Source organism: Sturnus vulgaris, chromosome Z (genome assembly GCF_052056855.1).
Source record: "Sturnus vulgaris isolate bStuVul1 chromosome Z, bStuVul1.hap1, whole genome shotgun sequence".
NCBI classification, from domain to species: Eukaryota; Metazoa; Chordata; class Aves; order Passeriformes; family Sturnidae; genus Sturnus; species Sturnus vulgaris.
Genome location: NC_142283.1, coordinates 21,812,323 through 21,934,218, shown reverse-complemented (window position 1 = coordinate 21,934,218; position 121,896 = coordinate 21,812,323). Strand labels below are relative to the sequence as shown.

The 121,896-nt window shown below is 36.8% G+C and overlaps 1 protein-coding gene across 1 annotated transcript; it reads right to left on the bottom strand.

Annotated features, from left to right (window-relative positions):
* Positions 1 to 4,692: 4,692 nt before the first annotated feature.
* On the bottom strand, positions 4,693 to 71,294 carry SRFBP1 (serum response factor binding protein 1). The gene is made up of 8 exons (XM_014874378.2): positions 71,167 to 71,294; positions 49,767 to 49,855; positions 48,761 to 48,833; positions 27,174 to 27,245; positions 8,194 to 8,275; positions 6,592 to 7,327; positions 6,133 to 6,170; positions 4,693 to 5,413 (listed from the first exon to the last, which is right to left on the bottom strand). The coding sequence occupies exons 1-8, from the start codon at positions 71,194 to 71,196 to the stop codon at positions 5,223 to 5,225; spliced, it is 1,311 nt and encodes a 436-aa protein (XP_014729864.1). The 5' UTR covers positions 71,197 to 71,294; the 3' UTR covers positions 4,693 to 5,222.
* Positions 71,295 to 121,896: the final 50,602 nt, after the last annotated feature.

Sequence of the window (121,896 nt, the reverse complement as noted above, 5' to 3'; positions counted from 1 at the left end):
TAGACAAAAGTGTAACAAAAATGACAGACTGGTCACCAAGGGAACCAAAATACTGTGTAGATGACGTTTTTGTGTTAGGAAGTCTACTCGTTTTTTTTTTCTCTGCTCCAGAATGAATGCACATATCAAATGTACCTTCCTATTGTCATTCATGCATTGTTTGCAGTGTGCTCATTCAAAACCAGCAGGGTGGTTTTCATAAATGAGACATTGAAAGGTGGTTTATCCTGTGTCTCACATTTATGCCAAAAAGGCATTTTCATTTCCTCCAAATCCTAAAAGGTGCTGAAAGATCTTAACTTGAATTTAAACCAAAGAGTATGTAATTGGGAGGTTTTTATTATGCAACTAAATGCTACAGATACAGTGAAATGCCACTTGTTTTTGCATCTTTCTTGAAGACTTTTCATAATTTCCTTCACTTTTTTTCAAGGAGTCTTAATTTCAGTAACTTCGCATCTTTATCTGAAGAGCTCTAATTTATAATATTCAGGCACTAGCTTTGTATTCTTCATTGCACTTTCATATTCTTGTGTTACATGCCCGTATTATGGTTGCAAGTTTATGTGAAAATGACTTGAATAAAATGTTTCAAGCGTTCTACTTGTTGAAGTATTACACTTACTGCACAGGCCAGGTTCATCTCTCAGTGGGAAGGCTTCAGTTAAGGTTGTTATGTCTATGTGAAAATTAAGAAAGTTCTATGTTGCTGACGTGGTGTCAGAAAAAATGTCAAGGTAGAAACAAGAAATAAAAAATTTCAAGGCATGGCAAATTACCCCTCATACTACACAAAGAATTAACGTGTCAAGGCTTAACAGGAGGCATATGGTTCACCTGGACACACAATTTCCTTACCATACCTCTCTCAGTACAAACAGGAACTTACAAAGCACTTTCAGAATTTCTGCTCCATAAACTATGCTTTCACAGAGACAACATTTGAGCAGTACATGGTAGGAAGTCTATGTCCTCTAGAAATTGACTAACATATTAAACATGCAGTTACTCCAAGCACATTTTATCCTGTTATTTACATTCTCTATGTACAAGCCAGTGTCCTGTTGCCTCTTCAATCTGCATGCTAAACTGATGAAACAGTCTGAGTGGAGAAGCATCTCTTGTCCCTTCACTGAAGGACGATTACAGAAGAGCATGATTAAAAAGCTTGGAGACTTGTTCTAGTAAGTCGTCAAACATTTAAGTTTCAACTAATTGGCACTTTTAGCTTCACGTAAATGGAGATAAAACCAATGTAATATCTTTTAAAATTCATAAAATAAATGTAGAATTATTTCAGATATAACCCACTTTGTGTAATGTCTCTCTATTTAAAAAGTATTTCCTACCCTACTACTTATTAGAGCAAAGAGCTTCAAACTGAGAATTTCTCCAAGTGCTATTCCTAGAGCACAGAACCTGGAGTGGATCAGAATCTGTGAAAATACAAAAATGCAGTAAAAATTGCATATTATAATTGCAGAAAGTATATTAAAATCTATTCAAAATAAAGCATCTTCCAGTTCCCAAGTACCTTCTACCCCATTCTTCTATCTCATTTTTATATTAGATCACCTGCCTAGTATCACAAAACCATCTACCACCAGTCTACATTCACAAAGGAGCTCAACACTTTCACCCAATAATGTATTGCTGTAACTGAATTTTCATTCAAGCCCATTTTTCCTGATCTAATAATTCCATAAAAACTGATTAAAGAAAAATTTATGCCTGTTTGGAAGTCTACAAAATGGTCCCATCAATAATACGCCTGTTTGCTATTTAAAAAAAAGCCAATCACATTTAAACTAGTGATGACTGTCTTAAAAGATACTGAAAAATCTGAGATTGTTTGCTTTGCTGTTCACAACCTGAAGTGAAAAAAGTTATGCACCTGGAGCAGCCTAGTAGTATTTGACAGTATGTACCTGTCTAAAGATAATTTTTCTATGGTGTGGTGCTGAACTGAAAAGCATGGCTCTCAACATTTTAAAATTTAATCATCACAGAAAGAAATAACTTCCCATGTCACTATAAAAATAAATTGGTAGTACTTTGTGAGAGGTTTCTGTCTAAACAGTGCTACAGATGTGAATTAAGTTAAAATCACATATATGCTGAACATGGTATGTTGTTACAATGAAAAGAAAACATTCTAAACTTTATCAACGACCTCCAGGCAAGTTCACTTGGTTTTTCAGTTCACAAGTAAATTGCCCAGTTACACGTAAGAGATATTATCAAGCTTCCACCATCACTACTCATTTGTAAAATGTATTAAGGCTGTGATCCAGGCGAGTCACTCAAGCACCAGTAGAAAGTAGCAGTAACCCATTAAAATATGAAGTAATGCCAGTATCCTAATCTCTCTTCTTTCATTCATATTCAGTGTATGTTATCTTTTTTCTTTTCTTTAAAGTAAGAGCTCACAAGTATTTTTGAAGGAAAAAAAGGGATGTTTTGATAAGTCAGGCTTCCTTCAGGGAGAATTCTGTGGCCACAAATTACAGCTGTAATTATGCAGTAAGAAACTTGCTCAAATGCCAAGATAAACCAATGCTCCGAGATCTTTCAAGCACATGTAAAAAAGCACTTTACAACATTAGCTCCTTAGAATCTTGAGGGTTTTTTTCCAAACTATTTGCAATCTTTAGGGTTTTGATCCTTAAATAGGTACTCATCTGCTAAAAGAAAGGTAATATATCCATGAAAACTGTTTACAACTGATGACATCTACCAAAAGACATTTTTCTTGCCTTACACTGGAAGCAGTGAAGTCACATACCAAACCTTTGTTTGGTGCGGCATTCATCTAGGATTTATTTATTTATTTTATTTAAAGCTTTAAGGATTAACATATGCACCTGAAAATCCTGAAGTTTGTAGAAAGCAGGTAAATGCATAGCTTTTTCTGTGAAATATAACCCTACAAAACCACAGTAAACACATTTCTGTGCTTTATTTTGAAACTTCTGGCCTTAAATATTGTTCCATACGTTACAATGAAAATAACAGCAACAAACCCACTTCAAAATGGAAGGTTGTTTTAATTTCTCATTCCTCTGGGAGGCAATGCCATTAAATACAGTATTACATATACTGACATTTGTTCACTATATAGAAAAGAAAGTGTAAGTGCGGCAAACCATGCCTAAATATTAATACAGAATATATCAACTTGAAGGTTTAGTCTTCAAGAACTTCACACAAGATGGGACATGCATAATGTGGCATTATCTGTGCTTAGTCCAGGGCAAAGATCCTCATACTGCTGGCAGCCCAGGAGCCTGCTGGCTTTGGCTGGGATACAGAAAAACGCTGGGTTTTTTCAGTCTGCAATATGTATGAAGGCTATCTACACCTTAAGGGATGACATATTCTACAAATTTGCAGGGATTAAGAGCAGGCAAATCTGAGGAAATTGATAAAGGATTATTAAACACCCTAAGCTACAGTATCACAAGATGTCATTAAGCTGTTGTCTTGGTTTGAAAGACAGGTATTTGCTAAGAAAAGGCAAGAGCCCCCTCCCTTCCCATTATTATAGTTTTGGAATCAGGGTCTCTCAGGCAAAAGATAGGGGGATAGGAATGACAGTTCTTTACTAATATATCTAACAAGGCAAAGAGCAGAAACAACAACAGCTATAAAAACTGACAACAGAACAGAACAGAACAGTATAGCTCAGTTCCAGTCCCTTTTGGCCAAGGCCCTCTCTCCCTGCGCTCAGTTCCCGGTGCTGGGGGCAGGGCAGGGCCCGCGCAGCTGAAGGCGCTGGGTGATGGCGGCAGCGCCCAGGGGTGAGAGGGATGGGGGAGCGACTCCCCCCTCACGGTGTCGGTCGTGGAGCTTGGTAGTAGGATGTAGTAGGTAGTAGGATGGAGTGGGAAGGCAGCAGAGCGATGTCTGACGGCAGGGAATGTGGCTCCCGGCTTTGGGATGGCGGGGAGGATGCCAGGTAGGAGCCCTGCCCGTCTTCCCCCGACTCCACGAGCGAGAGCGGGCGCTGCCCCCACCTCTCTTCCCGATGTTCCCCCTCTCCCCACCCTCCGCGAGAGAAACTGTTACCCTAGCTAACTGAGCTAAGGTGTAGCCACAAATACTTAGCATAACAACGGGAAAAATTCCACAGAAGGAAAAGGGAAAGAATCAACCCCAACAGCTGTGAAACTGGAAGTTTGAAGAGATGGATGATGCAGGATGTATCACCGTGTGCTACCTCTATCCTTAAAGCATCCCTTTGACTACTTTCAAAGATACTAGGTTAGATGGGCATTTGGGGTGATGCAGGGCTATCCACAGGCATCTCAAAATGCCACGTGAGTAGTACAATCCAGTCATATACCAAGTTTATGAATTAATCTGATAATGAAAGGTAACTATATTTAAATAAACAACATTATTAAAGATTAATTACATGTTCAGAATTTCTTTCAATGAGGTAGTACGAAAAGCACCTGAAGAAGTATTCAATTAAAGTTTTTTGTCATATCCCAATCAGATTAACGCCCAATGTTAGACTGGCACTTAATAGTCAGATGTTTCTTCGTGTAAAAAATTATTTCAGGTTTTCACATTCTTTCAGAAAGTGCAAGACACACATCTTGAAGAATCCAGACAAATCTACCAGAACAAAGTATTAAAGACACCTTTTCATTTCTTCAAATTGGCAGTATAATCAGAGGACAGGGATCACAATGTAAAAGCATATTTTATTCTCTCCAGAAATTTTCATATTATGCTTACAACTGATAGACTTTTCCAGTTACCTAATACACTGATGAATTTATGAAGTCTCTTCAAGTTTAAGAATGTTTTACTTTGTCTCAGTTGAGATTATATATAGAACCTTTTTATTAACAACCAAATTCTCATACAAAGTACATTTTTTTACATACAAAAAAACCTTTCCAAATCCCCCTTCAAAGAATCTGTACTATTCCTACAGGGCACAAATTATGTTCCTAAAAACCCTTTATTCACTTGAGGGTATATTTCATGAATGGTGGCAGTATATAATGGGACTTATGAACCAGCACCAAATGCCCATTACATTAATCAACAGACAGCACACAGAATGAATTAAACAATCTTGATATTCTAAGATGGTAAATAATACCAGCTGCAATTCTGTAGGTTGCAAAGGATATAGACAGTACAACAAAGATGTTCAAACAGCAGTTGCAAAAAATTTTTTCTTTGAACGTCCATTTACGTATAGCCTAGTCATCAAATTTAATCTTTTTCCCCTGGAATGCTGTAATTTGAGACATTTGCTCTCTGCGTCTCCTGCTCGCTTCCCATGAAGGATGAAGAGGCTGCTCCGAAACTGCTTTCTTATTGTTACATTTAATATCCCCTGAAGCTTTTGCAAATGGTTTCTTCTTGAGCTTTGTTTCATTTTTAAGAAAACCTGTGCAAGTACAAAACAAGACATTAACTATACCATGTACCTTCATAAAAGTATGCAATCTATCTTGGAACTGCAGGTATTTTCAAAAATTTCATAATGAGCCATGGGGAATACAGTCCTCCAAATATTATTCACAACAAGATTTCTTCATCTAGCAGCCTGGTAAATTGCCATTCAGTAGACTGCAGATAGTTAGGATTTATTAATACTGACTACACTCAAAATTTATGTAGACAAACATTCAGCTCATTCTAAACTTTTTTTTCACAATAAACCAATGACTGTTACACAATGCAACTCAATATGACTGGAATTATATCCTCAATCCAATGAACTCCAAAATGGTATCACAGAACACAAATGGAATAAAATATTTCATAGTCAGTAGCTATTGAAGGAATTACTTATGAAATAAGGTACTAGTTACATAGAACATTACCTGTGCACAAGTAATGTTAACTGCTTGACAGACAGAAAAGCACTTTCCAGTATAAAACCTTATGTTAAGTATTTCTAATATGAGAAACAGAAAATAACAGAAAATGTCTACAGATTAAAATGAAAGCTGAAGCGTTTAACCACTTTAACAACAAATGTTAAAATATGTGCTACAAACTTGAAAAGAAACAAATACATCCTATCACGAATAGACTGCAGAGGCAACAAAATTTCAAAATGTTTTTCTCTCTCCTAATTTTACCAAGTTAAGTAATACATACCTGTTCTTTCATTTTTGAGAGGCGGGGCTTCAGTTTTTCTAAAACAAAAAGAGAAATTAAGATTTTTTCAGTAAAATTTTAAGATTGCAAACATCTGTGAATAAAGAATCATCAACACCAAAACACTCATGCAATAACTTTTAAACATAACATGCAAGCTTCTTTAATACTGCTCTACCCATGTTAATAAAGAAGTAGAAAAAAAATATTCAGAAGTGATTGAATTTGGGTTATCTAGTTAGGAATCTTATACATAAATCAGTGCCACTGTGAATATAAAAAATATGTATTGTCAAGGAAGCTTAAGAATACTGTAGAGTAGTTTCTGTGAAAATGTTCTAAGGTTTAACGGGCTGAAGTTCTCTTTGTTTAGTAAGGACAACTGCTACAAATCACAAACATTTCCATTACCACGAAGCAGGAAGAGAATGGAGAATATAATACAGGGAAAAAGTTTACCTTCTGTTCTGAGATTTCTGATTGGTGGTAGACAAAGAACTGCAGAATACTGACTCCAGCTTGCTTGCTTTTGCAAATGGCTTTCTCTCTTCCATGATCAAATCCTGCGCTGTCCCAGACACTGTGCTTTTTTCTGTCTTCATTACATTTTTCTGAACACTACCTTTTCCTTTTGCTGAAGAAAAATTAACTGCCGCTACTTTTTTCTTCTTTTTTACTTTGCCAATGAAGAAATCATCACTGCTGTCACTGTCAGAATCTGATGACTCATTAAAAAACCTCTCTTCAGTACTATCATCAAAGTATTCCTTTTCATTGGGATGCTCGTGGTCACTATCATCAATTATTTCTTTCATTGCATTTAATTTGTTCATACTCGTATTTTCTTTCCTTTTTTGACAGTCAAGTTTCTTTCCTGTTTTGTTTTGAGTAACTGTTTGCATTTCTACTGCCTGAGATGAAGGCTCTTCTGGAGCATATGACCTCTCCATTTCCACAGTTTTCTGTCCAGATTCACTCTCACAGATCTCTTCAACCGCCTTGTCAGTTTCTTTTTTCATGTCTGGTTTTGTTTTGTGTTCACATCCTTGCTGTTTTTGGGGCTGCTTAGAAGCTTGGTCATCCAAGTTGCTATTCGAATCTTGGGCTGATTTAGGCTGTTCTTCTGACTGACCTTTTTTCATAGGAGTGGCTTTGTCTGGGTTCTGTCTTGCATCCTTAAAAGCTTTAACAGCAGCTGTACAAGAGGCAGAAAAATATTTTGTTGCAGCTATACATGAATTTATGTAAGTTATTTTTATATAATAAAACATTTTTGCAACTTATGTGTTGCATTGAGCATATTTTGAATGTCCTTATGAATTATTACCAAACACATGGGATCAGAGATATCTTAGAATACAACAAAAGTGAAGGAAAATCCTTATCTATTAAATACACTATGAAATATAGTTAAACTGTAAATTTCTGCTTCAAAAAATAATCTGCAGCTGATAATCATGACCACTCAGGGCACAACTTGGTAAAATTGCAAACTAATATTAATTTGTTCATACATAATTAAATGGGTATTTGATATGCTCTGTTATTAATGAAGTAACTTGGTGACATTACTACTAGGACTTAACCCTTTTAAACATTAATTTTAGGTGGAAAATTCCAGTTTCAAGAGAACAAGAGAAAGCCCAAATAACCAGGAAAGATTCCCTAAGGATTCTGAGGACGGTTTTCAGGGAAGATTTAGAAAGTAATTTGTAAAACCTTTTAGATGCCTTTGAAAAGCCAGTTGTAATGATCCATTTATGTTCTTATTTAATTTAGAAACACTTCATTACATCTATTTGATTTTTAGAATTCCCATTATAAGCTCTGTTTGTTCAACACCCTATATTAAATACATGCAGTATTATATACTGTCACATATAAAACTATATAAATGGTTTCAAGTTTGTGGCTTGGTTCACTGCAGCTAGCTAGGCTAATTACAGAAGCTTTCAGTTTTTGTGGGTTTTTTACTTTTGTTCACATCAGAAATATACATGAACAAGGTAACACGCCAGTAAGCTACAGATATAGTAAAAAATTCAATAAAATGTTTCATACCTTTAAGTTCAACAAATCTGGGCTTCAAGGTGGGGTGCGTTGCAAGTCTTGCCATGGCTCGCTCAGCTGCAGTACAGTCTGGCTGCACAAGAAAAATTCAAAGGTGTGAAGTCAACAGAACAGCCAACTTGCCATCCATGCTACAACGCAAACTAATATGATTCTCAGCAGGAACGAGTATTTTATATTTCAGTATTACCATCATTCTAAATGCATTAAAATCTGGCTGCCTAAACACTGACAGAAAAGTAGCAGACACATAACATGGGATATTTCTCAGGTACTGAATAGAGATAACATGGTTTATGTTTTCTTTAAAACATATCAGACACATCGTTCACTGATTTTACGTTTACTATTTCATACAAGTGCAAAGAAAATTCATGAACTCGCTGAATAAAGAACATCGTTCTGGTAGAAGGCATTCTGCTTGAATGCAACAGCTTGCAAGAATTACAGTATTGATCCCATAAAGGCTAGCAATATGACATAGCAGATACTGAAGGAAATATATCTAAGACTTTTCCAAAGACAGTTCTGTCTTCTGTTTTGGTTTTTTCTCTGTGTGTTTGTTTGTTTGTTTGTTTCCTTCTTTCTATTTTGCTTTTTTGAAAGGAGGAAAAGCAGGTCTAACAGATTTGTAAAACACACCTTTATCAGGAAGATTTCTTAAAGCCTGCAGTGGAATTCTCTGGAAGAGAGTGGAAAAGTCATACAAAAGATATATATTTCTCTCCTCCTCCTAGTGGTCCTGCAATGGACACACGTTCAAACTGTTTCTGTGATTTCAGCCTTGTGCTACGGAAGTATAACCACAGAATCCACCAGAACCAAGAGATGATGATATTCATGAACAACCAGATAAGTGCCCTGTGACCCAGCCTGAGCTGATTTTGGTGCCATCAACTCAACAGAGTATGCTGCCTCTCCTGTCCTAAGCAATCACTGCAGCAGACAGAGCCCAAGTCACAGGCATTACCCGGTAGATAAAAAGGAGAAGTGGTACTGGCTCTGGAGTTAACATGCTTCACAGCAGACAAGATGGTGCTGTGTTCTGAATTTGTGATTAAAACATTTAGAGTTGGTAACATATCAATATTTTAATTACTGCTGAGCAGTGCTTGCGCAGCATCAAGGCCTTCTCTTGCTCTGCCCCTAACAAGGCAAGGAACACCCCTGGTACAGCTGATCCACATGGACCAAAAGGACATCAAGTCCTTTTCAAATCATGCTTAGCAATAGAAGCTTGAAGCAGCAAAAAGATATGGGGAGATGTTTGTGTTTATGACATTTATCTTCCCAAGTAACCATTATGTGAAGCTCTGCTCTCTGGGATGTGTTTAAACATCTGCCTGCCGATAAATTCCTTCTTCTACTGTCCTTGCACATACAGCATTGATTCCCTCCTTGAACTGTCTTCATCTCAAGAAAGAAGTTTTTCTGACTTCTGGTCTTGGGATGCTCTCCCCATCCCGCAGGGGTGGGGTGAGTGAGCAGCTGCTGGCTGGGTCAAACCACCATGACACACATGATAACCAAACATCAGCAATTCACATTTAAAGCAGCTGACGTGTGATCTACCTAAGACTGCTCAGTGGTGAATGTTACTTGTTTGCATGTCCATTTTCTTCCAGCAGAACCATGTAACTATAAACAATTATATGTTCACTGCATAAAGAAAGATGGAACACTTCCCACCAACTGCTAGTGCAGGACACTCACTCTCAGTGCTTTGGTCTGAAGGAAACAGAGCAAAAGCACACCAGTCAGTACTTCTAAATGCAGAAACATTTAATTGGTTTGCCAACCATAAATCTTCTTCCTCAAACAGTGCAAAGCAAATCCCATTTCATAATTATTTTGCCATAGTTTTAAAGCTTATAAAATATACTCTATAGTCAGCCATATTTCATGTTTGAAGCGTAGAGCTTCTGGGAATTCTAGTACTTTCCTTTCCCCTCAAGTCTACAACATTATTTCTTCAGGTCAAAAAATATTCTGGACAAATGTCCTTTCTGAAGACTGTCTATAGAACTATGAACACTGGCCAGAGGGGACAGGTCAAAAGATGGGTCCATTTCCAAGGGCCACAGACTGGCTTATTTCCAGGCTAGCTTAGCTCTAAGAACTTGAAATCTGAGTTTTGAGCCCCATATGAAAATGCTGCCTGCTGCCACCAGATTCTTGGGACAGAAAGCTCACATTTCTGAAGATCATATGCTATTTTCTTTGGAGATTTTCCTATAGCTGGAAAATCTATTTCTGAACTTAATTAATACACTTTTTCCCTCAGCTACTTCCTGTGGGTTTTGAAAGAATATACCATGAAGTTCAGAAAGCAGCTTCTGTGCAACATCTGGTGTCTTTTAATTCAAATATTTATAGAAAGGCTTTAAGCATATATAGGCCAACCCATATGGAATAACCACATTTTTTTCCTTAGAGCAAAATACTTCACAAACACTACTCACACTGATAGCCACTAGCTAACAAATGCACAATATGGTATTCAAATTCTCTCAAATTTCTCATTTTTCTGTGTATGGGTTTTTTGGTTTTGCTTTGGTTTGAGGTTTTTTTCTGGCACAGCCCATGCTCAATTTATTTTCCCTCAAGTATTTTCCAGTATATAAAATGTTATAGAAATATAGACAATACAGAAAACAACTTAACAAAGAAATGTCAGCTGTCTTTACAAGCAAGAACACTTCTTCCTCTCGTTCGCATCCCTTGGATGTTTAATTAGATACTAGAATTGTACACCTTTATTCTGACATACTCCTGCTACTTGTATTATTTTGCATTACTTATTTTTTATGCAAGAATGTGCTAGTACGTTCTACAGGAACATTCTCCCTTCTTCAGTGTGCAACTGAGGCACTGGAAAGTGACCAAAGCAACAGAGCAGTGTATAGTCACACTTTGAAGTGAGAAATTTTAAGTTACTGTGCTGGTTGAGGCTGGGGTAGAGCTAATTTCCTTCACAGTGGCTGGTATGAGGCTGTGTTTTGGATTTGTGCTGGACACAGTGTTGATAATACAGAGATGTTTTTGTTATTGCTGAGCAGGGCTTACACAGAACCAAGGCCTTTTCTACCTTTGTATTTCCATGCTGGTGAGGAAGCTGGGGGTGCCTGGGAGGAGACAGCTGGGACAGGTGACCCCAACTGACCCAAGGGATATTCCAGACTATGTGACATCCTGGCCACAACATAAAGTGGGGCTAAAAGGAGGAATGAGGGGGACACTGGAGTGATGGCATTTGTCTTCCCAAGTCACTCATTGTCATGTCTGATGGAGTCCTCCTCTCCTGGAGATAGTTGAACACCTGCCTGGCATAGGAAACACTGAATTCATTCCTTGTTTTGCTTTGCCGTTGTGCACAGCTTTTGCTTTCTCTATTAACCTGTCTTTATCCAGTCCGTGAGTTTTCTAGCTTTCATCCTTCCAAGTCTCTCCCTCATCCTGCTGGTGGGTGCAGGAATAAGTGAGCAGATGCCTGGCACTTGGTGTTGGCTGGGGTTAAACCATCTGAAGGCAGTCTCCTCTAATACTCTATCTTGGTAAATAATGCATTATTTCTGTATATATTATTAAAAGCATATATTATCAAACACATATGTAAACCCTACATAAGAGAGAAAAACTTGGCAAATAGTGGCAATGACTGTGAAGAGAAAGTACATTACAAACTTGCAAAGATAAAAGGAGATTCACAATGAAAATTTTAAAATGCATGGAACAGGGGTCAGAAGTTTGTAATGGCTCTGACAGCTGGCACCACAGGGTAAAAAGAAGGAGCAGTGTGATGTAAACAATCAGTCAGAAGCTGTGGGTAGAACCTGCTTCATAAAATGCAGGTAATAAAGTGAGAATGAGAAACTGAGTGTCTAATGGTCTCGAGACGGGATTGCAGAAGCTGAATGGTATGCCTTGGTAGTATGCCTGAGACACTAGAGCTTCAGGATGAATTAAAGGGCAGAAACTTGTGATTAATCTGAGAACATGAAATGTAGACTTTTGACTATTGCTTTACTCTGAATAATCTTTCTGTTCCAAGACTACTTTTGTCTGTACCCTCTCTGCTATAGTTTTAATCAATGACATAAAAGAGCTCATACTTCTGTTCTTCAACTGACTTGTGCACAAAAGGGAATTGCCTCATTACAGATCTCATCAGAAACAAGGCTGTTATTAGAAGTTATTAGAATGTTATTACTATAAGGACAACAACTAGAGTTTCACCTGGGTGAGAGTGCTACCAAACTCGTAACATTCTGTGGCTCTGCATCTGTCATTAGTCAGTTATTTAAAACAATGACATTCAAATAGAGACAGTAAGAAACCCCACTGGGTAGTAAGCAGCACATGGCAAAAACTATGACACAGAAACCAACCTTGGAAAATGTCACACTAGTTTCTAAACTGCACTGCTAGATAGTTTAATTTCAAATGTTATAAACGCCCTAATTTTAAGGGGAAAAACAAAAGGAGTCAATACTAACTAGAGTAAGCATAAAAAAGGTAACACCCAATTGTGGGCCAAAACAAGATGTCATTACAATACCCTTTACAGCAGCCTGAGAGAAGAACTCTCTATTAAAAACCAGCAAAACCCAAACAAACAACTAGAAAACCTATTAAACCATACATTCTTTATAAAACTCTAACTAGTTACAGCTGTCCTTCATAACAGCAGATGTGATTAATGTGCAGTCACAGGGTGGTTGAAGGTGCCAAATCATGGCTGCCACCCAAGTCCATACCATGACCTCATACTACTTTGGAACAAGATTTGAGAGAAGTAACTTTCTGACTGTGAAATGCAGCTAGTTCTCTCTCTTGCTTTACGTCTATAAGACATACAGCGTGTTATTTGTGGCCATTAGATTTGATATGGGAAGCAACTGGCAGCATTGCTGTCTCTCAGCTCCTGACAGCAAGGGGTTACTTGTTCACTGTGTCTCACATTAATGACAAATGATGACAAATTATTTACTTATCATCAGCCAAAACCTCTCATTTTTATTATTATCTACTACTTTGTTTTCACTCAAGCTTTAACTATTTTCAGCATAACACCAAAATGATTGTACAGGTGTTACAAAGCAGCAGTTATAAAAGCTTATAAATGTTATAAAAGCTATTGCATGAAAGTCGAGAAGTACTTACAGAAATTAATTCTTTACAGATTTCAGGAAATCATCCAAGTTTCAGCAGAATTATTTTTTAATTGTATGATATACAATTTTTAAAATAGGCTGATGAAAAATTACCATTTAAAGCTAAAAAATGTCTTAACAGATCTAAAACCTTTGCAAAAACTCATCAAGACAATGTTCTGTGATAGAACGACAGAATTAAAATGGAACCATTTCTTAAAAACATCAATACACAAGTAAACTTGTTTACTATTCTTTTCAATGCTTGCCACAGTTTATATTCATTTACATTGTCTTCTTTTATCATGGTAATTCAACCACGAAAGTATTTGGGTATTTACTTTATTTATCTTGAAAGCCATGGTCGGTTGATCTGGGTTGGATGCCAGGTGAAGCTGCTTTATCACTTCCCTCCCTCAGCAGAACAAGAGAGAGAAAATACAATGAAAGATTCATGGGTCCAGATACGGATGGGGAGAGAACACTAACCAAGTACCACAGTGGGCAAAACAGACTCAGCTTGGGGAAGCATTAATATAATTTACTGCCAATCAAATAAGAATCGGGTAATGAGAACTAAAACCTTAATCTTAAAACACCTTCCCTCCACTCCTCCCTTCTTTCCAGGTTCAACTTCACCTGCCATCTTCTCTACCTCCTCCACCCCAATGGCACAGGGAGATAGGGAATGGGGGACTGTGGGTCAGTTCACAAATTATCTCTGCTGCTCCCTCCTCAGCTCCAATGCCTGAAGCACCCCCTCCTCTCCTTCTTCATGGCTCTTTCTCCCACATATTCTCACTCCTCTCTTCCCTAGTTGCAATTGCTCCTGTACATTCTTCCCAATCCTTTTTAACTCTGTTATCCTAGAGGTGCTGCCACCATTGCTGAAGGGCTCAGGCTTGGCCAGTGGTGGGTCCATCCTGGAGCTGGATGGCATTGGCTCCATCAGACATAAGGCAAGCTTCTGGTCCCTTCTTACAGAAGCCACCCCTATAGCTGACCCATCTACCAAAATATTGCCATACAAATCCAACACAAAACATTACAAAGAACATTATGAAACTAGAGATCCACGGCAACATGGGGTACATGGCAACATGGACAATCTTTCTGCTCACATGTAAAATTATAGACACTAGAAGGCAGAAGTCTGGAAAATCTATCTGAGCTTGTGTTGCCAGCAGCAGCACTGACTCAACTCATCACTGCCTACTCTTGAATCCAGCATCAGGGAACAGCATGAGATATTTCTAAATACCACCAAGGTACTTATACTGCTCTCATTTTATTTGAATGTCTGAACCAAAGCCATCCTTTTCCCAAGAGATTTTTTCATTTAGATTCATTTCCACATTAAGTTTGTCTTGTCTTGTTTTTTTGGCGTGTTTTTTATCAAAAAGAAGCCTGATGTATAAACATATTTCTATCCTCTCTCCTCCTCTTCTTTTAGAGTAAGAGCTCCAAATAGGTCATAGATTCAACCAAAAATAGATTATTTTCTTTTCTTTACCACATGCACAATACAAAACACTATTAAGCATTTTAAGAAATGCACAGGCTCTTTAAAAAGCCTAGCACACTGCAAATGTTAGATGACCATATTCCTATGATTGTTTCACTAAAGAAAAGTCAGAAGAAAAAAGTCAAGATTAAAGTAGGCATGGATTCTTAATTATTTCCTTATGGAGAACAGGGCCAATTCTAGGTGTACGCAGAAACATCAAGATTGTGAGAAAATTCAAATGCTTCTAACTCATCCTCACTTTTTCCAAGGCTAGTAAGGCTATGTGTCTGTAATAATCTCAATTTGGCATCCCACACAAACAATGTGCACATTAAAAAAATCCAAACAAACAACCTTTTAAGGTTATGAAAGAGGACAAAGTGAGCACTACGACAACTCCTTCCCAGGATGTGATGGTCTAATTCATACCAACACTGAAACCACTGCTGGCCTTTAAGAAAACCCAGGAAAATGCTGAACGTTACTTTATGCTATAGAAAACTGTGGACAAATTCCAAGTGGAAAACAGTTGTGAAGGGAGTGCTCCCCTAGTTAGAGTCTAAAAAGTTATTAACAAATATCAGTAATCTAAAAAATATTACATAAATTATATTGTACATCCAGGACAATTGGCCAGGATAAAATACATGCAGTTATGACTTACACAAATGTAAAATCAAACACAAAGTATAGCAGAATAAAGCCTACATGTTTTTGTGCTTTTTTATATATAGCTTTCTATAAAATACATGCCTTTAATATATTCTGATATTTGAAGAGCTGAGGCACAGTATTGTTATAAAATATATGTACCTTGCCAAACTGCATAAACAATTTTGGGGGAGAGCATAGCTGGCACTAAAAACCCACTTAAACTTCACATAAGAAAACCAAGCAAACATTCCAACCCAAAAAGGCAAGAGATAATCATACTGAGAGATTAAACTGGAAAGCAAAACAAGATGAAATAGAAACCCTGAAACAAAAGATATACTTCTGGGGAACAGAAACAAAATACTTCTTGGATAACAGGCAGTAGCTGTGTGAAGAAGAAAGTTCTTTGCCACAAAATTCAGGTAGTCTTAAGAGAAGAAAATGAAATTTGGAGAAAACATCATAAACAAATTAGTTGGACACCAACCATATACCAGATCTGAAACCAGAATTGACTTATACAAAAATGTGAAGTTGAGATCATTTCTTGTAACTGGCAATCCTGAATGAGGGTCTGAAAAATTAAAACAAGGAGTTGTTTATTAACTCTGAATAGAGAGTTTAGCTAGGTAATACAAAATTAATTCTGAAAGAATAATTTTTTATAAAAAAAATTTAAAAATTACTCTTTATATTTATTTGTTATAGAAAAGAGAGCAGAAACACAAAGGAGATCAACAACACTCAGGCAGTGCTGTAAATCAAGCAGTAAACAGTATTCTCTGACTTCAGTTTAACCTGAATGCATCTGTACTCCCATGAGTCAGCTGTGCACCATGGGATTGTCCAAAGATTGAATGGAGCTCATGGTAGCAACTAAACTGGTAATACAGGGATGAGCTCTGTACTAGTAAAACTATTATAATGTGCCAAAATGTTCAAAACATTCTGTCTTGGGTGAACCAAAGAAGCTTCAGAACTGAGATACTCACAACTCTCCCTATGACATCAATATGCTGACAAAACTCTGTATCCAACTATCAGGGATGTAATCTTGAGATATCCTTACAATATTTCACTTTAAAACAGATGCTCAAACCTCAAATTATAACTTGTCAGATGCAGCCTGATACTGCACTGTAAGTATAAGCACATACGAACTTCAGTTTATAGCAGAGAAAGCAGACGTAGTTGAGTTCTTAAAATTTAAAACAGATGTAATGTTTCAAAACCAGCTAATGTTTCAAAAACAAGCACCACTTAAATTAGGTATATTTCAGATAATTTAGAACATAAAGGGAAAAAAAAATTATCCCTGTGGACAAATCATGTCTTGCTCAGACCTTTCCATCTGCAAGCATCACCACCAGAGAACACACCCATATATAACTAAAGTACTGTCAGGTTAATGTTTTCAGATAAAACTCCCAGGAGAGACATACTTCTGTTCAAAGCACTGTTGAAGGAATTAAGAGAGCCAGGGATTTGGAGGCACAGATGACTTACAAGACTTCACAAGCAATGCACACACTAACCAGGGTAAGTCCGGGTTCTAAAATGCTACTCAAGACAGCATTTCTTGGCATACCATATTGCAATTTGCGTGCAAGATTGAAAACAGATTTTTAAAAAAAATATATATGTCTTTCAGATTTTTCTCAAAAAGACAATGGAAATACAAGTTCAGTTCACTGAAAAACTATTAAAACATCAGAGATAAACATGCCAGTTCTCTAGCACCAAAACAAGATTTTCCAACCTTAAGTCAACACACTTAATGCATTCGAAACCTACTCTAATGATAAACACATGTCATATACATATGTAATCCCAGGTATTACTTGAGCACATCAGCAGAGAATGGATTTAAAATGGATGGTAATCCTGGGTGTTCAGATTTTATAGCAGGTATTTCACTACATGGCACACTGAACTTTTATGCTTAGGGACTCTCAGGCATCCTCTAGGCTATTACACTGTTATTACTTTGGCATGCTGTTTTCCTAATGTGCAACCACCGAACCACTCCAATCATTTGGCAGTTATTTGAATTCCAAACCTAAGAAAAACTAGATCATCATCACTTGAAATTTAATGTTGTCATACTTCCACTAAGTCACTAGTTACCTCCAGTTTCCCATACTTTGTTTTACCTACCAATATTGCCAGAGAAGTACAACGTGCTGTAAACTTATGCTGTCATTTTAACAAGCTATAACCTTTTCACATGGATGACCTTAGCAGCTGTGTTCACTGGCATCCCAATAAATCAGAATTTTTTTAAACAGGAACATCTTCTACAGTTTCAGGGAACAGTGGCTCTAGCACCCTTCTTCTAGTTTTCCAGTGTTAATAACAGATAGATGGGCTTCCTAATGAGCCAAAGGAGCTTGCTTAATTCCACAACTTTTGTTTTAATTTTTTGATTTTTAGAAGTATCTATTTCTTAGTACTGAGTTGGGCACTTAAGAAACTTGCCTGGATATGAGAAATGGGAAGAAATCAGAATAATGTACTTTATCTTTACATTATATATATAATGAAAAACTGATAGAGTTTCATTTGTAAAAATAAAAGGAGCATAAGATAACAGCAGCTGGTTTTCATTTTCAGAAATATCAGGAATGTCAGATTTTTTTTCTGATTTTGCAATGCAGTTCTGAGTCACACTACAAAGCAAATATACAGAAAGAGCTTTTCCAGTTAATAATGCACAAGGAACTGTTAGTCTTTAACATAAGTAATCACGCTTGTTTTTATAACATTAAAGACATCTTAACACTTGAAATTCTTTTAAGCAAGCAACCACAGTAATTTAAACTCATGTAAATTCTACCTTATGTTGTATCCCTGCACTTTTCTTCTAGATAGGAGTGCATTCACACTATCATAGAGTGCCAACTCTATCGTGCTTCTCAAAACAAGATCAAAACGTAATAAACTATGGCCATTTTTCCCTCTAGGGTTCAGGTCTTTATTTCTCACATACACACACACATGAAAAAAAGCCTTCCTGCTGAAAAGTTAATGCTCTTAAAACCAGCTACGGGAACCTTGGTTGAAATTGCTCAATGAGTATCAAATCTCAGAGGATTTACAGATAGATGACAAGACAGAGGAAACATTTTGCTTTGTCATTTGGTTGCACAAGTCCATCTCTCTGCCCCTTCATGTGGATCAACTTTACAAACTGATTACTTCCCCTATGGATACATAAAAGATACAACTCAAAGATCTTTAGTCTTTGGGCACTAAATGTCTTTAGTACCCAAAATAATTCAGAATAACTGAAAGCACTGACTCTTATTTTCTGTCCTGAATTTGTAGCTTCTCTTGTCTCATTGAACACTGTTCACCACTTACCATTCTCACTGGGGCTTGCAGTATCAAACTTCTGGAACTTTCCTTTAAAACACTTCTAAGTGATTTTTTTTTCCTGGTAATATCTTAGAGCTGTTAACCTACAGTGCTTCACAAAAAGGTACCACTTTCATGTGTGTACATCATACTCCAATATCACTGTAAAGATGGCAAATTGCATTAAGTATCTCAAAGACCTGGTAGAAGGAGGGTATCTGTATTATCTATGTTGATGACAGATGTCAGGAATTCTAGTTCCCTGCCATTATTTTTTTCAGTGCAAGGGTTAATACGGAAATATTAATAATTTACACTCTTTCCCTGTACCTTAGTATTGGAGGTGTCAACCAACTGTCACTATAGTCAGTCTGATTTACTTACTTTCATTACTTGTTGGATCAAGCTGTTCTGTCCTTGGCCTGCAGAAGACATCCTGAAAAGCAGCCACATGCTCCCTATGTATCACATCAATGTTAATTTGATGTTCCTCCATGCATGTAACCTTCCCTGTGCTTTCAAATATTCTTTTATGTCCTATAAAATTTTCAATGCCGAGAGCCCAGTGCAATTTTGATTATGCCACAGGTCCAGCTTTTCCTGGCCTCAAACACACTACAAACACCTAAGTGTCTCATTTTTATACCATACACTTATCCAGGCACTGATTTTAAGCCTCATAGGCATTGTATACAAGTCTGGACAATATTCTGGAGGAGACTGTGGCCATCAGTAACTCGGCCTTCCTTTATTTAAAAAACAACCAAAACACCAAAACAACAAAAACCAAACCAAACCGAAAGATTGTCAAATCAACCACACCTCGAGAACCTCTTGTTATGCCACTTTCCCTGTATTTTCTTCAAAGAAAGCATAGAAACAAGACTACTTCTAATATTCTCTTCTATTATTCCCACGACAGCTCATATCCAGTAAGATACTGATCATACATCACACAAATACTCATTAAAAAATACGAATGAAAGTTGTGAGTTGCTTGTTTTTTGTGAGTGCTGTAACATATAGCTTTCTGGGACTGAAGAACAGCAATGTATATGTGCAGCACCATGCATCATGATACCACTACCACAGGTGTATCTGACTCTTAACACCACTGCTCTTTCCACTCAGGTTTTCATCCATTATACCCTCACAAGCATATTTATTGCGTTTGAATGATCTGGGGATCCAAACCAAGTATCACTCACAAAAATGTGAATCAGCTTCCTCTGAGCTTTACTAACTAATATACTTGCCCATATTCTGGTCTGGAACATCAAGTAAGTGAAAGGAGCACATTCAAATCAAAGGCAATCACACCACTTCTGAGTCTTGAGCCTTGTTTAGGGAAAAAACTGTACTTTAGCAAACTTGAACTGTTCAGCCAGGCAACAAAATTAAGAAATACAGCCTCATAGGAATGCAAATGAGTGGTAGAAAGATTCTTGGACTAGCAATTTAAAATCTGAATATAGAGACAGCTCTTTTGTGTCAGAGATAAACAATATCTCTGTGAAACACTGCCAAAGTTACTAGCAGTTTATTTCAATACTCAGCTTAAAAGAAGACTCCTTCCAGAATGAACAAAATCAAAGCTGTGGTTAAACTGAGCTCACTGCAATTGCTACTGTGTTGTTGAAGATGATGCTAGCTTTGGTCAAGTGTACCTCCTTGCTCGCTAACAGTGGCTCTACAGTGGAGTATGTATGGCAGCCCAGTTTGAATGCAGAGGGGCAACTGGAGAAGACATCTACAAATTGTTCCAGAGACAGTAAGGGAAGAGTGTGGTGCAGGGAAGGAATGGAAGGTGGGAGTGACATGGACAGAACCCAGTACAACCCTGTACTCTCCCACTGAAAGCCTAGGGAGGGATTGATACTGGCCGGGCTAGCAGACAGATGGACAATTGCAAAGCAAAGTAGGTGGGGAGAAGACTGGAGAGAGATTGGTCAAAAATTAACAAACTTCATTTATACTGACATACAATTTCAGTTGCAGCCACTATAATGGATTCTAGGCTCTAAAATACAACCTGGTATATATAAAGGCCATGCTAAACAGCCTGAAGTTCAAGTGGTCAAATTTGGAAGATGAGGAACTTTCAGGAAAAGAAAACTAAGAACAATCACTCACACACAGAAAGTATTTACACCTGAATGTGATATTCATTAATGAATGTAAAATTCTTCACTTCATCACTAGTCTTAGGAAGACCACAGACATTCCTGTTTAACACTAACATCTGGTGTTTGACATGGAAAATTCTCAGGAAACTGTGGCTTCATACATTTAGTGTAACTTCTATTCAAACTTAGGACAAAAAGAACTCAACTCTGCAACACTGATGCCCAACATAAAGACAGTTATTTTAGTCTGTGATGCAGGAAACTGTACTATTAAATTAATGCAACACATTTCCAAAAAATCTAACATGTTGACAGATGCATCTATTACAGAGAGAAAAATCCATTTGGCATCTAATATGCAAATGAATATCTATTGTTTCGTACTGAAATAAGATAGGAAGGTAGAAAACATGTAAGAAAATAAACTGTATATTATTATTTTACTATTTTACTATTTCAGCGTAAGCACCTTGTTGGAGAATAGAAACATCCCTGTACATAGTAAGGAATACATTCCTTCTGGGCCAAAAGAAAATAACAGTGTTTCCAATAATGAATACTTAGAGAGAAGGGGATGAGGATCGAAATAGAGATTATCTATGAAATCTAGGTAGGCTATTATATCATCAGAGTGTAAAAAACAAAATTTAGATAAAAAGGAGAATGAAGTTTTTCATGAGTTCCTGAAAAACACCAGACATTTGCTCCCACAAAATCAAACCACAAAATTACAACATATTAATGATAAGTGTATTATACAACACTTACGGACTACTACATCAGTATTACAAAGAAAATTGATTCATACAATAGTCTTGTCCCTATGGTTTATGTGCTGCAAACAAAATATTTCCAAAAAGCAATGTTAAAAATCCATGTACATAAAGGCACTAACAACAGAAATAAAAGTTTTATGTCAATAATAACAGCTATCCTAATTAGTATGTTTGTGTCGTGAGTAGAAGTCTTCAGGAGGGCTGGCGGGAGAAGGGAGGAGGATGTGGAAAAATCCTCCAAACCCCAAACTAAGGACAGCAACTATTCTGTATCTGATCCAAAGCCTTTGAAGCTAGCAGCAACTCCCCAATTAAAAGGCAAAAGACGCTTTTTGGGAGCCCTTTTTATGATTTAGTACATTTCCTCAGATTAAATCTACAGTGCATGCAGAGGGGTTTGTTCAGATATTTTCTACTAGGAAGTACATTTTTTAAAGAAACTGAAGGCAAAGATCACTAACATACATTTAGGATTATCAGATAAAAGAGAAATCTTTCTATTTCTGCTCCTCTATACATGTAGATGTGTTTAATCAAAAATTCTACTTGATTCAGAAATTACATCTTTCTTTTCCTGCCACAAAGTCTATTAGGACTACTAAGTTTAAAATTTCCTGAATAAATAAGTGTATTTAGTAGAAAAATGTCTTGTATATTCCTTCAGAAAGAACAATGTCTTGTATCCATCTAGTCAGTTATTCAGGAACATCTGCTGCTCCAATTAATTATTCACTGTTAATTAAAGCCCTAAAGCTTGCAGCTTTTCATAAACTGCCTTTCAAATACTGAAAAACTTGGAGTGAAAAACTTTTTCAATATTAATCTAAAAAGAAGAACATCGTGACTACTCCACTCTTGCTCTTTTTTTGTTTACTTATGACAGAGAGGCTGTGAATTGACAGACTAATCTCAGGCCACCCCCTGCATAATTTAAAAAGGACATGAATCTGACAAATGCTATTTTGATAATGTGTTTGAAACACACTTGTGAAAGAAATAAAGTTAATACATATTTAGCCCTGTAACTTCATCCTCCTTTTTCCTGTTTCTTCTAGGCCGAAACACCTTTCTACCTCTTTCTCATGTCCTTTTTGTCTAAAGACCTACTTAGCTCCACACCAGAGATTGAGTGAATTCAAGAAGAAGCATAGGAGATGAAACAGAAACGCTCTTCTCACATGTGAGAAAGTCAAAGTCCTGTTTGATAAATCACAGAAAACACTTTCATATTACTGTTAGTAGCTTGGTTGGTTCCCCCATCCCAAGTTCATTTAAGCCATATAGGTAAAGTGCCATAGATATTAAATTCATTCACCCCAGAACTTCTAAGTGTAATATATCAGTCTGGGCATCTGTTAAAAATATCTGCAACAGAAGCCACAGAGCACTAATGTCAACCCTCCAAAATCATGTTAAGCCCAGTTGTCCTCATCAGGCAACTTAGATTTTAAATGATCAAACTCATACTGTGTACCCAGTTACTCAGTTAAATCCTGGCATGTTTCCCTATGGCTGTTCATGAGCTGCCTGAGATCCTGTTTCTAAAATCTTTGAATTCCTTTTAAATTCCAAACTAGACAAAGTAGGTCCCTGTACATGAAGCAATCCAAAATGAGCTTGCCAGACCATAAATTAGAAAAAAAGAAAAAAAAAAAAAGGAAAAAAAAGCTTCTCAAACCCACGAATGACTTATACTTCTGTCCTACAAAAAATTTCTCAACACACCTATAAACTGTGGCAAGCTTTTCTGTAATCTTGATATTCAGCGGCGTGTGCCCCCCAAAAAAACTTTGAGGATCATAATATACTCAAAATTTGCTGTGCAGAACCCTCTTTGCAGACAACCATCTTCATGATTCAAACACAACAGGATTTGAGCAATGGGTGGAAATACAAGACTTAATAGGAAAAGGTGGCATTCTTCTCAAGGACCACAGATTAAAGATCAGTGTAAAGAAGGGAATACCATGCTCCTAAGGCCATGTGAAGATTGCATCTGGAAGCAAAAAATATGGGTGGTATTTATAAGCTGTGAATGCTTGTTCTGCAAGTCAGAAGCACATGCTCATTTCAATAATGTATATTGGTACTCTATTCTTCACTCAAAGTAAAACATAATAGTTAATTTCTGTTTCAACCCTGCTCCCCAAATCGACAGTTGCTGAATTTTGAAACACATAGAGTTTATCCTTTAGAAAAAAACCAGATGCATGTTGACTTAAGGCAAGATGATACATCACTGCTTGTAGAAGAGTTCCATTACACTGGAATTCTGTCGTTTTCAAGTACTTAAAACACAGGGACTTTATCCTCACGTGCTATATATCAAAGACTTACTGGAAGAACAGCTGAATGAGATGCTACAGTAAGTTAGTCAATGTCTGCTAGCATAGGGCAACAAAACTAACTGTGGTTATGATGAAGGTAGGTGGACCAACGTCCTCTTCTCCTGAGGAAACAGCCCAGATTTTCTAATACTGGAAAACATTAATACGTATTAACTTATTTACCCTGCCTATCCTCATCTATCTGAATTACAAGTTGAAGATAACAGCTAAGACTTGGCCAGTGCTCAGTTCAGTTTTCTGTTTGTAATGAATAGCATTATTAGGATTAGCTTCCAAATTGTAACTTCAGTGTCCTGGAGCACAACACTGATGAACCAAGCTTCCTACACACTGCAGGAATATATATGCCATGTGCAACATTTCAAAACGCCATCACAGCTGCAAATGTGGGTTTAAAATATGAGCTCTGTGACATATTTTTCTAATTTTACTAATGTCTGTCAAATACATTTGTGGCAGACAATGCTCAACTTAGTACAAAAAGTGCACAAGGACTTTGAGAAAACCTACAAAATACGGGTTCTGTTTTTCAACAGCTGTAAATAAAACCAACAATATAAAGCCTAGCCGAAGTCGCATGGTAACATTTATTACAATTTTTACAATGGAATTTATCATCTGTTGGTAACAATGGTGCCAGCTGCAGCGATATTCAAATAGATCAAAAATATTTCAGCAGACATGCACAAAGAATTGTTCACCTGCCGCTTCTTGTAATGCTTTTATAAAAAGTCTTGTGTCATCCCCTGCAACTAGATAAATCTGATCTGCTTATTATCAATACAGCCATATTGAAATCTAAAACATTAAGAATTCCCAGTAAATTGCCACTTGCTAAACATTTAGCACAATTTTATTGTCTTGATTGAAATAGAAAAGTATGTTTAGCTTATTCTGAAAAATGTTGGGAAACAGTAATGGAACATAAGAGTTCAGTGAGCAGAAGCAATCAAAAAAGTATCTTTACTACATGACCACTATGCAAAACTAATATTCAGCATTCCACAGTGAATTAAAAGCAGATTGCCTTTTGTCAATGAAAACAAACCTATTCTGAAAATGAAAACAGCCACAGGATGTTTTCCTTCAAGTATTTTGAAACTCAAGTTAATGAAAAGGTAAACAGTGTGGTCGGTATTTCATGAGACTACAGAATATTGCGAAGGACAGAAAATAAATTTTTTTAATTGTATGTTTAATGACTAACTGTGAGAAAATAAGAAATAAAATATTGGTGAATTAATGTCTGTTTAAGCACAGAAGGGATGCCTTCTTCAGCTGAGGATATGCTATGGCCAACTAAAAGCAACCAATGAAGTTATGATGGCACAGCCACCACTTGTCACACAATTGTACATATTCTTCTACTGCAGTGAGGTTAAAACCCTCCATGGGTTAAAAAAGCATCAGCATCCATCCATCAGCTTGATTTCAAATGTAAGTTCCATCCACTAAAAACTATGAGATTAACAGATTTTCATTCCCCTGAAAAACAGGACCAGCAACAGAAGGTAAAAGAAACAACAGATCAAAACCCCAAAACAGTTCCAAGAAGATACCTGCATTATACATTTTCAAGAATTAAAGCTAAATTAAAGTCTATTTTAAGACTTCAAGTAAATATGAGAAACACACTATCAGTCATGTCTATGAATATATAAAAAATAATGAGGTGAAAGTAAGTTTAATTCTATTCCTTCAAGCATTCTTGTCAATAAAATTGCCACCTTAGAAAATAAAATTCCAACTATAAACCTACAAACTCCTTTAAAATAGCATCAATAATTGCATTTTGGTGCTCCTTAACTTTATGAAATCAGCACAAGCCTGATGAATTTGAAATCTTGGCAGAAGAATCTCCTATGGTTAAGTGACACGATGTCACTGTTTGAATTTAGCATCCCTCTTCAAGAATGAAATCCCTCTCCATGTGTTCTCACACATCCAAAATCTTCATGTCGGCCCCATTTCTAACATTACAGTAACCAGTTTCTCACTACCTCATTTTCACACTGGAAATTTCTGTTCAAATAAATTTAAAAGAAGAATGCTTTTGAGATTCACATCACTGTATCTGCAACCTTTTCCTTACTCTCTTCTATTATTAAAAGAAGGAAAATCAGTTAAAATGCTTCCACCCAAACACTCCTCCAGAATTACCAAATTCATATTATATTTTCCTATTAACTTGATTTTGCTGACATAAAACATTAAAAAACTTGCTGCACACTATGCTAATAACTGAACTACATCACACTGATATGACTGCAATATGCAACACCAGAGTTATATTACAAACTAATGATGCCATTACAGGAGTAAATGACCCAATTCTACATTAAAACTTAGCCTATGTACTATAAATATTTCAGGTTTCAGCCTTCCTCAGTGGACCACCCATAGCAATTAAGGATAGAGTGAAAAAACCCATAAAACGTCATGTATTGATGTTTTTAAACTCAGAATTGCTTTCCATCGTCAATAATGTAGCATGTTCTTTAAAATGGTACTGCTCTCAGCCTCAGCTGCTTCTTTCAACGAGCATCCTCCTACTTCTATGTCTTCATTTAACCTCTTACAGACATCACCAATTAGGCAGTTAATATTTGATACTGTATATGAGGAGGCTTCAAGAGAAACATTACAATGAAACCAATGAGCCACAGGGGTGTTAGAATTCCATCTTTATTTCTAGCTAATGTTTGTCGTGTTTTGTCCATGTGAAAACTTGTTTCTGCGTTTAAAAGTATTGAGAACCTTTTTCTAACTGTTGCTGAAAGCTTACTTAGATTATCTACACTAATTGAATCATATATATACACTACATAAACACAACAAATCTATTTGTAAAGACTAAGAAATCACTACTATGCTTCCTGGTATTTTGTTCCAATTACTAGGGACTAATCCACAATATAATAGACAGCTATTCATTTTTGTGTAGGTATGTCCCAGTGGATAAACCTCCTGAGAAAAGGAAGATTTGCAAAGAAGATACAACACAACAAACAGAACACACTGTGCCAAATCCATGTATTCGCACGTCTTACCTTTTTGCAGACACTTTCAAAATTAACTTCTGTCCTAAGAGCAAGTCTGGTAACTTCATCTGGTTTTATTTCCTGTAGATGAAAGATAAGTTTATTATTCTTCTTATGATCAGACTTAATGAAGTCTTTCTAAGGTTGACCTTCCTTATAAACATTCTAATCATGGCACCTCCCGAATCTCTTAAAGGAAGAAAACCAGTTTGTTATGTGGCGAATTTTTTGGTGTGTAGGTAAACACTACATTCGTCCTGACTGACCTTTCCAAAACACTACCTTATACTTAATCTGACTGTATATACTAGTGCTGAAGGCAAGGGGGATTTTTCAACAGCAAAGTATGCAGAATAGGTGGTTTTATTCACAGAAGTATTTCAATTGCCCATATTGTTGTACTACAAATAAACTTCGGAAGGCCTTAAATTTCCAGCTTATCTTCTGATGCATTTACATCAGAACTTATGTACATGAATATGTAAGTTAAAGACAATGAAAATTAAGCTGAGACGAAAATTATTATCTTTCTTCTAAAGAGACTGATTGAACATGCAGTTTGCATTAGCAGCTGAAATATAGGAATGAAAATCCTGGACAAGTGGATTTTGTTAAAAGCTGAATATTTTACAAAACATGCCCCATAACAGACTTCTTGCTATTTTAAGACACATGCTTTATGTAGGCTGTATTACAAAACGCTCTATTAACCTCATCAACTGAATTAACTGAAAATTATTTTCCTCCTCGGGCAGTGCAACTAAAAATCATGTTACATACCAGTTGCTTCCCAGCTGGCCGTTTTAAAAGCACTTTAACTATTCTTATGCCAGACCCAAATAATGTCCACACATTTTGAAAGTTAAAATTCTGTAAAAGTAACTTAGTTATTCTGATACCTTTCACGTTCAACAACTCTGTTGTATTTGTTAATTTCTTTCTTTCCCTGCTTAAGCATTCTTGAAACCTATTCCAATACCTTCACTTTTACTCCACTGTTAAGTTCCATATTCTATCCCTTTTCTGTCGTAAATCTGAAGCAGTCTGTGCACTTCCTTGGACATAATTTGAGGAAGAACCAAGTAGCTCACCTTCTTATAAAAGGTACTATCTTGCATCTCAAAACCTTATGTTTTGCTTCTTCATATAGATAAGATACTTTTATAGAGACATGTAATTTATCTAGACCTTTAAGGTGTAGCATGAATTGCGTATGTCTTACAACTATAAACAATTATCTATTAACCGCAAACAATTAACTATTATGTTAACAATCGTAATGGGAAAAAAGTAACAGAACTTAATTAAATTAACAACAACAACAAAAAACCTCTTTTTGTGAATGTCAGAAGAGCTTCCTGACAATGAAATCTAGAACTTTGCAAAATCATCTCCCAAAGGTACTACTGGAAGCCCAATCACTTAGAGGACACGATCCACATCGGAAAAACACTCGTGGATGTAGGAAACAATCTTCTACTGGCAGATGAACAGTTGGATGACCTAATAAGACATGGAAAAGACCTATGATTCAGTTTTCCATGACTTTCCAAAGTGTCTCACAGATGGTGAAAGTAGGACACATGGTTTAAGTGACATGTTTACTGTCATACAGGAGGTTGGGGGTTACAAATGAAGCTCTGGAACCTAGTATTTTTCATTAAATCAAGCTGTTGGTTTATTAAAAGAAAACCAACCAAAATACAATTCCTATGATTTTTCATCCCAAATAAAACTGTCTATTTCCTGTCTCCTTAGGATTTAAATGCAGCAACAGGGTTCAGTATAGAGGCAGACAAACTTCAGCGATCCCTTCATGAGAATGGTCAGAAGTTTAATTTTCACATGACAATATTGCAGAATTCCCAAGACATTGCAGAATCATGAATAATACTGGAGAATTAATTACACTTTGGAATGTGAAATCATGAAAGCCACACTGAAATGCCTAGCATACAGAATGAGGCCAAGAACCTCCTCTTCAGGCTTAAATCCCCAAATTTGTAAATTATCTCCTTCACTTCTCCTAAATTTAAGGCAAACTAAGATTTTTTGACTTAAATATTCTTCCACAGAACTTTGCTTATGTAAATGTTGTCACATGAGTCAAGTTACTGTAATAAATAAATGTTTATTCTATCAATAGTCAGCAACAGAAAATAAAATAGAAAAAGGAGATAGTGGTATTTTTCCCAGCACAGTTTACTCAACTTTGAGATGCACCTGACTCACAAGGAAAACCTTAGTATTGAATATCTATTATGGAACCCTCTTTCCAATTGTGCTAAGGGACGCTATAAATGGATATCCCCTCCAGCATCTCTGAGACCAGTCCAGGGATTCCTCCTGCCCTGATTCTGCAGGCCAGCCAAGTGTGTCCAGAGTTGTCTCTCCTTGGGCCACAGATGTAGCAGTTGCTTTCTAATTGACAGGTTCAACGAGTAGCAAAGCTCAGCTATATAGCATGTACGACTCCCAGGACTCACAGGAACTTCAGCAAAGCCAGTCAACACCTCTTCCTTCTTTTCTGATCAGGACTGAAGTTCACTACTGAGAGCATGCCACCTCCCACCCCCTCAAAACGCAGAAACACACGAGCACTCATGGATCCCTCGGTACCAGCACAGTATACCCTTCTGTCCATATAATACCCATCGGCCTGGGTCCACAGCTCTTGTGTCTCTCTCATGGGCCTCCTGCTTGCTGGCTGGCAGCAAGTCACTAGCAGGCAGATGCACACACTCACCTTACAGGCACCAGCAAGGACCCTCTGGTCCCTTCCAAGGGCCTCTACCCCTTCCCAGACCACAGAACTGTAGAAACACAGAATGGTTAGAAGGGGCCGTGAAGATCCTCTAGTTCCAACCTCTGCCATGGGCAGGACACCTTCAATTAGAGTAGGTTGCTCAGGGCCCCGCCCAACCTGGCCTTGAACATTCCCAGGGATGGGGTATCCACAGCTGCTCCAGGCAACACGTACCAGCACCTCACCACCCTCACAATAATGAATTTCTTCCTAATGTCCAATCCTAACCTACTCTCAGTTTAAAACTATTACCCCATGTCCTATCACTACGCATCCTTGTAAAAAGTCCCTCTCCCACACCCTGCACTTCAATTTGAGGTTTGCTAGTGAACTGCACATGCCAAAGAGACATACACACGGGGTGAAAGCACACAGATATTAGACAGCCTGCCTGCCCTGCCAGCAGTAGCACAGCCACACAGGCTGCAACCAGCAGCCCAATCCAGATATGCTCGGCATGACTCACCTCAGTCTTACCGCGGATGCATGTAGGACACACCCTGCCTGTCCCCCCTGATAGTGCATTTGATGTTACTGCCCCTGTGCTTGGAGCTGAGACCCCCACCCACTGCTGCTGACACCACAGGCTTGGGGCACCTAGTCCTTACAGCACTTGCAGGCAAGGGACAAAGAAGAGAGATTACAAACAGGTAAGGAAAAAAAAAAAAAGATGACAGACTGTGTTGATCTGTCACAATGCTTGGTCAGGTATATTTACTGACCAAAATTGGCTGAGGCTGGCCCCTCAAATGCCCACTCTCAATTATGCCCCCAAAGTGTTGTTACTAAGTTTTGTGTAGTTCAGAGGTCCTCCCAATATCCCCAAATCCTCATGTTGCTATTGTTCTCCCTTATCAGTTACAAAGTCAAGGCTGGCCTTCTGCAAAGCACTTATCAGCAGTTTTTTAATGGCTCATTATTAGTGAGTGGAGATGATTTGTCTTTGTCCCTTGTCTCTGTTTATCCCTTGTCCCACCAGCTCTTTTACTCTCTGTTTTTCTTCATCCCTTCCCATTTTCTTTTCTATCCCTTTAGCACTTAGAAGATCCACTTCTGGAGGCCCCTAATGAAGAACACTCACTGCCTTCCAAATACTCCCATAGATTATAGCTGCTTTCTGAAATCATATTAATGCTTGGTGTCATAACCTGCGCCAGTTGGTTTCCAATAGAGATACTATGTTCCAGTGAACAAGGAATACAAAAGTTAAGAGGGAAAAAGATAAATATGCTACATTACGAAGTATACAAACCACAATAACCCAAGATTAGGGAAACATAGCAAAGGCCTCCTACCAACCAATACACACACTTTTCTTCTTGAAAATCATCCCTTTTTTCTTTAGACATTTTCCCAAATGTCTAAAAATATCCCAAACCAAAACCTTAAAAGTAAGGTGTTGACATACCGACTGCCTGTGAAGGGATGATAAACTGCTGAGATCAAGAGACCCTTTTTCCCTGCAGACTGACCATGTTTTCTCTCGTGGGACAGAGACAACTACTGGAGATAACACACTGCCAGCATTACTGGCATTAGTGCTCTAGCTGGCAAATGCTGGCACACAGATGGATAGTGGGCAGTAAGCAACAATGGAAGAGATAATTTTCTTTTATTTACAACCTGCACCCCATCTCCACTTCTGTTACAAAATCCTTTGGAGACAGGGACACAAGCAAGGAAAGACTCTCTGCAGGTCGATGTACATGACACAAAGCACAATGGTGCAGCTGTCTGTCCTGATGCCATGGTGGAGCAAATGGCCACTGGAATGCCAAGATGACACTGGAAAGAGCTGGAAAAGGAGTGGCAGCAGTAGGATCACCCTGACTCAGTTTTTCCAACAGAGTGGGACTGATGCTCCTCCAGTCATTCACTGCCCAGGCAGCTGCTCCAGTGGGCAGTGGAGTGATGTCAGGAGAACTGACCTGTCAGCCAGTTGGATCCTGACCAGGCCTTGGCTTGAGATTAAGATGAATAAACAGGATGTGAAAAGCTACTGGACATAAAAACACAGTTGGCTGTGATAGATAATGAAAGAAGCTGCAGAGTGGCTGTATAGATCATCAGGGCAGAGTTACACAAAAACCAGACAAGCTCCATGGAAAGGTGGAATACAGGGCAGACTTCAGGGGTGGACATTTTGCAAGGTACCAAGGCAACCAAACTAGTAATAGCACACGAAGTCAACACTGCATACAAAGCCATAGTGAAACACCAAATCTGTGGAAAAAGTAACTATGAGTGGGCAAAGACTGGTCCGGGAAAAGTGAGCACTGAGAAGAGGTAGCTGTGGAGCAGGCACTCATCTCTGAACAGCATACTGAAGGCAGCAAGCTCTCCCCAGTACTTCAGAAACTTAAAACGGCAATGTTGGGAGTTGTTTTGTTTTTTTTTTAATAAACCATAACTGTCTTACACCGAAAGACAAGACTATATAGAAGAGAAGTATGTGAAGCGTAAATGGCATGTGAAAATAGGATTTCATGCTTATCTTGATTGTGGCTGCTCAGATGACACTTTATCCAAATGATACTGAGTAAGATAGAGGTTCTAACATAAAGGCATGGAAATGTAATTTATTGAATAACCTCTGGAAGACAGCAAAACCAAAAAAACTCACTGTCAAATGAGGCTTCAACACATCTCAGAAATGCAAGATTTTTCATACAATTTGTATTTCCAGCTATGCTGTCTCAGGCAGTTTTCGATGACTCAGAAAAAAATGCCAGTCTGCCAGTGGCCTGTGGAAGCAATTCAGGAGTCCTCAAACTACTAAAAACAACACGATTTCAATTTTGTTTTGACTAGTATTTTTTGTTTACCTTTATCATAAAATTCATTACTTTTCATCATTATTTTTTCCACATCTTATGAGCTGTGCAGGTTTTAAGCCCTTCCATATGAAAGCATGACTTTCACCTTAAAATGGTGAAATTTCTACAAAAAATAAGTAATAGAATCAGGGTATATAGAAACAGAACGCTCTTACCAAAAGTCGTATTTCTGGTGAAATGTCAGCTAAAGTTTGCTACCATTAATACATTTTCAGCTTCTAAAACATAACTGTAATTATTACTTTGAAGTCTATGTTTGAGTATACTTTCTCACAAAGTTTCTTACATTTTTCCAGAGCATTCAGTCTGATTTTGCTACTTTCTGTCATTTTTCTAAGTTCCTTAGTAAGGAAAAAGGTATAAGAGAAAAAAATTCCAGAACACTTTTCCAGCTTTTTTTCCCCCTGCAGTTTAATCCCTGTATGTCTTCTTGTCAAAATCAATTTTCTTCCCTAAGTCTTCAGTTCAGTTTTTCACTCATTCAGAACAAAAGCAATCTCAGACTCATGGGTAAGTGTTACCATTGTGAAAATACACAAAAATGGGGTATCTTCAAAGTAGTGAAATAAAATCAGACATGGCTCACCTGAAAGCTTATCCAGCTCCCAAAAAAGAAACTAAATCCAAATTTGTTTCACTTATGAAGGCATGTTTTCCAGAAATGCAGTGCTTATTATCAAGTTGATTATGAAGAAAAAGAATACTTTTTTCCCCTAGCAGTTTATAAATCCAAATCACTTGTCAGTAGCTGTGACCTAAATACACACAGAAGAATTTCCAGTGTAAGTCACATTAGTGGATCACCACACCAAAGTAAATGGCACTCTGCCTACATTAAAAAAAAAAAAAAAATCCCAAACCTCTACCTCTCAACTCCCCGTTTTACTAGATGTGCAATCAAGATGAATGGTAGTATGAGAAGAAGAATTCGGATAAAATTAAAAAACAGAACAACAAAAATTTGATCTGGTAAGTAAAATATGACACAGTCTAAGCGTGGCTTAAACTTATTAGCAAGCTTATTAAACAAATCAGTGCTACATTGACATACCTGCTTTTTTATAAAATCCCTATGTGATTTTACCACAGACAAAGCTAAACTACTTTCAAGTAGCTGCCTGTCTTACTGCCAGTCTCCATAAACTATTTGTAAAACACCTCTCAAGATCCCGTCTGAGTAATTAGATGTCCTGAACTTCATCTAGCACAGAATAAAAGTTTAAAGATATATAAGGTCTCTAAGCATTTTCTGTGTTTGCTCTCATTTTTTAACTAGAACTTTTAAAACAGGAGTAAAATGGGAGGCAGTATCTCTCTTGGTAGTATTGCACAGAAGAAGAGAAGTCTAATCCTAGACAAAGTCTGTAGCCTTAGCCCTGGAAATTTCATCTTCCATTTGGCTTTAGTTTTTTCCTTCATGGAATCCAAGCAATCCAGGTCACTCTCATCTTTATCCATCACCTGTAAATGACATAAAATCCTTCCAGAGAGGCCTACTGATTTGTCCCAAACTTCCCTAACTGTACTGTGATGATAGGTAAACTCAGAATTCACTTTTGTATTAATGATTTCCTGCTTTGCTGACTGTGACAATTCCCAGTAACAAGTTATCTCCCCAGGGTGAATGACAACATGAGAATACTCAAACGATGCAACTGATCAATTTACTTTACTTGGTCCTAAGAAATGAAATAGATCGGGTAATCATTAAGACGTTGCATTCACTGCATTTCTAAAACAATTCTAAAAAGATCTGCCCTTGCCTCCTTTTGCAGCAGACACATCTGTGGATGTGAAAGCATTACACATTTACCAAGAATTTCCTGCTGAGAAGGACTGAGGTTTCCAACCCACAGGTGAGAATCCAGTGGGGACCAGTAACAGTCTCATGGGAGGTAGACTGATTTGACAGGAAGTCCAGGATGATGCTGGGGCCAACCCTGTCACAGGTCTGAAGCTGACTTATGTCCAGAAAATTATGAAGACTGTCAAGTCACTTGTTAAGAATATTATAATCCTTCATGAATCTAGTAAATACCTATGCATCTCCATGCTAAAAAATTTCCTGTTAGTTTTTTTAAACTGTCATTAGGAAAAAACTGCACTCACCTATTCTGAAAGCACGAGCTCACTCAGTGCCCCGTGCAGCTGAAACGGGGACTTGTTCTTGGAGCTCTTGGGTGAACCACACTTGGGGCTCAGGGCAGAGGATGTGCCCTGAGAGAGACTTCAGCACCTCAGCTCCCCCCCCGTTACCACAATAACACACACGGAAGGGCCTTGCTGTGCCTACTACGACATAGTTAATGCTGGATTTAAACAAAATGTCATTAAACCCATTTACTTTTAATACTAAAAAAAGACATAAACAGCTACAAAGTTCTTAGGAAATGAAACAAAAGACAAGGTATACCTAATTTACTCACACTAAGGTTAAAGGTGTCTCTCTGCCTCATTCAGTTTTACTTGCCATTCTTCCTGGCAAGACAACATTTAGGATTTTCAGTGTTTGTACATATTTTTGCCAGACTCTACACCTTTCAGATAGAAAAAAATAAAGGAATCTATTTTTGGGAGCTATTTTCATTATTTCTTTGGTGACTCACTCAAATCCTTGGTTTCGAAATTACAGAAGGACACAAAATCTAAGTGGTGCTAACATCTAAGTCTTTTTAAAAAACACAGGACGCTACTGTGTGGTAAGACACCATAAAAGACAGTAACTAACCACTGTGGGGTGCATGTGTTTGGGAAGACCTTTTTATCTAATATAATGTAATATAGTGACAAAGTAAAGACTGTCTGTTGAGGTATGTGTGCACTCAAAATTAATATAAACAAAACAAATCAGCATATAACTAATGTATTCCTTATTCTAAGAAAATTAGATGCCACATTACAATGGGAATAGAAATGTTTTTCCAACTAGCAATACTCTGCATATTGTGGAAGCTTCTCACTATCAAAGAGATATATGTACTAAGAGATTCCAAATAGAAATCTAACAGTGCTTGAATAAATACTACTTCAGAAGTTTGCACATATTCAGAAACAACACATTCTTTCAACAAAAAACTTCAAGAAATTAGCCTTTGCTAAGCTTACAGTCAATGCAGCAAGTCTGATAAATATCAAAAAAATGTATGTATGTAGAGATGTAGCTTCCATGGAAGTCAAGTTTTACTCTATGTACCTGTGTCATAAAGGATAGACAACGACAGGAAAGCAAAAGCACAATTAAAAAAAAAATATCCCATAGATATTTTTTTGTTTGTTTGTTTCACTGGTGTATCCAACAAAGCTTTTGCCGGCAATCTGACTGGATGACTTGGTTCTGTATTAACCACATACTGAAAACAGAGGTTTTATCCAGCAGAAATGAAGACATTTTTTCTCTAATTGAAGACAGGCTAAGTGAATTATAATTTAAATACATTCCCCTACATCACTTGGGTTTAAGATTATCATGATGTTCAAAAGAAATTATCGAGTTTTAAATTTATAGATTATCTAGGGTCTGTATTACAAAGACGAAGAAAAGTGTAAGAAACGGTTCTACAGTTTCTAATTTTCTTGATGTACTAAAGGCATTTAATGTGTATTTTTAATGACTTTGCACATTTTACCAACTGCCTTATATTTTCAAAAGCTTTATTGAATTTTATGTTGTTTTAACTGGTCTTTGATTTTAATATAAGACCTCTCAAAATAAAAAAGTAATGTTTCTTGGAATCATTAATTTTCAACCTTATTAAATTAATAACAACTTGGAGAGAAATACTACAGACAGATTAAGAAAAAAACAGTAGAATTTAATTCATATTTTAAAATAAAAAAACCAAAGACATTACTAGAGGAGATTATCAGATTACAACTTTCAAAAAAAATCAGAAGCTGGAGAAGAACCTCACTTTAAATGAACATAGGACAACTGATTTTGATGGGAATTAACTATTCATAACCTGTCAAAAAAAAAAAAAAAAAAAGAAGAAGAATACTCCAAAATAACAGTTAATCATTGGGAATGTAAGTATGTACTTCAAGGGGAACTTGTCTAGCAATTGTTCTTTTTGTAAACTACACTGGTGTCAGGTTTTTGCTGGCACCAATTTTAAACATTACTAAATGTCTACAGTATTGCTGTCTCAGTTTAGATCCAAGTGAAATTTAGTGTCAACCTGTGAATTTTCATCTAGTAAGTTTCACAATACAAAATTTTATAGTTTTCTGGGTTTATTGTTTTCTGGAAAATTAAAGTTACAAAAATATCCATCTAATAACAAAACTACATCATATTCCTATAAACACAGTTTGCATAAATGGTTACCTTCCTCTAGCTAAATACCCTCATTCCTCTATGCAGCATAACCTCTTCTAAAAGCAGAACAAGCAGCTGAGGGAAAGATACTTATTCATTCTTTAGCAACAAAACGAAATGAAAAAAACAACTCCCCAAAAGAACACTTAACATGGCTAATTATTTGAGCTCTTGTAAAATACCCAAACTTTATTTGGCAAGTATAGGCTGCTCTTTTCTGCCACGTTTATAAACTAATTTAATATTTCAAGAGGTATGCAAGTCTAACGCCAGCAATTACATCAGTCTACTGAGATGAACACTGTGAACTTGGCATTTTATTCTGTCAATTAGATTAAATGAATTGTTTCATTTTGGAGGTTCACATCTGATTCAGTAGTCACATTCAGAGAGTAGTTTTCACTATAGTATACAGAAAGCAATTAGTAAGTCTGCAATCTTGTGACAATTTCAGAAAGTATTATGAATGTAAACTACAATTACAAGCATATAAAAACGACAGAAAAGCGAAGCAAAACAAACTTAGAAGCACAGCAAGCATGATGCCAAAAATGATCATTATTTGAGCATTCTTTCCGATTAAAACATCCCTTAGCGCTGAATGTCAGCGTTCACTCGCACTGCAGCGCACTCTGTAACTTCATTGCCCCGGCACCACTCGTTCCGCGGCGCTTTGCTAGCGCTGGAGCAGCGGCCGCACACAAGCCGGGGCTCCGCACGCTCCCAGCACCCTGCGCCGGCTGGCAGCGCGGCACCGCCCGCCACCAGAGGGCGCGCCGCCGCCCTGGCGCCGCTCCCGCCCGGCAGCGCCGAGAGCCAGCGAGGCGCCACCGAGGCAGCCAGCGAAAGGACGGGCTGCGCGCTCTCGGCATTCCCAAAAAGCACCAGACACCGACCCGCTAATGGGTGCAACCCGCCTAAGAACCCCCGCCCTCGTCCTGCTGTTTGAAATAAGAGACTGAAACAAACAGCGAGGACAGAAGGACCCGGAGAGATGCAGCGTGAAGCAGAAGCACGTGAATAGACAGACCCCATACGCATAACCCCTTTGTCTGCTTCCAGAGGGCATAAGAGTTCAAAGATTAGACACCATGCAGAAAAAAAGAACTTCTTGTTTCCATTCCTCTTCCCAGTATGCAGCGTCTCCAGGAAAATTACTGCTCCTCCAGTCCTTTCTTCAAGCTCCATAGAGAAAACAAAGTTTCTGTCCTTTCCTAGAGATCTTGAAACTTCAGCAAGACAAACCTGACACTGATTTGCCCAAGATAAGGAGTAAAGGTGCAAAGAAGAGAACATAACAAAACACAAAAAAGTTTTGCTTTTAGTATATTTAGGTTTTTAAATTGGCTGTTAAAAGCTCCTCAGCAAAATACACAATATCATCCAGAACAAACACCCGAATTGTGTAAAACTGCAGCATCAAGAGTTCACCTTATATCCTGGCAAATCCTCATCCAATTTTGTTACACCTTATATAGATGCTGGGCCATATCTGATCATTCTTGACACTCTTCTTTGTACTTTTACTAGTTTATTGTTTTTTACATACACAAAGATGATTTATGCAATATACAGTAAAATAATTATTTTTAATAGGAAGAGACCGTCTTCTGTCTGAAGACAAGGTAGAGCAATTTAGCATTTTCAGGTATCTATGGTGACTCTAATATCGACCTCCTAGAGGTATTGGCAAAAGCCAATTTCTTTCAATCCAGTGAAAATGACTACTGGAAATGTAATTCTCACCACCACCACCACAAATACTACTTAGCATTTATCACCACTGAATTTCTTCAGTCACTTGTTGCCCAGTTGATCAGTGCTGCACTGTTTTAGTATCTTCACTACCCTGAAATTCTGGAATCATCAAGCTGTCATTCATTCACTTTTTCTGAATCTTTTCCAGCACTGATCTCCACAAAACTCCACTGTTAGCTTTCCAACACTACGAAAGCCAAGCATCTATTCTTCTCTTTCGCTTACTAAGTTTAACTCTATGACTAAAAGAAGAAAATTGACATTCATCAACAGCTCTAAAAAAAGTAAAACCAAACGAATCACATAAAACCACTAGGGGCTTTGGTGAAAGCTGGACAATGGCTTTTTTTTTTTAATATTAAACAATATACAGACTCAATCAACAATATCTACTATGTATTTACTCCTTCAAAGAATTCCCACTGATTTGCAAGGCATGACTTTCATCTCCTAAAGGTACCATTATTGTACCTCTTACTATTCATCCATGTGTTCACTAAATCCTCACTTAAATAAAAGTGCCAATACATCTGTCCAGCACTGAAGTAATATTTACATTAGCATTACATTTCCAAACAGACTTCATCTTTTTTTTTTTTTTCTTTAAGCAGGAGGTAGCCATGCGGGAAATAAGATTTTACACACAAAGGGATCAGCCGGAATAAGGAGTCATAGCAGCTGCAGTCGTCATTCTGAATTAATTAATTTCCAAGTGACTATAAAGATACTTGCTCCTATTTCTTCCCCCTCGCACCACAAACCCTTCAATTACAAGAAATAGGAATAAAACTTTTACCACAATATTAAAGAAGAATTTCTATTTGTGAAGAACAAAAGATCTAATTTCTATGGAAAATTTCTTCAGAAGAAAGAGGACAAAAAAGGACAGTTGATTAAGGATATTCAGACACTTTAACATTGATCCACCATAGTAAGGAGATTCACTATTTACTGCAGATGTTATTCTTCACTTCTTCAGAATAAATTAAGTACAAAGACCAGCTAGTATACAGAAAGAGATTAATTAGAATTGCCTCTGAATTAACACAAGGATCATCTTACCTTGATGACTACTACACTTCAACATAGGCTGATCAAAATACAAAAGAAAGATATGTAGTACTTACAGAGATGTTATTTTCTTTTTCAGGTTCTCATGAATTACAGAGACATTTAATAAAAGGTTCAAGTTGGTTCATGCATGATGAAATTCATCATGAAATGCATGATAGGATGATGAAAGAAGTCAACAACAAATGAAGTATCTATTTTGAATACACATAAATATTTTCAAAGTAAGCGCAGAAACAAGCTGACATGTCTGTCATTATTTTGATTAATAGCAGATGTTTTGTTTTGCTGTCACTGGTTAATTTTCACATATAGGCATACGAGTTGCATTATTTTTTAAATCATATTGCAAAGGTTGCCTCTTTATTAAAATAAACAGTGAAAATATACAGAACTCAGAAACTGAGATGAAGTCTCATCGGCAAGCCCTATTTTTCAAAAAATTAAAACGGCTTATTCTACGTCCTTACAAAAAATAAGATAGTAAAATTCTTATGCAAGACTTGATTAGAAAAAGCTTCATCTGCAAGCCACATTTTAAAGTCAGTTGACAACCTGCACTTAGAACATACTTTAATATTTTCCTTAAGTTGTCTCAAATCCAACAAACAGCTGCCCTTGTGATCTGTTTTGACTTTGTAACTAGGACTCTAATGCATAAGAAAAAAAAATGATAGCTGCTTCTATTTAAGTATCTTGTCAACAATAAAGTTTTCAAAGTGAAGCTGATGATATTTTTACTGACTTTTATTTTTAAGAAATGCAGCCCATTTTTTATGTAATCCAGTTCTGTATTTCAGTATATTAAAAAAGCCAAAAAACTTCTACTATCATAATGTAGTAAAAGAGTAAGAATGGCTGTCAGCTGTTTTCTTCCTTCAAATTTAAACTGCACAGTACAAGATCCCACACTAATTTTTCTTTCCTTCTTACAATTTAAAGTATTCTTTTATGCTTGCTATATAGAAAAATAAAGTATCATATTCTACAGCTTTCTCATGCTGAGACTGCTCATTCAACATATTTTGACCATGCAAGAGGAGATACGTTTATGTAGGTTCCTGATGAGGTGTTCCTTCCTCATTCTTATTCATCAATTAAAAAAACCCATTAAATAGCTCACCTTTTCCCGTATCTCCACATTGAGCTGTGGACTCTTGTTTTCCTTTAGCCTTACTTCTGCTGCAGTGTACCTACAAAATCCATTCCTGCAGAGATTCACATTCCTCACTACTTGAAAATCCATTAGTTTTGTATATTAGTAACATCATCTCTGTGCATTCAGGCACAGTGTCTTTTACATTCCTCACAGGCTGGCTGTTCTTGCTTCCACCTTTGGTGGACTTCCTGCTTGTGTTTAGGCTCAGGAACACAGCATTTATCCACACCACCTTCTTCTCCATTATGTTAAGTGGTCTTTACATTGTGTTCCCTACTTGGGAGAGGTTTTCAACCTTGACATAATTTTAGATAGCCATTGAATTATTACGCAGTTTGCTTAACAAAAAGACATGCGTTGTCCTGAACAGCCATGAACTGCCAACAACAAAGTTGAACGTGCTGTTGAGAGCACAGGCAGCAAACTTTTGCACTTCCTAATAATAGCACCTGACTCCTTGCACATGTGTGCCTGACCAATGCACACCTGGATGTATCTGCCACTCAAAGCCCCCTGCTTCCTGCATTACTGCAGAGGAATCCAGCATGCATGGATAAGAAGTCAGACAGATGCACCAAAGCAAGGATCTGGACTGCTTCACTGAAGAAGGGCTGAATAACTTTAAAGTTCTACCCCTTCTTCCTTTCTCAATGTGGCAACATTGAGAAAGCTGAACCACCCCTGCCTCTGCCTTTTGTTAAGAAGCATCAAGGACTGTTGCTAGGCTGAATGAAATTTAAGCACTTCGCATTACTCTTACAAAAACTTTTAAAGGTTAAAGATTCTGTAACATTAGGATGAATGTTTGCCATCTATTTTAAAAGAAAATACACATGGTTGGAAACACATGCTAGGAGAAAGAAAAAGTGAAGAAGTGCATTAGCTTCCATTCTGACTTAAGACAATTTTACAGTGAGATGTTAACTGAAAGCCCGGTTACAGAAGATAAAACCACTAACCAAGAAAGGAAACAGTACTGCTAGAAGAAAATGATAAAGATTTACGAAAAAGCCTGGTATTCCCAGATACAACAATGCCATGCAAAAAAGCCATATTAAAAGAAAGACCTATCAAGTTCCTTAAGCTGACCTTCTACAAAGCTCCTCAGTTATTCAGTCCTGTTCTCAACCTTACCACTATTACTTTCAGCAAATTGAATGACTGCTGTTCCAAGGACAAGTGTGAAAACACCTTTCAAAGTTCAAAATATTTTATAAAATAATTTGGTTTTCAAAACCTAACTAATGGAGTTCGTATTTAACTTCTGTTAACATCTTGCTAGAATATAAGACCAAGAGAAAATAATGTAAAATAATGTAAAGCATTATTTTTTTCCTGGATCTCTTACTAAATTCACTTTTCTGTGATAAATACTGTGGTTTAGTGTACTAAAATACCCTCATTGTATTAACCAATCTCCTCCTCCAGTGATCATTTTCAGGATAGAGAACATATCGTTCCAAGACATTTGAAAATGACTGAAACCAACTGTTGCTCATTCCTGACAAATGGAAGGCATTCTTCCTTCAAGCACTGCAAACTGCCTTTTGTCCATATTTTCTTAATGGGCATCCCCCAAACATGATATAGGAACACCTTCCATAATGCCAAGATTTTTGTTTTAAGATAAAGGCAAAAGTACTCCTAGACACATGAAAGAATGGTTATATTAAGATATTACTTCAGCCAAGAAATTCCAACAACTCAAGATAAGCTACACATTGCTAAGAAATCACTAGACAATCTGTTATTTTTTTTTGCCAAGAATCTTTCAAAAGAAGAATATCTTCTTAAAGATGGAAAGTAGTACTCTACCATGGATAATTAATCCACTTTGATAGTATCATCAAGCCTGACACAAGTAAAGAAATACCTGTAAGTATAAACCTCTTTGTATTTCATAGAAGTAGTATCATAGTAGAGGACGAGAAAGGATACCATTCTTTTTCCCCATCTTTCAAGAATTGTTGAATAGGTATTTTATACAGTTTTGGAAAAATGAAAACTGAAGAACTCAAAAAACAGTGTATTCCAATAGCTTTGACAACTTCTGCAAACCATTAACCCAGTTCCTGCATCCACGTAGCTGGAACTTTTAATTGCTCTCATTTCTCACAATGTTTACTTCTGATTCTTGTGCTTGAGACACTCTTAATTGTATTTTCCAGTAAAGTTTTATTCTTCAGAATAGAGAACAAAAAATTAAATGTCACTCTAACAATAATACAATTTATACTATTTGCAAATTCAAGTAGCAAAAGGTTTTTCAACACAGCCCAGAACCAACACTTCATAGATTTTCAATATATATGCAGAAGTGTGCATGTGTTACTATGTAGAGCATCGTAAAAAGAGACACGGACACTCTATGAAAACTAAAAAATAAAAGCATCTTATACCATCTCACTCCTAGTAAACAGTGTGTTAAAGTGATATGATGTCAGCATTGTCCGTTCAGAATTTACTTGAGGACAGAAAAATAGCATCCCTGGGAGTTAGTGATACAACTGTTAGTAACAGCAAGCATTTTGTCTTTCCTGCTGTATCAGACCGCAGTTAGTAAAATACAAACTGGAAAGAGAAGTTAAAGTCTTTTAAATGAAAGTTCAAATCTGTTTCATTAAGGAAAATCCTGTTGAACTGCAGGCTCAAAAAGTTTGTGAGTTTCCAGGCAGCTGAACTGAGAGATGCAATTCTTAAGAAAGCAAAGAATTCTCCCTGATTAAGATTTCAAACCGTCAAGATTTTTTTTTTCTGAAAAAGAGAAACTTAAGCCATTGCATCAAAAACTTCAACAAAACAGACAACTGTGTCAAGGTGGCAGAATTTCAGTCTTTCTTACCCGAGACTGAAACAAATTCCCTGTAAAATGGAATCCCCCAACAATGACTTCTGAGGTCATCAGAATACATAAAGTCCTTTCAAAGATTTCGTTTCCCACAGTCCTCAGGCAGCTTTTTCTTTCCTTCTGGATACATAATAAGGAGAAAGGAGGTCTGTGTCTGTTCTTAACGATGGAAGAAAAAGTACTGATGTTAAGAAAGAGATGTCTTTGTGCATTGGTTTAACGCAATGGCTTTTAGTGGAGGTGGCTTCTGAGAAGCTCCTCGAAGATTCTACTATGCCCAGTAGAGCCAATCCCTGAAGGCTCTGACGATAGACGTGTTGCTGACCCAATTAGAGAAGCTGGTAATGCCTCTGCAATGACATTATTTAAGAAAGAAATAAAACACGTGCAGTCCTTCCTCTTCTTCCAAGGGGTGGGGAGGCACCAGGGCCATTCCAGTGCTGCAAGTGACTGCCAGGGCCATGTGGCACGCCATCTCGGCACAGCTTGCAGTGAACTTCACCTGCCCTTAGCTGCTCTTAGCCAGCCATGCTGCAAGCAGAAGGGCAGAGAGGGCAGCACAGCTTCCCTTTGCTGGTGCCCTGCATGAAGAGAGGCGCGGAATGGTGCCAGCACTGCCTGCACGGTGCCAGCATGGCCAATTCCCCTATAATGAGCCCAGATGAGACAAGATCAGCCTTCCAGTGCTGCAAAACCCTGTAAGAACTTTTCAATTGGTAGGACTTGAGAACAAACAAACCTATGGACAACCACTTTCTTCTGAGTCAGAGAAAAGGAAAAGGTGAGGACACATGAGGAGAACAACATGGTGACACTAAGGTCAGTGAAAGAAGGGAGGGAGGGAGGGGAAGTGCCCTAAACGTTGGAGCTGAGATTCTTCTGCAAGCTGTGGTGAGGACTGTAACACAACAGTTTCCCTGTAACTCATGAAGTGTGTGGGGGATGCAGAGATCCACTTGCAGGCTGTGAGAAAAGGTGCTCACACTGGAGCAGGTGGATGCTGAAAAGCTGTAATCCAGTAGGAAATCTGAACAGAGAGCAGACCCTTGCTTCCAGAAATAGAGAAAGAGGACCGTTGCTTCCAAACTAGAGCAGCTTTTCCTTAAAAGACTGCATGTCCTAGGGTACAATGAAAAAAATGTGTATTCTATCACCATCTGTTAAAATGTGGGAGGGGTGGTGATCCTTATGTCTGTGGGAGATATCCTCTGCTGATGTACCATCTGATAAGATCAGGGGATGATCACCGTTATCTTTTCACAACCCATCCTTCCTCCAGAAGATATATTCTGTTAATGGGCCATTCAGTCCTATTGTGTGACTGATAAGATTACATCATCCCTTTGGGAGATGCCCCAACCAGGGGCAGGAGCCAAGCCTTTCCTACCTAGATAAAAAACTGCGGTTTGGGAGGCAAAGGCAGACCTTTCCACTGGATCCCAGAGGAAAGTCGGACCTTTCCACATCATTGCTGGATCTTCAGAGGAAAACTGCACCTTCTACAGGAGCACTGCTTCAACAGAACCACATCTGTCATCCAGGAGGACTGCAGCCACCATTTATACGGACTGCTACCAACACCCTGACTGACAGGGTGTCAGGTTGTATTTCTGACTGTGTTGGTGGTTGTTTCTTTTATATTATTGCATGTATTTTATTTTTTCTCTTTTTTCCTATTAAATGGTATTACTGACTTGGAGTCTCGCACTGGTTTTACTTTCAAACCAACACACTGCATACACCCCATGAACTAAAAAGACCTATGCCATTTAGTTTGCGAGGACTATTTTGCCTATGGGAGAGACTCGTTAATGCAGGCTGGGCCTGACTGCTACTCGTGAAAAATTAAAACCATTTTGCAAAAGTTCACTTGTTGGAAAAGCAAACTGCTTCCCGTGGGAAGGACCCAATGGCATAACAGAAGAGACTCCTCTCCCTAAACAAACTGAAGAAAGATTTTGAGTGAAAAACTGACCAGAACTCCCACGTCCTGGCTCCCTGCACTGTCAGTGGGAAAGAAGAGGCTGAAGGGAAGAAAAATGTGTTCTAAAGGTTTATTTTAGTTCTTACCCTCTTTAAATGCTATTAACGAATTTTTCTTTATACCTTTTAAGTTTTGAGCCTGTTTTGCCCTTGGAGTGCTTCTCCTAATCCTTAAGTCAGGAGTCCTCTAGTTTCTTTCCCCCTCCTCTGCTCAACTATAGCAGAGAAGTATGAACAAGTAGTTTTTCTCATGAGTGCCTGATGCTTAGCCAGTGTCAAACCATGACACTTTGGCAACATGGAAGAGAGATTGTACTACTTTCTTCAACCTACAGAAGGCCTACAGGCCTCCAACCAATAAAGAATTTCCAAAGGTTGTAAGTTATCACTTCAATAAATCTTTAATCCTGAAAATACAGACACTATCGAACTCTGGTGCAAGATCCATTTTCTGGGTCCAAATCACTCTGGCTGCTTTAATTATTTTGTTGGATTTTTTATCTTTTCAATTGAACTGCTCTTTGAAGCTTGCAGCTCCTCAAGACTAATCATTCAGTAAGAGAGAAGAGACATTTTTTCTTACATAAAACATGTGAGGAGAAGTTCATGGACAACTTCTTGGTGTTAACAGAACATGAAAAATTGCTATATTCTGCACACAGTCCATCAATTTTGAAAGGATCTTTAATTTCATCTGGCATGTGTTTGAGATCCACACACTAAAACTGGTAAAATAATCTAGAATAACTCAAACCTTAGTTGCTCTAAACTGCAACTTTATAGATCACTTTGTATTCCTACTGTGTCCAATCTTTCATTAAAATTCTCAAATTCATAATTTGAGTTATGTGAAGATGTTTTTTATGAATCTTATGATCAATAACTTAGGACAAAAGATTGCTGGGAGTGAGGTTTCACCAATGTAAAATCTTCCACTCATCTGAAAGAACATTACCAGTTTGTGTGAAAGCTGTCCTTTTTACTTTTTCCATGCTGAATGAGGAATATTTCTATGCCAACTCTAAAAATCTATGTTAGTCCAGAAATCAACAGTGTTGAAAAAATATGTAGACAACTAGTGCCTTTTAGGTTTTGATTCATAAGAAGCAGGAGTTTTTCTTTCATCTAGCACTGTAGTGCTAGTAAGTGTCGACTTCCGCATTTTTAAAGTCTAAAAATCTCCAAGTAACCAACCTCTTTCCTATTAAATATTAATATAACGGTGCATTGTTTTTAACAATAAAGTCAAATTGAACCACCTAAAATTTCAGATAACCAAGTGCATTTACTAGTTATCTACCCAAGAACAAGGAGGTTTTCCTTCTCAGTGGCTTAATTTCTGTAAACTATTTCAGAGCAAAATTTGCCTTCAGCTCTCCCGATTACAAATCCACTCTCCCCTGACAACCACTTTTAAAGCTACCTCTTACAAGCCCTGTACGTATTCATGCTAACTGAAGCAATACTTGAATGTATTTGGCCAATACAGCCCTGAGTGCAGGCAGGCTTTAAGACGCCTCCATGAGCTAATCCTAGAAGGAAAAGCACAACATGGACAAAACAAAGACTCTGGGTAAATGCGTGCAGAACAAATCTTGCAGTGAAACCCTCTCAAGAGCACTTACAAAAGCCCCATAAAACATGGGCTTCTGAGCTCAGTGCTCCAGCACACCTGACCACTTGATCATTCTCTTAGAAACTGAGACACACATACTTGGCATTAGAAAAATAATTTAAAAAAATTAGAAAAAAAAAAAAAAGGAGAGAGATGAAAAGGAGCAAATACAAGACCAAGTTTAAGACTGATGGGAAGTCAGTAATGCAGAGTGCTTCAATATTACTGTCATGGTGTTTGAGCAGTGCTGCCTGTCTTCTTTTCCCCTTTACTGGTTTATGAAGACTCTTACTGGAAGTATCAAGCTAGATTCTACCTGATCAATCTGGCACAAAGCATATCTAAATTGGTCAATGACGGACGCCTTTCTGGTTATTAGCTTTTTTTAAAGACTAATATCTCTGCAAGGTTGAGGAAAGAAAGAGAGAAATGTTAAAAACAAACAAAAAACCTCCCAGAATAACACACAATAGTAAGAGTGATATAATCGCTACAGTTATCAACTACATTATCAAGGAAACAATCAAAACAGCCATATTGTGAGAAAATTTTTTTGTTTGTCGTGACCTATACATGACTCTTGTGCTCAAGCTCTATAATTGGAACTCATAACTCATTTCACCACACATAAAATTATGTAGTATCAACTAAAATTGAGAGATTAGCACAAATCATTATAGAGTTATAAAATTTCTGAACCATTTTCTTGATGTCATGACATATAAGATACAAACACTGTATCAATTAACAGCAAGGCTGAAAATTACAAGATCAAGCATAACTAGTCCTTGCAGCTACAATTTTAAACTATTACAGAACCAAATACAAATGACATGATATTTCAAGCTTGCAGAACAGACAGTTCTGCAAAGAGAGGATACTGTATTGTCAGACACACAAAGGGCCTCCCCATACTCCTGAGCGGCACAAGAACTTTAAATTCTGTGCTTTGACTGTTACAGAAAAAACTTTGAACACCACACAGTGCTAAGCAAATTCATGTTTAGCCTGGAAAGTTTAAGACTCAAATTGTTTAACACCTTGTCAAATGCAAATACTCATTATTTGTTGGCTGTGTAAATGTTCAAGCTTACTCTGAAAATACTTAAAAGTTCCAGTAATACAGCTGCAGAAAACAGACAAAGCTTTTAGCTACGAAAATAATTATCTCTAATATTGAATTATCCAAACACGGCATTACCTTCATGGCATGGATTTCTTCTATTAATCTCTCTACTCGTTTTTGGTTCTTTAATTTGAAGTCTTCTGAACCCCTGCAAGTGAAGTCTACATTTATTAAGAAAATCTCACTTTAGATAGTATCACCAGAGAGGAAATAAAGTAGCAAAATAAAAAAAAAGAGAAGATGGTGCATAAACACAATCCATTATTGGTAAAAGAACATTTTAGCAAAGAGCTGACCATAGCCCAATACTTTTCCTGTACTGAATAGCAGAGGAAACACTGAGGATTTTACAGAACAATGTGAAAAACAAATGTTACTGTATTAGAAAATATTAAACTTCAAATCAAATCAAGAATAGGTGATACCAGTGTCTCAAATATAATTACATTTTAAGATCTGCAATATATAAATACAGAAGTTCATTGGGCTTGCTTTTTATTTTGGACAACTTGCTAAAATTGCGAGATCATACTCAATTTACACTATGAACACAGTAAGAGATGTATCTCATACCATCTCTAGCATGCTAAGTATTTTCAGGCCAGTAATCTTTAAAAACATAATCTACAAAATACTGTTTCAACAGTTCATACAAGAATTAATGGTAATTACTAAAAAAATCAATGACCTGTTTTCTGTGCAAAGTATTTTTGCTACACAATCTTGAAGACGACTACAGTGAGAAAACTTGGTGCAACTTAAATTCAATGGCAGAATAATCTAAAACATGAAATCTGACACTTTCAGATGTGCTGTAAGAGGTTCTGTAACTGATTCAGATTACCTTCCAATACAGTGAATCCCATTAAAAAAACTTATTCCAATTCTGTATATGAAACTTCTTTTAGTTAGTGTTTTTATTCTAGAATGACGTAAAAATAAGACAAATAGAATTTATGCGTTTTAGTGCCTTAAGTTTTAAATGAAGTACATTTTTCTCCCATTTTTCCACTTTGGTGAAAACAATTAAAATACTGCCTCATTTATAAACCACAAAAACCCACAATTATTTAAAACTGACTTTTTCGATTTTAACTTCCCGATGTGTCTGGTTAGTCTGCGAATAGTGAGGACTCTGGCCTTCTTCACATCTTTTCTCATCTTCACAACCTGTGAGAAATATGGAAGACATTATAAAGTGTTTTCCTTGATTACTTTCCATATACAACACATTCATTACATTGACTAAAATTTTAGAAATTAGTTCAACGAAGAGAACTATTTTGAAAATAGAGTGCATTTCCCTGCTAACTAAATCCCATTTCAAATGAACTCAGACTTCCATTAAAATCAAACTGCTTCCTTAAGCATCAGAGGAACAACTACCACCAGTCTAAAAATGCGTCTGAGGTCAAAACAGAAGACAAGACATTCCTAACTAGCCATACTTTAATATTATTCTTAGAGCTAGACTGAGCTAGAGATTTGAAGTCTCACCTTTTGCCTTCACTTAGCTTACTTTTGTCCCAGTGAAAGACCAGCAGTACATTAAGTGCACTGGTGCATAATATATAATAGCATTTTTATTATGAAACATCTTGAAATCTTAAGGAAAGACTTTCAAAATTAACATTATTGATTTTAGAACAGAATTTGGGATATTAAACTCTTTATAAATTTGAACTAATTTCTGCAAAAAATCCAAGTGATTTCTAACTTGCTACAGACAGTTTCAACTTGTCGTCCTACCCAGAATGCTGTCAAATTAAAAACCGGCAGTTTTAAAGAAAATTTGGCAATGAGTTTTTGGTCTAAATTCTCACTCCAATAACAAAGAAAGAATTCTCGTTATTATTATTAGACTGATAGGATGAACAAAGGAATCTTTCCAATCTTTTGCAATTAAATTTTGCAATTAAATTCCATAACGCAGCCCAGGTGCTGTCTAATGATGAACCTTTCAGATATACAGGAAGTCAACAGTGACCCTTTTTTTTTTTTACAACTCAACCTCCCCCTGATTTATTAATATATATCTTACTATGTCCATTAAAATTTTGTACTTAACAGTTAAACTTAGAATAACATGAAATACTAAAACAAACAAAAAAGAGTCTTCCTGACAAAAGCAAAATTTATCTTAACTTCATCCAGAAGAATACATCTCAAAATTAAGCTGAAATGCCACCTCTTTCTCAATAACGTTCTGTACATTAGATTTCTATTCTAATTTCTCAGAGAGAACATCAAAATGAGAGATTGATGATGACTGCACCACCTAGTCAGGTAAATGAGGAATATTAGTACTATAAACTTACAACAAGCTGGAGAAAAAAAAAAAAAAAAAAAAAAGAAAGAAAAATCCTCAAAGCACACTGAGTAGTACTTCACACCTGTGATGGGGAGTCAGGCTACACCCTGTGCAGAGACCATAAAGATGATATTGTAAAAAAAAGGAAAGTAGAATGCATAGTAGTATGCATACCTGGCATAGCTGATTACGTTTGTAGCTTAGGTTATTGATTCAATCAAGTTGTTAAGCTCTGAACAGTGGCTTAACTGAAGGCTGAATCAGAGCAAAACAAATTCTAGAGAGGGGCATGCCGATTGTCAGCCTTAGCTCTGCCAGGCAAGTGGAAAAACATGTGAAGCAAGAGAGGGGAATTGTATGGGGGGCAGCGTTAGTCACTTGCACCATGAGAAATAAAAAGGTAAAGGTGGTTTCTGGGACAAAGACAACTGACCTAAAAGTGGTCTCCTGTTCCAAAAATTGTTACAGCAAAGTACTTACCTTAGTTACCCTAGTAAAAGTAACCGTACACAGAGGTCTACCTACAAAAGCATTTCTTCAGTTAACAGCAGAAACCACATGCCAAAAAACACCAAATGCCAAGTTTGTGACACAGCAGCACTGCTCAAGTTTTTAACATGCTAAGGAAGAAACCCATAACATCACCATCTGCCACCAAGGCATGCAGATATTTCTTTTTTATAAGACACTGAATGAGATTAGCATAGGTCCCTAGAGTAGATCTTCTTCTAAAAGGAAAAAAGAAAATAGTGCACCTCCTGGCTGAACACCTCTTTGATACTATGTACATTCAATGAGTTTGGAATGTCAGATGCAAACTGGGTACGCCTTAGAATGTCTGAGGAGGGGAAGCTGTTTTCAGTTTGGGTTTTTTATTCTCTGTTTTTTTAATAACCACTAAAAACATCCACAAGCTAGAAACATACTGGAATTTAAGTAACTCATACTTTACATATTAGTTACTGTGTACATGAAGTATATTTAACTTTCTCTCACAAATATTTTGTCAGGTATTTTTTAACAGAAATATTAATGCACACACAGCATGTTTCCAGGGCCTACAAGAGCCAAACTTCAGCCTCCTCTGCTGCCAGCCAATGAAGGCTGTATAGACATGACAGCAGGAATGAGGGAAGGTATTCACTCTTTGGCAGACTAGGAATACCAATTTATGTAATCCAGTCACTTCTTTCACACGGGACAGTATGCATCAACTCTGTTCTTGGAAGTACTCATAACGTTCTCAAGAAAGCAGTCAGCTCTTTGGGAAAGAAACCAAAAAAGTTAAGCTTCAGATTTACAGTGTGCCTGAAACAATGGGGCTTAGACCACCAGGGTAGGCCTGGGTCACTTTTACTACAAAGTGAGAGAGGCAACTTTGCCATCAGTAGAAGAAAAAAAACCAGAAGAACTAAACCAAACAAAACAAAACCAAAAAAACCCCCAAAAACAACCCTCACCAAAAATAGTCATGCCTTTCAAAAAATAGTAGCAAATATTTATTCATAATAAGGTCTTTTTTATTAATAGTTCAAGACAGTAAAAAAAGGAGAATTGTTTGCACTGAAACATAAAAAGGCTTCAGTGTAAGTCAGGATCAGACTTTATGCTTTAAGACTAGGCAATAAGGATTTTTAATCTACTCAGCAGTGACAGTAAGCACAAAAGAATAATTATAAATAAACGAAACACAAACCAAACAATTTCTTCTATCAATAGGATCTAGGATTCCTGGAAATTAAGGAAGTTGGCAATTTTATGTGGAAATAACCACTTCAAGGATTTCTTTGAACAAAGAAGAAGAGATGCTTTCTTTTGTTGAAGACACTTCTTTATTTTGTTGGGAAATACTATTTATGAGACAATTAAGCCGTTCCTATTCACTAATGCTACCAGATACTACCAAAATAAGAATAGATATACACTACATAACAATTATTAAATACGAAAGAAATCCTAAAGGAAATTAACTCACTTTTAAAAACAAACCTAGGTAGTAACTACCATGAGTGCACATAAGCATATTTCACAAGCTATGGTTATGAACAAAAATCATCCACTTGGCATTGTGCCTTTTCACAGAATAATGTATTTATATTACTATTGATGCTAAACAAAGATGAAATCCAAGAAATTCCATGACTGATGGTACTCCACAAAGAGAGGCATCCATCAACCAAGAGCTTGCCACCTGCAGTAGGCACTGCCACAAAGCATGACACATGCCAGCCAGCAAGCCATAGCAGACGGTAGCTGCTACTGCCCTTTCAAGAAAAGGCAAAGAGCATAGCATGGCACCACCAGGTTACATGCCAGACAAGAACTAGAAACTATCCTGCAACTCACCTTTTCCAAGGAGTGCACATTACTGAGGGAGAATGTCACAGGAACTGGTGGCTTTAAGCATAGCCTACATTAAAGTGGTACTTGGCACAATGCCCCCATTTTCTGACAATGAAAACAGCCCCAGTTTTAATGGATGGGTACCACTGACACAATACAAAAGCACCAGAGAGTACATATCAAAACAAGAGCATGATTTCTAGCAACTAATAAAGAACAAGCTTGTGTTTAAAGACATTACAAGAACGGTATTTAACCCAAAATTCACAGCTGAGACTACTTTGCCTTCCTATATCAGATTATACCTGGCCCCAAAGGGTTAATAGCCATTCCCAGAGATTTGGTTTTTTGTGTGGTAGTCCAGTCAGACCTTCCCAATCCTCAACATGTCCAAGCCCCCAACAGAAGATAACTTAATTATATCTTTGATCTCTAAGTCTTCTCCAGGTTTTTTTCATGAAATAGTTCCATTGACACTGGTATTTCACTCACAGTTACAAATTAATTTTGACTAACAAAAGTCTTGGAAGCACTGAATCAGCTCCTAAATCAGTGCAGACTGTCTGCAAAGGGCTTCTGATCACAGACATTATTCCTTTTAAATTAATGGAACACTGTAATTGTACAATATAATGCAAGACAAAACACATGTGCAATAGAATGGAAAGTTATTTTAAGAGCCACCCACATAATTAAGTTGTTCCAAAAAAACTTGTTTGAAAATTTTCAAGTCTTTAAGAGAAACATAAGGCATTTTTAGATAAAGCAACATCAAGAAGTCTAGTTTAGGTTCTGAAAGTCTGTATTACTAGAAAACAGTCCTCATATTATGGATAGCAAGAAAAACATATCAAGAAATTTGGATAAAACAACAGTGTAGGTACAATTATACATTCAAGTTCACATGACTAGTCAAAGATATTTGCCTTCACATTTTTAAGACAACAGCAGCAAAGTTCTCAAATGAACATTACATTAGAAAAAAATGTTATACTTGGCCATTTCTGAAACTTGTTTTGAGGTCTGTACAAGCAACATGACTCCAAACTAAGCTAGTGTTCAGCCAACTAGAAAAAAATAAAGGAAAGTGTGACTAGAGATTTGTAGATGTATCAAGAAAGGTACGTGTCTACTCTGAACTATAGTATCAACTGTACTTGACCAAAAAAAATCCCAAACCCAAACCATTATTCAAGAAAACAAAAAATCTAATGGATTAACTTCTGCCTATGACTTGTTTGAATGTATTTTATTCAAAAAACACTGAAATACTAGAACAACTGTGAAGGAAAAGGTTATTTTTTACATTATCACATACAAAAGCCAATACTGTATATGAAAATACCTGAAGGACCTAGAATGTCTTAAATTCTTCTTAACTAAAGTTAATAGAAGTTAACTTACTCAGTTAGCCCCAGCTATCCAAAATGCATGAAAGCCAATAAACTGATAGATATATCCTTTTCTTTGGAGCAGTCTGAAGCACATACAACTGTTCTTCTTGGGCTTCAGCCCATGAGGTACTGAATATTTTGGCCCTGACCCAATAATGCACTTAAATTATTAAATCCTTAAACAACCAGCACTAGACAGACCAGAATTTCTTCATCCACTTCTGCTTTATGCCAGCAAACAGTCTAGTTAGTCCTAGTTCTGGTACAAGCAACCAGAAAAGACAAATCATTCTGTTCTCTTCAAGAAAGGACACTGCATCTAACCTCATCTAGTGAAAAAAACCTAGTTTAAAGATTTTGTAACATTGTGAAATATCCATAATGTTGGATATTTCCAACATTAATGTGTTGACACACACCCATTAAACAAAGGCCTCCAGCCTCTCCCTCAACGTGGTAAGGCCTGTCTAACACTGTCTTCAACAAGACAATTTTACAGACACAACTGCAAAAATATTTCTTATACAATTTGAAGATGGTGTTCCTAAAGCAGTGTTCTGTAATTTTACATAGACACATCCAAATTAATTGTGCAATAATAAGGTCTCTTATGTCTTTTCTATCGCTTAATGCCTGGGAAAAAAAGAGGGTAATTCTGAGCTTCTATTTCTATTTCTATGGTCACACCCGAGAGTGCGATAACAAGGAAAAAACATTAAGAACCAAAGCTGTTAATTCTATCCCAGGAAGAGACAATTTAAAATATAGCGTATCATATTGCTATTGACAAATTACCATATACTGGGGTCTAGTGAATGAATGACAGGAAAAAGATGAAACTGCAGGTACAGAACGTACTTCAGTCCTCATACATTCCCTTCATGCCAAGAGAACCCTAGGAGGTTGAAATGCAAGCCAGATCTACTAGGATCAAAATGGCTCAAAGCAAAAGGAAAAAAATTATTTATATATGCCCATAGGTACAATAGCTTTTAGATTTTACTGCAGTAAGATATTTACTTTTGAACTCCCTCAAGTTTAAACAGTGCTGCTAAAGTAGAAATGGAAGAAGTCACTAAAAATACACCAAATTATTTGTGTTTTGTACAGTGGCCATTTTTACAAATTTTTACAAATTGCTTAAATTACACATCAACAAGTATCAAAGCAAGAAAACCAGCTTAAAAAAACCAAAACCAAACAACAAAAGGAAAGTGAAATGCGTTTAAGTTGAATATTCAAGGTCTCTCCAATACCTATAAAAAACCCCATGGAACTCAGCAAGGTTTCAGTTCTCACTGATCTTCTTTCCCTTCCTCATTTTAGGGTACATCAAAAGCATTGGTTTCAGTTTATAGTTACTTGGCAGTCTTCTAACCAAGAAATTACCATGGCAACATTAATTTTTGGTGCTATTTGGAAACACAGTTTTAAAATTTGAAACACCTGCAGTTGGATCACATATTAGCCAGAACTAACAATAGTACATAATCTTTTGAGTGAATAATCTAAGCAAAAAAATGTTTCTGGAACTTCATTACAAATATTTCTCTCTATTATCTGGAATGCCAGTTTGAAAGGTCTAATGATTTTTAGATTCCTAGGAAAAGTTAGTAATTGCCAAATTTCCTTTTTTTCTTTTTTTTACAAAAAGAATCCCCATATTACAGTATATATTTTTTACACATCAAAATATGTGGAAATAGGCAGAAAGACTTAATACAGCTTCATACACTTGCATTATAAAAACACATATAAGTAGTGTGGCAAACGCAGCAAGAAACAACATAAACACACCTGTGCAGAGTATCAGTGCTCAGTTCCAGAACACTTTTGTACAAATATATACCGCAAAAAGTAGTATCTAAAAAACCCCAAACAATGTGAATGTTCAGCCAGATCAGTTTCCTGAACTGTTTTCCCTTACGGTCACCTAAATGGTTAGCGAGTTCCAGCATAAAAGAGCAAATTAAGAACATACAAAAGACATAAAGATAGACCACAATAAATCAGACAATAAAATACACAGTGCTAAGGAACACAGTTTTTCAGTTACTGTTTGTGCCACACCTACGTGGTGTTAATCTTGCCTTTGCCATCTGTAGCTACATGAGAACAGATGTGAATCAAGGGGATTCAATTCTATCCCAATACAACTATCAGAACATACAAAAATTCTTGAAACATGAGGTAAATTCTTCTGGATTAAACTATTGCACCCTGTTGCCTAAAGCAGGCAGAGATGCCACTGCTAGCTGGAGCATCCCAAAAGCAAAACACTTGAGCTTCTCAGGCCTCTGGGTACTCATCCTGTCAGGTTTCCCAAGGGGTTTGCTAAGGATGAATGAAAAAAAGCACATCACCCACTTGGGCAAATTTCCACTTTCCTCAGAGGAAAAGTAATGCACACACCCCTTGTGAGTTACTGTCAAACCCTTCCTCCACAGTCTGCACATGCTGCTTTCTTTGTACTTTCTCAACTGAAACACTGAAATATGGGTTTCTTTATTCACTATAGCACTGTATTTTCTCCTGCATGGAGAATGGTTGTCATTTCTAGCATAACTTCTCCAAGCGAAAACCACAGTGAGTACTCGGAAATGCTAAAAAAGATAATTTTCATCTAAAGGTTTTGAAAAGCAATTCCAAGTATCTAAGACAGTTGGGAGGGAGTAAGGCTAGCCTAGAATTACTTGATCATTGCCAAAGACCAAAATTTAATGGATTTACTGCTTCAAAGTCAGTGTCTCACTGGATGGAGTCAGACTCCATGTAGTACTTCAGAAAGCATTCAAGTCCAAACCAGGATCATGAGATGGCTAGACATATTTCTAAACGCTAAATACACATCAGTAGTTGTGAATGTCCAGATAAGAAATTACTGTTATATACTAGGCTCAAATGATATATTAGATATATGTATCACTGCATATGTAACCACATGGAAGTAGAACATGTTTTCCAAAACAGAGGACTATCTGAAGGTAATTTCTAATTCTGTATTTAATTGATCAGCTGAATACAAGTTTGAAAACTCCCAGCTATCACTCTGGTAATAATATTTCCACAGAATGTTGAAGGAGGATGCGATCAAGGCATCCAATACAGACAAGCTCCAATCAATGGACTTCGATGTCTAGGACTTCTTAATTAGACCAGAGCTCTAGCTAGAAGTCATATGTGAATTTCATGCCTCCTTAAGCTTTGACTTTACAGAAAAAAATTACATGTGAATAAATAGTAAGTGTGCTGAGGGCTTTTACTCCTCTTCAAATGGTGAGCCTCATAAAAGGAGCTGGAAAAGAGCAGTGATCATAAGGCAATATTATGAATCTCTACATTGCTTGCATAATCTGAATAATGACATCTTGACTACAATGACTCACAAACAATCTGTGTAATTTTTTACGTTAATTATATAGGTCACAAATATGATCCAAACCTGCAGAACTGAACTGCCATCATGAAAAGAAAATTGTGTCAAAATTGGATAAGAACCTTTCCCTATAACAAATACAGAAATTCATTCACAGTGATTCCAGTATCAATTTGGAGCTGTGTTTGGTGGTGTGACTGCTTTGGTTTGTGATTAAGAGATGCTAATATAAATGGGAGTATGGCCTCCTAAGACACCACAAAAAAACCTCCCAAGTCTTGAGTACTACTACGTTGCAACTTTTCTTAGCTATTCTAAAAGACCAGACTATCAGAACTGTGTAACCTGAAATTGTATTTGTTAGCCTGGTTTCTAAGAAAATTAGTTTTGTCAGCACACTGTTTATCTGTCAGTATCCCTCTCTGGTAACTCTTGGGCTTATTAAACTGAAATCAAGGTTGACACATCATCACAAGCCAGAGCTCCTACATGTTTTGTGAAAACCAGTAGCCATGTAGGAGTTGTGAACTAATATCAGCATTGCAATACTTGACAAATATTTGTATCTTAATATCACCAGGAAACGCATTATTATTATTATATCTGTCATTCAACACAAACACTCATTTCTCAGTAACATTTAACACAAACACTCATTTTGTAAGACACATCCATTTCAAAACGTGTATTTCATTGTCACTATATAGTAGTTATTATTATATACTAACATATAGCATGAAGGAATAGTTAAGGAAAAATGGTTTTAAATTCATTAAATGAAACAAAATAGCATCACAAGAGGAATGATGAAGGTGGAGAAATACCAACTAAATAATTTTCCATTTCTCCCTAAATCTGAAAGATAAAAAAAATTAGCTAAATACCACAATTTTTAGATTGACTGTAAATATACATTTTGCTTGAATTATGAAAGTAATTGATCTTACTATAATAAGAAAAATAAGTTTTGTTTTAAAATTTAAACTATTTTTCTTCAAAATCGTCCTCTGTAAAGTTTGTCCTTTGTCAACAGAAGTAAGAAGAGGCCTAAGTACTGGAAAAAGGCTGGAAGGCTACTTAAGTATGTGGAAATTCCCATTAAAAACGGGGAATGATCAACTATCAACAAAAGGAATAGCTATCAACTTCTGTTGCTCATGCAGAAGTCAGTGTTCTGGATAGAAGCAAACCACACCTCAAGTTACATCTTGTAACAGTTACAGCTAATTTTCATGACACGAGTAAGCATGACCAGTATAGATACATTTTGGAGGGATAAGCAGCTCTCTCTATTACACTCTCCTCACTACCTGAAGAAATTTCAGCTGTGCAAGTACATTTTTAAATAAAAATAGAAGTTTCTCCTCTCTAATCTGTAACTTCTGAGTGTGTGCTATCTTGTCTGACGTTCTGATACAACACGTATAACGTTAGAGAAAGACAAAGAAATCATCCATATAAGTAGCATCACAACACTAGCAAAAACCTCCACAGGAAGTAAGTAGAGTGGTACGTCACAGAATGACACAGCATTATAAGAAAAGCAAGGAATGATGTTAAGTTCAAAACATTGATCAAATAAAAATTAATGAGTTGAGCTCCAGGAGGAAAAAAAAAAAATCATAACCACTTTCTTCTTGTGACTGGGAAAAAAGCTATTGAGAAACAAATAATAAGGATTTAGTATCCACATTCTTAAAAGAAAAAAATCCTTTGTTTAAGAAAAAAAGAAAGCGAACAAGAAAATAGGGAAAGAACAGAAAAGATGTGTTTGTGGTTTATGACTTTCAAAGTATTTGGTACTTTTGCCTTTCTTCCTAAAAAAAAAAAAAAAAAAAGTCTTATTAAAAAAATGCTCCAACCCTAAAATTCTTCTAAGCTTCTAAGAAACTTGAGGCTTCTTTTACTAACAGACTATCAAGTCCAACTTTTCATCTGTCTTATGGTGCCCCTAGCACAGATCTTTCTGACCTACACTTCCAAACAGGATGAATATTCGGCCAAAGACTATGAACATCAACAGAATGTAAGGTATACTTCCACTGGCTTCAAATATACTGCAGTATTATTGGCCTGACAAACTCTGAAATACTATCCTATTTCCCACAGAAAAACTGCTCATCCCTTAAGGTGCTTTCTGCTATCATGTCTCTATGACTTGTATTTTTTGTGGGGACTTTCTCTCAGTCAATATATAGATTTATGCAAAAAAAAAAAAATTAAAAAAAATTTAAGTGGCACTACCATATAAGCTACTCTTCAGTCTTTTCAGAAGGATGGGAAGAATTCTTGCTAGTGGGAAGGGAAAATTACCTTGCTAACCAGTTAGTGTTCCTTATTCCCTCAGATCAGTTAATAAAAAACATTTCATGATGAGAATTTTTCATAAACACAAACACATGGGAAAGTCGGTGTTTAAAAAAACCCCAAAAATCTAATAATCTGCATTCTTCCTAGAAATTTCTGGGGGAAAACTGGGGAAAAGGATAAGTATGAAAAGTAGAAGGAATAAAGCGCTTAAAATATCCCTGCCAGATGTCTGACATCTATTCATTAATTTAAATACCTTTCCACAAGTTGCTCTCCACCAGCAGCCAAGATGCCAAATATGCAAGAGATTTGTACACAACTATCCCAGTATTACTTACTATCAACTTGGAGCAATGCTTAAAGGTTCCTGCAAAATCTTTGTTGTGACAGAACAAGTCCTCTCACCTGTTTGCCCAATGGTATGTTCATTGTCTAGCCATTGACAACTTCTCTTCCACACCAAGTGCTGGTTCTGTTGGAAGATGTTCTTCTTCTGAAGCTTGATACCTTCTTCAATCTCTAGGTTTTTCTTACCAAACTGATTTCCCCTTCCTGTCCTTATAAACTCTCCTCGTTTAATCTTGTTCAACACACCCCATCATCCACCCATCATTTTTGTCTGTTCTAATATTTAAATACTTACAAGCTCCTTCCTTCCTTCTTCCCTTCCCCTCACCTCCCCTGCATGAGCAAGCAATCACCTCAAATGCCCTTTTGTTTTATAATATTTGGAATTCCTATCTGATCTATGTCAGGTATGCTCCCCTTTGCTATTCACAGCATTTCCTCAGTGAGGCCTGCCTCTGAATGAAATCCACCATTCATTCCTTTGAGCCAGCTGCTATTCAGAATGGTTCTTACCAGGCTCTTGTGCAAACAGCTTTTATCCGCTCATCTCTTCCCTCATTAACATGTACACGACCTCATGTTTTCTCATGCATGTCCTCATAAAACAGCAGAGAGGATCCGCAGAATCATTTACATTGTAAAACACCTTTAAGATGATAAAGCCTAACCATAAACTAAACACTGCCAAGTCAACCACTGAACCATGTCCCTAAGTGCCACATCTACGTCTTTAAATACTTCCAGGAATGATAGCGCAGCCACTACCCTGAGCATCCTGTTGCAGTGCTTGACAACCCTTTAGCTGAACAAATCTTCCCTAACAGCCAATCTGGCAGAACTTGATGCCATTTCCTCTTGTCCTGTTACTGGGGAAAAGAGACCACTCTCCACCTCACAACCTGGAGCTGGACAACCTCCTTCCAGCTAATTGTAGAGAGCAATCCACCTCACCTTCGTTTTTATGCAGTTTCATTTGGTATTAAATGCCATATGAATAAACAGGTATCATTGTGACTCTTCTTTGTAAAGGAAATAACATAATGGTAATTTTTTTCATACAAAATCAGTACAAGAATTTTAAATCCCTTTACTTTATATGACTTGAAAGACATTCAAGAGTCACTGAATTTCGTGAGTTGCCACTTTACCTCTCCATTAATCACTCTTTACTAGTGACCTCTCTGCAGCTCAAGATAAACTGAAAATAATTTTAACTTTGCATACCAATGACCAATTTGCAATGAATTCACAACTGACTACTAGTCTCCTTCTAGGAACATCTCCTCCCCCAGGCATCACATCTTCCCTTCTACACCCATTTCAGCCTTGCTCCCTTCTTCATTTAGTAACAAGTTCCAGACCCAGTAATGTAAAGGCTGCTGAAAGACCTCTGCAAGGACAGCAGTAAGCAATTACGCACATTTACTGTAACAGAACCATTTTTAAATTGTGTTTTACTCAGGAATATATAGCCATAAATTACATTTAATAAAAAAACTACACTATGTACTGCAAGTACCTCACAGTGCCTTTAAAGTAAAAGTTACTAAGTTTCCCATGACCGTTTGCATGTTTTTTTCATTATTGCACACTACCACACCAAGGACCCACAGATGTTTTTGTTTTATGAGAGTATCTTACCAGCCTACGTGGCCTACCACACACACTTTATATAAACCACTTGAGCTAAGAAAAAGTTTTCATTACTGTCCTCAAGTACAGTAGTCCAAAAACAGCTGTATACAATACTCTTAAAAGTAAAAAATCTGCCTTGTTAGCCATGGTTAATTGCTTCAGTAATCTGCTGAAAAAATCTGTGTGAAGAGCAAGCAGATCAGAATTTGCTGCTAATATTAGTAAAACTGATGATGTGGCAACTCTAGAAACTTTAGAAACAGCTGCTGGAACAGTTCCTAGGAAAAAAAAAGCCACAATTCCTCAGAATTTTATCTCACAGAGTATAAGTTTGGAAATTTCATAAGCTTTCAAAAGACTTTTTCCTTAGGACATTTACATGGTCTGTAAAAGAATGTCAGCAATTTAACACTTGAACTGTTTCAAGCAGAAATCAAGCCCTATGTAGCACAACTTTCTTCCTCAAGAAACTGTTGTGCCTACAATTATTTATTAGTAACATAACTAACGCAAGAATTTTTACATGCATTTCCACAGAAGTAAAATGACTGCTGCCAAGTGTTCCAGAGTTTAAAAAGAAAGCCGTGTTTGCTTTCCAGCTTTGCATAGACTTGTAATATACAGAAAAAACGTAGTGATTGCCAGTATACTAAGAAACAAACTGATGGAAAAGATTAGCTATTTAGTTTAGAATAGTGCAGAAATTTCTCCTTTCTCAGTTCTCATAGCTTGTTTACATGCCTTTCCAAGACTTTACACTGACTTGAGTAACATTTAAGAGAACGCAGAAACAGCTTCAAGGAAGTATTTAAGACCATGTACAAGCCAGGGATACACAGATCTTGGCAGTGCCAATAGTCATCCACAGCTTCAACTTGACCACAAAGCATCCTAGACATCCACACTTTTTCAAAAGTATCCAAGCGCTAGCCAGTCTACCTTAAGAATAATTCTGAAGTGGTCACAGATGAACTTCAAGCCAGTTTAAGTTGACCAAGAGACAGAGATTCTGTGATACATCTGAACCATACTGGCAGATAGCTCAGAAGAGTACAAAAACTGGTGTCCACCATCTGAGGAATAGTCTAATGCTGGGGCACTTAACAGAACCGAAAAACCTGGTTTAGGAGTCTAGGGTAAATACTTCCACTTCAAGAAAATGGCTTGGCCAGCATACTGTATAGGTGCTGGATGAAATACAGCTCATAAACCACAGAGAAAATAGCAAAAGAGAACTTATCTATAGACCAACAAGAAGTATTTTCTCAAGAGTAAAGAGTTCTAAGTTCCAGTTTTTCCTTTCAGAGAGCTCATGTATTTTATGCTAATTGTTGGATAAGCAGCCCTTGGAGCACGGTCAAGGACTTTTCCTACGGAAATGCTCCCACTGGTGAAATACATGACCAGGCTCCCCTTACTCCATAAAATCACCCTTCTTTGCCAGACAGTAGCCCAGCAACAGTATTTGTTAACATTTGTGATTAGTGCACTCTGCTGGTCATTGAGATTCAAAGGATTCAACTCTCTTCAGACTAAGGGAACCTATATATCAGCTTTCTCAATTACTGGAAAGTTTTAGAACAACTAAAAATTTTGCCCCCATCAGACAGCTTCATGCCTTAAAGGACAAGATCATATTTTGAATTATGAGCAGTAAGACATCTCACAGCTCAGTCCAATACCAGGTAATTGGTCAGATGCCTCACCTCAAGTCTCATTTTTCCGTTTATATAAAGAGAGCAGACAGAAACAGCAAATTGCCCCAAGGGATTCCTCGATTAGCACAAAGCCCAGCTACTTTATTCCAGTGAGATACTGGATCACTGCACTGGACTGGCTGCCCAGTATTTCAAACTGCCTTACACACAGTAGTGTCTGCAGCACTCTCAGTGTTGTTTTGAAAGTTTCCATCTAGGATTCTTTTTCATCCCTGTAAGGAAGGCTTAGGAATATACTTTAAAATGTTGCAACATACCTTAGGTAATAGAAGTCATTTGGACATTTGGATCTAATACACTAAAAACATGAATGCTCACATCAACTTTCCCACAATAGCAAAAAACATTCTTAGAGAAAGTCCACGAAGGCCCAAGTGTTAATTTCTTAATTACCGTTGGAAATACAATCCAAATATTACATTTTCCTTTACTTATTACCGGACTGCAACTTGTTATTTTGCAACAGGTAAGAATTTCTTCCCCCTTAGCCACATTCCCAAAAAATAAATATAAACATAGTGACATGTAAGAGACTGTATAACCAAGTTCAAGGAAGTATTTAAGATCATAAATTGCCAGGGATTTTGGCAGTTCCAGGATCCAGCCACAGCTTCAATTCTGACCACAGAGCATCCTAGGTACCTATATACCTAGACACCACTGAAATTTTAAGATTCTTCTTTCAAGCTGATTTTTTAACTACTCTCCTATGAACAATTTATGTAAAGCTATTACGATTAGACAAATGTATGGGCTCCTTTGGCATCCCCTTGGAACTCTCTAATTCTCTTGACCACTAATTAACTTCTGCAACAAATATTTGCCAGACAACATAACTGCACATTACGTACCACTCTATTTTAGGTTTTGCTGGTTCAATACCCTCCCCAAATCCTATGTTTATTTCACAGAAAGCCACTGCTTAGAGAAACACGCAAGATGAAAAACAGTACAGCTCTATTAGCCAACCAAACAGCTCAGTGGCAGGGGTGGGATAGCCCATCTCTCCACCTCTGTGCCCATCCCACTCATCTCAGGTTCCATATTCCTGCTGCTCCCACTCGCTTGGAAGACCCTGTTGCCATCAACCTGTAGTAGAAAACTACTCTAGCAACAAACTTCTTACAATCACAGAAGAATGAGGCAAGACCACGTCGCTGGAATGGGTGAGTGAGAAGCCCCACATGGAGAAGCAACAAGTTCTGATGCTTGTGAAACCAGTTGGAGAACCACACTCCTTCAAGGGCACATCTCAGTCTGAACTGCAAAGCACTTCTCCACAAAAAGCCTTACATGAAAGGCACTTCAACGTTAAAAACTCTGTTTCTATAGAATACAATGTGTGTAAAAAAACCACACCATGAATATATAAAATTTTGAATTACATGTCTAATTTATCATCCTATGTCAAAAAAACAGAGAGGTACATCACATCCGAGTGACAAGCTAGTCAAACTAATGCTGAAGAAGGCTGAAAATAAGGAAGATCTTATGTAATCACAAATAAATACCACAGTGAAGTCTTAAACTCACTTTGTACCGAATGCTTCTTGCAAAAATGGTGACCATTCAAAGACTAAAAAACTTTAATTTTATTATCAATTCAAAAATATTTATGCAAGTATGCTAGATGTACTGTATAAAAACTAGAAATATAATATACATTAAGGAGTAGCAGCGGTAAATACCCAGATCTTTCACATATAGTGCACCTTACAAAAATCATGAGGCAGTTCTTGGTTATAGAAATCAATTCAGCTTCAGGAAGAATGAATGACCCGCTCAAATTTCCCCCTCTATAATCTTTCCCGGTATGTTCCATTCAGGCCACATTCTCTTTACTACTATACAGAAACTTTGGTGACCAGAAATTATTTCCTTGTAAAAGGATGCACTTGAACTTTCTTCAATTTTTGAACGAACACAAGTATAAATGCAATTTCAATAGCTCTTTCCTTTTTGTTTTTTATCTTAGTTTTGCCTGAACACCTAAGGACAACACCTACCCTTGCTACACCAAGGCAACTCATTCTTTATATAAGCATTGCCAAATATACATTTACTTCTGTGATAAAAGATTCTATAATTACAGACACAGTTATGTTTAATTACTAAACTACAGCTAAAAATCAAGACTGCAGTTTCAGACTTCCAGGGACTGTATGTCTTTCTCCCTCAGATTATTCCCTATGGCTTTTTGCCTGAATTTTTTCATTATCAGCCACTCATACTTGACTTTGCCATACCAATATAAATTCTTAATTCACATGTCCAGAATTTCTAAATGTGCCACTACCTAAACTGCTGCCCAGCTAAATCTGAGGCCAGGATGTCAGCCCTAAAGCTAAAGGGCAGAAGAGCTGAGTGTTGCCATGTAGAGTATCACAACATAAAACACTGTGACCCAAAATATTATGAATGGAATTTATCAACTTGAGCTTCCTTACCAAGCTTCCTATATAAAAATTTTAATTCTGGACTTTGCTTGGCAGGCTAAAAACTACGTGTGCATACACATCATTCTCAAGATTTGGTTTTATCTTGATCCAATCTTTCAGGAAAAAAAGAGAACAATTCTGCTGTGGATGACAAGCCTTATGTAGACATCAGCTTTTATTATCTAAAACCTGTAGCTTCGTAAATACAGAGAAAAATTCTTTTTCTGCATGTGAATAATTATTACAAATTGAAGAGAAAAATTCACCTGTTACCAAAGCTTTGATATCCTAACAATCTGGAAAATTTGATTCGCATGTCCCACAAACAGAAGTGACTCTCAACTCTAAGGATTTGTTTTATAAGATATCTTACTAATATTCATCTTTAGTCATTACAGCACTTATGGAGGTACACATTAGAACACTTATTTTTAAAACACTGTATACAGACTTCATTTGCATTAGCTTCATGAGCTTTCTGCAGCATAGCTCCTTGAGGTAGCTGCAAACAGAATACTATTCAAAAAAAAAGAAAAAAAACAAAGAAAAAAAAGGAGGGTAGAAAGATAACTGTATTTGTTTGCAATAACACAATATTGATAGCAGATTATGACTGCAAAAACAGAAAAACATAATTTAGGAAACACAAGTCCTGAAAAAAACCCTAGAAATCTGTAGGGCTCCCATTCAACAGCTGCTGTTTCATACTCTCATGTGCTGCTGATCAACAAGGGTAATTTTTCACACTAAACATGAGCTATCTCCCTTTAAACTTGCCCTTATCCATGGTAGTTGATGATTATGTGCTGCCATCTAGCAAATGTTTCCAGAAAAGTTTAATTTTGGAAGCTATTCTGTGGCAAGACACCTGAAATTTTTTAGAAAGCTTTTTAAAATGGGAAACATACTCAAGACAGTAACAGATTTTTTTAACAGGTTTTTAAAACGATTCCTTCAGCCTGCATGCTTGCAAGAGTAAGGACAAATGGAGAATACCATTAGGTTTAATACAGATAAACCCTCAAAAGTAAGACCATATGCAGTGAATATGTAATTGCAAAATTGAAGTTTTAATTCTAGGACTTATATTTTTCCTTTGTTTCAATGAATGCAATGAGTAGAAAAATGGTAAGAATACTGCATTTGCTTCTTTCCCAAGAACTCTACTCTTCACTGCTTCACTTTGTTCCAATTTTCTATGTTTTTTTACAATTCTTCCTTGGGCAGTAATCAAAATGCAGCAATTCCATACAGTAATACAATGCCCGAATTACAAAAAAAGTTGCATTTCTTAACCCTTTTCAATCTCAATTTTTCAGACATGCAGTCACACTGAAACTGTACCATGCTATTTACCAGTAGCAAGATGGCTTCCAAAAACTACTGGACATTGCTGTGGGTTCTGCCAAGACCTTGCTTTTTTTCTGATATTATCTAGGTATATATTCAATTAGAGAAAAACAAAGAAAACATTTATACACTTTTGGCACAAGTCCTACTTGTTTACATGGAAATAGTGTTATGTTTTTGTACAGCATTTACACTACTTTAAACAACTCTTCATGAAAAGAAAGATTAATGAAACATCTAAATTAATTATTTGTGAATAATTGATTATGATTGGTTTTTTATTATTTCCTGTCTTATTTCACCTCATCACAACAATTGCAATTTCCTTTTTTCACCCTGGCTCCTTAACATTGTACAGCTACCTTAAGTCTCTCATTCATATGCTCACCTAAACACTACAACATTTCCATTCTTTGTTCCTTATAGATCAGAACAGTTGGGAGAATATTGCTCCATGGAGGTACTATTTTTTAACTAAATTATAATTAAAAAGCCCTCAAAGCCAATAACTTTTGATGTCTCCACTCCTTTCCAATTTCTCTGAAATTAGCCAATGAGTTCAAAAGCTCTCAGAAAGGACATTGGCATCACAGTCCATTATTTCTCTCACTTCCATGGAGGATCTTCATCAGCAGCAGCAGCAATCAAATGTCCTCTAGTTTCAAGGCACATATACACCTCATCTAGTAGACACTGCAGAACAAGTACATTTTTTGACACTTGTAACTACTTGTTAGCTACTAATATCAAATATAAACCAGTAAATAATTAAAATAAAGGTCAATTAACATTAAGATAAGTGCCAGTTTGTATCACTGAGGAGGAACACTGGTCTTAAGAATATTTGTTCTTCCTGTAAACAAAATGTGAATTGGTAAAAAAAAACAACTTGAAATCCATCATCCTAGATTTTCTTAAGATTCCACTATTTAGCAGGAGGTGGTATTTTATGTTAATTAAAAGCAGAAGCCTTTCTTTGCAAGAATTAAAACCTGAAATATGTAAATATATCACAGAATTTCATAGAATGGTTTAGGTTGAATGGGGCCTTAAAGACCACCCGGTTCTAACCTTGCTGCAATAGGCACGGACACCTCCCACTGGACCAGGTTGCATCCAGAGTGCATCCAACCTGGCCTCGAACCCCTCCAGAGACAGGGTATCCAAATATTCACAGGCCAACACACGCTTCACCACCCTCACAGCATAAAATTTCTTCCTAGTATCGAATCTAAATCTACTGTCTTTCAATTTAAAGCCATTCCCTCTTGAACTATCTCTACAAGCCTTTGAGAAAAGTCTCTCTCCAGCCTTCTTGCAAACTCCCTTCAGATATTGGACTCCTGTAAATCCAGCAAAGACAAACAAGTTTATCAGCTATATAAGGCTCACAAGGTTGCCTCTGCAACAAATACCAACATGCCTACTGTGTATGGCCTAACGAGGAAAAATCCCTATGACCCCTGGTACTGTCTGACTGTGAAAAACTGAAGGCACACAGAATAGAGCTGCTCTCTAATTTGCTTTCCCTTAGCAAATCGGAGAAATACATTAAAAACATTATTTAATAGAATGTATTTTCAAAAATTATTCCTTTAAACATGGTCCTAATAAAATTTCTCTGTTTCATCTCTTATTAGAGGAAGATATGATTTTTTCTCTTAAAATGCTTTCTTACAAGGGCACCTCTAACAAATACACGGAGGTATCTGTTACACAGATATGAAACATCATGGTATTGGTAAATAATTTATTTCACATTCTATAACTAAACACCAATTTTAATTAATACAGCTCCGACACTTACAAAAGAACATATGCATAGAAATGGAAAACACTTTTAATCCATTCACGCTAGGTCTCCATCCTGCTCTAAGCCAGAATGATCCTCTGTCTCTCCTGAAGAGATGGCATACAGGATTTCAGTCTCTATCCTACCTTACATCTCAGAGGGACCTATTATTACAGTGTTTACTTTTTGTAGAAACTGGTAAAAGCTACCTCCTCCAGAACTTTCAGTTTCCTCTTAGGAGAAGGTTATGTTTGAAGTACAAGACGAAATTACACTCCCAGTGTCCTTACTGAAATCTTGCAATCTTTTGTAAAGATATCTATTGTACTTTTTTCTGAAGAACTCCTCAGTCAAATAATGTTTTCATCCCTTGTTATATTACCATTTTTGTGCTGAAAGACTATGAAACATCACCCGAACATGAATCAATCACAAGAAATCCACTACAACAATGAATGAAGCACCCTCTTCTTTCCTTGGTGATTTATGGGTATAGTTCAATGTCACATCTGACCTTACACTTGTTAACAGCAAGAATCAAAAACTACTGAGTAAGTATCTCGATTTTATGTACTATCAAACATTTTTCCTGATGAAGAGGTTACACTTCACTAAATTCTTGACTAGGAAAACAATTTCCACCCCTCTCCAAGTTACTACACGCCTAAAACAAAGTAATTTTTGTTCTGCTGGTAACTGTAATCAAGCTGTTAACTATGTAGAAATTCTGGAAGTGTACAGTGCCAAATGCAGGTGCTTATACCATACATGGTCAGCAGAACTGCCATCTATTCTAAACTGTTGGTGCAACACCTAATAAGAGGTTCCTTTAGCTATGGCAGGCTTACTGCGCACAGTGAGTTGCAAGTATGTAACCAAAACCCATCACAAATGAAACACTCATAATCGAATTCACACTATAATGAGAAAAATATACGTATACTAAAATAAATATTACACACTAAAGTTCTTACAGAACAGGGAGAACTTCGCTGTAATCCATTAATTTTTCATTTTCAGTCCCTCCATGTCCAAGAAACTAAGGCAGTATCTTTGCCATCCAGGAGACAGGCAGCTAGGGCTTTGGTGGGTCCGCTAGATCACCTGCAAAACTCCAGTGTGAACACAAACACAGCAGGATAGGCGCGATGGAATGGCACTCAGGGACAGGATGTCGCACCGAGGCACACGTGTCGAAACCGCGTGGCAGCCCACTACAAGAAGCCTAACTTCAGCCGACGGATGTTTGTTTTCGTCACAGCTGAGCTCCAACACGATGGGATGCGGTTCCCCAGGCCGAGGGCCGGCGGCACCCTCCTGAGGCCTTCCCTAGGGCTCCAGGCAGCCACACCGGCTGCGGCGAGGGTCGGCCCTGGGGCGGCTCGCTCACAGGGCAATCCGCCGCCGCTGACCTCCCACCGGCCCGAGACCCCCGCCCACTCCCACCGCCGCCCCGAGGGTCTCACCTCGTTGTTGAGGTTCAGCACAGGAGCCATGGTCCCGCCGTGCCCTGGCTCCGAGCGCTCCCCACGCCGCCGCCGCCGCACGAACCGAAACCGCGCGCAGGCGCCGAGGGCCCGGCTCGGCCCGGCCCCGCCCCGGAGCCCTCCCTCCAAAGCGGGGTTAAAGAGCTTCCATTGGGGCTTTTCTTCAGGTGCTCAAGCGTCATGAGTGGCGTCAGCAGGAGGCGGATCCCGAACTCGGCCCGCCCGTGTGTCCAGGACGTTCTTTAAAGGCTCGCCTGGGACGAGCGGGAAGGGGAAGCGGCGCGCCGTTGTTCCCTGCGTTGCAGCGGGGATAGCTTCGCTGGCTGACTCCAAGGCCGCAGGGGATGTACGCTTGTAAATCCGTAAACTGGAGTGGCCTCTGCCCCCACGACTAATTTATAATCTTAGAAATGTTTTTGGGTCCTTATTTGTCCCCCCTTGTTGCTGCGGAGTGGAAGGCGTTACAGGAGCAAGCCGTGCTCGCTGCCGTGCCTCCTGACCTTGCTCTGTCCCCGCCCTGACAAACCAGCCTCCATTCTCAAACTGCCTCACAGATTGAGTTTTCCATTTGTGCAGAAGGAAGATTTAGGGTTGTGTAACTGTACGTCCTGAAGCTTTGGTCGTGTGAGATTTTACATCCGTAATTAATTTTAAATAGGTGTGGTGAGGTGTGGCTAAGCATGTGATTTGCAATGAGTGATGTTTCAGTCGGAAAAGTTTGGCAAAGTTTCAACGGAGCTTTCTTCATCATTGCCCTTTCATTGTGCTAGAAGAACTTGTTGATTTAAATTGCTACAAATACTCTTCTATTGAAACTTTTGCAAAACCCTTGCTTAAATGTAAGCAAAGCTTAGTATGTTTAGAGAATGAATCAGGTTTTTTTCTGCATTCCTGTTTATCTGCTGCAGTATTGAAAAGAAATTAGGTCATATTTGAAAATATTTAGGGAAATCGTTTTAAACAAACCGAGTTTTGTTTGTACAAAAAACTAAAACCAAACAACCAACCCAACAAAACAAAAGACCAAACAAAAAACAACCCAAATGACAAAAAACTAAGCCCTCCCCCGCAAAAAAACAACCAAAAAAGACCCCACCAAAAACCAACAAAATAAAACATTTTCAGGAAATTCTTTGGACATTGACCGGCGAATAGCTGGCCCCTGGATGGCACTGTTGTGCCTAGAATTCTGCTTTGAAGTCTGAATATTTAAACAAATACAACTGTTGTCAGCTGTCTCTGTAATACATTTTATCTGCAGCATTTGAATCTTGTAATATTTTAATGTTTGATTTCAAATTGGTGCTTAGGCATCTCCTGTGAGTGAACTGCAGCAAAATCACCCTTGACTGCACTTTTTTATCAAGCCTTACATACAAGTGAGGTTAGGCCAAGCTCGTCCTTTCAAAGTATTACTTTCGAGTTCCATTTAGGATGTTTCTGAAAGTGGTGCTGGATGTTCAGTAGCAGTCTAGGTTTCATCTGCATCAGTAAAGAGCCAACTGAAAAGACTTTGAACTCCTCCCTTCATCTTGTAGTAAAGGAATTTTGTTCCAGCAGGAGCTGAATTTCATTTAAAGTGTATGTTTGCTGAGAGAGCTTTGAGTCTCACTGCAGATGAGGGGTGTTTACCACAGCTGCTGCTTCATAAAAATTCTGACTTGGACAGTTATATCCAGTTTTGTGAAAGTCAGCCAACTGTCACAGAGTGAACTTTTCTTTGTAGTACCACCAATGTCAGGCAGTTATAGTGATCTACACAAGAAGGAGCTGAATTTGACTATACCTGAGTAAAGATTACTGTTGAATGTGGTACACACAATGATGTCAATATACGTTTAAGAATTACTGGATATAATCTTATATCTAGATTGTATTTGTTTGCAGTGAGTGTAAAAGTGGATGCAAAAAAATCCAGACGGGAAGGTCTTCTAAGGAAAATAAAGAGCTATTTCCTTTTTGTCTTGATATTTCATGCAAAACTAATTGCTACAAATGCCAGTCTTAAGTTCCATTGTGCATCTTAGCAAGGAGAAAGACAAAAGCTGGAGCAGGGAGCCTGTTGTGCTTCTATGAATCCAGCCAGTGCCAGCCTGGCCTCACATCAATTAAAGTTGTTCCGTCTGGGTAGCCTACTTGGTCATAACTTCAATTTTCCTTTCCATTTCCTCTGAACACTGAAAGAACTTGCTTTGAAAGTTTATTGTAAGCACTGATGACATACTTCTGGCCCTTCTTCATCCAACAATTTTGTTTTCTTCTCACTTAGTTAGTCATTGCTGAAAATAAGTGGTTTGTTTTTTTCTCCCTTTTTAAACCTCAGTGGCTTTCCAGAGTTAAGAATCTTTGTGCCTCATAACTTCCTTGTCAGCCCTTTGTCAAACTATTTTTTGACTTAAATGCATTCAAATTCAAGATTTTCTTGTCAGCTTGTCACAGGATGCTTTTAGGCATTGCCCCATGCAACACTTTTTGTACTTTGATGCTTTGTTCTGACATTTTTTCCTGTTGTGTCAGTATTTCACTCCAGTATTTTGGCACGTATTCTCAGTGTTGGAATGCATTTTTTCTGAACTGTTTTCACTCCTTGGAGAGCAACTGTCTGTGTGTGCGCATCGCAGGGCAGCATATATGTATGGACTATGAGGATGGGGAAGGGTTTGGAGGGGAAGCCAAAGGTGTGAGGAGTGGCTGAGGGCACTTGGTCTGTTCAGCCTGGAGAAGGGGCACCTGAGGGGAGACCTCACTGCAGTTACAGCTTCCTTGGGAGGGGAAGAGGAGGGACAGGCACTGATCCCTGCTCTGTGCTGACAGTGACAGGATGTGAGGGAAAGCCCTGAAGATGTGTCAGGGAAGGTTTAGGCTGGACATTAGAAAAGGATTTTTCACCCAGAGGGTGGCTGAACAGGCTCCCTAGGGAAGGGGTCACAGCACCAAGCCTGACCAAGATCAAGAAGTGTTTGGACAATGCTCTAAGGCATGCAGTGTGATTCTTGGGGTGTCCTGTGCCTGGCCAGGAGATGAACTTGAGTGATGGGTGGGTGCCTTTCAACTCAGGGAATTCCACAATTTTATGATTCTTTTTCTAGGACATATGATGTTGCAGACCAATACAGGGGAGTTGAAATGGAAAACCGTTTAAAGAAAGAGGGGGTTATGGCTGGGTCCTATTTCTTTCCCTTTATCTTGGCACTCTCCAGGTTCATGTGATGTGGTAGCAGCTGTGTAGACCATCTTGTAGCTACAACTGGCCTTGATCCCAGAGGCCATGCATAAAAGTTACATTTTTGGAATACTTACTGAAATATGTGATTATTGCAGACACTTGGTTTATATGCTCAGTACAGATGCAGTGAAATATGTATGAAGTTTGTTTTGTGTTGAAAATGAAAATAAGTAAATTTTAGAAATTTCAATTAATCTTTCATGTTTTGTGAATCAAATTGAAACTTTTGGAAGTTTTATAGAAAAAAGTGTCTGAGGACAACAAAACCAGAAGGTTTTCTGGCTCTTGTAGTTTCCTACAGCTTGTGCTTTGACTTTTGCTGGAGGAGTTTCTTTTTCTTGATACCAAGACATCTGTTCTGGGCTTGCTCCCTTTCTGTCATGTGGACACTCCAAAATTAGTTACCTCCCCCTAATTTCAACCAATCCCTTTCTGCCTATAAGGAACAAATATTAGTAGATATAAATTTAAAAATAGCGGTTTACTAACATGCAAAACAGCAACAGGCAAAACAAAACTCCCAAAACAACCAGTAAATAATCACTTAACACAAAATTGCTAAACCTCAGGAGCCCTGTGGGAACAAGGAGACTCCCAAAATGGCAGGGTACTGCCCACTCCCAAGATGGTGGCCCCTGCTGCCAACTGTGGGTATGGAAACAGAGGGAAAATGGTATCAGCCTCTTCCCCAAGATAGGAATACTTACTTACATAGGAAAATTTTGAGAAAATAGACAGTAAAAATTTCCTTCATCCCTCTATAAATCCTCAAATGTTCCATGAAATGAGTTCTTTTGACTTCTAAAATGGAATAGAAGAATTTGCTCTTATTATTGCAGATGTTTTCCTTATTACTTTCTTCACTTTTGAATCTTTATACACACGTGTTACTGTCCTTATGTACGCATTAGATAGAACACATGCTTTGGTGAAACTCACTATATTTGCATTGTCAGGAAAATTAATCCACAAACACAAGAGATTTCTGTCCGAAAAGGAGATAGAGGAGTCCTTTCTGCTTTATTTGAATAAAGGGAGAGGCCATGGAACATTCCCCTGGGGTCTCTCAAATTTTTGGAGGACGCAGCCTCCCTTTTTATCCCATTTTCCTGGCTGCATTTCCCTCTCTCTTTCCCCATTGGCTTAGGTACTTGAGAGGCACAGACTTCCCGGAACGCCTGATACCTGAAATTCCCCTCTAATGTATAACTCTCCCTTTTAATTTTTAATTCTTATAGAATTCATAGTTTTTTCCCCATTGCTTCTTTCATCTTTTGATACCCAGTCTCATTTATCAGCAACCCTACAGTTTGTCTGTAAAGGCAAATAACTTTTTCCATTCATCAATCAGTGGAATCCATCCCATTGTTTCTTTTATCTCACAGTGCTGGTCTTATCTACCAGCAGACCCACAGCTTGTTTGTAAAGACAAATTTGACATTCCTCTCAACATCATAAGTGATCATATCCCTCTGTTACTAAGAAAGCAGAATGAACATTGAGATTCATTCCTGCTTAGAATCCATTCAACATTCAGCAACACTTTGAGAATTTAAATTGTAAAAACATCTGAATTTAATGATTAATGTATATGAATACAGAGTTTTGAAAGAAGATATTGTGGTGAACTTCAACCTGGGATGTTAAGTTTAAATGTGTAAAGCACATTGTTTTCTTCTATAACCCATAATAACTGCATCAGTTAATAGTTCCTATATCCTACATTTTTCTGTTTTAAGAAGCAGTTCCAGTACTTCAGCTGACTATTTCAACTGCTTGTTTTGTGAGGCCAAATTTTCTCTTATTAGACACAGGTAAAATGTTAAGTAAAAAATGGGATCCTAGTATCTGCTAGATTTCTTAAATATTATTATCAATTAAAAAAAAAATTCCCATGAAAGTGTCATGGATAACTCAAAACATTTCATATCCAAAATTTGTTACAACCTGATTGCTGAGTTTGGAGTAGAAAAAGACACCTCTATGTTTCAGTCCAGAGATGACTGCTGAATTTATGACAGCAGAAAAGACCACTCAATGGTAAGATTTGGGGAGAGAAAAAGACAACAGACCTCCTTGCAGGAGGGAAACTTGAAAATAAACTGCAGAAGCACTCTGAAGCTGTCTCATGAGCAAAAGATGGACAGTGGGTCTTTGTCATGGTGCTCAAACAACAGATGTGCTGGGAAAGATGTGAATTAAGTGGGTCTGACTCATTCACAGAGAGAGGTTGTTCGAATTCACAGTAAAAGTTGCATAAGGGGTGCACACCCGTGGTATCTACAGCTTTAGGATGAGTCCTCATACCACTCCTTGAAAGGAGTTTGGAAGTGCGTGATGGAGCATAGAAATGGTTGGGGAATAGTACTATGGAATAGTACTGGAGTGACTGATGGGATTAATGGGACTGTCTGCTGCCTGTATAGCAGAGAATGAGTGGGCAAGAAAAGGATAAATTGTAGTATGAAATTTTTAGTAAGTAGGATCAGAAGTAGCATGGAGTCATTACGACAAATGGAGAGGTGCAAACAGACAAGTAAAGGAGTGACTTCTTGGCTAAAATGGAAGAGAATTTTGCATCCATAGAATAATTTTAGTTACTTACATGAAAATATAAAACAAAGCATTGTTTAATTTTACTCTGATAATTCAGAAATAATTTTGTTCCAGAATTTAGATTTGGTAAGCATAAATTTTCTAGAAAATATAGAAAAAATACATATAGTATAGAAAAGTCTGAAGGCCAAGGTTTTTCACACTCAGTATTAGGCTTTTAAACAGAATGTTTTATCAGGCAGGAATCAAATCAGGATTATTTGTTACTTCCATTCCCTTCAGAGGGAGACACAGAGATACTTCCAGAGAGCACTTAAGGCTTATCTTGTTGCTGAGGGTAACAGAAATCTAGGGTGACTAGATTCTTAACCTAAGTGCCTCAATTAAAAATTAGTAGTAGTAGTTAGGTAGGATGAATCTTGGCATGAGTGTCATTGTAGTTGTGGTGAGACGCTCAGAAATATAGGGAGAGAAACTCCTAATTAAAGTCTAAGTCTGAAATCATAAACAGATGTGATTTTCTCCAGATATAAGGTGATTCTTGAGTGCTCCCTGCAGTAATTAGAAGCCTTTCAGTCAGTGTCATGTTTCATCAGATTCATGTACAAAAGCAACAGGGGAATTGGAGTCTCAGGGTGTATTCCAGTGGGCAGCTGACCCATCCAGATGACTCTCTATTTTCTTTTCCTTTTGGAAGTGATCTAGGAGTTAAGTCTCAGCAGAATTCAGATAGGATTCCTCCCTCAGGCGTCCAGTCCAAGGAATTAATCAGACTCCACAGATCAGAAGGTGATCTGTGAAGCTTCCTCACTTCCAAAACTAAGCTTTAGTTTGGGAAATCAAATGATTAAAGTACAAAGACTACTACTCTGGAAATTGCATATTTACATGATACTGTTATGTTGTGATTAATGAGAATCATGGTTCGGTGTTGATACTAATAGTTTTGATATATGAGAAAGATAAAAGTCATACAAGAACAAAATTTAACAATGTAAGTCCTCTGAATTTCTTTCTGGCTACTAGTTAGCAGTTATTTTTACCAGAATGTGCAAAGGATTGTGGCATTTTAACCTGAGGTTTTTTAAAGGCATTGTTTCCTCATATCCTATTCTTAAAGTAAACATTTTTCTTTTCTTGGAAGAATTTCATGTTTTGTCTCCAGGAAAATCAGCAAAATGTAAACAAAAGTTTGGCATGCACCAGAAGTTTTCTTAAAATAATTAGTTATACACAGTAGTTATTGGAACACTCAAATTTTCTGTCACTGGTCTTCAGACTTTAAAGAAACAGCTGCTGTCACTTAGGTTATGAGCATAATCACAGAAGTAATGGAAGTTCTAGAAAGTTTGTGTAGCCAAGAACATGAGTAAAATGGCAATATTAGGTCCATATTACATTTTATGATCTCATATATATTTCAGAAGCTGCTTTTATATATCTTCACCTGACCATCTCTTACATCTTTGAATTACTGACCAATTTCAGGATACATATAATATAATAGATTGATTGTAGCAACCTGAGAGCAGAAAGTTCTACTTGCAAGCATGCGAGTCCAATCAATGGATATTCATTTGTAGTATCAAGTTTTCAAGGATAACTGCATCATTTCTTTCATCAAAAAGAGCAAAAAGTTAAAATAATTTTCAATATTTTCTCTTCAATATGTAGTTTATGAAATAGGCTGAGTTTTGCTTTATAAAATTTATAGGAACAAAAAAGCTGGGAGACTTTATGCTTTAAAGTTGGACAATGTTTTTTTGGTTCTTTTTTTTGTGTGTGTTCCTGGCTTAGAACTAGTTTACAATTAATCCTAGAAAGCTAATGTTAATACCTATATAATTTTATTATGCAAATTTGAGAGTAAGACTCTGTGGTGAAAATTCTGACTAATGAATCTGTAGCTCCAGCACCATTAGCAGAATTGCATTTCAAGGTTTTTAAAAGTGGAGTTGAAAAATACAGATGAAAAATTAATAAATCTTTTTAATTTACAAGGTTGTTGAACCAGCACAAGCAGTAAGAAGTGTTTCATTTAAAAGCACTCCTTGTCATTGCAAGGCAGTAGATTATGTGGTATGTCCAAAGTTTATGTAACGTGATCCTTTGGCAGAGATTGAACATATTGAGCTTTCAAGCCACAGAATGATGGAGAAAATCTGGTGTCTTTCCAATGTCAAAGCTGTTGCTGAATGTTTGCTGTGAAACCACTAAAATCAATGTAATTTTCTGAATGCTAAAAACTTGGGGGCAGCAGGGTGGAAGGCAACTTGGCAGGAAAACACCTTGGTGTCTGGGTGGAAACCAGCTGGCCATGAGCCAGCACTGCACCCTCATAGCAAAGAAGGGCAGAGATCTCCTGGGATACGTTAGGAATGACATTGCCTGCCCGTAGGTTGAGGGTAGTGTCCCTTCCCCTCTATCACATGTGAGACACGTCTGAAGATGGCAGTCCAGCTCTAGGCTTCCCAGTGCAAGAAGGACATGGACATCCTGGATAATGTCAAGTGGGGGACAACTACAGGACTGTATCATCAAGGAGCATGCAAGAGAGCTGGGACTGCCCAGCCTTGGGAGAGCTCAGGGGGATCATACTAATGAATGTAACTGTGTGATAAATGTAGTGCCGCCTACTTGATGGGAAAAGAGGCAGCAGGTGCAAACTGATAATAATATCAAAACCCAGTGTATAAGTAAGTGCTTTGTGTTTATTATTCTATATTGAAACGAGTAAGTGGTGGGAGGAAGAGTATGCCGTTCCTAAATGATCAATGTTTGCATCTCAGTTCTTTGTGGTTTTTGAGCAACTTTGTCATATCTTGGGGGAGCACATCAGTGGTAGAAGCTCATATTTTGGTCAGAAGAACACTGTTGGAGTGATGAAAAGATGTTAGGCCACAGACTAGAATGATTTGGACAAAAGAGCGTTCCTTTTTTTTTTTTTTTTTTTTAATTTGTTTTGTTTTTTGTTTTGTTTTTGTTTTGTTTTGTTTTTTTCTTTTTTTTCTTTTGCTAGAACATGTAAGACTCAAGGATGTTGTTGCTGCATAAATATATTAGGCACCTGCCATGGTTTTCTTCACAGTTTAGGCCTGGCTTTCTAGTCCACTGAAGACTATTCTGAATAGAGATTGTCAGGGACTTCCTGGTTTTTCTTCCTGTCTTTTTTCACACTGCCTGAATTATATAAATTTGTTCTTGTTTCTAACTTGGTCTAACTTCCATCTCTGAAATAAAAGCCGGTCTTAGATGCCATAAGCTGTGTAATAGAATAGGAAAGTTATTGTATCTGTGGCTTGGATTTTTAAATTTTTTTGCATTTCATTGGTGTTTCTAATAAGCACTCCAGCAATTTTATTAACCTTTATATTTTAATTTATTATAACTGTAGGAAGAACATTCTTATTTCTTCTTTGCTCTTTTTATTGATTTTTTAGCATTAGCAAATTCGTTAAGCTTGCTAATAAAACATTAGTAAGTTTTTTTTCACTACTTTGATATTTGTGTGTGTGTGTGTGTGCACGTGTGCTGTGGATCTGTGACTTTGCTTTGATACTGCATGAGAGAGTAAATAGAAAAGTCTTTTGCACTACTGAGAAAAATTTAGAGGAATTCATTCACAAAGCCTCCATAGGACTACTGCAGCAGCCTCTACATGGCTTAGATAGTGCAGACACAGCTCTTCTGACAGATTTTGCTTCTTTCGAAGCAAATAGAGTAGGAAAGGAACTTAATGAATAGCCTGGCTTTTCTGTTGCATCTGTTGCAATAGAAAACTCTCAATGGTGTTGACCACAGTGTCAGGCAATCTTTCAGTGACAATATTTTTGGGGTTTATTAGTTTTCTATAGGGATGACTGACTTGATATAGTGAGTAAATATGCATGTGAGTTCTTCTGAAAATGGTCACCAGAAGTAAATATCCATAAGTGGAAGGCAGTTGGGGTGATTACTACTCTGAATGAGTAGCAGTTATTTTAGGAAGAAATGCATGTACATAGAGAACGTTTCAAGTTCTCTGCCATTGAATGTACAAAATCTTTACAACCCTTATTAATATCTTGATCAGTATCTGGTTGTTTTCTTCCATTCATAGCATCATGCTTGGAAAATAGCAAGTGTATTCGTGATGTTTCTTTCAATCAGAAAGAAGCATGTTTAAACTGCAGTTTTCAAGTGAATATATGAGTAAGAAATTCTGTGAAATTATTCTCATAATCTGATTTCTTGATGCCCAATGATGAATACCCACCTCTGGAAAAATTTGAGAGAGGAGTGTCATAAAATACATGTTAATAAGGTCTTTTAAGACTGCTCAGACTTGGTTTGCTCAAAGTTCTTGCTCAAATTTAAATCAAGCAAGGAAATAAATTTGGTTTATGCTTTTAGCTTTGTGGCCTATCTACTTGCATTAGCAACATTTTAGGCTCTGGTTTCCAAGGGAAAGGTTATGTCAGTCCTTCTGATTTCTCATTCATTTTGTTGATAGGTGGAAGACCTGACATTTGTGCTATGCAATAGTTTTGGAAGGCAGATAGAAAGTTGATAACTCAGCCTCCATATGACTTCTCTGCATAACTTCTGGGGGTTAATTAATGGTAATAGATTCTGATTGTACTCCTCACCCTGACATGGGAGCTCCTTGGGAAAGAAACGAGGTCAGGATAGTCATTAGCCACTGAGTTCTTTTCTGCAGTTGGTGGCAGCAGGCTATTAGGATGCTTAAATTTATGTGAAGGTCGAGAAAGCCAATTGCAGGACTGCTGGATGTTCGAAACTGACAAAAATTCCTTGCTGAGCATAGCTCAACTGGGAACCAGAAAATCTAGGCTGAAATCATACTGGAAATCTGCAGTTCAAAAGCACCTTTGTGCATAGACTTCACACATAAAAAGTTTGGCTTCAGCTCATGTAAATAATTCATTCACTTAGCCATATCTTTTTTATGCAAGTTAAATTCAAGTATCTCATTAAAGCTCAAAAATAAAATTGACTCTAGAGTCCAGCTGAGGGGTTTGGGATGGGCACAGGGTTAGTCTTGTTATAATGATCTGACTGATGGGCATTTTTCTACTACCCCAAGGAGATACTTTCAGAGATTATGAGGTCTTTTATGATGCCATTAAAATGAAAAATTGGTGAAAAAGACCAGAAGACAATTTCCACGCTGCTCTTTGAATGTTTATATAGTCATTAAAGTAACACATGGGCATCCATGAACTGTGCAAGTACAACAAGAGGAATGAGGACATTCAGCTTACACACACAGCCTGAAAAGCACTCTCTGAATAATTTATTTTTGTGCCCTGGTGTCAAACCAGAAACCTGAAGGCAAAGTTCAAAATGACCTGTTTGTAAATTTAAAGTAATTGCTATTTACACCAATTTTCCACTTATCATTTAAACCAATTTTCTTATTGTGTATAACAGCAGCTGGAAGAATATCTAGAAAAGAAAAATTTTCTTACTGCACCTTTCTTTCTAATATTGTCTGACAGTTTGTGGAAAAGTTATTGATAAATTATGACTTCTTTATTCAAAGAAGTTTCTCTACAGTCTTTAGCTGTATTGGTTTTGTGACAGATGTCTGAATTGGTAAAAATCCCCATTTCCTCCGTGTATGATGCTTTGGATTGTTCTGTTATTGACTCATAAGATGCGTGCTCCACCTGAAAATCCTGATTTGGGTTGTGTATGATGGATTATGCTTGTAATATAATTTCTAAGGGACAAATTCTCATTTTCTGATTTTCTAAAACATTTGGATATTTTCAGCAGGTTTCTGCATCCTGAATATTTGAGAAAGACTATGTGTTCTTGATACACAATAAGGCACCTCCTGACATGCGTAATTAATGTTAATGACATTAGTATTACATTCTTTTGAATATTTTCCTCAACTCTGTTGTAGCAACTCAATATTAAATTTGATCATGCATTGGAATTGTGTATTCTCTTGGTTAGTTCTCATAGATCTTGTCTTTTAAATTCTAAGATCTTCTATATATTGCTTTGCCTTCTGAAGTTACAGAGATTTGCTGCAAGTAAAGTGAGTACAGCAAGTTCAAGAGTTCAGGTTTTGGTATTCTCTTTGTTGTATACTGAAAGAGATGCTCTGATGTCTATGGTAAAGTAGAAACAGACCCAGCCATTGGGTTTTGAGTAAATTGTACTATCTCTTCTGTCTTTACTTCTCCTTCCATTTCTGTCTTATTCCAGCTTCTATTCCTCTGGTTTACTTCTCTGAAAAACGTAAGTTTAACCCAATGTGGTTTGGGTTTTTTGATAGCTCTGGATTTGCTACTGCTGGACTTTTTAGTAAGTACTTTATTACAAATTTTTTATCCCCACAGCAGATCATTTAGACCCTTTATAACTAAACCTCTTTCATTGTTATGTTTGTCAGTTCAATGGCAGGAACGTTATGTGCATTTTGAACGTATACAGTGAATTGGAGAATGACTGTACTGGCAGATGATGTTAGTACTTTTCCTGATAGTACTGAAAGATGAAAGAATGGACAAATCTTACAAAACATTAGTTTATCTGACTTCCAGGGGGCCTATATGCAGTTCAGGATAATGCATGTGATTGAGGAAATCTTACAGTTTGTTGTTGGCTTTTATAACTAGGAGGTCCAAAGCCCACTGACATTTGTTTACATGGATGTTCAGATGGATTTTGTAACGTACTGTTAGGTATATGTTAGTCAAATGTATTTTCATTCTGCTTAAGTCAGGAGAGAGATAATAGTTTATAGAAATTTTAATGTAATACTGACCAAATTCTATCCATTTAATGAATGCAAGTCCACGCAAGTGCTTGCTAAATTAGGGTGAGCAGGTTTTAAGTAATTTGTCTGATGTGTGTAATTCCACATAATAGTCTGTGACTATAGTTAGGCACATAAAACAGGTGGTGGAATGCACCACATGTATTGGAACAGGAGGTATTTTCTTTCTCTAAGAAAGAGTGAAAATGAAAAGCTGATATTTATAACTTTATGTCATGCAACTACTAATTAAGGTGGATATGGAAGAAGTTCAGCTTTTAATATCACCAAGCAATGCCTTCAGACATCACTCAACAGTCAGGTCAGATCATGTAATTTCAGCTATTTTGACAAATTTTGCTCACTAATAGATAAACAGCCAGTCTTCTACCATCATAACCTAGAACCATCTTTGGGAAGAAGGTGTTCACTGATTGAAGGAAACATTCCAGTGTTTATAAGCATTTGCGTCATGTCTTTTCTTCTATTGATACCAATATTTGATGTTGGAGTTGTTAAAGGACTTTTCACTGCTAAAAGAGACGGCTGTCTAAAAGGTCACATTATTTTTTCGGGAAGTTCACATTGTTTAATGGATTTTTTTTTTCTATTTGACAGCAAGGGCAATGTGCAGAGATGTTCACATTGAGAGAGAGACATTTTTCACAATTGCAAAACTCTTAGCATCATTGGCTGATTTTTCTGCCTTAGAGTTTTTTCTCTTAACTCTGTTTAATATCTGAGACAAGTAAGTTAAAAATTTATGAATTATTTTTTGAAATTTAAATTCAATCACAAGATTCTTGATATTACTGGAAGTTATAAGAAGCTGGCCAGAATATTTTACTTAGGGTAGAAGGAAATACTCTCTAGTTTATAACATCTGTTCTCCCAAAATTTAGGCTCTGGTTTCTTTAGAATATATATTATTTGCATATTATATAATATGCACAGGTATGAAATGCATATATGCTTACAATGTCATGCTTAGATATGATCTTGAGCTTAAGGTTGTGTTTCAAAGTTTTTGTGAACAGCAAGGGACATAGTGGTAAATCAGCTTTATTACAGAATACCTTGGAGCTTCATATGTCAGTTTTGTATGTCAGAAATAAGTTTTTTATATGCATCCTTAAATACAGTGCGTTCCTTTTATTTAAGGAATGCACCAATGTTTGCTTAAAGGTTACTTTATTATTCACTTTATTATAAATAAAAATAAATTTCAGTTCAGAATATGGTTTTGCAAAGTAAGTCAAATAAAGCCTTCTATCTGCAGCCACTGTTAATTTTAGATGCAAAGATGCCCATGTCTGTAATCTCTAATTCTCAACAGAATAGAAAATGTGAGGAGCAAAGTTGTACTAACAATGATATGATTGTGGATTCATTCCAAATTGCTTGATAACAGGATGATTATTGCAGGAGCTCTCTGTAGGACAGCTGGTTGTTGCCAGTATGGTTTGTGGCATTAGCTGAAAGCAAAATTGCAGCGTCAGATTTCTCCAGCTGAAGTTAGAGGGTAGTGTTCTTCAAAGACCTCTTCAATACTGCAGGAAAACTCCATATTGCAGTATCTGAAGCAGTGGGATACAGACTAGTACAGCTCAGCCAATGTAAGAAATACATTAATTTGTACATGAAGCAGTCAGATATATATTCAGATGCAGCTCAACCAAGGTAAGGAATATGTTTCTTCAGTTGCTCCTTTTCACTTCTTTACAAGGAACACCACCAAGCAGTTATGAGAGGTGGCAATCTCTTCAGGAAAATAAAACCGGGCAGAATGTCCTTGAAAACACCTTAGAGAGCATACCTTAAATGGGCCACAGCCACTTGGGTGCAACATATTATGATGTAAACTTCTTGCAAGGGAAGAAGGTGAAGAAGCAACAATTCCATAAGGCACACTCTCTTCTCAAACTCATATATCATATGTAGCAGGAAGTATATGTTATGTGATAGAAAATTGGTCTTGCTGTACATGCTCTGAGGTCCTCACTGGAGACATTTCTGTGTACAGCTGTACATAGAAGTAGTATTTGAATGTCCTTACTTAGGTTAGTCTGCACTGCAACTTGTGAAATATGATAAGATTTCAATTCAGTCTTCATGGTCATAAATGAATTTATGTTATTGTATTATACTTTCTCTACAGGCACTAACCCCATGATAGTCACAGAAGGTCCTCCTGGAGCTGATGGAAAGTCAGCATTTCATTGCTAACTCTCATTTCAATAATGTTTTTGCCGTTGAAATTAATTCCAGAATAATTTGTTGTTTAATAACTTTAAAAATCATATCACCAAGCTCTATATCGTTAGGTTAGAATTCAGTTATGAAAATAATAAATTAATTAGTTTATAAATAATTTTAAAATATTAAATGCTGTTTTCAGAGACTTTTTACTTAATGAGGTTACTTTTAAAAGCTTAGGTGTTATTTGTTTCTGGCACTGTACTGATGTATGCATTGTTATAATATATTCGTATTATATTCCTAATTCTTATATATTCTTATATTCCTGGGGGTATTCAGGGTACTGAAGCAAATGGCTGTTGGGGCATTGAGTATTGTTTCAACACTTGTTCCCAACATCTGTTTCTCATTGAATTTTCTATACTCCTTTATTTTCCTGCCCTGTCTGCTCCTCACTGTGAAGCAGAGCTGCCAAAAGGAAAAAGAATGAAAAAAGAAGTTTCTGGTCCATTGAAACTCTGGTCAGGCAGCAACGTTCTGCAATATTTTCTTTTTATACCACCAGACATGAGAACATGTGCTCTCTCTTATTCTGCATTTTTTCTTGCAGGAAAAGCTCTAGCCAACTTTGTGACAGAAAAAAAGGAAGCAAGAAAGGCTGATACGTGATTCCAGGTTCCAGAAGATGTTTTAGATATTGTGGCCTGCAAATAGATCTACCAGTCTATTGATCTGGACTATGTCATCCTTCAAAGGAGAATAATTCACCAGGACTCAGTGGGCTGCGGTCCTTTTGAGAGCACTTACCTTGATTGAAGATATTCCAAAGACTTGTGTTTTTAGGGTTGCTTAAAGAATCACTGGCAAAGGTATTGGCAAAAGCACGGCTGGTGTAAAAGCAAAAGCATTACAGAGTTCATTGCTCAGGTTCACCCTGAAACTTACTAGATGGTTAAAGCACATAGAGAAAAAGCAAACAAAAATCTAAACTCATTCAATCTGCAACCAAACTCAACCCAAAAATTACCTGTGAGAAAGCTTGGGGGCTGAGGGAGGGGGAGAAAGAGTTGGAAAGGAAAAGGTTCAAAAGGAAAAAGAAATAAAGAAGGCCCTCCAGTTGACTCATATGATTCAGAGTAGGCCCTCTTGCTAAACAGAGCCTAGGAAAATTTTGGTCTAAAGGTTTGAACCTAAACTTAACAGCAGTTAGTCTGTAGCTCAAATTAAACAATTGAACAATTCATACAGAATTTAGTAACTCACAGGCCTAACTTACTTACAAGTCTAAAATACTTATGAATGTGTTGGAGATATGTAATATGTATATCATAATCTCCATATGTAATATGGAGAGAGCAACACTCCCCATACATTAACTGTGGCACTCAGATGTCAAGGAGTATATGTAAGATGTATACCTCTGAAAAAATTCCCTTTCATTTCAGTGAAGTACTTGAGTCAGATGCCTTTGCATCTTGTCAGAGGGTGAAGCTTTGAGTCTGGAGGAGGTGCTGTGTCACCATCAGTGCTGTTCAGGGATCTTCCCAGTACAGCCAGCTTGGGAGTTCTCTGGCTCAGAGAGGCCCCGCTCAGAGGGAAGAGCTGGTCGAACGTGCTGGGGTCCAGGAGAGCTCCAAGGATCTCACTTTGGGCTATGGTTTATAGTGTTACAACAGAGTGAGCTTTGGTCATAATAACTTCTCATCCTGGCTGCAATTCAGGTAGGTAACTTTCTCCAAAAAGTGTTATTTCCCCTGGGCAGTTTTTCAGGCATGAAAAATAAATTTCCAACATTGTTGAAAACCAGCAGCTCATTGGACAGCACTAGTTACTGGGAACAGTTTTTCTGATAAGGTCAAGAAAAGCTAGCACAGGTTCTGTTCATCAAGGCTGAGGCCTAATGAACATTTTTCAGATCATAGTTTAGCCTGAGTTGGACAGGAGATGTATCATCACAAGTTGTCAGGACATGGCACTCTGCTTGAGTGGGGCCAGTTTTCACTGGACAAAAACTAGCAGTACTACCCACATCCCACTTCAACAAGTGTCCAGTGGAGGACACTTTTAAGAGGATGTTAAGGAGGTGTAGTGAAACTGATATATCTTTGGATTTTCTTTTTTTTTTTTTTTTAAAGCAGACAAATATTTTTAGAAAATTCATTTACATATAAATGGTCTGTGAGAATAAAATTGTATAGGATATTTTTGTAAAAGATGGAAAAGTTTTCTTAGAATTCTGAGAAACTGAAATTTGTCTAGAGCACATAGGCAACGACTCATGGGATGCAGCAAAAAGTGGCTCTGACACAAATTTCTCTGTCACTAGGGATGCACTTAGGTGGTAACAAAGTTGGTTTATTTGCAGCATGGTTAAACACTGAAAGTGAAATCTGCTAGGAGTTAAAATGCTATGCACAAAGTATGGTAAAGGGAGATTTCCAAAGGCTAAACTCTGTTTTGCCTTTTTTTTTTTTTTTGGATGAGTTAGTGTATGATGGCATTGACAGTGTTCCAGTACTTGACAAGGGCAGAAAAGACTGAGTTGTACCCATTATGCAATGCCTTTGCATCCATGGTCTCTGCTTTCCAGTTCCCTCTATCATGAATTCAAATTTTTCAATCATGTAGCACCAGCTAGGTCAAAGAGACAGAAGTTCACATTGGATTGCTGGACATGGCATTTGGAGAGCCTTGGCTGAAATAGATGCCAGTATCTATCTGGAAACATATAATTTCCAGAATGCAGTACAGGGCCTGGTAAATGATAGCATTTTTTTAATGTCAAAAGGATATTTCCTTTTTGGTTCATTATAAGATATATGAGTCAGAGAGACTAAAAATAAAATATTTGGGTTTGACTTCACATAAGAAAAACAATTTTCCTATGGAAAAGTCACTATGAGCTTTAGTATTAATATTAGTTAAGCAACTGTTTATTCACTAAACATGTGGAAATATGCTAGCTTTAGTAAATTCTTTTTAAATTTGTATCCAAGAGCCTTCAGGAAGACAAATATTTCAGTAGAAACTGGTGATCTAGCATCAGTTTTGTTCTTTCTAATTAAAATTAATAAGGAACTTGTAAAGACTAGATAAAATTTCTGTCATGTATATGTTTATATTAGAAGCATTGTGAGGAGTTACACTGAATGGAAAAGAATTTTCTATGTCAATCATAAACATACAAAAAACAATGAATCACAGACTTTCCCTGCTGCTCACAGTCCCTGCATAGAAAATCCAGTTGTTCCAAATTTTGATCTTGAAGCATTTGTAGACATAATTTCCTCAATGATTACTTAGTCTGGAAATGTTTTTAACTAAAAACTTATGTTTTCAGGCAATAATCCAAATCTGAGCCTTTATTCAGTCAATTCCATAGATGACATCTCCCTAGTTTTGTTCTCAAATGTGGGTTGATTTATACACCTTCACATTTCGCAACTTTGTTGTCACAAGTCTGTCTTGGAAGCAAGACAATACTCCCTTGTGTAGAGGTATGCCAGTTGTATGTTAAAAGTCATCTGTATTGTTTGAAAACAATAGCAGACAAGGTTAAAAGATTTTAGTAGTCAATAATCCTACATTACTTCTGTAAAATAGAGAAAATGCTGTGGATAACAGGTAGGGCCTTCTCAATTTCTGCTCAGAGGAGCTGAGAACGCAAGTGATGCTTCAAAAAAATGTTAAAAATAGGAGGCCCAGGTATCAGATTTAAATACGTGTGGACATGAACCAGGAAGGACAAGTGGTCATACTGACATCATAGTCTGCTCCATTTGAAAGAATAACATTATATATTTCATTATCTTCCGACAAACATTTCACTGCTTTTAATAGCCCTGAAGAATAAGGCACCACAAATACTTTTTGGGAAAAAAAGGGGAAAGGACTCAAAATTCTTGAATTCCAGTCCTTTGACTTAACCAGACATCCTTTTCAAAGCCATATCTCCTATTTCTGGGTGTTTTGTTAGTACACAGTGGAAGAAAGTAAAGGATTGGTTTGGTGTTCATTACTTCAAACTTTTCCTGTTAAGTCTGAATCTCCTGAAGGTAATGGGTTGGCTGACATGTTTATCCTGTGCTCCTGGATGAACACCAGGAGAAAAACAGTGGTAAAGAAATAGTAAAAAGACTTATAAAAAGAGCTTTCTTCAAAAGTTAGGGTTTCAGTAGCTCTTGTGAATCAAAGTAGCAATGTGATCAAAGTCTATAAGTTACCACACTACAGATTCTAAACAAGCAGCATTTGCAATTGAGGCTCCTGTTACATCTGCAGGAAATTCCTTACTTAGTGCTGCAAGTGTAATGTTACAAGACTTAGCCTCTGGAAATCTGAATTTTATTACTGCTTAATGAAGACTAGTAGTATTTTCACAGACTCTATCATTGGTTTAGCTCAGGCTGTTGTAATACAGCTTTCCACAGAGAATTGTAGAATGGCTTGGGTTGAAAGAGACCTTAGAGACAATCTAGTTCCATCCCCCCTGCCATGGGCAGGGTCACCTTCAACTAGACCAAGCTGCTTAAAATCCCATCCAACCTGGCCTTGAACACTCCCAAAGATGTGGCATGAACAACTTCTCTGGATAACCTGTTCCAGTGCCTCACCACCCTCACAGTAAAAATTTTTTTCCTAAAGTCTAATCTAAACCTACTCTCAGTTTACAGCCATTTCTCCATTTCTGTCAGTACATACCCCTGTAAAAAGAGTCTCTCCATCTTTTTTGTAGGTTCCCTTCAGGTAGTGGTGATATCTTGAGAGGCTACCTAGAACAAACAGAGGCTAGACAGAGTTAATGGAATGAAGTAGGTATTTATTAAAAGGCCTTCAAAGGACACGCCTTGGGGGGTACAAGAGCCTGGCAGAGACTACACCCAAGATAGACAATGAGTTCTCACACTTTTATAAGTTTTGGTCCATTTTCATATTGGGGTTAATTGTCCAATTACAGCTTCAGATAATGAAGCCCTATCCTCCCAGTTTGCTCTCCTCAATTTGCTGCTGTTTATACTTTCTTAGTCTTGAAGATGTGATGGTGACCATGGTCTTCAGGCTACAAAAGGATTGTTTTCTCTAACTAAACTGTGAGGAGGACTTGCTAACTATATGTAGTTCAGAGTTATATACTAATGCAGTACAGAATCTGAAAAACAGGAGTGCTAAAAGGCATTGTTGGAAGGCCTCAATTAGGTCACCCTGAAATTTTCTCTTCACTAAAACCCTAATATTCTTACACAGGATCTGAAACACAAATGAAGACTTTTCCTACTTCAGCATTTTTTATGATGTGGCAAAGAATGTGATTTTAAAACAAGCTCTGTGTTTCAAAGCCAACTTTTGCAAGCTAAGGCTGTGGAAATAGGTTTAGCATTATCACCTGGAATTTCTACTAGCCTTCCTCTGGCTGAAGAGCTGCTTTACTAGCTTTTGGAAGGGGTTGAACTGGCAGCCCTGTAGAATCTAGATGAAAAGATATTGCTGATGCTAGCCAAATGAAGTCTTTTTATTCAATGAATTTGGAGTTCTTTGGAGTCTGTGATTTATTATTAAGACAAATGAGTGTCAAAAGGAGGTTGCCCTCTGTTCATTTAATGAAAACAGAAAGTGCCATTGAAGCAATTCTCTTTTACTTGGGCTAGATTATAGCATTTACCCAAAATAAACTCTGAAATGTTACATACTGTAACAGCTTTCTAATTACAAATTATAATTTTTTTACATATCAAGGTTTTTAAGTGGCAATGTTCATAAAAAAATCTGTTGAATTATAAAAAAAAATCTGGCACAGAACAAAGGTGTACTCATGTTTCCTGGGTTCTAAGTTTTAAAGGCAGATTTTTTTTTTTGTCTTATTAATTTCCTTAAATACTTGATTATACATTGCTTGTGTTGGGGATCTTCCAAATAAGCTGAGGATACGGAACTATTTTTTGAAAAATAATAGCATATAGAATCTATCTTTGAAGACTTCTACAGTGTTTACATTAGTAGGGATTGTGACTACTGGTGAAGGAAAAACCACTTTTCACATTCCCCTGGACTAGTACATAACAATCAAAGTTAGAAAACCACCTTTTTCTTTAGAAACAAGTTTTTAAAAAGTGAAATGCAGTATGATCTTGTAATTACTCTAAGGCTGCCTGGCTGTACTGTTTTGCATGCCAAAAAATCCTTTCATCTAAGAGGCATTAGTGTAAAGTTTAGGCAAGCATCTAGTGTTTCTTATGATGTGCCATTAATAGCTTCAGGCAAGCACAGTATTGAGCTTTAAAACAATCCTAAACTTTTTTTCTCTCCCTTTCTCAGAGAGCTATCAAAATGCAGCAATAATAAAAAGCAAAAAGGTGAAAACTTCAGGAATTTCCAAACAAATGATAAATCAAAAGCCCCAAACTTAGAATAAGTACTTCTGAAGCATCAGAGATTTCTGTTATTTCAAGGTAGACAGGATATTATGCTGCAAGACTTTCATGCTTCAGCAAAAAACTCCTCTATGTAGCTGTGCATTGAGATAAAAGTCATCAAGTCAATGTGGTTAGCAGATGTAAACAATATTTTATAGCAAGTCTCCTCTAATGGTACAGATGGTATAGAAATACTCGTAGTAATACATTAGGAAAGCTATTAGAGTTACAAAACATTAAAAGAGAGGAATACCCTTGAATATCCTTTTGAGACCGTGAGGCAAATTTATTCTAATTTGTTGAAGTGCTAAAGTAGAGCTGTGATACAAATTCTTCCCTGTCATAATATGTCACAATGAGTGCCTTGTCAATTTTAGCTAATTACCACTGCCAGTAATCCCAGTAAGACGTTACCTTAAAAATAGCTTATGATCTCATGGGTACTGCAAAATTAAACTCTCCTGCTGCTGTACCAATTTTTTTTTCTCTACATTCAATTAATAAGAAAAGTTTAAATTCCCGTAAGTTCGCTAAAAAAATAATTGTAGTATTTTAGTAATTTTATTTTTCAATTCTGGCTGATGAATTTGGATATAAATTCATCCAGTCTTCTCTGAGTAGTTAGGCTGAACATGCTGCATGGGGATAAACACACACAGGGGATGAGCTATTGGCTTTTGCTTATTTCAAACTGCTCAATTCTAACTAATCTAAGAGATTTATTGCCAAACTACCCTGAGGGATGGATTCACCGTTTGCTTTACTTTTGTTTTGGTGTACAGGATCTAATGAGTACTCTCTGCTTTTAAGGAACACCTTTCTACAAAAGATTAATCCACAAGTTGTTCCTTGTACATTTTAACTAATTTTGATTTTTTAAATTTTCTTTTTAAATAAGAAGACTACTGCAAAAAAGCAAAACTAAGAAGCAAATCACTATCAAACATTATTTTGCATTAAAATGAAGGTTTCTTGCTTTGATTTGAAATAATAGAAGCAAAGACTGTATAGCAGAGAAGTCTTCAGTAGCTAATGAGCAAAGAGACTCCAGAACATCAGCTATTTGCACTTATGTTGAAACTGAGTCAAGGAAATAATTGTTCGATAAAGAGAACCTTGAAATATATTACACCATTTCAAAGTGTCCTGGGGTACAATGCAAAAATGTGTATTCTATCACCATCTGTTAAAATGTGGGAGGGGTGGTGATCCTTATCTCTGTGGGAGATATCCTCTGCTGATGGGACATCTGATAAGATCAGGGGATGATCATCGTTATCGATTCACAACCCATCCTTCCTCCAGAAGATATATTCTGTTAATGGGCCATTAAGTCCTATTGTGTGACTGATAAGATTACATCACCCCATTGGGAGATGCCCCAGCCAGGGGCAGGAGCCAAGCCTTTCCTACCTAGATAAAAAACTGGGGTTTGGGACCCGAGGGCAAACCTTTCTACTGGATCCCAGAGGAAAGTCGGACCTTTTTCCACATCATCACTGGATCTTCGGAGGAAAACTGCACCTTCTACAGGAGCACTGCTTCAACAGAACCACACCTGTCATCCAGGAGGACTGCAGCCACCATTTATACGGACTGCTACCAACACCCTGACTGACAGGGTGTCAGGTTGTATTTCTGACTGTGTTGGTGGTTGTTTCTTTTATATGATTGCATGTATTTTATTTTTTCTCTTTTCTCCTATTAAATTGTATTATTGACTTGGAGTCTCACACTGGTTTTACTTTCAAACCAACACACAAAGGAAAACAACAAGTAAAATGAGTGAAAGAGATTAAAATTAAGGAACAAATACAGAAGTCAAGAAATTATATTGCATTGCCAATTTACCCTTATTTAAGTGAAAATGAGTGAAGGGAAGAAGATATTAACAAATCAAGGTGAAATCTAAATTGAAATGAGGCAATAGTAAAAAAAATCGTTGCAGTACTAAATCTAATTTTCCCAAGAGGGAAACCAGCCATACTGGTTTAATGGATAATAAAGCATGGGTGATGAAGGATTAAAAGTGAAACAAACTAACATAATAACACTAAGTGCATGTATTTTTTTTAATTGGTGGTTTTAAAGAAAAATGTATCAATGCAAGATTAATATTTTAGGCTTGCTTAGTAAGACTTAGTAATGGGCTATGGTTTTAAATTGAAAAAGACTAAGTTTGGAATTGTACGTTGGAAGTTCTTTACTGTAAGGGTCATGGGGCACTGGAAGAGGTTGTTCAGAGCAGCTGTGGATGCTCCATCCCTGGAAATATTCAAGGCCAGGTTGGATGGGGCTTTCAGCAGTAAGGTCTAATTGAAGGTGTGCCCTGCCTGTGGTGGCAAGGTTGGAACGAGATGATAGTTTAGATCCCTTCTATCCCAAAGCATTCTACTGTTCTAGGATTCTGTGGTTTAGTTTTAGAGGTAAGAAGAAATGAATCATGGCAAGAATATCAGCTAGGAATGCATAAGACTGAATAACTTTTCCACTTGCCCAATGTTCATTCTGTATAAAAGACCATTAGGGGCATTAGGGGCCAAATGAATTTTTTCTGAAAATTTACTGGTTTATGTGTTGTTGGTTTCTAGCAGTATTTACAAAAGTTCAGATAGAAAAGGTGGGTTAGAAATACAGCTTAATCTTTGGATATCTACAGCCAAAGTAGAACAGAAGTACAGAACAAAATGCTGATTAAAGTCAGCAAAGTGCTAAATTTTGCGTTACAGCTCACTACACATGAAATCAGCTTGAAGATCTCACCTAAGACCTTGGTAAGTAATCATGGCTAGCACATCTCTGTAGGGGCCCTATAAATGATAGTTTTGTCAACATGAGTAAAGTGTATGTTGCTTGTTCCAAGGGTTTTGCAAATTCTACAAGATACGAGAAATTGCTACATAACTCATAATGACAGTGAACAAAACGTGTATGTGCACTCTATTTCTAAGGAATAGAAGAACAAGCTGATTGCTCTAGGTGTTTGAAGCACAGATTTCTTGTCTGGCACACTTCTGATATGCAGAATGGCTTTAATGGTCTATTCTCATGCATTAAAAATTATAGAAAATTATAAAAATTATGAAAATTATAAAATCTTATACTACTGCACCTATTTGTCTGATGTGGCATTTTTCAGTAGATTAGGGCGGCTTGTGTTGGAAAGCATGAAGTCATAATCAGGCAAAAGTGTAACACCGGAGAATTGGTAAGATGTTGAAGTTCCTGGGGAAAAGCAAACAGTAAAAAGAATTAAGGAGGATAACAAATTTACGAGAAGTCAGAAATTGTATGACAAGAAATCAGAAGCTGATAAACAGATAAAAAAGGGAGATGTTCTATGGTTTGTAAACATGCAAGATTATTCTGACAGTGACTTTCTACACTGTAAAGAAACAAACAAAAGGTAATAATAACCTATACAAAGAGCAGTAAAATTGCTGTAGGAGGAGACCAAAGAGAATTTTAATCACCAGTATTGCAAACCCTCTGGATTTTCGAGACGTTAAAAGTAAACAACAGCGGACTGGATATGGTAGAGGAGAGACCAAAAAGATTGTAATGAGGAATCTCTACAAAACAGCTTTATTAGCGATTTCAACAGCTGAAGGGGAACTGATTAGGATAAAAAAAATTATAAACAACAAAATAAGTGAGAACATCCAGCTATTGTGAAAGCAAATGTTTACTGGGGTTAGCTGTCAAAATTGATAAAGCTGAACAGTCTCTTTATTACTTACATAGCTTCTTCTAATGCTTTAATAGTTCATGACAGGGAATAAAAATGAACTTCTTTTCCCATCAGTCACAGGAATTTTATTTTATGCTGTACTGGTCAGTTAAATCTCTGTAAAGTTATGATTGATATTCATCTCATTTACGCTTTTTTGACCTTTATTGTGGAATTTTTTTCCTACAAAGCTACTGCATTTAATTTCTTCTTCATCCAGTATTCTAGCATCTGACCTAATTGTGACACCATGATTCTGAAAGTAGTTAACTGCTTTGGGCAGCTGAGATCCACAAGGTGAAAGTCTGAGTAGCCTGAGAGAATATGAACTATATGGATTAACTCTAGCCCATTATCATCTAGCACTTTGGAAAATATGGAGTTCTAGAATAGAACTTGAATTAAAGGTTTACTTAAGTTTGACATAGAATAGGCCCACGGTTTTCGTTAGAAAGTTCTGACCCCGTTTAAGGATTTGAGTTCTTACTGAGTTCATCATAATGACATTATAGTGGAAGCAAAACCACAGTTAAGCAAACATGCTGACCTTCTGTTAAGCCCTGAGGCTCTCTTTGATTCCTGTGTAGTGATGTACTGGAGGCATGTAATTATACACAGTTTTTTCTGTTGATGACAGTCCTGTGTTTAATATTGCCATACTGAGATCAATTTAACCGCATTTACTTCTGGCATGAGATTTTTGGACTTCATCCTAATGTACCATATTGCTAAAAGTCATGTGTTCTGATCTGAAGTGCAAATTTAGAGGTACATCTCAAGGATGAATATGGAGTACAAGTTGTTTCAACTGAAATATGGACTGGTATATTTCTGTTTATGGTTGTCACATGTTCACACATTCCACACTCAACAGGGACAAGGGTTGGTGGAGTGGTCTGAGGTCTTACTTATCTGTAGCAGGCATAATTCCCATTGGGCATTGTACAGGATCCTGCCCTGAAAAAACCTGTGTGAAATATCAATTTTGTAACTGATTTAGTGAAACTTAACTCCACACATAAGAACAAATCATTATTAGCTGCATTTTGAGTAGCCTTAAATATACATTTTTAATAAAGTAAGTAGAATCTTGATAAAGCAATTATTTTTATTACCTGTATGTGTTCCAAATTTTGTTTCTTTACTTACAGAATTAAGGAGCAAAATAGTGTTAATATTTGTTAAAAATTAGTAGTGAAAATTACAGAGAAGTGGCCTGTAAATCAGTTTGTATTTCATCTTAGATTGTAAATAACTTTCAGCTGTAAAACGATAACTTTGCAGCAAATCTCTTTTGCCTTTGAATGCATGTCAGATAAGTTATATTAGTGCAGTTAATTAGAAAGAATGAAGTGGTAGTTTGCATTTGTGGAAACATAATAAAATAATATTTGCATATTTTATTTTCAGAATAGAACTGCATTTTAACTTTACCTTTATAATACCATTAATTTAGAATTAATAAGAAAACAATGAAATAACTGGGACCAAATTTTCTTACATCTTGTAAGCAGCTTGTGGAACTAATGCCTTCAGTTCAAATTTCTGCTCTTTAGATTCATTAGAAATGAATCCAGCTTGTCTGCTCTCATCTTGCAGAACAGTACAGTTTGTTCCCAAATTTTAACGTACATACGAAAATAATGAAAAAGCTTTTATTCCTGGAGATAATGTAAACATTTTAAATTGGGGTGATTATCAGAGTCACGGATGTGCTATTTTACTCAAATAATTACAACTATGCTCCCCAGTATGATTGCAGTTACCCATCCCTGTGTTTTCTGAGGGTATACATTCCCTCAAAAAGCCTTTCATGTCATAAGACTGTGTTTATATTCTGGCATTGTTCTCTTTTCCAGCTATGATGGAACTGCTACATCAGTGCAACTTGGATGTTGTACAAGGGGAGTTTCATGATTACTGCTTTATACAAACACTGAAAGTATGAGCAATATATAAACACTACCCGTTAGTGTGTTTGCTGCAAGGAACAGGCCAAGGCAGTTCTTCTGGATAGACCATATCAAGTCTTCCACTACATGTTTCTGTTTATGGAAAGTAATATGTTTCTCTGCATTTATCTATCCAAAGTTTACGTTTATAAATATTTTTGTTGTATTGGAATCTAATTAGGCGCTGTATTTGTGCCAGTCTGGCAAAATCACTAGATCTGCCTGAAGACTGGCTTTCAGGAATAATCAAATCTCTAGATGGGAGTTGTTTAGAAACAAATATCCAAGATTGAGACATAACTCTGTGCAGCCTGAATAGAGAAATTTTGTTGTATTTTGTTCAACTATTTTGTTTCTCATAAATTGGCATACCAAAACCCTTCACAAAACCAACATCCTCCATTGGGGGCTTGATTGTTCCAATAATCTGCTAAAGCTGATTTATACATTCTAGTAATCTCTAGAGCTCCTTAATTCTGTAATTACACTAAGAGTATCATGTCAAGCCACCTTAATCTAGTGTTTCTGATAGCTGTTGAAGAGTTTTAACAGATAATTCTCCTCATAAGCCACCATGACTGAATATTGACTTAAGAATGTTGTGTACAAATTTGTTAAGCACATTTCTTAAAGCAGGGATTTCACTAGAAAAGAGTACATCATCCTTTTTCATCCATGCATAGGTAAATCTCTCTCAAACTTAGAGCAAGGCAAATTCCAATGTAATTTCTTTTTATGTATCACAAATGAGGAAGCATGAATAGTGTCTTAAAGAAGAATATCCTAGGATATATGTTCCTAAATATATGGACATTCCAGAGTTGTGGTGAACAATTCCCATTTATTTTTCCATATAGAATACATAAATTTGGCTATAACCATGATCAAAGCAAAAGGGGAAAACGTTTAACACTCCACACTTCATACCTGCTGTTCCCACAAGAGCCGTGTCAGGTATGGGCAACATGGAAGTTGACATCTTGTGTCACCCCCCCCACCAGAATGGCCCTCATATTCTTGTCCATTTTGTTGTCTCTGGCAAAGTGCAAGGGCAGGGAAAAACAATGAAATGGGCAGACTCCTAAACTGTATCATTACAGGTTGCCAGAGATTATGAGTGGGGCATTTTAGGGAGAAGAGAGAGTGTGGACAGATTTGACTAAGCTTATTGTGGTGTTTGGAGTCACTGTACATAACCAGTTTCCAAGAGGCATGCCTACCTTCTTCCTTACAGTGTGGTGGCCAACAGCTTCATCCTGTAAAATGCTAGGCTACATCTTTGAACATCTTAAACTTCCACTGGCCTTACTTGAAGAAGAGTATTCATTACTTCTGAAGTCTATATTTTTTAAATAAGAGAGAGGACAGAGTCTGAAAGTCTATTTTTTTCCAAAGCAGAGAAAATTTAGGGGATATGCAGCAAGATTTCTGTAATGACATTTCCCAACCTACCACCTTTTGTCCTTCTAAATGGCAATTAGAAATGCTGACATTCTCCTCTAACAATGTATAAGTAAAGAGAGTTATCTTTTTTAAAAGGTTGGAAGTGGTTTATACAGTATTTGCAACAAGATCTTGGGCAGACTGGATCTTATCAATGAAGACTTAAATGGGACTCATGCTTGATGTTTCTAAATTATTCAGTATTCAATCATCCTGACAGATTTATTTGTTATATACCTGACATTTTTCAAGAGCGAATACAGATAACACATGTTGTGTTCATAGGAAATTAGTGCTGGTTTTGAGGATATCTGAGCCTGCATTTGGATACTCTTGGAATTTTGAGAATAGTAACCCGTTGGTTAGCTCTGACAAATAAACAAAAATGTTTCCAGAATCATTAAACTTTTGTGAAACAAAAAGTATAAATTAAGCAAATTTTTACATAAATTGACAAGAATCCAAATTTATTTTAATACTGTAACTCTGTGACATAGTGTTTGGAGTATCCTTGCCTCACAGCAGTTATGTACTTTTCAGGATATGCAAGCCTGAATAAAAAATATGGAGGTATTTACATTGTGGTCTCTTAATTGTTAAAATCCTGCCTGCTGTTGTACAGTTGGATAGGCTTTGTTTTTAAGGTGTGAAGAGCAACCATCAAATAAGAAATCAAATTGATTTAACTCAATCAAGTTAAGTGTTATTGACCTCTCCAAAGAGTATTTTTATTTCAGTATGCTGCGGAAAGTAACACAATAATGGACTTTTCACTCTGGAAAATGCCACTTTGAAATAATTTAGTGAATTACTCTTCCCTAGATTAACTGCATTATTCATGCAGCTTTTGTTTAAGAATCCCATAAATGCTTACCAAACAGAGTAACAATTTAGTGGTCAGGACTGATTCATATTTCTCTAGAAGTATTTAGTATTGTATGTTGGTGACAAAATGCCCTCTCCTGCATTCTCCCCACACTCTCACCTCTTCTCCCTTACAATTATCTCTGATGGGCAATATGTTTTGTCCTAAGATAAGGATACCAAGTGTGAATTGCAGGGGGGACACAGGAGGATCGCATGATGAATGCATGTCAGAGATTGTGATGGGCTTTGGTGCACACTGGCCTGCAAAGGGCATGAAATGCCTTTATAAAGGGTATGAAATGCCTTTATAAAGGGTATGAAATGCTGGAGATGGCGCCGACCCATCTCCTGAGTCTGCAGGCAGCTTCCAGATGGATCCACCACCCACCCCATTCCTTTCACTCCCCCACCTCCAGGCAGGAATGTCTGCCAGGTACATCCAGCCATAGCACTGGAAGGACTCACTTTTGAATGGATAAGTACGAGTGCTGAGATCCTGATTACCTGCAGAGATGAAATCTCAAAGTAGCTCCATAGGTACTTTGTTTCCTTGTAGCTGTGTATTCTGCAAGGCCAAAGCCTGTCCATTTCTAGGGCAATCTGTTTATATTCTATCTCTTTAGACCTATACTATACACTGCAATGACAATATTTAGATGCTTTATTGGCCACAAATCTAAAAATAATCCTCCACATAACCTAATGGAGAGGCTTTTCTCTACTGCTTTGACACATTAAAATTGAGAAGAGCCTGGGCCTATCTGTTCGACACCTGTCCTTGTTTAATGGATTAATTAGATTAATCCATCAGATTAATTAGATTAATTAGATTGATGCATTAATTATTTAATTAATGTGTTAATAAGATTGCCACTTCATCTTCTTGAGCTTGGAAGAAGAAATGCTTGACTAATAACCAGCTTTCTTAGGCCAATCTTTCCTCCAAGGCTTTATCCCAAAGCACTTTACCAAACGGGTCCCTGAAGAGGCCAAGTCAACTCTCCTGAATTCCAGGGTAGTGAGCTTTCTGTGCACGCTTCTTGGTGCCCCAGAGATCTTGGGCTCCATTTCATGGACACTGCTGCCAAGGCTGCCCTTGGGCTTCACATCCCCACCAGCCTCTCCTTGCTGGTGCAAACAAAATCCAGCATAAAACAGTAAGCTTCTATTCTTACTAGCTGTTACATCATTTACTATAACATTCAGAGCTTAACCAGATTGTGTTTCACTTCACCAGATGTACATACCACTGACAATTGTTAATTTTGGGGGATTTTTAGTGTCAATTTTTTGTGAAGAAAATACTGGAAATACAAAACTTTATGACTTGTCTAGCAAAGCATTTATACACATATTTCACTCCAGGCTTAGCTAACACTGTCAAAAATAACATGAGACTTAATGTTTGATTCAATGAGAGTCAGATTACACATGAAGTTAAGAATGCATTTTAATATTTTTCTGGACTAGCGCCATGCAGCATGTGCTCTTTCCAATTTGTGGATGTACAAATAAGGATGCCAATTTGAAGTCCACAGAGTTGCAGGAGTGAAAGGAGGATTTTTAAGAAACTGGGTGTATTTAACCTCAATTTGATAAAAAGCATAAAAAGAAAAAAACCCAAAATGTATCTGTGCAGTAACATCCAGTTGGCTGGATTGCAAATGGCTGTCTGGCAGAGCTCCAGATCTCTTCTCATTACAATTTCAGCACTGTGGGATAGTTAAAGAGTAGAGGAGAAACAGCCCGTGTTTAAAGTAATGTTGCTTATATTGCTGCTTAGCCAAGGAATTAATAGCTGGCCTCTGGGGAATGTGGTTGGCATCTGGTCCATGGCATGACTGAGGGCGCTGCTACAGAAGCTGGAATACTCGTTATCTTATTAATAAGTTGCCCTCCTGTACATATTTATTACATACTATATCTTCTGTCAGAACTATTCTTTGTACGCAGAGTCTTTATTTATGGCTCTAATTCCTTTTGCATTTTTTATCTACAGTGACCAGATATAAACACTGAAAGGTAGATGTACTATATTAAAAAAAATGTTTGGCTGATTGACTGAGTGAATCAATATCCATATTTATATTGTATATATCACCCAAGGCCCTGTCAGGGCTTTCCTGTAATTACATGAAGTAATAAAATATTGCCTTAAAGAGCCAACATAAATGCTAAATCCTGAATTTATTAGCCTGAGAACTCTGCATCAGCACTCTCCAATTTTAAAAGTGCCGAAGCAAAAACTGTTCATGTATCACAAGGATAGAAGTAGCCAACAGGGATTTTTAAAAATCTGGCGGAAAGATAGTTTGGAAAAGACAGATTTATAGAGAGAAAATAGTAATATGATTCTGCTTCAGGTTTTATTTGCTGCAAAAGGAGTATTTTTATGGCTTCATCACAATTCCCACTCCTGCCCATGCTGCCACAGCAAGTCACTGGATGTTGTTGCCATAGAGACAGCAAATAGGGGGAGAAATCTGCTGTTTGAAAAATTAAGCTTACATTGACAAAGATAATGTCAAAATCATTGGTTTTGATTTAATGTAACTCCCCCATTTGTAAATCAAGTTCAGTTTCCTGAAGCTAGTGAAGTTGTGCTGCTCAAAAATTAGTCCAAATCAGATCACGTTCAGAATCAGAAATGATTGTAAGGAATAGAAGTAGACCCAGAAAAAGCACGTGTAATGGTTGAGTAAGTTTTAGCAATGAAAATGAATGTAAAATGATATCTTGAGTTAGAAGTTCAGGTTCAAACTCACATTGCAGCTGATCACATTTTCTTCAGTGGGTCTGCTGGATCTGGACACTGTCAGTCCCTATGGCTGAGCTACCTCTCCAGTGCAATACCTGGCCTTGAGTCTCCTTTGACATCTCAAGTACCAACTTCTTTAGAAGAACAGTGTATAAACAGTATAAAAGTGAGAATCTAAGATGGTTTTCTGGAGTAAGAATTGCAGATGAGGTTTTAAATAATATACTTCAGACAGGCTATTTCAATGACTGACTGGAGAGGTTTTATTTTATCAAAAAGTGAAATATTTGCTGATCTACTCTAACTGTGGGGTGGGTTTTTTTCAGTGTAGTTGCCATCTTTTGTCTCAGCTCAAAATTTTGGAATCTTCTTTACATGAAACTCTACTATCCTTACTCTCCGATATTTATCCCGCCCAAAACTGATTTCATGATGTTTATTCTAGCTTTTCATGTTATTGGAAGCTGAGTACAGCTTTCACCACATTACTTTGTGTTGCAGAAACAGTGAGAGAAGTGTTTGACTAGAGTGACTAATCAGAAGTAGGAATGCACTGGCTCTCAGAAACATTTATTTTTACATGTACATGCCATCCTTTGAAACAGCCAAGCTTGTCTAATGTGCCTGCTGGGACTTGCAGCCCAATGGCATGACATTTCTACCCAACAAATAACTGGATCTCAAATCAAACTGTCAATTTTTATACAAACAACTTCAGAGAAGCAGGAATGAGTTAGGTCAAATGTCATCTCAAACAGCTCCAATGTTGGCAGTGAAGGTGATAGAGTCAAGGTCCAATTTGCAAATTAACAAACTAATGAAAACAGACAGTACAGAAAATAAAAGCTACTTGGTGATCTGAGTTTTGCTGTGGGATTGAGCACCATGCAAGAATTCTCAGTTTTAACCACATCCTAGCAATGGGAAGTACATTTTAATTGGGCATTGTGCCCCATACTTAATTTCTTATTCTTAGGTAAGAAGATAGCAAATCTTTGTAATTTTTCTTGTTTGTGGTGAGCTATTAGCTATTCCTAAAGCTAGATATTAAGCTCCTGTATGTCTGCTGTAAAAGGTGTCAGTCATGGCAGGTGTTACACTAATAAGTAATGATAAATTCACAAGGGGGTGTGACCCTTCACAAGTTGGTTGCCGTAAAATCAAGTTATTACAAATGATCTGGGACAAAGATAGTAGCATATTTCCAAATATGCTATTAAAATCGTTATGTGAAGACTTTGAAGGTATTGTTTTCTAATGTCAGGACTTCAAGAACAATGTTATAAAACATATGCCCAATGACAGAAAATAGTGGTACAAATGAAAAATAGTGTAACAATGAAACTTCAAGTAATTTCATGCATGTGGGAGAATAAATGAATAATCATTTGCTGATGGTAAATATGTCACAGTTATAATGATTTCTTGGCCAGGAAATGGCTAGTAGGGAGATTACTTTTCTGTAACATTGCTTCAGGTAACGCCTGTAATTTCTTCAAAAAACATGTATGCCTAAATGAATTGTCAGCAGTCTTTCATTAAGTATGAATTATTTTAAAATAATTTCTCTTATGTAACCTGAAAAAACACTGTAAAGGTTTGATGTCACTTTATTCCAAGACTTGATCCCTCTGAAGTAGCTGTATTTTTTGCATTAATTTCACTATAAACAGAATCCTGCCAAAATAAGTCTTCCTGCTGTAGACACAGAACTATATATAATCTGGTCTAGGACAATTTTTTTTCTCCTTTTTCTGTGATCAATAACCTCCTGCTTGTTATTATTCATAAGCAAGGAACAATAACAGTGAGATATCTTACAGCAAAATAAAAAATGAGCCAATTAATATCTAGAAAAAGGAGAAAATATAATCACTATTTATTATTTTCTACCCTCTGCAGAAGGTAGTCTTTCAATAATCAGGATGCCTTTTTTTCTACAATGGTTCAGCTAAACATAGTTTTGCCAATTTTGAGATAGGATGAAAAAATGTGAAACAAAATATTTATCTGAGTATATTACTTTAAATGTCTTTGTGTCCATGTGCTGTTTTGACAGATATAAGGAATGCTTAAAAGTTACAGAGGGGAAAATGCAGTTTTCAAAAATATCAAAACCTTATTAACTTCAGTTATGAGAAGATTTTTAATAAAGAGATTCCAGAATGGTTTATTAAAATAAAGTTTTAGTATTATTTGAAAGACATGCAAACGAATGTATTTCAATGTACTTAACAAAAGCATAGAGATATTTCTGTACTATTATTTGTGGGGTTTGAGTGGTTTTCAAAATTTGCCCATGATATATTCCAGACTTCCCTGACGTCCACAAGAATTTTGCTTTTGACTTAAATGTGAAGAAAAAAATTGACAGGTAAAGCCTTGGGAACTGAAATTTCTAAATAGTTGATCTGAAAACTGCAAATATAGTTAGTTATACTCATATCTCAGTTTTGAAAAGAAAATGGGCTTGGTAATTTTTTGTAGATTTGCACTTTAGAGCTGAAAATTATATTTTTTTTAATCAGTATTGTACCATGAAGACAATCCCTCAAGATTAATATATTGATATTATGAACTCTTAAAGCAAAGATATTAATTATTTAAAAAGAAGCAAGAGAAGTGCTAATGGATTGCATTTTTGTGACCTTATGCTTGAGTATAATTGATCTTATGAAATTGATGATTTCTTTGCTTTAAAATATACTATTCCAATACTCTCTGAACTTTTTCAAAAGTATGGCTCAATGATCATAAATATACTTTCCAGATTAACCAGTAAGAGTTTTTTGAAGAATAAATAGATAATCCATATTGTGAAGGATCACAATAACTATAGCACAAACTCAGTAGTAGAACATATAGGTACCACTAGTTTTTGTGGTTTTTCTGTTTTATTTTGAATTGGATATTGATTTACTTGAAATTAGACCAGAGATTCAAAGAAAAACAGAGCCTCTGAAAATGAGAATGAATTGAGATGAAAATTAAGTAAATTGAAATCCTTATTACAATATAGGATTGGTTTAAAGAACTAAAGCCTCAGAAGATAAGTCAAGAATTATTCATAAAACTTCAGCTTATAATTTTAGACAAGATAAATGGACAAAGTGTGGGCTCAAGTGCAGGTTACCACCATGATACTCTGTTTTTTAAAACAGGCAAATTTAATCTTTTCTTCTTAGCACTGACAACATTCTGAGGAGGAATATGGATGTCATCATTCATTAAAAATTGAAGTTCATACTTAAATTTTAAGTTTTATTTGCTTCCTTCACCCCATATTATTATTATGTGGCAAGAAGTACTGCTAGTACAGTAATACTGTTAGAGGGGATGTATGATCATGTTGTGCTCTATTGCTCTGTCACTACGATATTTGCAACATTTTGATGGATCTTGTCCTACTCATAACTCCACAAAGTACATTCAAAACAGAGGTTTATCTCAATTCTGAAGTTCACTGCCCTGTTCATCACCATGTGTTTTTAGTTATCTCGAAGTAAGTGTCAGAATTATGAAAAGTCTTGTCATGTGTTATGGGATATTTCAGAGAAGTTGCATTTAAATAAATACCTAGTACCGATGTCCTGCTGGGTATCATTGCATGGATGCATATGGAATGTGTGAGAGAGGTATTGACAAATACTCCAGTTCTTGTTAATAAGACTAGGCAGAACTTTTCACATTTAAGTCTAAACAGTTCACTGCCTCAAGCATCAGCTAATTCATGTTTCCGAACCACAGAATTATAGAGAATAATTTAACATCTAGTGCTTGTAGTTGTGCCTATCGAGCTTAATTTTTGTCGTCTTTAATCAAATGTAAAACTTCCCATAAATGTCACTGCTGTCTTTGAATGTCCTTGATCTTTAGGGGCTTTGCTGTAGTTGTGCAGTTGATAATGAAGTATTCTACTCACATTTATGGGGACAGCACCAAGGGGCATCTGAGCTGACAGTTTACCCAGTAACACTTCCCTCTGACACGTGCAATAATAGAAGCTGGAAAGGAATTTGGTCATGCCATGGGCTCTGAGTTGGCTTGGTTCCATTCCCATAAATGACTAGGCTGCATCAGTGAAAATGAAAATCAAATGAAAAGACAAATGAAAAGCCCAAATGAAGGCTTGTGCTACGTGTGTGCTGCAACCTCTTTTCCTGCCTGTGTACATGCTCTGCCTGTAATGGCCCAGCATCCAAAGAGTTGATAGGGATGTTCCATCCTCTTCCAGCTTAGAGGCTAGATCAGGCAAAGACAACTTCGTGTTTTCCTCTGCTGTGGTGCATTGGTATACCTAAGAATCAGGTATCAGATTATCTTGATTACCTTGAATCTGTATGTTCTACCATGTGCTGCACTCCTCTCCTGTTCCACTTTATACAAGTATAATTCCCCTGACTTTGCCCTTGTTCTTAATATACATATAATGAGAATAAAATTAGTCCCAGTGTCTCTGTAGCATACCTTTCTTTTTTATCTGTCATACTTTCTGCTCTTAATTTTAAACATTTCGAGTGCTGGAAAAATATTCATATGAGGCATGTAAATTTGTAGCACAGCATTCTTTTATTTTTCTTTTTTTAGGGAGCACTATACCAGTGCCAACTCATACTGGTTTATAACAGGGACGTATTAATCCTTTTATTTTGTATGGATGAGAAACAATGAATAATGTTGTTTTGCACGTTTCTAAGGTCTAGCACAGCAAGGGACAGAGTAAGAAATCTTTCATTACTGCTGCTGAGTCTATGTCTGTCCCAGAGTAAGACTTTCCAGTATCTTACCTTTTTGTAAGATGAACAACAAAAACATACTCTATGGTAAATTAGGGATGTTATGCTTCAGTAATGTACCCATTATAAGCTGATGGAATTTCAATTAGTATCTGTAGAAGCAGTCATCTGGTTGGTGGGGGAACACTAAGGTGTGAAGTACCTCTGATGCCTATTCTTATTTGGTGAAGTTGAAGATTTTTATTGCATTAATATAATGAACATCAGAAAGTCATACCACAAATGAGCATTGATTAGTATTAAAATACTTTTAGTCTTTGGTGAGGGAATAAGGTCATGTTTCTTTCTAGTTTTTTTCAAGTGGACAATGATAAGAGATTTCCTTACGTTTTCTAGAAAATGTAAGTATTTTTCTCATTAATTGCAATTAAAAAGCTCGAAACCAATATTCATTTGAACATGAATCAGCTGTGGACTGATGACCACTGAGAAGATCCAAACTTTCCATCTTTTCAGTGTACTGAAAATAGCATCTGGCTTCCCCAAGTTAAAAGGCTTCTGTTAAGAGTTCTGTATAAACAGTCTCTTAGGGGGTTTTGAAAAACGACAGACAAAAAGAAAGATTAAATTTTAATTTTTTCCCTTCACTCCATATATTGTCTGGTATATGGCATGAGGAATTGCATGTGGTACAGTACTAATCCAATGCTGGCAGCACTTCCAGTTACTTAAACATATTTAGAAATGTTTTCTGGTGACTAAGTTTGAAGTTTTCAAACTCTTTTCCATTAATGGAAAATTATAGCTTCCAGCCTCATTTTGCTTTATCTTGCTTTTTTTCCTCCACAGATATTTTAAACATGCTGGGAAGAGACTTCTTCTTCTTCTTAAGAAGTGACTGTGTTGGTGGGGAAGTCATTGTCTTTTAGAAATCAGCATAGAGAAAAAAATGTACCTGTGAACCCCTGTGCTTTGTCTTTGTGTATTCTTACAGGTTAGGTTTGATATTTCTGTCTGGCGTAGCCATTTGCAGTGTGATATTCCATACTGCTCATGTTAAGTGCTCTAGCTGTTAACTTATAGATAATAAGACCTTAAAACTGATTTCAATCTCTTTAAGGTAGTAAATTAGATTGGATTTTTATTTAGGTCAAGTCAGGGCAGTGAAAGTATACAAAAATAAATAGCAACGTTCATCAAAAAAAGGAAGAATAAGCCCCTCCCCTCACAAACCCCGTAATTTTTTATTTAAGTAGAAGCATGGAAATGGAATGAAAGTAAAAATACTTAAGCAGGTAGAACATGCATTCAACACTGAACTTTTGGTGTGTGGCCTCTCGAGTGGCATGGCCCAGCACTGCACAGCCTGCTCCGCCTGTACTGTCTGGGGCTGCAAATCAAGCGAAGGTCTGGAGCCTTACAACCTGCTGAGCAAATGCACCGTGACGGCAGCCAGTGAGGCAACAGAGACATTAGTCTTAAATTTCTCCACTGGGTTTTGCAAAGGAGCATCACTGGCCCCAAACTTTCTCATGAAGGTTTTTTTCTAAGAGCTGAACAAGATTCATCCCGAGGCAATCACTTTCTACAGCAGCAATGTTCCTTTTAAACATGTAATTATCACCACCCGTATCAATGCCCTGTTTTAAGGTGCCTCTGCATTTGCTTAGGGAAAAAAACCTCTGTCATGCTGGACAGCACAGGGCTGAAATACAATATGCATTTAAATCCACAGCCTTCCTAGCCATTCTGCTGGGGATCTTGCCACTCTTTAATCAGCGTTCACCTGTCTATGGGCTGTAATTAACAGATTAGGGAGCTGAAGTTTGGAATTTTGGTACCTAATTTCCAACACCTGTCTGGTACTTAGGTGCCATTCTGGGCATCTAAATCGTTCTTAGATCTTGGAAATTTTATTATGTTTCCTGCACTGCAGAAGAGGAGCATATATTGATGCTCTTTGTGGTTGTCTGATTTCTAAAGAAGACTGGGTAATCTTTTAGATCAGCTGTTTTTCAGGCACTTCTTCATAAATTCTTAGTTACAGTGATCCTCAACAGTTTTGTAGACTCTGCAATCAAGAAGAAAGATGAACTGAAGTTATTCATTAAATATCTTTACTTATTCAGATGCCTGAGCAATCAGTGTAGTCTGTATGATTTTGACTAGCTTAATATTTTTCTCTTCTCTGCAATATAATTTTTTCTGCACTATATATATGATTCACTTTTTGATCCATGCCTCTCTGATAAAAGATCTGACATTCTGTATGAACTCTACTTTCAAATTTGATCTGTTGACTTTTTACAGATGCTCTCCTTCCTACAAATAGTATTTCGTTATTTATTATTTTCCTCTGTGGCTATTCATTTAATGAATGAAAAAGGGATCCATAATTTCTACTAACTTTTGAGTTCCTTTTCCTTATTTTATTCTGCAAGTAAAGTATTAGAAAGGTGAAATATTACATAATTTTGAGAGATGTAAAGGTGCATACTTTACAAAGGAAGACATTAGTATTTCAGTATAGAAATGATACAAAAATAACAATAGATACAAAATATTAATACTAATAGTGGATTTCCCCCCTTTCTTTATCATCTATCATCTTTGTTAAACAACACAGTATTGTTCATTAATTTTTTTTTAAGTAACTGTGATAATTTTCCTGGTCACCTTGTCTTGTTCCTTCATTCCACTTTTGGATATGAGGTTTTTAATTGTGACAGGCAGCATTTGTTGAACAGCATTTTTTAAACATGCATGTATTTACAAAGAAGTAGAACTACTTGATTGGAAGATCTCTAAGTTTCCCTACAGAGAAGTTTATGCAAAATTTTTTCAATCACTCCTATGGCTGGTCAGTACTTTGAAGATCTCCAGTGGAGGAAGAGAAGTATTTGACCAGTTAGAAGGGCTCATATTGCTGCTGTTTACTATTTTTTTTTAAGTAATCACTTTTCTTATTTCATGTTACCACTAATTTACGAATGTTTTATTTTTCAGTTTTGCTCTTTTTTTTGGTATGGAATCTACAAAATTTTCATGTTAAAACCCAATGAAACACATGAAAAATCAGAAACAAGAAAACTCTGGTTCAACATGGAAAAGTGGTATATTAATGTTTTTTCTGTCTTCTGGAGCTCTTAGTGTGCTGATTTCAAACACGTACATAAAATAACCAACCATAATGGGAAGACTGATGTGTACTGGCATGGATTATGCAAATCACTGCATTTTGATTTTGATTTTGATTTTTTCTTTTGCTTAGAGCATTGATGACTACCCTGAATCAAGAACAGCCAGAAAGTGGTTATGCAGATCAAGTTCTCTAAATCAGTAGATTACAGAAGAGCAAGTTTGCTTCTACAAATGCAAAGCACTTCTTTTTCTTTCTGAGGTAACTTAATTTAGGCATAATATAAAATTATTTTATTTTAAGCCTGCTGATTATATGAAAGACGTTTGAGACACAAAAAAATATTAAACATGAGTCACTTGTTGAAATATTAATCACTGCAGTAAGCCAGAAGCAGATTGAACATTAAAATACTGCAGAAATGTTTTCAGGATATCGTTTTTAAGACCCTGAAAAAGTACTGGTTTGGGTTTCGGTGCAGTTGTTTTGAAGTACTCTTATTTGAGAAATTTTGCATAGTATTCATACTACATATATCTGTAAATGGAATCCATTAGGATATGGTGAATCAATTTATAATGAATCATTTTGGATGTTTATGTGTTGGCAGATGACTAAGAAAATATCAAAGATCCACATTATAGTGTCTCTATTCACACTTACTTTTTCATAATCACATACAAGAGACTTCACTAAATTTTCTCACGCAACGCTGATCTCTTCTCCAAGCTCAAGAGATCTTCTTTGTATCAGAACCTCTTATATTTCTCAGTTAGTTCCTGCTTTTGTCTTTTGAAGTGCTCTCCTTAGTGAGGTGTTTAGCCCATTGGTTTTGATCTGTTAACCCATCCAAGGTGCAAGTTCCTAGTGATGAACAGACCTATGGGTATTTTAAAAATCCTAATGACAATGTTTTAGTGCTTATACTTGCACAAGGTAAAATGGAATAATGCCAGTGATGATGAGAAACCTTGTGGTAATGAAAAAATAAGGAGCAAGATCTGCCTAGAATAATAAGAAATAGGTGTAGTAATAAATTATTTTTTCCATAATGGATAAATTGAATGTGTGGCCAAGCAAATTTCATCAGTTCTGTCTCTCCAGCTAGTAAACATGGTTCCTTGACCATAGCAGATTTTTTTCTGGGTCAATATGGCACACTGACAGGATTTGAATGCTTTTGGTAAATATACTTCCCCTGTTTTTTAAGCTTTAGCAAAGCAAGTTATCATCTAAATGTTAAATAATGATTTTGGTGTCTAGGATACTGTTAGGTTAAGTCTTTTGATACCATGTCTTGGTTTTTCATTGTAAGGGGTTTTGCTCAATGTTTTCCAAGTGGGCAGATTATGCATTTTCCAACACTATGCTTTACTGTAGCTGTGCAGAAATTAAAAATAATTAATTATTTGCAAACAACCTGTGCCATGTTCCAATACAGGCAATTAAACTAGAGTCTTTTTGAACTTTCTTTGGACTTCAACTTCCCTCCTTCATTTGTATTCTTTCTCTTAAATGACAAAAAAAGCTGTCCTTCTCATGTGTCAAAGTTGTGCTGGATGCCATAGAGCTTCCCTCACCATTAGCTTCTCATCAGAATTTGACAACAGTGACTATTGTTATGTTATTGACACGTGTAAGAAGCTGATTCCCAGAACATTATTAACGTTATTCTTATTCTCAAGGAAGTTAAAAAATACTTCTATCATTTCTGTGATACTCTGCAAACATTGAGTCTTCTCTATTGATTAATCTGGTTGGAAAGACATCATTAATGTCTCTCCATGCCACATAAGCCCAGTGGTATGGATTTAAAAGAGGCTTAGAGGAGCATAAACTAGACTACAGCATTGTGGTTCCTAAACTAAAGTGGAGATTGTATTAATTACCACGTTCCCATTTTCTTCAGACAATGAATAAGATACTAGGAGGTAGAGAGGCACAGTTTTAAGAAACGTGAATGAAGTGGCAGTGCCAGGTTCTGTTCTGTGTGCAGCAGGACTAAGGCTCTCAGACTGCTGTTGAAGACAACTGGAGGCTGGCAGAGCCCTTGCTGAAGTAGGCTGTTGAAAGCCTACTCTTCCATTGTGCAAGAAGATTTTCAGAACAGAGAAGTATGTAATAAATTCTTACCTGTCATGCCTTCCTCATGGAAACCATGGCTGTAGCTGTTGAGTACTGTAGATAGAGAGAGGCCAGAAGGAAATGTCTAAGACTCAATCAATATTATGGGAAGCAGGGGGGAAGAAGAAATATCCCGGTCTACATTGTTCTGAAACAGTTTTAAAAAACTGGATTATATAAGATCTTCTGCAAAAAGTTTGGAATTACTTATATTTTCTATAAAGGCACAGAAATTATCACCTTTAAAGGGTAATGTAATGCATTATTCATTGTCTTCCTGAACCGGAAATGATTTATTAATTTCTATTAACTGTGTAGTTTTAAAAGCATTCTGGGAGCAGGTATTGCAACTGGAGTCAGTGAGTTGATGAGATCTATTCAGCGGGTATTTAAAAGGATTTCCTAGTGCATTTTCCAGATTGTAATTAGTCTGCACAGATTCACATAAGGAAGAAACTTCTCTCTATTCCTGGCTATATTAATATGTATACTAGCTTTTTAATATAAGGTTTTTCAGCAAAGGCAGTATCCATGCTACCTTGCTGTGTCTAGGATATGGGCACATGACTAAATGCCCAGCTCTCCAGCCTGTTGAGATCCTTCTGAATACCTTCCCAGCATTCTGGGAGATGAGCCCTTCCTCCTGGGAGATTCCTGAGGGCTGTCCTGGTCAGTGGCAATCTATGCAAAGAAGCCATTCACTACCTCTGCCTTCTCATCCTCTGTCTCCAGGGTTGCTGCTCCATTTAGTAATGGGCCCACATTTTCCTCAGTTTTCCTTCTGTTATTGATTCTGTTATTGTGATTGAATGTCCTTGACATTCTTGGCCAAATTTAATCCCAGATGGACCTTGGCTTTCCTCATCTCGTTTCTTCATAATCTGACAGTATCTCAATATTCATTCCAAGTGGCTTGTTTGTGCTTCCACCTTCTGTATGTCTTCTCCTTGTGCAGACAGACGTTTTGATAGGAGTTCACTGTTTACTGACACAGGTGAATTCTTGTCCACTTTGCCCAATTTCTTGCTTATTGAGATGAATTGTTCTTGAGATGTCACTGTGTTGTCTTGTAACTGCTTCGTCTAATGCCTTTTTCCTGTCTTCAGCATATTAAAATATTCAATTTGCAGTCACCATGTCAGAAGCTAGGGAATGACAAGGTTAAAATACAGTAGAAACCTTCTCCTACTCTTCATTTGTCTTGAAAGAGACTTGATTCTATCATTACCATACTATTCTCTTTCACAGTTTGTGGTTCACTCAAAACACAGGACAGATGGTGCTTACCATAAAAAGCAAATGTTTAATATTGCATTTTATCTTTGTTGTTTAGCAGGTATCAGAAAGAAGAATAATTCATTTCCTGAGGCTTTTCTGTATTGATTATGACTATAATATCTGGTTCACAAACGTCAATTATGTAATCCAACACCTCAGAAAGCTGAGTATTTATTCCCATTTGAGAAGCACATGATTTACAGTTTTCTCATCATCACACATGAAGGTCAGAAATTGCATAGTCCATCTCAGTGCCCCATTTAAATGACCAGATATAATTTCGATTTTTTAAAAGAAGTTATGGCGATTTTCAGTTGCAGCTGTGAGCTGTTCGTCCACTCTAAGAATCAGAATGAGCAATTCATACACGAAAATAAATATCATATCTGATCTTTCTTTGAGGTGAGTTGTACAACAATACATAGGAAATTGAAAGGGACGTCTCCAACCCTCCAGGACAGTATAGACAGTCTTAATAATTTCCTACTTAGCCAGCTCATTAAAAGTTTTTCAAATTTCTGTGAAAATGAAATCAATAAAATCTAGTTTTTACATCATCTTCCCTCCATAGCATGATTAATTCTAAGAGCACTACCAATACAAACAATTGTCAGTGTGAAGTCATAATAAGGTCAATCAACTTTTGCAGATACTTTGTTCTTGAACTCTTGATTTGTGACTGCTAATTTATTACTGAAAAGGAGAAAGAAATTCTGTGGCACACTGTCACATTGACATCAGTGTTTTTTGGCAGAAGAACAAGAATGGATTCCACCCCTTGGGTTAACAAAATTAACTGATCTCCACTGTACCTCACCATTTGGATGTGGAGCAGCTGTAAAGACACCTTATTTTGCCAATGCTTTCACAAATGTATCTGGATGTCAGAGGAACAGTCAGGACTAAGAGTCTTGTTTCCCCTTCAGGCTCTGGACAATGTCACAGGTCAGGGCACTTTCTTATGTCAGCTGCCATCCAGCTTGTGAACTCTTCCCATCTGACCTTGTCTTCTTTCCTTCTTGCAGATGCACTCATGAAAAGGACTGGTCATGCCCAGCTGCTCAACGTGTGAAGTCATGTCCAGTCCATTCGTATTTCCTGAGACAGACTCAGGAAATAGACAAGCAGTTAAATCTTCACTCGCAGTGTGCAAAGTGATCCCTTCTTCTCCAAAGAGACTACTTGGGACAGTCTTTGACAGCCCCAGAAAGAGCCAATGCAAACAAAAAGTGTTCACAAACTGCAAAGTTCTCAACAATGGGACTATGATAATTTTGCAATGGAACACTTGGGAAAATCAAAACTGGAAAATGCTACAAGCCCACCTATGAGTGTGCATAAAGTGGAAGAATTAAACTTCAGAATTTACAGAAAAGTCAAAGCAGAAGCATGACTGTAATTTTTGGAATGCCCTTTGGAAATTTTTGAAGTGAACCGCTTTAACTCTTATTTTGAGGTCTACTTTTAGAAACCGAATACAGTGATACAATAACAAGCTAATCAGAGGCTATGCTTCTTTCTTCCATTACAGAGGGAAAGAGAAACAGAAAACATTTTATTCTGGAATGAAAAGAAAAATAGCTTTATCAAATAAAATTTTGCTTATTTGTTTTCTCTGGAAAAAAATATCCTTTCGTGTTGATCTGAATGTTTTGTCTGTATTTCTGTTTGGCCAACCAACTGAAGCAGCTATAAGTGTTTTGCTGTCTTTCCAAAACCATTTTTTTTATGCTTCATCCCAGGCTTAATTTCTTCTAACTGTGAAATGAGGTAAATTAAAATGCCAGCAAGTTATGAGGTAACTTTGTGAAACAGCCCTCTTTTTACAGTAAGGTCTGTTGAGTAAGTGTACAGCAGAGCAGAATGAAAAATTGTTGTAAAGGAAATATATTCAGTATAATTGGCTCTAGTTACTTTTCTGTGTTTTCTGCCTTTTCTCTCTAATTCTGTCAATTTAAACTGAACTAAGTAACATTATAGAACCATTATTTATTTCAGAATAGTTTTTACTTCAGTGCACATAGGTTCTAATCCCTTTTGAAAGAACTGTAATTATTATGCATTCAGCCCCATAATAATACATTTATTTACTTGTTTGTGCTGGTTTCCAAAACAATCCAATTGATTGTACTAATTGATTCCTCTCCCAGTTTGACATCATCGACAGATAAAATATCCCAGTGTTACCTCTCTGTTGGTGTTTTAAGTATATTCATTAAAGATTTGATCTAGCCTCATAAAAATGCAATATCAAAGAATATGGCTTCTAAAAAAACAATCCAGGCCTAAATAATAAATCCGTAAGGGAAAGAAAGAAAGAAAGAAAAAAATCCTACTAAATCATTTTTTATAATATTACAGAATGCAGCAAAGCACACTGGACTCAATTCACTTGTATCACCAAATGTCCAGTTATTTTATTACACAGTAAATATCTGTTGATTTGTTAGTATTTGTAGAAGATGAAATGCAGCAAGCAACACAAAGCTATGGACATAGAAGTTGTAAGTATTGATTCTTCTTTGTTTAATTTTTTTTTTATCCCTTCTGGTTTACAGTTTTGATCGATCTTCATTTTAGTAAGAGGTAACAGCAGAGAATACCAGGGAAGGATTCCAAGTGAGCTATCTCTTAAATACATAAACTATAGGGCTGTTGGAAGAGCATTTTGGAAGAATAGTTGTTTAGAAGGTTTTTCCTCTACATGAATTTTAATGGATGGTAAATGGATCAATTGATTTTATTTCCTCTGTCATTTCTAATATTTCATGTGAATTGCTTTCAGAACTATAACAGAGAGGGTACACAGGTCTGTTCAAGCAGTATGTATGTATTGCTCATGGCAGGTAATTACAGCACTGGGACCCTGAAATACTTTTTCAAGTTCTTTGTGTTGCTCTGCAGAGAGAAGAGAGCAAAAAAGGCAGTTTACACAGAAATGAAGTTCAATAAGTTATACTCTGCACTGTTCTGGACATTGTAGTTCCAAACATATATATTGCTGATAGTCACCTTTACAAAATTTCAAATTGATTTTGCACTATTCTAACTTTATGTTGACTATACAGTCTCTCAAGGCAGTCTCTTCCACTGCTTCACTGGCTTCATTGTGAAAATTTGTCTAGGATGAAAATTCAAGTATCTTGGTGCAGTAATCCCAGACAAGATTGAAATAGCTTGAGACCTCCATTTTGGCACATATGAGTTAGGATATCTCATATTGTCTGCAGTATTTCTGGATGGTTCCTGCCAGGGAAACCCACCTGGAGGATTTAAAATCAAATAAAATCAAATTAGATTACTTTCAAATGCCTGTAACTTACAATGGCAATGTTTGGGATCATTGATCATAGATGTATAAAAATGAAGAATATGAAACACACCTTCTGCTTAGCCTATACTTTTTTATTTCCCAATGGTCTGCAATAAGATAGAGGTTTTTATGAATAATGCTTTGGAAGCACCATAGATCATGGAAGACATTTGGATTTATTGTCTGAGTTATGAAGAAGAACAGCATTTTTGGTACTGAAGAACAAGAGGTGCTTTCAAAGCTAGCATTTACTTTCCAATGAACACAAGAGCAGTCCAGGGGCCAGTGGTGACCACAATGGACCCTGAAGGTATATTTATAGTGGATTAGAGAATTAGTTTGCTATTTCTGGGGTTATTGTATATATAGTATATAGTATACTAAAGAACTCAATACCTATAATTTCTTCCAAACACAGCTTTAAATGTGTCTTAATAAAAGTATTTAACAGTAACTAATCTTTCTTCATGTAGGTACATCTTTCACATTCAATGCTTTAGCTCTTCACAAGCATATTTGGGAAGGAGTCATGGTGTGTATAAAAGGGAGATTTGCTGTGACTGTAAGCACTGGATGAATAAGAAGTAATCCTGTTGCTTCCAGCACTTGGACTCTCTGCTGCCTGTTGCAGCAACACTCCCAACTAATCGAGTTATCCACAAGATGGTGTACTAACACAAACTACTGGCCTTCATTTTTCAAGGAAAATTGTTCTAAACTGAAGGAATAAGAAAGAACCCTGTCAACTGATTGTGAAAAAAAAATCTTATGCACAAATTTTTATCAGTATCTATTGCTGATGTCTCTCATTAAATGTTCATTCCCATTCCTTTCCATTCATCTATGTAGCTGTTTGGTGACTTTTAATAAATATAATATATATTAAAAATGTTTCTTTTAAATCCTGGAGCACATTCTGATCTACTTAAAGATGATTAATGGTCCCAAGTGCCACGGAGAAACACCATTTTGCAACTGGTGAAAAGATCCTTCAGTAGTGAAGATATGACAGCCTGTTTTTCTGAAATTCTTTTTCCTGGTACAGGATACAGAACTTATCAGTATATAATAGTGACAAAACTGGTCATATCCAAGGTCTTGTAATAACTTACAGGTGGATTGTAATAATTCTGCTGCATGATAGTCTCAGACACTCACTTTTCTGTTTTTGTCTTCTTTGACAGTTCTGATTATAGACTGTGTCTAAGATTTCTTAATTCCTGCAGATAGAGACAACATATTAGATACTGGATGTCTTCAGAATATTGGTTTTTAAAAATCAATGGAAGCATCAGTCTGTCAAGGAATATATGAACCTGCATTTTTTTTGGTAAGTGCTTTTTATTTAGCATCTCTAAAGAGGCTAAATATGAAAATTTTCTAAACATGAAAAAAGATACATGCATTAAAACCTTAAAGTTCAAAATACATATAGATAACTGTAAGTAACGATTTTCCTTATTTATTCTGCCAGCAATATCTGCCTTCATCTGACTAGTTGTATAGCCCAACATAAAAATAAATGTATCCAAAATATCAGAGTCTGGTCTAGTAAAAGTTTTATTAATATTTGTAGTTTTAAGGCCTCCAATGCATAGCACTGAACTAAGTTGAGAACATTTTGTGGTTTAAGACTTTAAGACTTTTAAAAATAATTTCCACTGTTCACTAGTTTTGTCTTAGAGTGTTGTACAAAGTGAAATTAAAGATGAGCAGACTCTCCATGTTTCTCCACTTAGAATGCTGTTTCCCATTAGTACAGTTCAGAGATTTGACTATTCCTGGAAATATCTGTTTGGTACTGTTTTCTGTGATTCTGGAAATAAACATAAAACCTTAGTGTCAAAAAGCTTTGGTTAATTTTCAAATAATTTAATTTAGTTTAATTTAATATTTAATTCAAATAAAAATTTAGTGTTTGAAGAATACGATTTCCTTTCAGATTTAGGCATCAACCTTGCATCCAGTTACTTGTTTCTAAAAGTATATCGATGGATTGCTGTTGTTTTAATCCTATTGCAGGAGTAATCAACCCCCCCCAAAAAATCTTGTAAACTGGGAAATTAATGCCCCCATTTAAACCTTGTAATCATTCTATAATCTGTACTTAAACCTATGAAAGGCTTAAGTACTGAAGACAAAATGCAAATCTGAATACAATCTTTTAACCTGAATATAGTGAAGGATAAGAGAAGTAAAAATGTAAAACTGTTATAGTGGATGTAGTAAAATATAGGAGGAGTTTCTGTAAAAGTTCCAGGTATGACAAATTTACAGGTCAGAGAGCTTTTTTTGGTGCCTAGGGAAGTACATCTCCTTCTGGTGATGTACCAGAGCATTGACACCTGAATAACAGAGCAAATTTCACAGCTTTTTTTTTTTAAATTTCATTTTTTTCCTGAAACACATTAATATTTTTAAACTCAGATTTCAAAATTCTATGATAACTACAGATTTCAATGTTCTTCTGGGGCAGAGATACGAGATTTTTGCTATGCCTCTGCAGTCTTTCAGTCATGGAAGGATCTACATTCACAGAAATGAAGCTATACATTAGAAATCAAGCTCCTTACTAATGTGGTGGATAAGTCAACTTAGATTAATTGCACAATAAAGAATTGGTATTGACCTGGCACAAGTCGTCAGATACAGATGTCCAATTTAAAGAATGGTACTGGTTGCACAGCTAGTTTAAGCAAGGAAGTAAATTTTATTTTGAATGGGGAAAATATAATTAAAATTGTAATAAATTTGTAACAAAATTGTAATTGTTATTTGTATATTTTTATTACTTTTCTTTGTATAGTAAAGCAGGATTGTTAGTTCAATTTTAATTCTTATTTTAAATGGGAGCTGTTTTTCATCTTAGTGTGGTCACTCGCTGATGTTTTACTGATGTGTCCTTCCTGGTATCCAGTGATAGACCATGTGGAAATCTTTCAAAGCTGTGCCAGGGGAGATTTTGGCTGGACAGTTCTTTCCCAAGAAGGTGGTCAAAAATTATAATGTACTTCCTAGAGAGATGGCCCAAGCCTGGCAGTGTTTAATATGCATTTGTACAGTGCCCTTAATAATGTGTTCTAAATTTTGGTCAGCCCAGAAATGGCCAGACACTTGTACTAGATTATTGTAGTAGGTATCTTCCAGCTATTCTATTCTATTCTATTCTATTCTATTCTATTCTATTCTATTCTATTCTATTCTATTCTATTCTATTCTATTCTATTCTATTCTATTCTATTCTATTCTATTCTATTCTAGCAACAGTTGCTATTAACTTCATTTATTTCAGTGGAATGGTTCTTCATATTCACAGAAACAGAATAAATACTTTTGGAGGTAAAAATTGTCAGAATTTCAAATTGTAGCTGCATAGATTATATGAATCCTTCAATCTACATGCTGTGTCAGTTTTTTGTCCTCCAGTGAAATGTCTTGAAAATGGATTCTTGACATTTAATCATCTTCCATTTGCCTTTGGAATAAGCCAACTCCTTTTGCTTCAGTAGGTCAGCTGCAGGTCCTAGGTTCTAATCTGTAAGAAAACCAGCTAGAAAAACTAAGCTCGAAATTTCCTTACATGAATGCTAAAAATCCCAACAACACCAGGCCATGAAAACAGGTGTGGAAGCATACATGATGACAAGATTGCATGATGTGAGGTGTCTTGGGAAGATACTAGAAGCTTTAATTGTTATGATCCCATTGAACTCTTACCTCACCTATGTTTCCTTTGATGAGAGACATTAGAAATGCCTAATTTAGAAGAGATGCTACGTCTGAGGTTGTACTTTAATGGAAGAGGCATAATGAGCTTTGAACCAATGCCTTGCCTCTGGGGTGAGCTGTTGTTACAGTATTGCACGACACATCTTTCCTGTTGATTGCTGTTAATGGTAATTCTGAGTCAATTACTCAGTGAGCATTGATTTTATTGTAAGCAAGGAGCTATAAATGTATAAACCTGTAGTGTGCAACATGCCTAGGATGACAATAGTTAACTCTCTTCTGGCTGAAGGGCTCCTTTCCTGTTCAAGCTGGAAATGAAGAAAAGAGTTTACAGACTTCCACAGGAAGAATGAACACATCTGGAACAGAGTTTCCTCTTGCAATACTCTTAATGGCTTTTATACCTTTCTCATTTTTCTTTTTTTGGAATTTGCTGGCTACCTATCCAGCCCGTTAAGTAATGCTATTGCTATG

What these genes read in the sequence shown, in the direction of transcription:
- SRFBP1 (XM_014874378.2), bottom strand. Translation starts at nt 71,196, where the DNA reads ATGGCTCCTGTGCTGAACCTCAACAACGAG. An exon ending in TGCTGAACCTCAACAACGAG is followed by an intron (nt 49,856 to 71,166) that starts GTGAGACCCTCG and finishes TATTTCTCACAG; the next exon opens with GTTGTGAAGATGAGAAAAGA. An exon ending in TTGAAAGTGTCTGCAAAAAG is followed by an intron (nt 8,276 to 27,173) that starts GTAAGACGTGCG and finishes TTTCTTGTGCAG; the next exon opens with CCAGACTGTACTGCAGCTGA.